The sequence below is a fragment of the Talpa occidentalis genome, unplaced genomic scaffold (genome assembly GCF_014898055.3).
Source record: "Talpa occidentalis isolate TD23 unplaced genomic scaffold, MPIMG_talOcc4v2.1 talOcc4.12, whole genome shotgun sequence".
NCBI lineage: Eukaryota > Metazoa > Chordata > Mammalia > Eulipotyphla > Talpidae > Talpa > Talpa occidentalis.
Genome location: NW_023601212.1, coordinates 6,952,837 through 7,054,921, shown reverse-complemented (window position 1 = coordinate 7,054,921; position 102,085 = coordinate 6,952,837). Strand labels below are relative to the sequence as shown.

General features: G+C 55.3%; 4 protein-coding genes across 13 annotated transcripts; 3 read left to right on the top strand and 1 right to left on the bottom strand.

The window, feature by feature from the left end:
• Positions 1-5,760: 5,760 nt before the first annotated feature.
• Positions 5,761-48,302, top strand: AP3D1 (adaptor related protein complex 3 subunit delta 1). Of its 2 annotated transcripts, XM_037504992.2 has the most exons (32): positions 5,761-6,055; positions 19,756-19,851; positions 20,340-20,420; positions 25,340-25,420; positions 27,748-27,855; positions 29,167-29,296; positions 30,101-30,240; positions 30,424-30,497; positions 31,647-31,696; positions 33,070-33,119; positions 33,801-33,849; positions 35,174-35,319; positions 35,407-35,555; positions 35,627-35,857; positions 36,404-36,635; positions 37,250-37,395; positions 37,843-37,984; positions 38,446-38,517; positions 39,112-39,187; positions 39,507-39,709; positions 40,091-40,164; positions 40,870-41,044; positions 41,529-41,594; positions 42,168-42,278; positions 43,002-43,145; positions 43,350-43,397; positions 43,714-43,903; positions 44,072-44,160; positions 44,291-44,376; positions 44,972-45,093; positions 45,281-45,360; positions 45,582-48,302. In XM_037504992.2, exons 1-32 carry the CDS (start codon positions 5,960-5,962, stop codon positions 45,675-45,677), a joined length of 3,633 nt encoding a protein of 1,210 aa, XP_037360889.1. In that variant the 5' UTR covers positions 5,761-5,959; the 3' UTR covers positions 45,678-48,302. The 2 variants fall into 2 exon arrangements, with proteins under 2 accessions (XP_037360889.1, XP_037360890.1); XM_037504993.2 differs by lacking the exon at positions 41,529-41,594.
• On the bottom strand, positions 48,209-50,715 carry IZUMO4 (IZUMO family member 4). Of its 5 annotated transcripts, XM_037504996.2 has the most exons (10): positions 50,481-50,715; positions 50,320-50,400; positions 50,171-50,242; positions 49,910-49,936; positions 49,732-49,807; positions 49,530-49,577; positions 49,430-49,444; positions 49,050-49,067; positions 48,814-48,828; positions 48,209-48,482 (listed from the first exon to the last, which is right to left on the bottom strand). In XM_037504996.2, exons 1-10 carry the CDS (start codon positions 50,692-50,694, stop codon positions 48,392-48,394), a joined length of 657 nt encoding a protein of 218 aa, XP_037360893.1. In that variant the 5' UTR covers positions 50,695-50,715; the 3' UTR covers positions 48,209-48,391. The 5 variants fall into 5 exon arrangements, with proteins under 5 accessions (XP_037360893.1, XP_037360892.1, XP_054549009.1 ...); XM_037504995.2 differs by lacking the exon at positions 48,814-48,828 and having other exon boundaries at positions 50,481-50,697; XM_054693034.1 differs by lacking the exon at positions 49,430-49,444 and having other exon boundaries at positions 50,481-50,697.
• Positions 50,716-51,319: 604 nt separating this feature from the next.
• On the top strand, positions 51,320-68,074 carry MOB3A (MOB kinase activator 3A). Of its 2 annotated transcripts, none has more exons than XM_037504991.2 (5): positions 51,320-51,347; positions 56,733-56,857; positions 60,584-61,102; positions 63,585-63,787; positions 64,555-68,074. In XM_037504991.2, the coding sequence occupies exons 3-5, from the start codon at positions 60,682-60,684 to the stop codon at positions 64,582-64,584; spliced, it is 654 nt and encodes a 217-aa protein (XP_037360888.1). In that variant the 5' UTR covers positions 51,320-51,347; positions 56,733-56,857; positions 60,584-60,681; the 3' UTR covers positions 64,585-68,074. The 2 variants fall into 2 exon arrangements, with proteins under 2 accessions (XP_037360888.1, XP_037360887.1); XM_037504990.2 differs by lacking the exon at positions 51,320-51,347 and adding an exon at positions 55,225-56,261.
• Positions 68,075-77,258: 9,184 nt separating this feature from the next.
• Positions 77,259-89,222, top strand: MKNK2 (MAPK interacting serine/threonine kinase 2). 4 transcript variants are annotated; one of them, XM_037504987.2, is made up of 13 exons: positions 77,259-77,388; positions 80,521-80,608; positions 80,687-80,788; positions 80,874-80,971; positions 82,811-82,890; positions 83,208-83,281; positions 83,533-83,637; positions 83,779-83,834; positions 83,936-84,031; positions 84,429-84,623; positions 85,419-85,583; positions 86,285-86,328; positions 86,545-89,220. In XM_037504987.2, exons 1-13 carry the CDS (start codon positions 77,338-77,340, stop codon positions 86,789-86,791), a joined length of 1,401 nt encoding a protein of 466 aa, XP_037360884.1. In that variant the 5' UTR covers positions 77,259-77,337; the 3' UTR covers positions 86,792-89,220. The 4 variants fall into 4 exon arrangements, with proteins under 4 accessions (XP_037360884.1, XP_037360886.1, XP_037360883.1 ...); XM_037504989.2 differs by having other exon boundaries at positions 77,281-77,388; positions 86,551-89,221; XM_037504986.2 differs by having other exon boundaries at positions 77,281-77,388; positions 83,533-83,834; positions 86,545-89,222.
• The last annotated feature ends 12,863 nt before the right edge of the window (positions 89,223-102,085 follow it).

The following is a 102,085-nucleotide window of genomic DNA, read 5'->3' as shown; positions in this document are numbered from 1 at the left end:
ATAAATAAATAAATCATAAAAAAAAAAAGGTGTGGTATCCTTATACAGGGAAGTTTCCAGGTTCCTTGCCCCACCCAAGGAAGGTTGGAGCTGAGCAGGGAGAATAAAGATTGGGAAAAGGACTTGGAAAATCCTCGAGGAAGGAGGAGTCACACAAGCAGAGAGACATGAAAAAGAAGCCACATTTGCTTCTCAGCTTTGGACTTGTACCAGGGACTTCAGGGACATGGAAGGAGATACTTGAAACAGATGTGGGTGAGAGACCCGTGGGGAGGCTGACAGTGGCAACCTTTATCTTAATTTTGATTTTGCTCTTTTCCTTCCAGAGTTGCCCTGCCCCTTCTTCCCTTTTCTGACAGGTCCCCACCAGAAGATGCCTCAGACTTGTTGCAGGCCTTTGGGCCTCAGCTGCCCTGCTTTGGGCCAACCCCATTAGGTTGGGCATTTGCCCATGAGAGGATGGTAAGGTTGGGTGTTTCACAGGGAAACTATTTTAACTATATTTTTTCTCTTCTCTGCTCCTTATTGCACACTAATTGCATTAGTGTGCCTTTCCACTAAAGGTCTTACACACTAGAGTATGTTTGTCTTTATGAGGCAGATGGCAGAACCCATTTACAGCAGGCAGGTTTGGGGGCCCTGGGGTGCCCCTCCTCCTGCCTGCTGTCACTGGGGTAGCAGAGTGCTCTGGCAGCTTATGGAAGTGCCTCGCCCCTTCCCACATGCTTTGCCCTAAGCATCTCTTGCACCTGTTCGTCTATACAACTATATCCTTTATCATGCCTTGTTATGATAAGCCACTCTACAGTCAGTAAATGTTTTCCTGAGTTCTGTGAGCCACTCCAGAAAAAATCAAATGTAAGAAGGGGTTTGGAAAACTCTGATCTCCAGGCAGTAGGTCAGAAGCAGGGTTGTAACAGGGTGGTCCCCAGGAAAGGGGGAGGTTCCCTGCCCCACCCAAGGGAGGGTGGAGCTGAGCAGGAAGAGGAGAAGCGGCAGAAGAGACTGAGGAAAGAAGGAAGCAGGATGGAGCCAGAAGGAGACCTGGAGGAGGCGCATGGAGCCTAGAGACACGTGAAGAAACTGTGCTTGTCTTTTGGTCGTGGACTGGGTGACACAGATGTGGGTGAGACCCGTGGGGAGGTGACAATGGCAGCTTTTATCTTGATGTTGATTTTGCTCTTTTCCTTCCGGGCTTGTCCGGTTGTTTGTGACCCTTTTCTGTGGGTCCCCCCTGGAAGATGCTTTAGACTTGTGGCAGGCTTTGGGGCCTTGCTCTGGGCCAATCCCATTTGGATGGACTTTTACCCACGAGGGGACGGGTAACTTTGGGTGCTTCATTTAAAAACTAGACTCTTTGCCTTACCTGTATTGTTTCCTAGTTTTATTAAATTTCCTTCCCATTAAAGTCTCCTATGTTTTGTGTTGATGCGGCGGATGGCAGAACCCATTTAGAATAGGCAGGTTTGCGGGGTTTGGGCTGCCCCTCTCCCTGTCCTATAACAGGGTGACTGCCTGGACTTCATTGGCACCTGCAGTGGGGACAGGCTCATGGGACTGAGTCCCTAAACCACATGATACAATCCATTGCTATCTTGGGCCTCCTTGGTGGCACAGGCAGTTGAGCGCCGCACTGTGAAGCTGTCCGCAGCCTCTGCAACATGGGCTTGATCCTGGCTGGCTGGCAAGAATCCCACAAGGCGAAGCAAACCTCTCCTGTCTCGCCTGCTGCTCCCCTCAGCAGTGTGTTTTCTCAGTCTGCCTGTTCTGCTCCCCACTCTGTCTCCAGTGAATCCTCTCACCCTCCTGCGCATCTGCCCTGTACCCCGGTTCTTGTATAAAAATAAATCTTTAAAAAAAACAAAAAACAATCGAATGCTATCTTCAGGCAGACAGTGACAGAATCGAGTTAAATGGTATGGCACCCAGCAGGTGTCACAGAATTTCTTGGTGTGAGAAAAATAAAAGCCCACAAATCTGCTGTCAAAAGTGTGTGAGTGTGGTAGTGGCCTGAGCATGAAGGACACACAGGCTGGACAAGTGAGTGTTTCCTAGACACACATAATAGGAAAATTAAAAGGTGAGGAGGAGACAATGGCATATGTGGTTCCTTGATCAATCTTCCTCATTCTTTACCTGTCCCTGTGTCGACAGACTTTTCCAGGTGAGTTTGAAGTTCTCTCCAGTATAGAAGCGTCCTCCCTGCCCCACAGGTGATGGGGGAACTGATTCAAGGCTGGAGCTAGGACTCATCACAGGTGTCCCCTTCAGGTGACAGGCCCCTTGTCCTAACTAGCACAGCCCTCTGCTGGCCGCCCTGGAGATTGCAGGCAACCCTGCCGCTCGCGGTATTGTAAAAATTGGTTCTTAACGAAACCATTGTTTAGTCTTCATCAGTGTAAAAATTTCTTAAGAACCTACAGAGAGAGAGAGAGAGAGAGAGAGAGAGAGAGAGAGAGAGAGAGAGAGAGAGATATCTCGGTATCATAGAATTTGTGGATGGATGAAGTGGGAAAACTTCTAACAAAATAAGTAGGTAAAGAATATGATGTGGTAGAAGGTGATATGTTTTAAGAGAAAGGAACAGAGGGGTTTCATTTAAAAAAAAAAGCTTTATTGGGGTGTAAGTGACATACAGTTAATTGTTCATATTTGATGCCCTTTTATTAATTGGGTTGTTTATTTTTTAAAGATTTATTTATTTATGCTAAAAGAGCTGTGGTGTAGGACAGAGGTGTGGGGGGTTTTACCAGAGGTATGAGGGGATTTACCAGAGACAGAGCAGGGAGCAGAACAGGTGGATCTACTGAAATACACTGCTGAGGGGAGCAGGGAGCGAGACAGAAGAGGTCTGCTGAGCCATGTGGGTCAGCTCCGTGACCGGGGATTGAATTCCTGTTGCAGTGACTGTCAATAGCTTCATAGTGGTCCTCCCTGGTGGCACAGGCAGTTGAGCACAGTGCTGTGAAGCTATCCGCAGCCTCTGCAGTGTGGGTTTGATCCCTGCCGGCGTCGGAGAAACCTACATGGTGAGCAGACCCCTCCTGTCTCGCCCGCTGCTCCCCTCAGCAGTGTATTTTGGTCATTCTGCCTGTTCTGTTCCCTGCTCTGTCTCTGGTGAATCCTGTCACCCTCCAGCGCATCTGGTCTGTACCCTGGTTCTTGTATAAATAAAATAAATCTTAAAAAAAAAAAAAAAAAGCTTCATAGTGCTGAGACTTAACCCCTTGTGTTACCAGGGATGCTCTGTCTTGTATCTTCTTTTGAGATATGGAAAGTTTTTAACTTGAGGTAACCCCAATTTTTAGTTTTTGTTTTTGGTTTCCTTGTCTTGGGATCAACTCACCAAAGATATCTTTATCATTTAACATATTGCCAATGTTTTTTTCTGTATTTTATTGTTGCAGGTCCTATATCTAAAACTTTTTTTTAAAGATTTATTTATTTATGCATACAAGCGCTGGGGTAAAGGCCAGAGGTGCAGGGGGGTGAGAGGATTCACCAGAGACAGAGTTGGGAACAGAACAGACAGACTGACTGAAACACACTGCTCAGGGGAACAGCGGGGAGATAGCCGGGGAGCTGTGGGTCAGCTCCCTGGCCGGGGATCAAAGTCGTGCTGCAGTGGGTGGAGATATCTTGATAGAGCTGAGACTTTAACCACAGTGCCACTGGGGAAGCTCACTTTTGAATTTTTTGCTAATATAAATCAGCTATTATGGGCATTCTTGTCTATGTCTCTGCTGGATGTCTTTAAAAGACACCTTTAGACAATTTTCCAGTGTGATTGTGTAGTTCATTCCTACCTGAAGTGTAAGAAAAGAGCTTCAGGTGCTCTACATCTTTGCAACACTTGAAATTGCCAGTCTTTCTAATTTTACCCATTCTCTTTGCATGGCAGAGGTATCTCATTTTTTTTTTTAAGATTTATTTTATTTATTTATACAAGCACTGGGTACAGTCAGAAGCACGGGAGGGTAAGAGAATTCACCAGAGCCAGAGCGGGGAGCAGAGCAGGCAGAAGGACCGAAGTACACTGCTGAGGGGAGCAGCGGGCGGCAGGAGAGGTCTGCGCGCCATGTGGGACCCTCCTCTGGTGGCCGGGGAGCAGCCGGGGAGCAGCCGGGGATCGAACCGGCGCTGCAGAGGTAGCGGGCAGCTTCGCAACCCAGCGTTCAACCGCTGCGCCACCGGGGAGGCCCTCTCATTGTTTTAAGTTTGCATTTCCGTGGGCCTCCTTGATGGCACAAGGGGTTAAGACACAACCTATGAAGCTATTCACAGCCACTGCAGCATGAGTTCGATCCCCGGGCCGGGAGCTACCCACATGGCACAGCAGACCTCTCCTGATTTGCCCACTGCTCCCCTCAGCAGTGTATTTCGGTCAATTCGCCTGTTTTTTTTTTTTTTAAAGATTTATTTATTTATTTATGCATACAAGAGCTGGGGTACAGGCCAGAGATGGGGGGCGGGGGTGAGAGGATTCACCAGAGACAAAGTGAGTAACAGAACAGGCTGCTTGACAGAGTACACTGCTGAGGAGAGCAGTGGGCGAGACAGGAGAGATCTGCTTCGCCATGTGGGTTTCTCGCTGGCTGGGATGGAATTCGTGTGCTGCAGAGGCTGCGGAATGCATCATAGGGCGGTGCTTAACCCCTTGCACCACCATAGAGGCCCCAATCCGCCTGTTCTTTACCCTGCTCTGTCTCTGGTGAATCCTCTCATCACCACCCCCCCACGACACTGGCCTGTGCCCCAATTCTTGAATGCATAAATAAATAAATCTTTTAAAAAATAAAAATAAATTTGCATTTCCCTAATGACTAATAAGACAAAACACTTTTTCTGTATACTCCCTGGCCATTTGGATGTCTTCCTTTGCAAAATACAATACATGTTCATCTTTTTCCATGTTTTAACTAGGTCGTCTTTATGTTTGTCATTTGCAGGGATATTTGTTTCCTACTTAACTATCAATCCTTTGTCAGATGTATATATTGCAAATATCTTAGTTTATATGTTGCTTTTCTACCCTTTTAGGGTGTATCCCGGATGGCAAGCGCATTTCACTCTGCGCATTTCATCAGCGCATTTCACTCTGTCGTGTGTCCAGCGCCCACACCGTGCCTGGCACATAGTAGATCTTCAACATACGGTTGTTGAATGAATGACTGCAGGAGAGTCAGTTTCTTCAGGTGGATATATTAATCCCTGTCCATATTATAGGATTCCGTAAGACGTGGAGGATAAACAGGATGTTTACCGCAAAATCTGCTTTAGAGGTTTTCATGAAGGACCAAGCTTTTAGATATAAAATAGGCGGAGCTGGTTTCTTTCCCCCAGGAACTTGAGCGAGAAGTTCCACGTGGGCGCCCCGCCCACAGAGGCCCCGCCCACATCTGTCATCTCGCCGGAGGCGGGGCTGGGAGGCGGGGATTCTGGGGCGTGGCTAGAACCCGGAACGAGGAAATGGGTGGAGCTCTGGATGCCACGGACCAATGAGCAGGCAGAGCCCCGCGCCGGAGCCGTAGCGGCAGAAAGAGAGCAGAGGGCGTTGTCCGCGTTTCTATTGGGCCATCCGACGTCGTCAGGGAAACGTGGTGTCCCGGAGGTGGTGGGGCGGGGCTTCGCAGGAGGCGGGGCTTCCGGGGACTGGCCTGCCGGACCGCGGCGCCACCGTCAGCTGACCCGCCGCCATCTTGTCCGCCATTTGCGAGCGGAACGGCACGGCGCGGCGCGAGCGGGACCGGGAGCTGGAGCGGGAGCGGAGCGGGGCCTCCGAGCAGGTCGCTGCTGCCGCCGGCGCCCGCAGACCCGCCACCGATCTGGCCTGGGCGCCTCCTCTCCCGCGGCGGCCGAACAGCGCAGCGCTCCCCGGGCTGCAGGCTCGGCTCTTGGGCCCCCGCACGGCGCCGGGCCGCGGGCCTCCCGGGGCTCCAGCCCGGCCGCAGCCGCCGCGATGGCCCTCAAGATGGTCAAGGGCAGCATCGACCGCATGTTCGACAAGAACTTGCAGGACCTGGTGCGCGGCATCCGCAACCACAAGGAGGACGAGGTGAACCCGGCGCGCCGTCCGGGTCCGGCCTGGCCCCGGTCCCCGACCCATGACCCGGCCCGTGAACCCAGCCTCCAGCCCCGGAGGCCCGGCTCCCGCCTTGCGCCCTGCCTGCCCGCGGCCTGGGGCGTCGCACACTCCCCACCTCCCCAAGACTGAGTTTAAGCCCGGTGGCCGACGGCGCCCCGGGATAAAACCCCAAAGGCCCGGAGCTGCGGTTCTCTGCCCCTCCCCCTAGCGTGGATCGGGTTGCCGGGGGGTGGGGGGCGCCCGCTGTTAACAATGCATCCTCCCAGGTGTCCCGCTCGGTGGCCCCCCTCCTGGAGTCTCAGTTTATCCTCTTGGTTTTGGGAGCCGCCTCCCCCACCCTGTGGGTGGTGCCAGAAGAGACTTTGCAGAACCCCTTCTCCAAGAGGCAACACTGAGTGTGTTTCTGGATCATCTATTCCAGATTCGGGGGGTCCCAGACCCCGCTCCAGGCATCTGAGTGGACTCCTGGTTAGGGACCCCATGTCGCCCAGGAGAAATCCCCTAAGGATAAGTGCGCGTCCAGGTTGCTCCCGGGTGCCTGGGCCACAAAGGACCTGCCCTCCTGGGCCAATTCCCTCAGGAAAGAGGGGCTGCCCTGGAGGTGGGTCCTGGAACGTGCAAGCCAGACTTCAACTAGAAACGCTAAAGCTTAAGCTCGGGGAGGGTCTTCTGGAAGTAAAACTAATGGTGGGCACTTCCTTCCCACCCCCAACCTGTGATTAAGAGTTAGAACGGGGAGTTAGTGGGTCCAAGTCCCCGGCTTCATACATACACTTGCGCAGTGGAAGCAGTAGGTACCCAGTCACCTGCAGGAGAGCACCTGCGTCGGCAGCTGGTCCAAACCAGATGCTGCCACCCCCTCAGTGGTGCTGGTCAGTTAGCCCAGAATCCAGAGTTCAGGACTTTGCAGGGAGGAGACCCTCAGCCAGCGTCTCTCTGAGGGAACCTGAGTTCTTGCCACTGGGTCGCACTTTTTCAGAATGGGCCTGACTTTGCTGAAATGTAATTAGGTTATTTTTGTTAATTTCCATCACCCTTCCCTTCTCTGGCTACAGTGCATTTTTCTCCCTAGCGGGCAGGCGTGGTTATAATGTGTAGCTAGCTCAAGTCCAGATCTTCAGCTTTTTGAGCTGAAAGAGTGTCTGGTTGGCCCAGATTTAGATTTTATTGATGGATTTGGATTTTATTTACATGGCTAAGCAAATTTGAAATATGCTTACACCCCCGTAGTTCTTTGTACTGACTGATTTCATTTCCCCCTCCATTTCGTGGGTATCACTGAGCAGCTGACTCTAGGATTTCTGAGGCTGAACTACCCAGAGGAGAAACAGACTCCAGTTTGAGTGCCTGGTTTTTAGGGTGCATCACTGGGCAGTCCCAATGAACTCGGGTTTCTTCATCAAGGGATGCCTTCCCTATGGGCTTGGGGCCCCTTGAATGGGTACACTGGAGGTGGGAGAGGCCTCCAGTGGCTCAGGTTTCCTCCAGACAATGCCCAGTTTGTCAGTGTCCGCATCAGAAGGGTCTTTACTCAAGTATCACCTCTGCCAGGAGGTCTCCTTGTGGGAGTGCAGCTGAGAGCCTCCTGGTCCACACTCTTTTTAAAATAAGACTGATGTGCTGCTGCGCCCCCCACCCCAGCAGAGACGGCTGACAGTGCTTTCCTGCACAGTATGTGCACGCTGCTATGGTGTTGTTGCTCCCTCACGTTTACATTTTATAATAAATTTTAGCTTGAAACTTCGGCGCAGCCACTTGGAAGTGAGACTTAGCAATGACTTTTTCTTTTAAGTTCGTTTATTTTCATACATTGTTGTTTATGTATTTATTTTTTTAACAATATTTGATTCCTCCCCCAGGTGTAGTCCCCATAGTTCTCCCACCACCACAGCACCCGTGATCCATCCCCACAGTCCCTTGTGCTCTTCCCTCCCCTGTTTTGACCCCTTTCCTTCCCCCTCCCTGGCTGGATGCCTTAGATCTATGGTCAGCTTGCCAGTTTTGTCTTTTAACTGACGCTTTGTACAGTGTCCCTCTATTCCCTTATAGGTGAGACCATCCAATATTCTCTTTCTTCGTTTGACTTATTAGCATGATCCCTTCCAGCTCCATTCACATTGTGGCCAATGGCATGAGTTTATCTTTTTTGATCTCTGACTAGTATTCCATTGTGTACGTAGACTGCATCTTCTTGATCCAGTCACCTGTTTGGGGGGCAGTTGGGCTGTTTCCATGTCTTGGCTGCTGTAAGTAGTGCTGCAGTGAACATGGGCATTCAGGTTTCCTTTCGAGTTAGTGCTTTTGTGTTCTCTGGGTACCCTCCCAAGAGTGGATAGAACTGCTGGATCCTAAAGTAGTTCCATTTTTAGTGTTTAGAGGAACCTCCACACAGCTTCCCATGGTGCCTGGACTAGTTTACATTTCCATCACCAGTGGAGGGGCTTCCTGTTTCTCCACATCCTCCCCACCATTTGTTGTTGCCAGTTTTTTTAATGTGGGCCATTCTCAGGGGCGTGAGGTAGACTCTCATTGTGGTTTCCATTTGGCATTTCCTTCATAATAAGTGATGATGAGCATTTTTTCATAATAGCAATAACTTTTTTTTTTTTTAAAGATTTGTTTATACAAGAACCCAGGTACAGACCAGATGCGTGGGAGGGTGAGAGGATTCACCAGAGACAGAGTGGGGAACAGAACAGGCAGACTGACGAAATACACTGCTGAGGTGAGCAGTGGGCATGACAGGAGAGGTCTGCTGCACCATGTGGGTCCCTCGCTGGCCGGCTGGGATCGAAACAGCACTGCAGAGGCTGCAGACAGCCTCACAGCACTGCGCTCAGCCGCCTGCGCCACCAGGGGAGGCCCAATAGCAATAACTTTTAAAGTGGGTAGAAAGGCAGCACTATGTAGTGAAGTCATGTTGTGTGAGGACTGGAGACCTTAGTCCAAGTTTTGGGGCTGTTTAGCTGGATGACCTGGGAAAGCTCCCTGTTGTGAGGTGGGGTGCAGATGCCTTGATCGTCTGCCTCGCCCTTTCAAAACTGCTGCCTGTGACCCCTTAGTGGGTTGTGCATTCAGTTCCGTGGATTATGTTAAAAAGAAACTGGGATTTCCAGTCTGCGTGAAGGTCCTGGAACTGTCATTTCTTGAAACTGTTATCTTGGGGGGTCTGTGGCTAACTGCGTGTGCGTATTGTATTGTATTGTATTGTATTGTTAATGTGGAGAGTATATTTCTTAAAATGAGTCAAAAGTTTGACAGTGGTCTAGCTCATACATGAATGTCTGTTAATCCTAAGATACAGCGAGGATGATATCAGCAGGAAGGTGGCAATACACTTGGTGGTGGCCTTGCTTCAAAACCTCGGATATGACAGAGAAAAAATCCAGTGACTTAACATCTTATTCTCACAGACACGACACTTTGCATATTTTGAAGGATGTGTTTTCTCTTAATCTTTTTAAATTGTGAAACTATACCCATACCTTTGTGACATTACTGTTGCCGTCCGTGCATGCAGGGGACGCAGGTGATTCTGTGCGCCACTGTGTCACCGCGTGTGGCGGTCTCCCCAGCCACTGTCAACGAGACATACCCCCACAGTGTTTTGCAGCCTCCTGAGTGTGGTTGATTTAGCCACTCTCCTCAGATGGGTATATAAGTGGCCTCTGGTGTTTTGCTGTTTTATGCCTCAGTTTACTCTGTTGGGCCCAAGCACTGTGCAAATCTGTTCTCATAAGCAGCTTGAGTCACAGAGACGAACATCGTGTCAGCGGCTGCCTGGTGCTATGTCAGTGACAGGTCTTCTCGCTTTGGTTTTTACTCAATTTTCACCTTGCTCCTGAAAGCTGCCCCTACGGCCACCTCCACCTTGTGCTTCCAGGGCTGCCGGGGTCCTTCCTGTGCCCCTGGGTAGCACCTGATTTAGTGTTTCCAGCCATCAGCCTTGAGGGCATAATTGCCCAGGATTTGCTGCAGGATCCATAATCCATCGCCCTGTCCTCTGGAGGTCATGCTACTCTCCCAGCAGTGAGTTAGCATAGAGACCCCTGGGTGGGGGGCTTTAGCCTGGCTAAACGTGTTATTCCCGGCCATTTCCCTGGCCAGTCTTGCATCACCAGCTCCTCTTTCGGGAGCAGTTCCCAGCAACATCCAGCCTTGTTAAGCCCATTCTGTTGGGCAGGGGTCGGGGCTGGATTGAGCTGCACAGCCCGTGCTTGCTGGCCAGCTCCCTGTTACATACATACCTCTGCCTCCAAAGCCTAGACTGCACCAGGGCCTCCCCTGAGGACATGCCTGCTTCTGCTCCCTGGGGCACGCACTGCCTGCTCTTCAGGGCCCTGGGGTAGGACTGGCATTTTTTTTTTTTAAAGATGTCGAATCTTTTTTTTTTTTTTTTTAAAGATTTATTTATTTATGCATGTAAGAACCAGGGTACAGGCCAGATGCACGGAAGGGTGAGAGGATTCACCAGAGACAGAGCAGGGAACAGAACAGGCAGATCTACTGAAATACACTGCTGAGGGGAGCAGCGGGGAGACAGGCGAGGTCTGCCGCACCATGTGGGCATCTGTAGCTGGCCGGGATCGAACCCGCGCTGTAGAGGCTATGGACAGCTTCATAGCGCTGTGCTCAGCCACCTGCATGGACGGGCATTCTTGACTCATTTGGCCCTCTAGTTAGCTGCCCATCCTCTGAGGATGCCAGTCCTCCTTCCTCGCCTCCCTTGGTCTTTCTGTTGTGAGCTGGAAGGACGTGGCCTCCTGCCTTTCAGTTGTGCTCCCCTGAAGTCCTGGGTGATCTGGCAGCTGAATTATGTCCCCTAGGGATAACCCCATCCTGGTCCTGGAACTTGGGGACATGGTGCCTCACTTGGTAAAGGTGTGCAGAGGGAGAGGTCTGGGGGATCCTGGATTCCCAGGTCCTCATGAGGGGGGAGGAGGAGGTTCAGAATCAGAGCCAGGGAGAGGCTGTGCTTCTGGCTGTGAGGATGGAGGAAGGGCCTGAGTCCAGGATACAGCGCCTCGAGAAGCTGGAACAGGCAGGAAATGGGTTTCCCCTGGAGCCCCAGAGGAGCAGCCTGCCCCACCCGGGGTTGGCTGGTGAGGCTGATCTTGGACTCATGGCCTCCAGATTCAACCGAGCGCCTTGTACTTGTTGCAGCAGCTGCAGAAGACCCACACAGTTCCCAGCTGCTGCCTCTGAGTCTCACCTTCCCGCAACCAGCTCACTCACAACCACCTCTCCCTTGGCCACTGGCGCTGAAGGGGTGCTGCTTCCTGTCCACTGCGGCCCTGGGTTCCTGGGTCCTGCATTGCCCGCACCACAGCTGCCCTGCTGCCAATCTTGCCATCTCCCTCAAATGACACCAGCTCCAGGCCAGGCCTGTCACGCCCCCTGTCCCCGTCTGTGCTGGAGAAATCCATCCTGCAGACAGACTGCTCCTCTGAAACACACTGGGCCAGCCCTCAGCATCCTGGGGGGCCTTCCTAGTGAAGTTTTCCCTGGTCTACACTGGGGCTTCCGCAGCCTCTGCACACCCCTCAAACTAATCCCTCCCCCCCATAGGTATTTTTTTCCTGGTTTCACCGAGAAATCATTCAGGGATCCTCCACCTTGTGCCTGCTCCCCTCTGAACCTGTAGGCTTCCGTGTCCCTCCTCCCAGTTCTCAGCACCAGTGCGTCTTACCTGGTGGGTAAGAACAGGGTGCTGTCTGGGGACATGTGGGGAGGACTGGGGTATTCCTGGCATCAAGTGGGTGGGACCAGGGTGTTACCCCTGCCTTTACTACCCAGGATGGTCCCCCACAGAACCATCTGGTCCTGATGTCACCAGTGCTGAGGGGAACAGAGCTTCTAGGGTAGCGACCCCACCTGGTTTGTCTGGGACTGAAGGGCATTTTGGGGGCCCAGGACTTTGTGTGCTAAACCTGGGATAGTCCCTGGCAAGTGGGATGGTCATTCACCTCAGGTCTCTGCAGAGCCTTTGCCGTGGATTCTGCTCTTGCTCCTGGTTACCTTTCAGCACGTTCTGGCCGCTTTCATCTTTTTTTTTTTTTTTTTTTTAAAGATTTATTTATTTATGCATACAAGAGCTGGGGTACAGGCCAGAGATGGGGGGTTGAGAGGACTCACCAGAGACAGAGCGGGGAACAGAACAGGCAGACTGACTGAAATGCACTGCTGAGGGGAGCAGCGGGTGAGACAGGAGAGGTCTGCTGCGCTATGTGCTCAGCTCCCTGGCCAGGGATCGAACTCATGCTGGAGAGGCTGTAGATTGCTTCATCGTGTGGTGCTTAATGCCCTGCACCACCACGGAGGCCCACAAGCCACACTTTAGATTTAGAACTTTCCATAGCCACATTAGAAAAGGTGGTACCAGGTGAAATTCATTTTAATGACCTGGTTTCTCTACCCAGCATCTCCCAAGCCTGACTGTGTTGCTTGTAGCTATAAAAATGGAGCTGTGCCCCAGCCTTTCCTCATGCTGAGCCTGGATCTGGCCTATGATTTACCCTCAGGCACATCCTAGTTCCAGCGCAGTGCCACACGTGGCTGTCACTGCTGACTTGATGTCGTGGCTCCAGCCCCAGACCATCCTGTGCTCTTGTCCTTTGCCCCTTTCCTGCGCGCTGACACACTGACCTCTCTCGGCCTCCAGTCAGCCTCTGCCTTAAGTCTTTGTTATCTGGCCTTGGCCCCTGCCTCCTGGCTATGGCGCTCCTCCTGTCCTCTCCCTCTCCGCCTCACTTACTGCCAGTTCTGTCCGTCTGTCATCTGGACCTTGCTACCAGGGTGTCTTGCGCCACACGCAGTGAGCCCAGATGGACTCCCCTCTTCCCCACTCTCCCCTCCCCACCCTGGCAGAGGGCAGGCGGATGCCTCCTGTCCCCATTGTTCGTAGTGGGTAATGGCTGAGGGTTCTGGGCAGTGTCGCTCTGCCATGGCACCTTGGCATCTAGCCAGCTCACTCTGGGGGGGCTGTCTTGGGTGTTGCGGGGTACAGAGCGGTATGTCTGGCCCTACCCACTTGGTGCCAGTCGCGTTCCCACTCATCAGCAGTACAGACGTCACCCGTGTCCCCTGGGAGCCGAGTCATTCCCCGGTGAGGGAACCTCTGATCCAAATTGATGAGATCTCCCAGAATTCTGTAACATTTTGCTCTATATGCAGGTACTCGCTATCCCCCACTCTGCACAGTGTTGGACTCCATGATGTTGTGATATAGTAAGGTTTATTTTGGGTTTTACTCCCGGTTCCTGAGCAGAGACCCAAACCCTTGTAGTTTCCCAAGTGACGAAGGTGCTAGAAGCATTTTGTATTGGTGTATTTGTTCTCTGCCCTGGTTCCTGACACAGTGCTCTTGAAGCCTTTGGAGGAGTATCTTCCGTCCTGGTGAGATGACTCCTGCGAGGGGCTGGTCAGTGGAAACACCAAGCCCCGAGGAAACGCCTACAGCCTTCAGCCCCATCCTCTGGGAAGGGGCTGGAGATTGAGTTAATGATCAATTGTGCTCACATGATGAAGCCTTTATAAAAATCCCCTAAACCTGGCCTCCCTGGTGGCGCAGGGCTTCAAGTCTCAGTGCTGTGAAGCTGTCGTCAGCTACTGTGGCATGAGTTCGATGGGATCGCCCCAGCCAGCGGGCTGACCCATATGGCGCAGCAGACCTCTCCTGTCTCCCCGCTGCTCCTCTCAACAGTGTGTCTCAGTGGATCTGCCTGTTCTGTTCCCCACTCTGTCTCTGGTGAATCCTCTCACACACAGCACCCCTGTACCTCTGTCCTACACCCAAGTTCTTGTATGCATAAATAATATAAATCTTTAAGCCATGGTGTTTGGAGAGAGTCTGGGTAGGTGACAGCGTCTGCACACCAGGAAGGAGGTGCACCCCAACTCCAACTCTACAGGGACAGAAGCTCCTCTGCTCAGGGCCCTTTGGACAAAACCCTGTATGCCCCTTCATCTGTCATCTGTCTCTTCCTCTGGGACACCCTTTCTTATGTATAAACTGGTAAAGGTGAGGGGCCATGGGAACCCCCACTTATAGCCTGTTGTTGGAAGCACCAGGACAACCCAAACCTGCAGTGGCGTCTGAAGTGGGGACAGTCTGTGGACTGGGTCCTGAACCTGGGGTCTGCAGCATCTCCAGTCAGAGCAGCCAAACTGAATTGATTGTAGGTACCCTGCTGGGGTCTCAGTTGACGTGGGAAGAACCCACGGATTGCGTGGGAGAGGAAAAGAAAACAGCTTTTCCTAGATGGACCCAAAGGGTACATTTTCTAGGCTGACTTTTCTTCTAGTCCTTATTGCTTGTGAAATATATATAATGTGAGGAATTCATGCATGTGACATTTTGGGAAAGGGAAATGTATGGAGCCAGTGAAAAGGACAGTGGTTGTTGGGGGGTAGGGGTGGAGGAAGGGGTGAACAGGTGGAGCACTGAGGGTTTTTAGGGCAGTTGAAAGTGCTCCGTGGCGGAGATGTCTGTGTCCAGGGCTGAAATGGACTGTTTGGTTGTAGTCTCGAAGAGGTCATAGGTGAAATATGTTTGTCCTCTGTTCCAAATTAAAGCCTAACAATGAAAAAGGTGCTGAGTTTTGTACTTGTTTGCTCTGTGGTGAAGTGTGAATTTGTGTGGCTGAGATATTTCAGAGATTTAATCATGCTGGCACCTCTAGTTTCCTTTTTTAAAAAAGTGTTAATGACATGTAGCCATTAATACTTCATACCTTAAAGTATTTCTCATTTGTGTTCTTAATATAATTTTCTCAATCTACATCATGTCTCTATACCCTGACCAAATTTTCTTTGTAAAAATACGTAACTGCTTTTGTGTTAGTAAAGAATCATTGCCTCACTCCCCACTTCCTTACTTTAACTTTGTATATCACTGGGTTTTTTTTTAATTTATTATTTTTTAAAGATTTATTTATGCATACAAGAACTGGGGTACAGGCCAGAGGTGTGGGAGGTGAGAGGACTCATCAGATACAGAGCCGGGAAAGGGAAATGTATAGGCAGACTGAAGTACACTGCTTGAGGGGAGCAGCGGACAAGCCAGGAGAGGTCCGCTGAGCCATGTGGGCAGCTCCCTGGTGTTCGGGGATCGAACTTGTGCTGCAGAGGCTGCGGACAGCTTAACAGTGCTGCGCTTAACCCTCTGCGCCACCAGGGAGGCCCTTAAAGATTTATTTATGCATACAAGAACTGTGGTACAGGCCCAGGTGTGGGGTGAGAGGATTCACCAGAGACAGAGTGACAGAACAGGCAGACTGTACACTGCTGAGGGAAGTAGCAGGTGAGACAGGAGAGGTCTGCGCTGCCATGTGGGTCACCTCCCTGGCCAATCGGGGATCGAACTTGTGCTGCAGTGGCTGTGGACAGCCTCACAGTGTTATGTTTAACTCCTTGTGTCACCAGGGATGCCCCTGTATATCACTGTTTTAGATAAATATGTAAGCTCTCCCAGGGAGAGCTTTCTCGGTCTGTATTATGCCCAGAATCTCAGGTCAAAGCAGGTCATTCTGTCCAGGCTCAGCACACTTGCGTGGCATCGCCGTCAGGAACAGAGTGAGGCTGACTCTGGCTCTGTTCTTGTCCCCAAAGGACGTTTTCTTGGGATAGGGAATTGTGTTCAGGGTTTTCCATGTTTTGCAAGTCGATGACTGTCAGATCCTCACTCCTTTGCACAGAGCATGTATTTTCCTCTGACTGCTTTTTTCTCTTTAGTTCTTTCATATTTCCTGTCAGGTGCTGGGCATCTTGAACCCGTAACTTTATGTCTTTCAGCAAATTGTGGGAAGTTTCAGCTATTTGTTTTTCAAAGATTTTCTTGATCCTTCCTGGGACTCCAGTTACACATGTTTTTACCTCTTAAATCCTGGGGCCTGGGCCTCTGTTTATCCTTCTTTCAAACTTTTCTCTTAGAAAGTGGATGAGTCCTATACTATCTTCAAATTCACTGACTCTCTTTTCATCTCCAATTTACTGTTCCATCTATACAGTGAATGTTTTAGTTCAGAAATTATTTTTCAGTTCTACACTTTCATTTGGGTATATTACCTTGTTCTTCTGAGGTTCCCCTGTTTGAGAGCATGGTTACAACTGTCAGACTGACATCTGTCTCTTAGTTCCCTCGTCTGGGTAGCTCAGCTTGTCTTCATCCACTGTCTTTTCTTCCCCTGAGTGTAGGTTGTGTTTTCCTGTTTCTTTTTTTTTTTTGAAGGTGATTTTATTTTATTTTTTTATTTTTTCCTGTTTCTTACTTTGAAAGATTTTTTTATCCTCTTCTGGACATTGCAAATGGTACTTTGTAAGCATACTGGATTTGCTACAATCTGAAGAGCTTTGGGTTTTTTTGCCTGGAGGGTTGGTTTAGGGCCATTAGCTTGTCTGGGCTAAAGCTCTAGCTCTTGCCTGCCTGCACCCAGTAGGCAGCTGAAGCACATTTCTGTCCTTTGACTTTAGAGGGCCTGTGTGGACTGTGCTGCACGCACATAGCTCTAGGTCGGCCGCAGATTTGGACCGAGTGTACATGCAGAATGTAGTCACCCCACACTCTGCCCTCTGCTTTGCCCTGTGCTCGAGAAAAGCACAGAAAGCCAGACCCTCACCCTGCAGCAGCTACATGCCTCCAGTGCTCCCACTGCCTCCTTGCACCCAGCAGTTGTCTTTTTTTTTTTTTTAAAGATTTATTTATTTATGCATACAAGAGCTGGGGTACAGGCCAGAGATGCGGGGGGTGAGAGGATTCACCAGAGACAGAGTGAGGAACAGAACAGGCAGATTGACCAAAGACACTGCTGAGGGGAGCAGCAGGCAAGTCAGGAGAGGTCTGCTGCACCACGTGGGTAGCTCCCTGTCTGGGGATTGAACTCGTGCTGCAGTGGCTGCAGATAGCTTTATAGGTTGAGTCCTAACTCTTGCGCCACCAGGGAGGCCCACCCAGCAGTTGTCTTTAAATGACATTCGTGGGAGCCCTGATGGGTAGAAAGTCAGATGTCCTGGGAAGTGGACTTCGCCTGCTCCAGAGCCTTCCTGAAAGCTGAGGGCATCCTGGGCCCCCAGAAGGCAGATGAACAACGCTTGCTTCTGCTCCTGGGCTGTTAGGATTGGGCTGCAGGGTACATTCAGGTTTTTATTTGAACTCTGTCTATATTCAGTGCCTGGGGGTACACCCAGGGGTACACTCTCTCATCATTTGAGGGGCTATCAGACTCCCTTCCTGTTTACATCCCACCCTCTGTGGACAAGGCCCATCTCTCAACACTTGTGACAATCTCCTGTTCTTTCCCTTTTAAATCATTAATAGTCATGAGCCAGGCTGCAGGCAGGGTCATGTGGGCGCAGGGCCAGCTTTGGGGCTTCCTGAGGAGATGTAGTAATTGGAAGCCTGTTGGAAAAATATGGTGATGCTTGTTCCGTTGGACCAGCTCTCGATCATGAAACATTCATAAATCACTGTATGGCTGGGAGCACTCCCGTGTCTCTTGGCCTGTGGGCCTGTGCTGGGGAGGCTGAGGGTCTGGTCAGGGAGACCCTGTGGTTGGCCGGTGCTGTGGGACCAGAGCCAAGCCTGGGGGTGCAAGGTCAGTGGGAGCAGTTGCGGCCAGGGTCTTCTGCCTGGGCTTCTTTGCGTTTGCCACCCTGGTCTGGGGAGGTGGCGGACCATTGAATTCTGCCTCCAGGTGGACAGCTAGGCTGTCTAGCAGTCACTGCTGTTGCTTAGATGGCAGGGGGCTCCTCGAACCTCCCAGCGCTGGGTGGACTTGCTCTGTGGCCCGTGGTGACCGTTCACCTCGTGGGCAGGCTTGGGTTCTCTCTGGGGCTGCTGTGGTGACATCTCTGGGTATCTCTTGCTTACAGTCTGGTCTGCCTAGGTTTTGTGGGCCTCAGTGTTCTTCCCAGGTGACCCCAGCTCCAAAATGACCTGGCCCTACCACTGTCCCCTTGCCACGGCATTTTTACTTTAAGCCCCCATTGGGTTGGCAGTCTGAGACTTTCCATCACCAGAGGCCCCTCCCCGGGGGCCCTCAGGTACTCTGTCTACAGCAGGCAGTGGCTCACACATGGCCCTGCAGGGACTGTAGACACGGCAGCCTTTCGGCTCTCTGTGTGCTCATTCTTAAGATGGGGCACCATGGTGAGAGGCAGATGTGTGTATCAGAGTCTGTGGGGAACACTGTCATGCACTTTCTCTCTTGCAGAGAGGAGTTAACCCCAGGGTTGCCTGCCACCCCCGATGGGCCCCATTTGTCCTGTGGGAGGGCAGGCAGGCCTTGGGCATCTCAGGGTGGCCCTAGGGTGATGGGGGCTGACTGGAGGCCAGTAAGAAACACCCAGGTAGGATGGAAAATGGCACTGACCCTCTGGATGACATAGTTCCTAGGCAGCTGAGCCCTTCCTGATCTAGAAACAGGAGCCAGCAGGACACACGGGTGACCATGCTGGTCTGGGTCCCTGAATTGCAGCAGCACAGGGTAAACCATCACCCCATGTCCCACACAAGGATGTGGCTCAGCGTCAGGGACAGACCACTGGGTGTCAGGAGTGGGATTCTTCCCAGCTTTGAACTTTGCAGTTTGTTAAAAGGTGAAACTAGATGACTAAAAAAATTTCCATGCTCAGATATTCTGTGTTGAAATGATTCTTAAAACTTTGTAGTTCGAGGGCCTCCCCGGTAGCGCAGCTGTTGAGCTCTGGGTTGCAAAGCTGCCTGCAGCCTGTGCAGCGCTGGTTCGATCCCCGGCCGCTGGGTGAGGGTCCCACATGGCGCACAGACCTCTCCTGCCATGCCCACTGCTCCCCTCAGCAGTGTATTTCGTCGGTCTGCCTGTTCTGTTCCCCGCTCTGGGTCTGGTGAATTCTCTCACCCTCCTGTGCTTCTGACTGTACCCAGTGCTTGTAAAAATAAATAAATCTTTAAAAAAAAAATTTTGCAGTTCGAGGGGCCTCTCTGGTGGCGCAGGGGGTTAAAGTCTCAGCGCTATCAAGCTATCACCAGCCACTGTGGCTTGAATTCAATTCCGGGCCAGGGAGCTAACCTCATGAGCATCAGACCCTTCCTGTCTCCCCACTGCTCCCCTCGGCAGTGTATTTCAATGGATCTGCTTGTTCTACTCCCCCTGCTGTCTCTGGTGAATCCTCTCACCCCCTGCACCTCTGGCCTGTACCCCAGTTCTTGTATGCATAAATAAATAAAATAAACCTTTAAAATAAAAAACTTCAGTTATAGAAGATGTCAGGTAAAACATGCGCATAGAGGAAACAGTGAGAAGCCTCTTATATCTACTTCAGCACAATTGACCGTAGCTGCCTATTGCATCCCTGTTCCCAGGCCCGGGAGGGTCCTCAGGAAAAACCTGGCATCCCGGTTAGTGTGTGCTGAGACGGCTCTGTTAGCTATAATGTGTATACTGTAAAACTGACTCATTTAAAGTGCACAATTCAGTGGTTTTCAACAACTATCACACCCAGCAGCCACCCATAGGCTGCCCCCAACCCCTGGCGTCAGGAACCCACTGTCTGTCTCTGTGATATACCTGTTCTAGGTATTTCATGCCAGTGGGATCACGCATGGTGTGACCTTTTGTGTCTGGCTTCTGTCTGAAATGATTATTCCTGTTTCAGACAGACAGTTGAATTTCTGACTTTTTTTTTCCTTTTAGGCAAAATACATCTCTCAGTGCATTGATGAAATCAAGCAAGAACTGAAGCAAGACAACATTGCAGTGAAAGCAAATGCTGTCTGCAAGCTGACCTATGTGAGTACCACGAGCACAGCGCTTAGGGCTGGGAGGCCTCTCTGACTGCACCCAGATGCTGGCACCCAGCTAGCCACTCGGCCATTTCTACCCTTCCTTCCACCCGTCCCTCCTTCCATTTGTCCTTCTCGTCATCCATCCTGCTACTTGTCCATCCATCCATCTGCTCATCCACCATCCATTCATCTGTCTATCCACCCACCAGTCAGACATTGGTACCATCTCCCTGGGTGCTGGCTGGGTGGATACATAGGTTTAGGGGGCTCAGGGCGCTCTCAGCTTTCAGAAGGACTGAAGTCCACTTCCTGTGGTGTCCATGGAACTCCTATCAGACTGAGCCTTCTGCAGATGTTCTTTAAAGACAACTATCCCCGGGGGCACAGAAGCCACTGGGGAGCACTGGAAATATTCAAGAGAGAGGAATGCCATGTGGTACAGGGTGGGTGGACCCCTGCCTGTGAGTGACAATCACCATGCCTTTTCAACAGTTACAAATGTTAGGCTACGACATCAGCTGGGCTGCCTTCAACATCATAGAAGTGATGAGCGCTTCCAAGTTCACGTTTAAGGTAAGATGCAATGGGGCTGGGAGGTGGCTGGGGTCTTCTAGAGGACTGGGGGACCCCTGGGCATCCCTGAAGGTCTGTTCTGTGGCCAGAGCCACAATATGTTGGGGGTGGTGTAACCTGCTTGTTCTCACCATGCTGAGGAGTCCTGCCTGCCAGCATGAGCCTGTTAGCTTTCACAAGTGGACTGACTTCAAGTGATTTTCAGATGGTGGATTTAGGTGCAGGACTAATTGCTTGGTTTTAAATTTTTTCTTTTTTAAAACTTCTTAAAAATTGTTTTGACAAGTGAGGGAAATGTGGGAATTATAAAGAATAGTGAGGTGTTAGCGAGACTCTATAATCCTGTCATTCAGAAATCATTGGTAACTTTGGTTCTGATTCTTTTAATTTTTTTTTTTTTTTTAATGTTACAAATTATAATTTACTGCAAGGCATTTTTTTGTTTGGTCAAATACTTCAAGGTTCATTAAAGGAATTTTGAAATGGGGTCTCCCCGGTGGCACAGCAGGTTAAGCGCAGAGCTGTGAAGCTGTCCGCAGCCTCTGCAGCACAGGTTCCATTCCCAGCCAGCCAGGGAGATACCCACATGGTGTGGCAGACCCCTCCTGTCTTGCCCGCTGCTCCCCTCAGCAGTGCTTTCGGTTGTCTCCCTGTTCTGCTCTCTGCTGTGTCTCTAGGGAATTCTCTCACCCTCCTGCGTCTCTGGCCTGTACCTCAGCTCTTGAATAAATAAATAAATCTTTAAAAAAAAAGGAATTTTGAAATGCAAAAAACACACACGAAAAGAAATAACTGACAAAAAATAGTGGTAACCTAATTTTTCTAGTCAAACTTTAACCATAAATATCACCTCCATGGTTTTTGCCAAATTACTTGTTAACACTATTTACATAGTATTTTTCTTTCAGTTTTATTTTATTTATTTCCTTTCTTTTTCCTGATGTCTTTTTAGAGCCTAATTAATGATTTCAAAGGAAACTGTTAGAAATGGCCTAGGTCTTTAAAAAAAAAAAATCCATTTCTAGCTTGTAAAATTAGGAGATCTATTCAAATGCATACTGACAAATAACCCCCCCCCTTTTTTTTTAATTCACAGAGCTCTATTTTAGATGCCTTTAGGCAACCAATTGAAAAAGTATTAAATACAGTTTACTCAGAGTTTGCCCTCCACCACAGCCCCTTCTAACCCCGCTGTTCTCTCCTCCCTGTCTTCCCTCCCCACCTCAGATAGTTTGAAGTCAGGTACCGTGACGCCTTTATTGCTCTCCTTTTTCCTTACGATTGCTTACTGGTTTTGGTGAACAGTCATTTTGGTTATTTTGATTCTCCGCAGCCCCGAGCATGAGATACCTTTTCATCTCCTTATGTCATGGTCTAAATCCTTTAATAACATCTTGTAGTTTTCATCATATAAGTTCCTAACCTTCTCGGTTAAGTGAATCCCTAGGTATTTAATTCTTTTCATGTTATGAATGAAATTATTTTCTTAATTTCTTTTTCTTCTTGTTTATTGTTTGTATATAAAAATGCAAAAAAATCCATTGGTTTTGTAATATGCCACTTTGCTATCTTCATCTATTGTTTTCAAAAGCTTTCTGCTGGGGTCTTTAAGGTTTTGTATATATAGTATCATCTGCAAGGAATGATAGTTTTACTTCTTTTCCAACCTGGATCCCGTTTGTTTCCAGTTGTCTAATTGCCTGGCTAATAAGTAAGCAAAAATGGATGACAGTGACACCCCTTGTCTTGTTCCTGATCTTAAAGGGAAAGCTTTCAGTTTTTCACCATCAAGTATTTTATTGGTTGTAGGTTTGTGATATGGCCTTGGACTCTGTCTGTTCTGTTACTTCTCTTTAGTTTATCCCAAAGAGCTCTCGCACCATTTTCTTCTTAATTCTTTTTTTCTTTGTTGTTTTATTTGTGTGTTCACCACCACTGAGCTTTCATACTCACTAATTCTCTCCATTATTTGCATTTGTCTACTGTCAAGGCCCTCTACTGTATTTTTTAATTAGGTTATAGTGGGTTTTGTTGTTTGTTTTTTTAGATTCATTAGTTCTAATTGTAGCAGTCATATTTTCTATCTTTGTTATGTTTCTGTTTAACATCATCCTTGTTTTACTGAATTCGTTAAGTATGATTTGTAAGTGTTACCTTAAACTCTTCTTGATAGATTCTGCAGTTTGCTGAATTGACACTCTTGGGGCTTTTTTGCTCAGACATTTGAGATATGTTCTTTTGTCTGTTCAGTTTTAGTTTTTATGAGTTGTAAATAGGGAATATCCTTTTCTTAATAAATTAGTTTCATTCCGCTTCTGTTAAAATCAGGGTGTAATCATCAGTTTTATAGTACTATCTTTAGGTATCTATTTCACAACTGCCTCTGCTTCTATTCAGACAGCGGGGGTGCTGGTGCTGGTGCTGGTAGGACGGAGCTGGGTGGGTAGACATTGAAAGAGCACTTGCAGCAAGCATCACGGTGCAAGCTCCCCACTGTGCTTCAGGTACTGGAGTTGTCTGTTGAGGATCCACAGTGACCCTCTTCCCCAACTCTGGCCAAAATGTCTTACATACTCTCATGCCAGCCTTAGCTTCTAAGCTGTAGTTGGACCCTAGATATAGGTCTAGGTGATGACTATAGTTGATTGTTTGTTTATACATGCACTGGGTACTGTCAGAGGCGCCGGAGGGTGAGAGAATTCACCAGGGTCAGAGCGGGGAGCAGAGCAGGCAGAGGGACCGAGGTACACTGCTGGGGGGAGCAGCGGGCGGCAGGGGAGGTCTGCGCGCCATGTGGGGGCCCTCCTCTGGTGGCCAGGGAGCAGCCGGGGATCGAACCGGCGCTGCAGCCACGGGCAGCTTCGCAACCCAGCACTCAACTGCTGCGCCACCTGGGAGGCCCCCATGATGGCTATAGTTGAGACAGGCCACAAGCCTGGAGTTGTTCTCTGTTTTTGGCTGGGGCAAGGGAAGTACAGCAGGTGTTTCAAATATGATGACCTCAGGCTGCAAGTGATAGTGAGGACACAAAGGTAATCCAGCTTGGCTCTCCCCTCAGGCTCCACCTGTTCAGATTGAAAATCTCAGGTTGAAGCCACACCCTCACTCTAGTTCCCCAGTAGAGCACCCTCTGTTCTGTATGCCAACTCTCTGCACCCCCTTCTCCAGGGCAGTACCAGGTCTCCAACCTTTCCAACCTCTGGTGTAGGCATGTGCCCCCTTGAGCTGACATCCACAGGGAGCTGTCTGCAGCAGCTGCCCTCCCCCCTCACGGCTCTGCAGTCCTGGGACTACTCCAGATACTGCCCTTTTCTGCTCTGTAGTCCTCTGTTGCCATTCAGGGGTTGTTGCCTTTATTTTGTGGTAATTTAATTTAGTTGCAAACATATAGAGGAAGTGGCATCTTCACTCTGCCATAATTTTTGGCATACCAGATCTTTCTTTCAACTGTATCTAATATCAGTGAAATTGTGGTTTACAGACCTGGCTATGTATATTGTTAATCAAGTTAAAATAAATTTGGGGCCTCCCTGGTGGCGCAAGGGGTTAAGACACAAGCTATGAAGTCATCCGCAGCCACTGTAGCATGAGTTCAATCCCCGGCTGGGGATCTACCCACATGGCGGACTCACCCGCTGCTCCCCTCAGCAGTGTATTTATTTCAGTCCATCTGCCTTTTCTGTTCCCCACACTCTCTGGTGAAGCCTCTCACCCCCCACACCTCTGGCCTGTACCCCAGTTCTTGTGTGCATAAATAAGTAAACCTTGGGCCTCCCTGGTGGCACAGTGGTTGAGCGCTGGGCTGCGAAGCTCTCCGCAGCCTCTGCAGCACCGGTTCGATCCCCGGCTGTTGGCGAGGGTCCCACATGGCGCTCAGACCTCTCCTGCCATACCCACTGCTCCCCTCAGCAGTGTGCTTCGGTCCTTCTGCCTGTTCTGCTCCCTGCTCTGGCTCTGGTGAATTCTCTTACCCTCCCACGCTTCTGACTATACTCAGTGCTTGTATAAATAAATAAATAAATCTTTATGTATCTTTTTTTTTGACCAATTGTATTACTTTTTATTTTATTTTTTATTTTTATTTATTTATACAAGCACTGGGTACAGTCAGAAGTGCGGGAGGGTGAGAGAATTCACCAGAGCCAGAGCAGGCAGAAGGACCGAAGTACACTGCTGAGGGGAGCAGCGGGCAGCAGGAGAGGTCTGCGCGCCATGTGGGACCCTCCTCTGGTGGCCGGGGAGCAGCCGGGGATCGAACCGGTGCTGCAGAGGCTGCGGGCAGCTTCACAACCCAGCGCTCAACTGCAGCGCCACCGGGGAGGCCAATAAATAAATCTTTAAAAAAAAAAAAAGGAAAGAAAACCAGAGCTGGGCCTCCCTGGTGGCGCAAGGGGTTAAGCACCACACTATGAAGCAATCCACAGCCTCTGCAGCACAAGTTCGATCCCCGGCCAGCCAGGGAACAACCCACATGGTGTGGCAGACCTCTCCTACTATGCCCGCTGCTCCCCTCAGCAGTATATTCAGACAGTCTGCCTGCTCTGCTCCCCACTCTGTCTCTGGTGAATCCTCTCACCCCCGCCCCGTCCCGCCCGCATCTCTGGCCTGTATCCCAGCTCTTGTATGCATTAATAAATACATCTTTAAAAAAAGAAAAGAAAACCAGAGCTGATGATGACTTACTGTGTCTCCCTGGCTGCCAGCAAAGTCACACGTTAGTAAACGGGCTCAATAGATTTGTCAAATCTTAGAAGATTGTTGTATTTCAGAGACCCACACTGCGAGCCCTGGGGGATTCCCTCCTGCAGTTTTAAAGAAGCTGGTATGGCTCCTGAATGACCTGGGGGTAGGGGCCTCAGGGCCTCTTCATGAGCGGTCCCCATCTCACCACCGACACCTTCCTCTGTTCGGCTCCACAGCGGATCGGCTACCTCGCTGCTTCCCAGTGTTTTCACGAGGGAACTGATGTCATCATGCTGACCACGAACCAGATCCGCAAGGTTGGTGCCCTCCCTCGGCTGAGCACCTCTGTCTGTGCCAGAATGTCTGTCTGTGCCAGTGTCTGTCATTCGCGTGTGGGAGTTAGCAGCGCTGAAGGTGGCAGGAACTCTGTCCCTGAGGCCCTCCACCAGCGAACTGTCTTCTGCCTGTCGCTGCAGGCCTCAGAATCCACCGAGAGGGGAGTCTGGGAAATACCATCCACCTCCCCTTCTCTTCTCCTTCCCGCTTCATAGTTGGAGGACCAGCTTTGCCCGTCCCTCTTCTTAGCCCCTCTCCCAGCTGGCAGAGAACCTGCTGAGGCGATATGCCTTCCTGGCCAGGGACTTGTGAGGCAAACCCTGTGCCTGTTTTCAACCACATGTATTTTTTCATGTTTTAAAGCGGGTTTTGGTGACCACTGGGTTCCTCTTTGGCCCAGAACTTTGAACGTCTTTTTTGCCATGTTTCACATGGAGACCCAGCCACCCCTTCCAGTCTCCTGACACATTAGGGGCTTGGTGGCCCCAGGACTCACAGATGCCCTGTACAGATGCTGAAGCCCCATGAGAGTGGGTGCCCCCAGGGGATAACCTGGTAGTGGGCTGGGCTCCTGGGCCAAACTCCATGGAGCAGGCAGACACTGCAGGCACTGGCCAGTGTGTGGGTCTGAGGCTCCAAGCCCACCACACTCATATTTCTGAGAAGACTGACTCACAGCTGAGGCTTGGGGAGGCTCCTCCTCAGCCAGGTCATGCAGCAGCCCAGGTGTTGTAGATGCCACAAGGCTTTGAAGGGGAACTTAGTTGGGAGCAGCTGGTGGATGGCACCCAGTGGGACTGGACCTTGGAGAGGAAGGAGAGGTGGGAGGCCAGGGGGAGAACTCTGAGTGGCAGGAGGGAGGGTGGAAAGGCCCTGGCTGCTTGGGTAGCTGACATGAGCCAGTCCTCCTTTGCTTCCTGCTCCCATTGAGATCTGTGCAAGCGGCTCATGTAGCTTTGCTCTGTTGGGGATGTGCCCAACCCTGGGATGCCCTCTTTGCTGTCACAGTAAGGTCTAGACAGGTGACTAGAACTGCCTGCCGTTGCTCCCTCCTTGGCCTGTTTCCCTCTTCGGCACAGGGGGCCTGTTTTCGTACAGCCACAGACTGCTGCCACTAGCTCTCTGCTTCATTCATTTTCAACAAGCCTGTGACTCTGAAACACCATGGCCCAGGCCTGGCTAGGGCTCTCACTGCCCAACCATCATCTGAGTGTCCTCCTTGCAGACCTCCGTCCTTAAAAAGCCCCATAGCACACCGAACCGGAAGTCAGCTGTTCAGGGGCATGTTCTGTGCAGTGCGTTCTGATGGACTTTACCTAGCCTGGGCCGCAGTGGAATTTTAAAAGCCAGCATTTCATCATTACCACAATCTGGAAAGTTGACTCTAGTTTATTCTTTACTCCATAACATATAGGGAGTTTGGGGAACTTCTTAGGAAAGTCCCTAGAATACAGTTGACACGCAGTGTTTTCCTAAGTGTTAAAACAGGGCTCTGGGACCTCCCTGGTGGTGCAGGGGTTAAAGTCTCAGCACTTTCAAGCTGTTGGCAGCCACTGCAGCATGAGTTCGATCCCCGGCCAGGATGCTGACCCACATGGTGCAGCAGACCTCTCCTGTCTCACCCGCTGTTCCCCTCAGCAGTGTATTTCAGCAGATCTACCTGTTCTGATCCCTACTGTGTCTCTGGTGAATCCTCTCAAATTCCCCCCTATACTTCTGGCCTACCCCTAGACTCTTGTATGCATAAATAAAATCTTTAAAAAATAATAAAATAAAACAGGACTCTAGGCAGTTACAGTGGGCACTGCCAAAGTTGGGTCACAGGTGGGTGACTTCAGAGATTGGGGTATGTGGATTTCTGCTTGCTCAGGGACACCTTCTGTTTGCCTGAAAGATGAAGTCAAGCTGATGCTTTTTTCCACTTTTGGGACGATCCTGGAGGAGTTGTCCCCAGCTATTGTAGGGGAGACACCCAGTGAAGCAGAGGTTCTCAGATTCCACTTTGGAGGACTGCCCCATGTGTGCCTATTAGATGGGGTTCTCAAGCAGGGAGCTACCGCTGGAGCTGGTGACTGATACTAGCCTAACCCCCCAGCACCGGGAACCGGACTGTGCCGCAGGGTCTCCCCTAGACCTGTCCAACTCCCCTCTGAGTGGCAGCATGGCCCTGGCTACTTGTTACTCGTCATCCAAGTCCAGTTCCAGGCCTCAGTGCAGGGCCAGTGGGGACATGCTAGGGCCAGGCCATGCTGAGTCAGCACAACCCCTGCCCTGCCCCCACCCTGCTAACCCTCTCATCCCTTTCCAGGACCTGAGCAGCCCCAGCCAGTACGACACCGGCGTTGCACTGACTGGCCTGTCCTGTTTTGTTACCCCAGATCTAGCCAGGGACTTGGCCAACGACATCATGACACTGGTGAGTTGGAGAGTGTGCCAGCACCCCTCAGTCTTTGCTCTCTCACATGATTTGGGCCAGACAGGTATTTGGAAAGCGAAGGCTGAAACATCACACCAAGGTCATTTGGCCCTGAGAAGCAGACCAGGGTCCCGGATAAGGTGGAAAACCAAATCCCTGTCTCTCCTTCATCACCTGTGGGGCCTGGCCTCGGGCCACTGTCATTCTGCTTTCAGATCTAACCTTTGAGGCAGTCGTGCAGGGGTTAGCTCTGCATGAGGTGTTTGCGCGGTCGCTGTCTTGCTGAAGTGTAGGTGAGGGGGCATCTCAACCGGCAGCAAGCCGTCAGGGCGACCCTTTCCTTTCTCCATCTCTGGTGCCGTTAATTTTCATGTGGCCACAGCACAACTCCTGGCTAAGTCTATACAAAAGGCAAATCCCCCTGTTCCTGGTGTCAAAGGTGTCCAGAATCTTGTTCCTTAACAAGCCATCCTCTTACAAATTGTGGCCCAGGGCCACTGCAGTGAGCCTCCAGCTAGTGGGGGACTTTGGAATGGTCTGGCCAGCCTGTGTGCTGTGCGTGTGATCAGGCGCCAGCGTGTGTCTCCAAGACTCACGAGACCCAGTCAGCTTCCAGAGCAGGCCCACTGGCTGTCCTTGTAAATGGTCGTATCAACTCACAGCCCGACACTCACTCACGTGGTATCCATGGTGGCTTCTGCGCAGTCAGGACCTGCAAAGCTGATAGTAGAGCCCTGGGGCACTTCCTGAGTGGGTGCCGTGGCCTTGGTGAAAGCATTGAGTTGCTTGTGGGGCACGTTCGCGCTGGGTCACAGGGTAGGGTAGCTTTCTCAGCACAGCTCCCTGGGCCCTGGCAGGTAAGGAGTGTGCCCACCTGGCGAGCGGCATTCCTGGCCAGAGTATAGTCCCTGGGAGGGGCAGGAGCTCAGAGCAGCACCATGTGGAGCTGTGCGGGGACCAAGGCCCTCAGAGTCCTGCTGTGGGGCCGGGCCTCAGGGCCAGGAGCCTGAGCCCAGTGTTGATGTGAGAGCCCCCTTCCCGCGTGGCCCTCTTAGGCCCCCTCCCCTCACTCCTCAGTGGGCCCAGGTGAGCTCAGGAGAAGGGTCTCAGCCTGTGAGGGCAGGCCTAGGGATCCATTTCGTCCAGGCACCATGTGGTCCCTGTGCTTGGCGGGGCTCAAAGTCTAGAAGCCAGATGAATTGGAGAGGGGTTTCCTCCAGGTGGGGGAGGTGAGACACGGAGGTGCAGGAGGTGAGGGGCAGGTGCAGAATGCAGTGGCAGCACAGGGAACTGTCACCTCTACTCCTGCAGATGTCACACACCAAGCCGTACATCCGGAAGAAGGCTGTGCTGATCATGTACAAGGTCTTCCTGAAGTACCCCGAATCACTGCGCCCTGCCTTTCCCCGCCTGAAGGAAAAGCTTGAGGACCCCGATCCTGGTTGGTTTAAGTAGAGTTAAGACGGGGCGTCCCCAGCACGTCTCCAGAGGCCTTGGTGCGGGTGTTGTCAGGAATGAGTAAGGGGACACTGGGTCCTGGGATGGCCCCAGACCTGGCCCTTGGCCCCCTTGGGGAGTCCCTGTGCAGTCTGACACACCCCCTGTTTTTGAGCACCCTTGATTGTGGCCCCCCCAGCTGCGGGTTCCCCTGCCATCCCCGGCCCGGCCTGGGAACTGCCCTCCTCCTGCAGCCCTGTTTATCAGTGTGGGGTTTAGGAACCAAGGCCTGGGCATGGGTTGTGCCTCCTCGAGGCCCGCTGGGCAGATGCCCACACCACACGCTGGGGCACCTGACTCCCTCTGGCTGGCTGTGTCAGAGTCATGTTCCCACGTCTCAGCCTGGTCCGCACCTCAGCTTGTTCGGCCTCCTGCCATCCTCTGTCCCTTTCCAGCAGGGACCCCGGCTAAGACTGTCAAATAACTGTGGGTCCGGGTCAGGTTTGTCCGGGGATCGGCTGTGTGTCAGGAGATGTCAGGTGCAGAAGGTCCTAGTTGGGGAAGCAGGAGCAAAGCGGTAGGTGTGGCAGGTGTGCCCGACCAGAGCACGGGGGTACCAGCTCAGGGGGACCCTCTGCACTTGGGTCTCTCTGTCCCGCCGCAGCCCTCTTCTCCAGGAAGTGCTGCCTGTGGGGGCAGCCCCCAAAGCGGTTGGGGTCTGAGCTGTGCCCACTGGAGATGGGCTGAGGAGGATGCCCCGCCGGTGAAGGGGACATCCCTCGTTGAGGATGCCTCCCTTACTTCACAGGGGTCCAGTCAGCAGCAGTCAACGTCATCTGTGAGCTGGCCAGACGCAACCCTAAAAACTACCTTTCCCTCGCCCCACTGTTTTTCAAGTTGATGACCTCTTCCACAAACAATTGGGTCCTCATTAAAATCATCAAACTGGCGAGTATCCTCCCCACCCTGTGGAGGAGCCCCTGCACGTGTCCTTGAGAGGCCCGGGGTAAGGGTTGGAGTCGCGTGGGCGGGAAGCCTCCACAGTGTGGTGGGGTGCGCTTCTCGAGGTCACAGACAAGGACCCACACGGGCCTGTTCCTGCTGTGAGTGACCCTGGCTTTTCCCTCCTAGTTTGGTGCTCTGACCCCCTTGGAACCAAGGTTGGGCAAGAAGCTAATCGAACCTCTCACCAACCTGATCCACAGGTAGACCCTGGACTCCCTGTCTTCAGGGTGACTGGCATGGGAGGGTTGGGCTGTGAGGAGAGTCTCAGAGAAGTAGACACATGAATTCCCCGTGTGTGATTTTCTCCAAATGATCTGTGCCTTTGGGGCCAGCCCCCCTAGAAAACCCGGTGGCTTTTCTCCCTTTAATTCAGATTTTGAAAGAGCAAATGGTAAAAATAATCCAAAGGAAGAGAGGCACCCTGCTTAACCCTGCCTGCTCATAGCTAAACCTCAGCGGTCTGAAGAGCTTCAGATGACTATGTCCCTTGTCAATTCTAGAATGTTCTAAAGAGTTCCCATGCCACTTAGGATGCCTGTGGTTGAATTGTGGGTTGGCACAGGAGCTCTTGCTCCAGGAAGCCAGGTTGGCAGTCAGGGGGTCAGGAGGAACAAGGCCGGATCAGGTATTGTGCTGCTTGCTCCGCTGTGTGCAGCCTCCCTCCCTCTGGGGTTGTTCCCAGGCTGGTAAATGGATCAGAAGTTAGGGCATCACTGGATAAAACCCATGTCTGGGCTTGGCAAGGTCTGGTTTTAAATAATCAGTTGTCCAGTTTGCGACATACAGAGATTTTCAGACTCTAAGGCCAGGATCGATGGACGAGCAGCTTCCTCACCCTAGAGCTTAGGTGGCTAGGCTCCACGGTGGCACCTGTGAGAATAGCAGTGCAGTGGACACATCGAGTGCCCCCACCCTCCTTGGCCACTGCCCTGGGCAGTGCTCATCACACACCCAAGGTGACACCTGGGCCATGGGCATTATGCTCTGTGTGTTGTGGCCACGTCCAACTGTCCCTTGGGCTCCCCAGTCAGCATAGAGCCAGGTAGGGGTCGAACCCCTTCTGTGCTCCCAGAGCAGTTAGAATGTAGCCTTTGTTCATGGGTGTTTCAGAACTGAAAGTTCAGGAGCGCAGACCCCTATCATGGGAACCTTGCAGGTGGTCTTGGCTGTTGGTGAGCAACAGGGGTACGCCTCTGTTCTTGGGGTCATCTAATGACCCTGGTGAGAGAGACGGTGGGCTGGCCTGAGAGGGCACGGGTGCGGGAGGGCTGGGCTGAACCCCAGGGCCCTCGATGAGTGTGTCCTCATCGGCTCCTCCCCACCTTCACCTCGCGCCGTTCTTCCTCCAGCACATCTGCCATGTCCCTGCTCTACGAATGTGTGAACACCGTGATCGCAGGTGAGTTCCCACGGAGGGGCTGGGGACTGGGTGGGGGTGGGAGGGGCTGCGACTGGCCAGTCCCGGGCCGTGCCTGAGTGGTATCAGGACTCCTGGAGTTGGGGTTCTTGTCTCTGCCTGCACCTGAAACCTCCCGTCTAGAGCCCCTTGGAGGTGTGAAGAGCTCAGTGGTCCTCTGCAGCAGCAGCTACCACCTGTCCCCGGGTTCAGTAGTGACATCTCTTATCCAGCCCTTCCACCATACCTGCCAGTAGGACCTTGTTTCTTCTAAAACAAATCTCAAAATATGAAAATAAAGAAAGCAAATCTCAGGCACCATGTGCAATTTCCCCTGTAGAGACTTAGGGTAGGGATCTGTAACACAGCAATTTTGGGGCAGGATCGCATGCCCTCTTGGCCGCCCTGGGGCTCCTTAGGTCTCCATTTGAATGAGCCAGGCCACCTGGAGTGGCCAGCAGTGTTGATCTGCTGGCTCCCCAGTCATTGCTGCCGTCCCAGCGGCCGTCTCCTAGTTTATGGCCGTGTCATTCTGGGCCTGGTTTCCCAAACAGGCTGCTGGAGCTGGCGGCTCCGGGGCTGCAACTTTTGGTCACCTCTGTCTGCCTGAAGCTGCAGGGAAACCAGCCTTATGGCCCTTCCTTGCCTTGCACCACTTTCAGCTCAGGCGACCCTGACTTCTTTGCCACCATCGTACACCTGTGTCACATCCCCTGTCCCTGAGGTTCCCATCTCCCTGGATGGCCTCTCTCCCTGAACCTCCCTTCCTGGGAGGCAGGCCCTGGCCCAGGCTCTGCATGAGCTGGGCATGTCCCCAGGCCTCAGCGACAGTAGCTGGGAGGATAAGGGCAGGCAGGCAGTAGGTGTTCAGGCAGGGAAGAGGCTGGGAGAATGGGGACTAATGGGGTGAACGAGAGCCCTTTCGCTAGCCATGGGTAGAAGAATTGGGGTTACAGAGAGGGGTGGTCCTGGGTGAACTGTATCTGGGTTGATGGTGTTGAGCACCAGCTGGGTTGTGCTCTTGGGCTTCAGTCTGTTCTCTTGGCCACAGAGACCCAACCGCCGACCAGGCAGTGGTCACATGGTCACCTCCACCCATGTCAGCCCAAGACCCCAGACTGGAGAGCAGCACTCTCAGGAGTCACATGTTCGCATACACACTTCAGGGCCAGGGAGCCCATCTGTGAGGTGGAGGGAACCCCCAAAGTCCAATTCTCAGATGCCACCTCCTAAGCTGGCCTTGCCCAGGAGAGGCGTCAGGCCACTAGGCCGGCCCTTCCCTGCATAGACAGCAGTGGGGCCGCGCAGTTCTCCTCAGGTTATTTTCCGTGGACAAGTCAGCATGGTGAATTACTGACAGAGCTTATCTGTTTCAGTTCTCATCTCTCTGTCCTCCGGCATGCCTAACCACAGTGCCAGCATCCAGGTACGTCCTGGAATCAGTCACAAAGGCGCTCAGGGCTTCTTCTGCCTCCGGTGTCCCCTTCCTGAAAGCCCCACGCTCGGGAGGGAGCAGCCCACCCCTACATGAAGGTCACGTGGGGTGGACGAGTGAGGGACGGAAGGGTGGGCACACCCACTTGCCAGGGCTATGGCTTCTGCTTGTTCTCTGATGACAGCTCGGTTCTGCCTTGCACCAGTTTGAGCTCAGGCGACCCTGACTTCTTTGTCACCATCTTGGCACCTGTGTCACATCCCCTGTCTCTGAGGTTCCCATCTCCCTGAATGGCCTCTCTCCCTGAACCCCCCTAAAATCTTTGCCCACCCATTACCACAGAGCCTCAGGGATCCCTGGAGTGGACTGGAGACCATTGGGAGGACCACTTTTTGTTTTGGGGGTTCAAGTTTATTCTGATGACATAACATGTAGCTCAGTCCCTGGATCCCAGTCTTCCCCAGGGGCCACCTTCAAGCCATCCTGTTGTGTAGTCACTTTTTGGCAACTTGGAAGCCACCAGTGTGTGCACAAGTGTTTCTGGAATGTCCATGTGCATGCCTGCTGTGCCTTCTGCACGTGGGCGCTCCCGTCCCTGCTTCCTGGGCCCTTAGGGCTCAGGCCAGATACACCATTGGGATAGGAGACGTGACCAGCATCTTCTCTTTGCAGCTCTGTGTTCAGAAGTTACGGATATTGATAGAAGACTCCGATCAGAACTGTGAGTGGCCCCACCCCCTGCACCTTAGTTTCTGTGGGAGTAGGGCTTTCCTGAGAGAAGGCAGAACCTGTGACATGACTCTTCCGTGGAGACAGCATCAACAGGCCAGCACCCAGCCTTCAGATGTGTTGAGAGAACCAGCCTTTGTCCATGCAGTTGCTGCCCCTGCACCCACTCCCGTCTACAGGGGTGGTGGGACCTGCATGAGGCCCCTTAGAGGCCTGGCTCCAGGGAGGAGTCACAAGAGGGGCTGAGAGCACAATGGTGTGAGAAGGTAGCCATGCTGCCGCCTGCTCCAGCGTACCTCAAGATGTGTCATCTCTAGAGCCGTTGGTGTTCCCACGGGATTTGTGGGTGTGCTTGTGGTTAACCAGATATGCTAGCTCAGGCTGTCCTGGTCCTCCCCTGGGGAACACAGAGGAGCCTCCCCCACTTTGCCATGTACCTGGCTTGTTCCTTTTTAGATATGTTGTCAAGGAGTCCTACCAGTACCACTCCCTGGTGCCTGGGCTTTTGATGACCCTGGGGAGTTGGGGGATCATTTTGAGCCCAGGTCTGTCTCTTTAGAGGAGGGTCAGCAAGCCTCCTGGAAAGGGCCAGACAGTAACTATTTCCAGTTTTGCGGGCTTCATGGTTCCCGCTGTTGAAGAGAACCCCCACGGGACATGGCCGTGTACCAGTAAATCTTCACTTACAGAAACAGGCTTCACCCTAGATGGGACCTGTGGCTGCGTCTACCACCCCTAGCTGAGACAGGGTGTGGGGTTGGTCAGGGCACATGGGGCATCTGGGATGCATGAAGTCCTTGCCTGGCCTGGGGCTTTGCTACCACTTGCTCTGCCTTCCAAGACACCTTGGGGCCAGCCAAGGGCATAGTCCCAGGCACCTGTTTTGTCCAGACCAACTGGGCAGCCAATGTGCCCCCTAACAGAACACCTCTAAAAAGGGAAGATGGGGCCTCCCCTGGTGGCGCAGGCAGTTGAGCGCCACGCTGTGAAGCTGTCTACAGCCTCTGCAGCACCGGTTCAATCCTGGCCAGCCGGCAAGGGTCCCACATGGCGTGGCAGACCTCTCCTGTCGCACCCGCTGCTCTCCTCAGTGGTGTATTTCATCAGTCTGCCTGTTCTGCTCCCCGCTCTGTCTCTGGTGAATCCTCTCACCCTCCCGTGCCTCTGGACTGTACCCCAGTTCTTGTATAAATAAATAAATATTTTTTAAAAATTATTAAAAGGGAAGATGGCATGTACACGGCAAGATAGGGGAGGCTGCGCTGCACGCCAGCCCCAAAAGCCCATGGCTTAACCATGTTTCCTCATCCCCACAGTGAAGTACCTAGGTCTGTTGGCCATGTCCAAGATCCTGAGGACGCACCCCAAGTCCGTGCAGGCCCACAAGGATCTGGTCCTGCAGTGTCTGGATGACAAGGATGAGTCCATCCGGCTGAGGGCCCTCGACCTCCTGTATGGGATGGTGTGTGCCTCTCCTTGAGTCCTGCCCAGCCCTCCCCCAGCCTCTGCAGGTTGGGTGGTCCCCCTTCCTCACCAGCCCCCTTTCCAGGTGTCCAAGAAGAACCTGATGGAAATTGTCAAGAAGCTGATGACCCACGTGGATAAGGCTGAGGGCACCACATATCGAGACGAGCTGCTCACCAAGATCATCGACATCTGTAGCCAGTCCAACTACCAGCACATCACCAACTTTGAGTGGTGCGTCCCCCGCAGCCAGGGGTGCCCAGCGGTGCTTGGACACAGCTCAACACTCCCGCTGCCCCCCACAGGTATATCAGCATCCTCGTGGAGCTGACCCGGCTGGAGGGCACCCGCCACGGCCACCTCATCGCTGCGCAGATGCTGGACGTGGCCATCCGCGTGAAGGCCATCCGCAGGTTCGCCGTGTCGCAGATGTCCGCGCTGCTCGACAGTGCCCACCTGGTGACCAGCAGCACCCAGCGCAATGGCATCTGTGAAGTGCTGTATGCGGCCGCCTGGATTTGTGGGGAGTTTTCAGAGTGAGTGGGCCCTCTGGGGGTAAAGCGGAGTTCCCCCTTGAGTGGGTACCCCAGGATTCCTAGGGGGTGGATGCTGAACAGGTGCCCTGGAGGAGATCCCCATAGATCCTCCCTCTCAGTCTCGGTCTCCTGGTGATGCCCAGCTCCCTGCCAGCGCCCTGGCTCTAGACTGTAGTATCTCTGACACTTTCTGGTTGGAGGGATGTTTCTTTGACCTTAAAATTTTGTCATAAGGACTAATCAAAAGCCAGTAGTAGCGCACCTCAGGACCCAGTCCTCACAGATGCTGGGCTTTCTCGGGTTCCCAGCAACCCTCCCTCACGGTAATTGCAGGCTCTCCCAGCCAAATACCTGGCACGGTGTCCTTTTTTCTGTTGACCTTTCTTCATTTAGCTGCTCTAATGGTCACGCCGCTGCCATTGTGGGGCCGGGCACGTTCTCACAGAACCCCCATAGCAGAGCGCCCGACCCTGCTCTCCACCCTGCCAGCCGTGAGGCAGGGCTGGGGCGGGTGCAGGCATGCTCACAGGCCTCCGCTGTCCCCAGGCACCTGCAGGAGCCCCACCAGACCCTCGAGGCCATGCTGCGGCCCAAAGTCACCACGCTGCCTGGCCACATCCAGGCTGTGTACGTGCAGAATGTGGTCAAGCTGTACGCGTCGATCCTGCAGCAGAAGGAGCAGGCTGCCGAGGTGGAAGCGGCCCAGGAGGTCACCCAGCTCATGGTGGAGCGGCTGCCCCAGTTCGTGCAGAGTGCAGACCTGGAGGTCCAGGAGCGGGTGAGGGCTGCCTGGGCCTCCCCGCTCAGGTTGGGGCATGGGAAAGCACGGCCTCTGAAGGTGTCCATGTTGGTCTGCCCAGTGGTGGCCAACTTCTGCTCTAACAGGGAACCTGGGAAAATCCCCTTTCATGGCTTCACCCCTGGTGAGGAGGCCCTGGGAATCACCCACAGTTGGAACACAACAAGGGGGGTGCCCCAGAGCAGGTGGACAAATGGGAGGCAGTTTGAGGGCATGTGATCGGCAGGACTTGGGGTCAGTCGGCCTGAGAGAAAAGCCTCACAGGTGCCATGGGCCTCCGGGAGCCTTCTCCTTGCTCCAGAGCTGCCAGTTTGACGTGAGTCCTGGACATCTGCTGCGCAAAAGCTTGGGGAGGCTGGGCCTCTCAGGTGCTGGGGTTCTATTATCCAGACCGACAGTGCTTGGCAGTGCTTAGGGGACCCTGGCACCTGAGGTCCTGAGGACTCTGAGCCTCAGTGGTGCCCGTCGTGGTGACCTAGCCCTGCAGTGGGAGAGGTGGGAGAGGCCGGCCTCTGCTCGTGGAGGCCGCTCTGCCATGTCCTCTCAGGTCCCATTGTCTCTCACTCACCTATAACTCCCCCTCCCCCACATAGGCATCCTGCATCCTGCAGTTGGTCAAACACATCCAGAAGCTTCAGGCAAAGGAGGTGCCAGTGGCAGAGGAAGTCAGTGCCCTGTTTGCTGGGGAGCTAAACCCAGTGGCTCCCAAGGCCCAGAAGAAAGTTCCGATTCCTGAAGGGTGAGCCATGAGCCCGGTCAGAGGGCCTAGGGAGTTGGACAGGGCGTGACAGCCATGGCTGACCAGTATCCTGCCTCTAAAGGAACAGTGGGCGGGAGCAGATGTGCCCGGAACCCGCTGTTCAACAGAAGAGGGGCAGGAGGAATGGCTGGTGCCTGACCCTTGTGGGCTGGACTGACCATCCCTGGGATATCCTTTCGTTCTCTGGGTCTTGTTGCCCCATCCTCTGTGCCACCCTCTGGGAAGTGGTTGGGGGAGGCATTATGCTGTGGCATCCCCAGAATGTGGGTAAAGCTAGTGCCAAATCCAGTGTGCCCCAGGCTCTGCCTCACTGCTGTGAGCTGGGGCAGCTGCCCAGCCTTCCATGTCCTTGTCTCAAGGGCACGGCAGCATCTAGGGCCAGGACCACAGACTGGAGCCACCTTGTGACCCCACTGTGTACTATAGCCTGGACCTGGATGCCTGGATCAACGAGCCCCCCTCGGACAGTGAGTCTGAGGACGAGAAGCCCAAGGCCATCTTCCATGACGAGGAGCAGCGACATGCCAAGCAGCAGCCACCTGAGGTGGACGAGGAGGAGCTGGCCCGGGTGAGCGCCTTGGGGTATAGGGCTTCATTCCAGCATGCAAGGTTGAGATATCCAGGAACAGCAGGCAGCTGTGTCTCCCAGCTTCCTCCCCATTTCTTACCAACTCCACGCGCGCCTGCCCTCCGAATGGGGAAAGGAACAGCGTCTCCCCAGAACCCCTTCCCTGGCTTGACCGACCCTTTGGGCATTGTGGTCTGGAGATGGCACCCGAGCTTGTCTCAGCTCTGCCCCAGGAGCTGAGCAGCCCCAGGGAGCCTCTAGCCTCAAAACAAAGGCCCTCACCCCCACTCCTTGGGGTTAATACTGACTGCCTGTTACACCTTCTCCCGTGCCCCCCTCACCCCTCATCACTCACCATCTCCCTGTGGGTCCAAGGCTGGGAGATCTTGCCTGTTGCTCTGTAACTGCCTCCACCACGCCCACATGCTCGCTGACATGCATGTTGCCTCCTGTCCCTGTAGCGCCGAGAAGCCCGGAAGCAGGAGCAGGCCAACAATCCATTTTACATCAAAAGTTCCCCATCCCCCCAAAAGGTAAGGCGAGTCCCAAGACACTCTCGAGGGGCCTTCCCCCAGGTACTGCAACGAGGACACGGGGTCATTACGCAGGCAGACACGTGTGTGTCACAGTGGGTCCCGTGACACGATGACAAGAGAGTCAGTCCCGCATGGTCCCCGAGTCCGGCTAATTTACTGGCCCGAGGCTGCAGGGGGGCACTGACTTGATACCTGCTCATGTTTTCAAGTTGCTCTCACTATGTCATCAGTGCCATCAGCACACAGGTCGCAGTTTCTCGTCCTTGTGGTAAGATAGCTTTAGGATCCAATCCTGCAGCTCACACGTGAGCAGGCCTCACCAGTTGTAGTGGCCGTGCTGCCCATCACTGGCCTTTGGACTCCACAGCCGTGCTGGTGGGGACAGTGGGGTCTCACCGGGGCTTCAAGCCGCATACTCAAAGAAACAAAACGAGGCTCAGATGGGGAAAATTGACAAAATGCTTGGCCTCACCCTGCAACTGCCCTGAGTTGTTCACACGCATGCGTGCCCGGCGCTAGGGGAGCTGTGCTCCAGGAAGTGCCCTCTCCATGCCTTCTTGCCTCGTGATGCCTTAAAACTTGCTTCTGCAGAGGTACCAGGACATGCCAGGCGTGGAGCACATACCTGTGGTGCGAATTGACCTCTCGGTGCCCCTGAAAGTACCAGGCAAGCTTTTGCATGACCATTCAGACCTGGGGAGCCCCACACTCCAGGTCCCAGATGCCCTCAAGCCAGCCTTCCTCCTCCTCGGGCTGGTGTGAGCCCCTCTCTGCACCCATCTTGGCTCCTTGTCTGAGGCATGCCCTGAGGTGGCAGGCAGCGGAGGCTCCAGCCCTGCTGTGCCTGTTCTCCCTCGTTTTACCCCCAACCTCCTGCCCAGCTGCTCCTTGGCATTCAGAGGGGTGGGGCCTACCATTCCCTCACCCTTCAAGTGCAGTGTCTGTGGGGGATGCAACATGGGCCCTCTGCACGCTGCCGCCTGTAGGCATGCCCATGTCAGACCAGTACGTGAAACTGGAGGAGGAGCGGAGGCACCGGCAGCGTTTGGAAAAGGACAAGAAAAGGAGGAAGAAGAAGGAGAAGGAGAAGCGGGGTAAAACGCGGCGCCACAGCTCACTGCACACAGAGAGCGATGAGGACATCGCCCCGGCGCAGCAGGTGGACATTGTCACAGAGGAGATGCCAGAGGTCAGCGCACATGCCCCCCACAAAGGGCAGGAACAGGCTCTTCCTCGTCGCTCCCGGCTGTGCTTGAACCACCCACCCATGTCCAGCACAGGTGGTCAGAGGCCATCTTCCTCTGGGAGGCTATGAGCCCTGTCCTCTGCCCTGTGCCCCAGGATAAGGGGACAGGAGGACCGGGGATCTAGGCCTATGAGTGGTGGCCCCTCCCGGGCTCCCGTCCTCATTCCATTACCTTGCATCCCACTCGCATGCCTGGCCCTGCATTGGACACCCCCATAGGTGTGGGCCACTGGCCCTTTTGGGCGGTTGGGGAGCCAGGCCTATTAGACTAGGGCCAGGGCCAGGACTGGTTGAACTGGATACCAGATCCCTCTTCTCCCCCAGAACGCTCTGCCCAGCGACGAGGACGACAAAGACCTCAATGATCCCTATAGGGCCCTGGATATTGACTTGGATAAGTAAGTGGGGGCTGGATGGGAGCCTGGGCTTGGAGGTTCCCGTGCTAGGGGTGTGGGTCAGAACGCTGCCAAGGGGGTGCTGGAGTAGACCCTTGGTGTGGCCGAGACCAGCCTGGGGCCTTGCTTGGGGATGGGCAGGCGTGGCTGGTCCAGCCAAATCCCTGCACGGGGTGACTCTGCCCCCTCGGCTGCTCTTGCCACTCCTCTAAGGACAGACTCACCCTAGGCACCTGCAGTCAAAGCATGAGGTGTCCCAGCTTAGTGCACTCCCGCCCCGTCTCCCTCTAGTCACTTGCTGTCCCAGAAACTGTTCAGTCAGGCGCTGCCTGTTTGTAAAGGGACCCTCTCCCCTGCTACTGTAGGGGCATCACGCAGCCCTGAACTCCATGCCTTTGGGCACCTTGGGAGGGCAGGCAGAGCCCTCAGGCTCATCCCCTCGCCCTGACATCATCTGGGCTGCCCCCTTCTCTGCCTGTGGCCCTGCCTGCACTGGATCACTGGGCCTGGGTTTGAAGAAGGCCACATAGGACCTAAGCCCCAACCCCAGTTTTTCTTGGGATCTACACATGCCCTTGTTCTGATAGCAAATCCTGGTGAGACCAGTACCCCAGGCCACTCCTGTCCCCTAGTCCTGCTGCTGCCCGCCCGCTGGCTTCACCCAGCCAGTCTTGTCATGCCCCTCCTGACCTGGCCTCTCCACCCCAGGCCCTTAGCCGACAGTGAGAAGCTGCCCATCCAGAAACACCGAAATGCTGAGACCTCCAAGTCTCCTGAGAAGGATGATGTCCCTGTTGTGGAAAAGAAGAGCAAGAAGCCCAAGAAGAAAGAGAAGAAGCACAAAGAAAAGGAGCGAGAAAAGAAGCGGGAGAGTGAGAAGAAGGTAACAACCTGGGGGTCTTGTTTTCCTCCCCCAAGTGGCGGGAGACTCGCTCGGGGAGAGAGCCCTGTACAAGCTCCAAGTCCAGCCGGGGGAGGCCCTGGGCCCTCACCATCTTGTCACCGAGAGTGAAACAAGCCCCCGCTGACGCCTGCTGCCAGCACGTTCCATGCTGCACGCTCGCTCACACACGGGGAGGCAGGCCCTGGAGGAGGCTTGCACGCCGCTCCCAAGTCTCCCTGCGCTCGTCCACCCCGTGTTGGTCCTTCATGGCAGTGACCAGCCATCGTCCCTGGTGAACATTGCTGTTGGGAACAATGTGTCTTTCCCCGAGGATGTGTTTGAGGGTGTTCTTCTGATGACAACTGTTGGACCAAGCTGTGTGAGCCCCCCTCTGGCATCTCAGCTCCCAGACAGCTTGGATAATGCGGGTCCTGTGCCTGCTGGGGGCTCCTTTGGCCATGGGCTTGTCTTCCTGTGGTTTCAGGGTGAGGACTTGGATTTCTGGCTGTCCACCACGCCCCCACCCGCTGCTGCCCCAGCCCTGACCGTGGTAAGAGCCAGGGGACAGCCCGTGCCAGCCCCACACGGCCTGGGGTCAGGTGCGGGGTCTTTGCAACCTGGGCAGAGCTGCTCCATTCTCAGATGTTGGACCCTGCTCTTGGCACTGCCTCTGCCTAAGGCTGCATAGATGCCAGGGCACTCTTTGGGGGGCCCAGGTCTGGACCTGGTCGGTCTGTCTGAAGGTCTCTCCAGGCAGTGGCTTCAAGACTGGAAATGGCTGGGCAGCCAGCACAAATCCCCATGCCCCCCAGTTGTGCAGCAGCCTTGAGAGGTCCCTTACGTTAGTAGGTGGGGCCTGATGGCTCATGGTAAACCCCACCCACTCAGCTTCCAGCCAGCCCCCGGACCAGGCATCCTCCCGCCTCTGCCAGCTACTTCTGTTGTCTGGTCAGCCCTTACCTGCCAGTGGGACCAAGAGGCCAAGGGACAGGCGGGTCCAGGGCAGCTTGGACTCACCACTGCAGGGGTGTCCCCCGCACAAGAGCACTCGCGGGGGAAGAGGACGGAGGCCACCGTTCCTGAGCCCAGCAGCCCCTCTAGCCCTCACTCCTGGTTCCCGCAGGAGGAGCCCGAGGTGATCAGCACCTTGGCTGCCCCCAAGGAGGAGCACAAGGAGCCCAGCAAAGAGCAGCAGGATGAGGACGAGGAGGAGGAGGAGGCAGACCCTGACAAGGTGAGGGGCTTGCAGCGTGTGCTGTGGAGGCCCCAGGCCCCAAGTAGAGGAGGCCTGCCTGCTGCCCAGACCCCACCACCTGGGCCACCATGGTTTCCCCTGTTGCCAAGGTTACGGATATTGTTTTCATGACGGCTTTATCAAGCTGCACCTCACACACCTTACCACCATCCAGTTCCAGAAAATTCCATCACCCCAAAAGGAAACCATGTCTCCCTCAGCATTCACCCCCATCCCTTCCCCAGCCCCACGAACCCACTCTCTGTGGCTGTGCCTGTCCTGGACGTTTCTCGTCAGTGGACTCATATGGCGTGGCCTCATGTGTCTGGCTTCTCTCCCTGAGCATCACGTGTTCAGGGTCCTGGGTCCCTCCCCGTGGTGGCGAGTGTCAGAGCAGCCCCCCATGCATGGCCAGTGATATTCCCAGGTATGGGGGCGGGGGCACTGTGTGGGTGTCTGCACACCTGCTCTGGATACCTGCATAGTTTGCCCTCCTTGGCCATTGTGACTTGTGCTGCTGCGAACACGCGTGACAGACCGTGTGGACGTGTTTCATCTCAAGTTCATACCTTGTGTTTCCCGGTGTTGGGCCATCATGTTTGAGTCCTTAGTAGTTCACGCCTGCATCCTGGCCTTGGTGCACTTGTCTGATGGTTTCCCTGGGGTGTTTCTGGGGCCTCCTGTGTGGACCCCATCTGCCAACCCTGCCTTGTCCTGTCTCAGAAATCTTCCAAGCATAAGAAGAAGAAGCACAAGAAGAAGGAGGAGAGATCCAAAGACAAGAAGAAATCCAAGAAGAAAAAGCCTCTGAGTGAGGAAGCCTCAGGGCCCGTGGAGAACGGCGCAGTGGAGGAGGAGCCTCTCCCGGTGAGGGACTCCCTTGCCTCGGGCGCATGGGGTCCACGCAGGACCTGACAGTGCTGGGGGTGGGGGGTGAGGGGCTGCTATCCAGGCTGGGTCATGTGCCAGTGTCAGTCACCCTGTGGGGTGCCTTCCTGAGTCCCGAGTCACATGGGACTGATTTGTGCCCTGTGAAGCAGTTGGTGACTCAACTGAACTGTCTGTCCGCAGCCCATGTCCAGCTACTGCCTCCTGGCTGAAAACTCTTACATTAAGATGGTGAGTGCTGTGAGCAAGTTGGGGGCAGATGGGGTGGGGACTCCCCAGTGGAGGCCGCTCTGGGGAAAACAACCCCACACCAAGCATGCTCTCTGCCCTGTGCGATTGTGGGACCAGGGGCTGACGTGGTGGCGGACATGGTTTTCAGAGAAAGGACAGGAATGGTTTGAGAGTACAGACAAAAAACAGGCTGGTTCTCTCGGTGGGAGGTTATGGAGACTTGGGCTCTCTCTGCCCTTCATTTAGTCCCAGGGGGGCGGGGGGAGGGGGGTCTCATGGCTCCGCCGCTCCTCTGACCTGGCCGTGCTCTGTGCAGACATACGACGTGCAGGGCAGCCTGCAGAAGGACAGTCAGGTGACTGTGTCTGTGGTCCTGGAGAACCAGAGCGACAGCTTCCTGAAGAACATGGAGCTCAGCGTGCTGGACTCACTTAACACTAAGCTGACCCGGCCAGAGGGCTCCTCCGTGCACGATGGTGTCCCTGTGCCTTTCCAGCTGCCCCCAGGTGAGGGCCGGCCTGGGCGCTCCCCGGGGTCCCACTCAATCTTGTTCCCTCCACTCGTCCTCAGCCGTGACTGAGCCCTTGCCTAAGATGGGGGACAGGAGAGGGCCCTCTGTTCTGCCCCTGTGCCGCCCGGTGTGACTTAGGCCCTGCTCCTGCCATCCTCGCCAGGCATCTCCAACGAGGCCCAGCTTGTGTTCACCATTCAGAGCATTGTCATGGCCCAGAAACTCAAGGGGACCCTGTCCTTCATCGCCAAGGTACCCAGGCTCGCACGACACCTATGCCCACTCTGCAGGCTGGGATCCCCGGGACCCCAGGTTGTGTCCTGAGGGCCAGGAGGCCCCACAGGGCTCACTCCCCACTTACTCCGTGCCCTGCTCCCTGCAGAACGATGAGGGTTCCACCCACGAGAAGCTCGACTTCACGCTGCTCTTTCGCTGCACCTCGTACATGATCACCACGCCGTGCTACAGGTGTGCGCCCGCCCACCCTCCTGCCCGCCCCGTTCTGTGGGCCGCTTAACTCAGAGTGCCCTTGGACCTGAGGTGTGATAGGCCACAGATGGAGTGTCGTGTCGCCAGCTGTAGTTAGTACATGAAGTCCGAGTCATCTGACATGTCAGCCCGTCTGGTTTATTCACGCACCCCACCGGCCAAAACACACCTTCTCTGCAGTGCCGGAACTGGAGATGGGTGCAGGCAGGGTTGGTCTATCCTGACGCCTCTCCCTGGCACGTGGACAGCCGTCTTTTCCCTTGTCCTCAGGTCACCCATCATCCCCTGTACGTGTCCGAGTCCTTATCTCCTCTTCTTGCCAGGACATTGGTCAGCCTGGCGTAGAGCCCACCCAGCAACTACTTCACCTTAATCGCCTTGTTAAAGGCCCCATTTCCAAAGATTCTTAGGTCCTGAAAGTATTAGGGCTTCAACCTATGGATTTGGGGGCACACTTCAGCCATGACATCTTCTAAGACTCTTGGACACCTCCCAAACTCCAGGCGTAGAAGGAGAATGCCTGCCCGGGAGCTGGGGTCTCTGCCTGGTGTCAGCCTCTGTGTCCTTTCCACAGTGATGCCTTTGCCAAGTTGCTGGAGTCTGGAGACCTGAGTATGAGCTCAATCAAAGTTGATGGCATTACTATGTCCTTCCAGAACCTTCTGGCAAAGATCTGTTTTTACCACCATTTCTCCGGTAAGGGGTTTGATGTGACTGATAGATCACACGGCCTTTCCATACATGTGATTATCCCTCTGCTACCCAAGGGGACCTGCACGGGCCTTGCCCCTGCTCTGCACTGTCCCAGTCCCCAGGGCAGGCTTCACCCCTGCCTGCTCTGCCCTGTCATCATCTGTGGTGCCTTACCCCTGCTCCGTTGCAGTTGTGGAGCGGGTAGACTCCTGCGCCTCCATGTACAGCCGCTCCATCCAGGGCCACCACGTCTGCCTCCTGGTGAAGAAGGTGAGCCCACCCCTGCCCACCCCACCCCAGGGCAGCACGACTGTTGCCAGCATCCTCAGGCCTCTGAGCTGCTGCCCCCACTGCGTGTCCTGAGGTGGAGCCCCTCCCATGGTGCTCGCTGCTGGGAGGAGCAGGCCTGTCTTTTGCATGCTGCATGGCCCCAGGCTGCGGGCGCTCCAGTGCCACAGCACTGAAAATACCTGTCGTGGGTTTCCTGTCAGGGTGAGAAGTCGGTATCAGTTGATGGGAAGTGCAGTGACTCCACGCTGCTGAGCAACCTGCTGGAGGAGATGAAAGCTACACTGGCCCAGTGCTGAGTGCTGTCCGCGAGCCCTGCGCAGCCGACACGCGGGGGAGGTGGCTACCGTGTGTGCAGTTCCTGTCGCATGTACTGTACCAGCCCGTGCGTTACGTCCACTGTCGTCCACCACTTAGACGTTCAGGTTATGTGTTTCATTGATCTCTGTCGTCTTTTTCACTTTGACTTTTTCCACTCTCTGGTGAGAAGCCCTGTTCCAGTCCCCAGAACAGCGGGGCTCCTGGGGTCGAGAGCTAACTGCTCACGGCATGGGGGCTGCCGGTGGGCCCGCGGGGCCACCATCCCGGCCAGCTCCTGGGGGCCTAGGGTAGGTGCTTTCAGTGGGTAGGACAGGCTCCCCACACATTTGCTTCTGTGAAGTTGTCCAAGTCCCACAGTCTCCCCAAATACCCTGCCCCGCAGCATCTCGGGGGTGAACTAGGGACTGGATGTCACCTCGCAGCTGCAGGTCAGGTCTTGGTGTCCCCAGGACGTTTGGTGAGAAACAGCAGGCTGTCATCCATAGCGTTCTCCACATCACCCCCCATGTTCGTCTGCCACGGAAGGAACTCAGTGGATGCCAAGGCGGGGTGTCGCCGAGTGTAGGGAATCCACAGGACCCCTGTTAGAGCTGACCTCGTTGATTTTCGTTGTCCTCATTCATAGAAGCGTGTCTCTGTCAGTGTTGCTTGGGGTGCGTGCCAGAGTGCCGGTCTCCTTTTGTCACTGAACACTCCACAGGGCTGCCCCCACTTTATGCCACAGCAGCCGAAGGGCCCTTCCCGGCCCAGGTCCTCCCGGTGAAGCACGTGTGTCCCGGGGCAGCCTGGCTATTGTGCACCTCATGGGCGGGGGTGGGAGGTGGTCGGGGGACCCCAGGCGGCCCAGCCTCCCCCACCCCTGTGAGACAGAACCTTCCTCAGATGATGGTCCTCAATGACGTTTTAGCTTTTCCTTTTGATGAAAACTGTCACTTTAGCATGTAATCTATTACAGAATCCTGTGCAGTGATTCTAGAATATCAAAATTGTATGATGTGTTATATAAGAATTTGCTATCAACATTCCTGTATAAAGGAGAGAGATATCACGTTGCTGTCATGATTTTGTGTCCAGATGAGCCAATAAACTTGCAAAAACAGATGTCATCACCTATTGGGTCTTGTGCCCATGCCACTGTGCTCCCCTGGCCAGGTGTCTTCACACTGTAGCCACGGGTTCACGCAGTCCCTGATCTGCTCTCGAAGCGCCAGGGCTGTGGGGTGCCCTCAGGAATGTCGCGGCACAATGGGAGAACCTTGTCGATGTGCCTCGTCTCCTGGGGTGGGGGATGGGTGGGGGGGTGATAGGATTCCCTCCCCCCATCCAAGTTCCTGGGCGCAGGTGGTAGTGGACAGAGGGCTATCCCGCCTAACCCATGTGGCTTCTCAGCTTCCACCAGCAGTCCTTCCTCTCCCTGGGAACCCCACTGGTAATGGGATGTGCTGGGTAAGCGGCAGGAGCAGGTGCCAGAAGGAAGGCCCTGCTTGTAATTTGCCTCATTTCTCCCGGCTTTACATGGTGGGACAGAGATGACTTAGAGACTGGCTGGGTCAGTAGGTTGATTTGAGAAAAGTCGGGCTGGGCCAGCAGATGGAGTCTGAATCAACTCCAGCTTGAATCCCAGAACACGGAAGACAAGGTGAACACAGATGTGCCCCCACACTAAACCCCTAAACGCTGGCCCTCCAGGCGCCCGATGGGAGAGACACCGCCTGGCCCTGGTGTTCCTCCCGGAAACCATTCTGTCAGAAAACACCAGCCAGGAGACCCAGGGACCCTGTGTGCGCCCCCTGCCCAGTGGGGTGAGTCAGAGCATCCTGTGACGGGCCAAGCCCCTCGCCTGCGCCCTCAGTGAAGACAAAGAATCCGACCTTTAAGACCTTGAAACAGCAAGTTTGTGCCACACACTGGCAATCCCCAGACTGCTGTCCTGACTACCACCCACCACCCGCCAGGCCCCATCGGGCCCCAGGAGGACATGTGCTGTGTGGGGTGTTCGTGATGCTCCCTGGATCTACAGCGTCTACGCCAAGTGTTAAGCCGCGCAGACCAAGACAGAAATGCTTCTGTGAAGCTGGAAACTAGAAGCTCAGAGGAACACCGAGTCCAGGCTTGGAGAGCAGTCCCAGAGGGGCCCAGAATGGCAGAGCCCAGGCCAGAGGGAATGTTCACAGAGTCACCTCTGGCTGCATTGATTCCCCAGTCTTCTTGTCTGCAGACACCCCTCCAAGCCCTAGGCCAGCCGCTTGAAGCCTGTAGCTTAAGCCACACCGGGAGTACTCAGTGCAGACCGCTCCTGTGTCCCTCTGGCTGAGATTCAGCCCACTAGGACCTGAACCCCAAATTGTACTATGGCTGGCCTTGGTTTTCCCCAAACCACAATCTCACTTTGAGTCATCCAGAAAGCCAGCTAATCCCTGTGCCTGTTTCTGGGGTTGCCTAGATCCTTCATCCTGCCTGAGCCCCAACAAGGTTTCTCCCTGCTCCAAGGACTGCTCCGTGATGAGAAATGTCAGAGACATTTAATCATTCCATTAAATAGCTCTGCCAACTATTCCCCCGTGTCAATATGTACAAACCCTCGTTGCTGCCCTGCCCACCAGCTCTCAGAAAGGTTTGGGGGACCCAATGTGGCAGTGGGTTTGCTTGGCTGGTTCAGTCCTGTGGCGTCCTCGCCCTGCATGTGTGGCCGTCAGTGCTGCATCAGGCACTCGGAGGCATTTTCCAGAGTCAGGTTGGTCAGGTGTGGGGGCTCTAGACACGTGAGGCTTGGTGACATCAGGCTGTGGGAGACATGGGATGCCCTCAGTTCTGCTGTCCCATTCTCTCCCTCCTTCCGTCCTTAGGGGTCTTTGCTGGGCACCTGGGCCTCTTCCCAACTGGGGCATGCAACAGGCTGCAGGCAGATCCTCAGAAGCCAAGCCCAGAGGCCCTGCATGTTCTGTCCCTAAGATGACTCTGGGCAGGTGACAGCACCACCCCCATCACTGGGCTGTCAAAGCATGGGAAGCCTGGGCCAAAACCATTGGGTTTTGGTGCCTAACTTAGATGCCCCCTGCCACCAGAGGGCCCCCCCCCCAGGTCCCTACAGCCTCTGTCCTCTGGGTCACTCACAAGGCCGGGGTGGTTCTGCATCCAGGTGGGAGGAGCTCGTGTTTATTCGTGAGTGATGGGTGTGGTTGCAGAAGTGATGCCCAGATGTCCAGCATGTCCCAGGCACAGGAGAGCCCTGCCCGGCTGTGCCCACCTTATCCAACACCCCCACCCATCCCCACAGACAGGACCACCCCCAACACCCTTCCCCTCACCCTTGGAGGCCAGGTCAGGGCTTTTTAGAGAGGCAGCCTTACCTTGTGTTGGTGTCCTCTCTGAAAGACACCATGGGCCCTAGTTAGCCCCAAGCTTTGAGGTCAGGTATGCCTATAGACCCCGGGCCCCTCCACTGGTGCAAGTGTCCATCCTAGGGGTCCTCCCCTGCCCTGACCACCCACTGGGGCATGGGTAGGACCAAACTAGGGACACTTTAGCCAGGATGATCTGACCCCTTTGTGCAAGCTGAGCTCAGAGACCCTCAAGGAACAAGGAAGGGACTGGGGCTCTGAGCACAGGCCAAGTCCTGCTTCCTGGTGGTGTCCCCTACCACATACTTACCCTCAAGGTCGTGCACATGCACAAGCACACACACGGCATCTGATAAAACTTTGCGTTGGGTTTGGGAAAGGGAACTTACTTGTGCCACTCATTTCTACAATGACAGCGACAACAGGTTTGGAGTTGGGCCAAGTGGCCACATTCAGGGTCCCCTCCCTGAGCCCAGCTGGCTGACTCACATGTAAAGAAGAAGGCCTTGCACAGCCTTTTCCCACTGAGATGAAGACCTGCAGGGACAGGGTATGTGTGTAGGGAAAGTAGCCCCAATTTAGGGGGCCTGTGTAGGGAGATGTCCACCCATCCCCACCAGGTAATGAAAGGCCAGGAAGGGGTTGGAGAAGTGGACTCTCAGCCCAGGTGGACACAGTGCCTGAGCCCTACTCGCAGTTGTAGCCAAAGCAGACGACATGCGAGTCCGTGCAGTTGGTGCAGGAGATAGTCTCATACTGGAAGATGCCTGCAACACACAAGAGCTGGCCACGGGCTCCTCTCAGCCGCAGCCAGCGCCACCTCTGCCGCGGCGCTGCCGAGGCCCCAGCTTGAACAGGGACTGACTCACCACAGTGACGCTGACAGTCGATGCGGCCTGTGCGGGGACAAGAGCATGGGCGGCGGGCGTGGGGCTTCGGCCTACCTCCCCAGGTCCAGCCCATTTGTCCTGGCATGGCGCGAGCCACTGCGAGAGCGCCTCCAGGGGCCAGTCGGAAAGGTGGCAGGAGGCAGATCTAAGACCCGCCGGGCTGCAAGATGCCAGGCGCCCACTCCCACCTGGACCATCCCTCGCCTGCGGGACCCTCCCTCCCACAGCCGGCCCGCTCACTCTCGATGATGGCGTTCTGAATGAGGTGCACCTGCTCCCGGAAGATGGCCCGCAGCTCGTTGGGGAAATACCCTGGCGGGTGACGGCAAGAGGAGGTCAGACGGGGCGGGCGGGCCTCGGTCTCCCGCTCGCGAGGCGGCCGCCCTTACCCGGGAAATACATCTTCCCCTGGTACAGCTGATCCATCCTCTGGTACACGGCGCTGGCCACCTGGTCCAGCTTCTCCCGGGCTGGGGCGGGAGGAGGGGCGGTGAGCGGCCGGCCGGGGGGTCGAGCGCGGCCGGGGCGCGCCGGACGGGCCCGAACTCACTGATCTCCGCGGGGATGGCCAGGTGCAGCTCCCTCATGGTGTCCTGGCTCCACTCGGAGAGCAGCGAGCCGGACACGGGGATGTCGCCCACCCACCAGGACTTGAGATTCACGTGGTGGCGGTAAAAGGAAAATTTCTCCGAGAAATTGCCGTGGCAGTGCAGGCAGCCGCGGGCCAGCGCCGCGCTCAGGCCCAGGCACAGCAGCAGGGCCATGGCCCGCCCCCGCCCGCCGCCGGCCAACCAACGGCGCCCGCGCCACGCCCCCGCCCGCCGCCGGCCAACCAACGGCGCCCGCGCCACGCCCCTCCGCCGCGCACCAACCAACGGCGGCCCGCGCCACGCCCCTCCGCCGCGCACCAACCAACGGCGCCCTCCTGGGTCCCGGGCCGCGCTCACGCTCCGCCCCCCGCCCAGGCCCCGCCCCCTCAACGGAGTACCGGCGGCGCCAGCTCCGCCGCCAACCCCGGATTGGCCCCGCCCCCAGAATGCGGCGCAGACATTTGCTCACAGCCAGCTCACGCTCCTCCTGCCAGGGCGGCCCCGGCTCAAAGCCCCGCCTTGCGCTTCAGGCTGGGGTAAGCTCCGCCCACTGAGGGCGGGAGTCGCTAGCACCAGCCAATAGCGTCACGGCCCGTCCCCAGTTGCCAGGCAACAAGAAGCTCGGCGGTCAGGCCTTTCCCTTGGTTGGTCCCTGCGCTCAGAGGGCTGCTTCCTGGGAGGCCTCCGCGGGCGGCGGAAGTAGATCCGGCAGGGCGGGCGGGCCCGGGCGGGGCCTGTGGTCGTGTCCCTCCGCGGCGGGCGGCGAGGCGGGACGGGGCGCTGGGCGCGGCCGCGCGCACCTCGGCTGGGCAGCACCCGGGCGACAGGTGGGTCCTGAGGGGCGACGCCGGGCGCGGGCAGGCCGGGACGAACTCGGGGGCGGGGGCGGGGGCGGCCCTCGGCGGGAGGAGGCGGGGCGGGGCGGGGAGCGGCGGGAGCCCCGGTGGAGCTCGGGGTGACGCTGTCCCTGGGAGACGTCCTGAACTGTGGAACGCATGGCATAAAGCAGATTCTTTAAAAATTCGCATTAAACCTGTAGGTCCTATGTCATCTACGTGGGCCCCACGTCGCCTTCGGACCCCCCTCCCTGTGAAGTTACCGGGGCTCCCTCGGGGCGGCCGGGGGGGCGCCTGTCTCGAGGCCGGCGGCGGCCCGGGGCTCTCCGGGGGGCACCTGCCTCGGCCAGCGCCGCCTCCTGCGGGGGAGCGTGAGGGCGGCAGCGCCCCAGGCCACGCGCCCCCAGCCCTTGTCCTTGCGGGGCGCCCCCTGCTCGCCCGCCTCAGGGCCCGGCGGGGCGGGGCGGGCGGGGCCTGCGGGGCGGGGGGGGGCGGGGGCGAGCGGCCGCGGGGCTCGCGTCTGTGCTAATGGCCAAGTCTTTTATCGCCGGTCGTGCACGAGGGAAGGGGGAGACTGGACATACAGAAAGTCACCAAGCCCCAGCTGGGGTCGCTGCCACCCCGAGAGCCACTGTTGATTGGGGGCCGGATTCTTCAGGTCTTCATGCCCAAGTACTTTCTCCCCCGTGCCTTTTTGTTGTTAGTTTTATAGAGGTTTAATTGACACACACTGAAAAGCACATACTTTTTAAAAATTTTTTTTAAAGATTTATTTATTTATGCGTCTAAGAGCTGGGGTACAGGCCAGAGATGTGGGGCGTGAGAGGATTCACCAGATAGAATGGGGAGCACAACAGGCGGATCTGAAATACACTGCTGAGGGGAGCAGCAGGGAGACAGGAGAGGTCCGTGGCACCATGTGGGTAGCTCCCTGGCTGGCCGGGGATCAAACTCGTGCTGCAGAGGCTGTGGATTGCTTCATAGTGAGGTGCTTAACCCCTCGCGGCACCAGGGAGGCCTGAAAAGCACATACTTAAAGCGTATAATTGGATAAATTTTGACTTACAATGTATTGCACCTTTGCATATTTCACACCTCACCTTGCATATTTCACAAGTTTACCTGCACTGTCTGGTTTAGATGTGCTTCCGTTACGCATGCCCCAACCCAAGATTTTAAAACTCAGAGGCACTGATTTATTAGCCTATTTTACAGACTCAGCACTGAGGAATGCCAAAGGTACTGCCTCTGCCAAACGTCAGATGTGGGCACTGCAGCCTCTCCTAATCCCCTGTTGTACCTCCAAAATTGTCTTTTTTTTTTTTTTTTTAGATTTTGTTTATTTATTTATTTATACAAGCACTGGGTACAGTCAGAAGCACGGGAGGGTGAGAGAATTCACCAGAGCGGGGAACAGAACAGACAGACTGATGAAGGACACTGCTGAGGGGAGCAGCGGGCACTGCAGCAGAGGTCTGTGCGCCATGTGGGACCCTCGCCCAGAGGCCGGGGATCAAACCGGCGCTGCAGAGGCTGCGGGCAGCTTCGCAGCCCAGCGCTCAACTGCTGCACCATCAGGGGAGGCCCCACAATTGAGTCTTGAAGACATTCAGTCTTGAAGACTGACTGATTTCCCTGATTCTTATGGTCACCTGTTGGGGTCTGTCACTGGAGATAATTGAACAGGAGTGAGAACAGCCAGTTGCCCCTGCCTGGACCCTGCTTCTGCCCACTCCAACCACCCCTCCCACCCCTGCACCCTTGATTTATTCACTCCTTCCCAGGTCCAACTCACACCTCAAACACCAGTCCATCCTCCCACTGAGGTAGAGTGACACTAGCCACACATGGCAAGTCAGCACTTAAAACGTGGCTGATCCAAACTGGGATGTGCCATCAAGCAAAAGAGACCAGGTCTGGAAGATTTAGTATCTTGTTTTTTTAAAGGCAAAATATCTCTTCAGCATTTTCTATGTATATTCATTAGCTGTTAAAATGCTATTTTGGCACTTTTGGGTTAAATAGAATATACTATTAATATCAATGTTGCCTATTTTCTTCTTTTTGCTTTTCAATCTAAATACTAAATATTGGAAATAACACATGCAGCGCATGTTATATTTCTAGCATCTTCTGTGGTATTGATTCTTTCCACAAAATATATCTCCAGTTCCTGCTTTCGTCACATTGCGCTTCCTGTTTGTGGGTTTAGTTATTTCTTAAATAGGCTCTCAAAGAATTTAGCCAGATGCTTAGTGAATGGTAACTGGTGAATTCGTGTTGGCTGTCGTCTCTAATAATCTTTATTTTTCATAGCAAATTTAGGGTCACAGCCTAATTAAGGGGAGGAACAGGGAATTCCCACACCGCCCTATCACACCAGGGCACGGCTTTCCCGTTAGCAGGGTCCCCCACCAGATGGCACATTTGTTAGAAGGATGAACCTCTGTGGGCACATCATAATCGCCCAGAATTTATGACTGGCATTAGGGCTTACTCTTGCTGTTGGATGTTCTGTGAATTTAACAAATGTGTAATGGTATGTATCCGTCGTTACAATATCATGCAGAGTCGCTTCGCTGCCCTAAAAAATACTGTGGTGGGGGGGCCTCCCCAGTGGTGCAGCGGTTGAGCGCTGGGTTGCGATGCTGCCACAGCCTCTGCGGCGCCGGTTCCATCCCCAGCTGCTCCCCGGCCACCGAAGGAGGGTCCCACATGGGGCGCAGACCTCTCCTGCCGCCCGCTGCTCCCCTCAGCAGTGTACTTCGGTCCTTCTGCCTGCTCTGCTCCCCGCTCTGGCTCTGGTGAATCCTCTCACCCTCCCGCGCTTCTGACTGTACCCAGTGCTCGCATAAATAATAAATAAATAAATGAATGAATGAATAAATCTTTAAAAAAAAAAAAACTGTGTGTGCTCCACAGATTCACCAGCTCCTCCCCCGACACCGGCAACTACTACTCTCTTTACTGTCTTCCCTCTGCCCTGCCTTTTCCAGAATGTCCTTTCAATATGTAACCCTCAGATTGCCTTCTCTCATTGAGCAATACACATTTAAGGCTTCTCATGTCTCTTCATGGCTGCATAGTTTACTTTCTATGTGACCCTAAAGGAACGTGTCTATCGTCTGCATCTTTCGCGAAACCCAGCCCACTGTTCTCCCGTAACAGGCCTCCCTAATAACTCACAACCCAGATTTTAAGTTTGTCACTCTTTCTGGCTCAGCAAAAGCAGAGAGGTTATTTTAATCCCCCAGGAGCCTTGGGGAAGTACTGTTTCAGCTTTTGAACTTTTCGGTGACTCCTGTTCTACACATTTAAGGCTGTCATTTTCGTACGTGAAGATGCCTCTCAGACAGCTCAGGTCTGGAAAGTCAGCCATTAATCATCTTTCCGGGACCTCTTCTCCCATCCCAGTCTTCATAAGATGGAGGTTTCACAAAAATTCCCCAGGCAGCCGACTTGGAACTTGGGTTTTCACTGGGAGCAGTTTCAGACATGCCCCAGCTGGTGTTTCTGATTTCCTGGAATTTTGAGGTTCAGATTGCTTAAGCAGAAAAGGGGAATCTGACTTCAGAAACCAATTCTGGAAAAAGATACTCATGCCTGTGCTTCCTGAATCCCAAAAGAGACATTTGGGGCGGGTCTGGGAAGTGGCACCCTGGGTGCTATAGGGTATGGAGCAGATTCCCTGGCTCCCACCCACTCAGTACCAGGACCACCCCCAATATGACAACCACTGATGTCCCCAGATACAGCCCAATGTCCCCTAGGGCAGTCACCCCGATGAGTCCCACAGCTGGAGCTGATATAATGGGTCACTATTCACAGAACCCTGGAGAGAGTGGGGTGCTAGACGGCCTGGCCACAATGGCTGTCCCCCCTCCCTTCCTCACTGGGGTCGGTGACCAGTCAGGTCCACATCCTGAAGATCCTGATAGTAAAAGGAAGCTGGATGGCCAGCAAGGAAAGTCTGTGCGGGTCTGGAGTCCCAACACATTTCTTGTGTCAGCTAAACATGTCACACCGTCTCCTAAAACCTTGGACTGAGTCACCCTTGGCAGGAAGTGGGGTTTTTCTTGAGTGGCCGCAGCAGCCATTAGAGACCTCACACATTCCTCTTTCATCTCTGAGGTAAACTGAGGCAGAGGCAGCCTACTGGGAGTTCCTTTCTAGGATGTAGAATTATCTGCTGGTGGGTGCACAGCAGCCAGGGCCCCATCTTGTCCTGTGGAATGTAGGTGTTGGCCGGGGGGACCGCAGTTCCAGTCCCAGATCCACCTTTTGTCTCTGTAGCTGCGGTACTCTAGGCCCCAGGAGGCCCCTCCTGTGCCTGGAGGCCTCTGAGTTAGCCGCAGCCTTCACATCCCCGGACCTGTGGCTGCATCGCCCCATCTCTGCCTGTCGTCACACAGCTACTTCCCTCTGCTTTAGCCCAAGTCACCCTCCTTATAAGGACAGCAGTCATTGCATCTGGGCCACCAGCCTCCAGTGTGACCCACTGTCGCTGAGCACGTCTGCAAAGACCCCTTTTCCAAACCAGTTCATATTCCCAGACATGTCTTTTGGGGGGGCATGACAACCCACCACAGGGAGGTGGCGAGTGACTGCTGTTGGGCGTGACGTGTCCCTTCGGGGTAATGAGAACGTTCTAGAATTTGAGGTGATGGTGGTATATGCTATTGATTTTCCTAAAAGTCGTTGAATTGTGTGTGTTAGGAGGGTGGAATTTCTGGCCCCTGAATTAAAGCTCGAATTTACTAAAAGGCTCATGAGGAGAACTGGAATGTGAAAGCTCCCTGGCGGCTCCCAGCCTGGCTCGGCTTCTCCTGTCTCCCACTATACAGGTCACAGAGCCTCGCCCAGAAAACAAAGATGTGGGTGCAAAACAACAGCAGACACCCACAGGTGGGAGCCACCTCCACGTGCATCCGGCAGCCTGACTGGCAGCCTCCCTGGGGAGCAGCCCGAATGTCTAGAAATAAGAATCTCCAAGTGGCAGCAGCTCCGGGGCACAGCCCCCTTTAGCAGCAGGACCCTGGGCCAGAGCAGGGTTTTGCACACTGATCTGGAGCCTACAGGGCCCACCCCTGAGGTTGGGGCTTGCCCCCAGCCTCCCCAGCCCCCCAGCTCTGGGCGGCAGGATGTAGAGGCTCCGGAAGGAAGTGGCAGTGGGGCGGGAACTGGGCTGCACCCCAGTAGGGAGGGTCATGCGAGTCAGGGAGTCAGGTGGAAGCTTAGCTTAGAGGAACTATGTTCTATTTTGTTACAGGGGAGGGCGGGGTCTGGGGGAAAGGGTGTGTGTGTGGTGGGGCAGGGAAATTTGTCACCTTTTGTCAGTCTAGAAGTTTCTAAACACCACACACATCTCATCTTCAGGAGCCAGGCGCAGCCTGCCCACCTCCCTCCCACCGGACCTTGGAGAAGCCCAAAGAACAGAACCCATAGACGGTACCAGGACACGGGGCAGTGGGAGGGGCCTCCTGCCACTCTCCCTGGAACAGGTATTGTTCTTGACAGAAAACTTTGCTTCTGATGGAAACTCCCAGAAGTTTTAGGAAAGCATCGCTTCTGTTTAACTCTGTGTGTGTATCCTCCCGCTTTCTAAGAAAGGAGGGCAGACGAAACTTTAGCCCTCTCCCCCATCCTGCCTCATCCCCCATCCTCCCCCATCCTGCTTCTGGAACCATCCTGAGGGAGTCTGGCCCAGGGGGCAGAGGGATGTGAACACAAGAGTGGTCAGCTGCCTGGCAAGGTGGGGCCATCTCCTTGTCCCTGAAGTGCCTATCTGTGCAGGTTGTATCACCTCAGGTGACTTTCTTGGAGGTTCAGAGAGGCCCCAAAGTAAATAGAAGGCCGCCATAGATGTTTTTGCATTTCCCTTTGTGCTGTGGTTCCCCGTGGCTGTGGCTTGTCTGTGAAGTAAGCCACAGGTCTGGATCTAGGAGTGAGGAGGGCAAGGAGAACCACTGGTGGGCTCTGGCAGCAGCCTGACAGCAGCTCCACTCTGCGGATGGGTCCCCTGGTGGGGTGGGCCCGCGGGCACCTATGTGTGGTGTGGGCCTGCACTGCCTGGCCCCAGGGATGGCCAGAGCTAGAGACAGAGGATAGAGGCAGTGACTGCTGAGTGCCATGGGGTGCAGCCCCACTCGGAGGATAACCGGCGCTGGATTTGAAGTAAGAAGGCAGATGCCCCAATAACACGTGGCGAGTTATGGAGGTGCCTGTTGCCAGCTGTGTGGTCTGGGACACTTAACTCCTACTAACCCAGGGAGTCGGCCCCAGGATTGCCCCTGCCCCCAGCGGGACCGGCTGATATCTGGGGACACCTTGGTTGTCATGACTGGGGTGTTCCTGGCATAGAGCGGGTCCAGGGATGCTGCTCAATCCCCCTTCCCCCCCCCCCCCGCAGTGCCCCATCCATATGCTGGCAGTGCTCAGGGGGAGACATGGTCTGGGGCTCAGCCTTCCCACCTGTGCAGGGGACTCTGCATAGTGCCGCCAGATGTTGACTGAGGTGGCAGGAAGTAACAGTAGGGGCCAGGACCCTGTGATCAGCTCTGGGGCAGGAAGTGAAGGTGCTTTGCTCCGGCAACGCCACAGTGCCCTCGCCTCCGAGCACAGGTGCCGGAGCTGCGTCACCAGCAGGCCTCACGCTCAGGCCAACCCTGAGAGAGGTGCTGGGCTAGGTGGCCACGGTGTTTTCCCAGCTGCCACATGTTCCTCAGTGGCCACCCCTGCTCTTCCAGCCCCCACCCCTCCTAGTTTTGTCTGCTGTCCCCACACCTCGGCCACGCCCAGAGCATGTGTTCCACTTCCCTTTGGCCAAAATTTCTCTTGGGTGTTGGCATCAGGGCGGGCATTCTCTGTGGGGATCACACTCGGCCCTGTGGGGGGTTGACAGGGTCCCTGCAGGAGATGTGACAGGGAAGCGGTGGTCAGAGTGGTATGTGGCCCTGAGCCCCTACATGTTGGAAAAGGTAGGAGAGGGATTCCCACTGGAGCCCAGAGCGCCAGCCTGCCCACATCTGAGCCAGCCAGAGACCACGTCGGACTTGGGCCTTCTGGAACTTGGTGATGATACAACTGGACTATTTCGGGTTTTTTTTTTTTTTTTTTTAAGATTTATTTAGTCATGCATACAAGAGCTGGGATGTAGGACAGAGATGAGTGGGGGTGAAAGGATTCACCATGGGCCTCCCCGGTGGCTCAGTGGTAGAGCGCTGGGTTGTGAAGCTGCCCGCGGCCTCTGGGGCGCCGGTTCGATCCCCGGCTGCTCCCCGGCCACCGGAGGAGGGTCCCGCGTGGCGCGCAGACCTCTCCTGCCGCCCGCTGCTCCCCTCAGCAGTGTCCTTCGGTCCTTCTGCCTGCTCTGCTCCCCGCTCTGGCTCTGGTGAATTCTCTCACCCTCCCGCGCTTCTGACTGTACCCAGTGCATGGATAAGCAAAACAAACAAACAAATAAATAAATAAAATTTAAAAAAAAAAAAAACATGCCTCTATAAAAAAAAAAAAAAGAACTAAAAAAAAAGAAAGGATTCACCAGAGACAGAGTGGGGAGCAGAACAGGTGGATCCACTGGAATACACTGCTGAAGGGAGCAGCGGGGAGACAGGAGAGGTCTGTTGCATCATGTGGGTCAACTCCCTGGCCAGGGATCGAACTTGTGCTGCAGTGGCTGCTGATAACTTGATATACCTGAGACTTAACCCCTGCACCACCAGGGAGGCCCCAGTTGGACTAGTTCAGGCACTAGGCTGGTGGTTCAGCAGCGTAGGAGGCTCACATCCTGGACTAGGTCTACAGAGTGGGCACCAGGCAAGACCCTCTAGTCAAAAGTCAAGTGAGGGCCTCCCTGGTGGCGCAAGGGGTTAAACACCACACTATGAAGCAATCCGCAGCCACTGCTGCACGAGTTCGATCTCCAGTACAGGGAGCAACCCACATGGTGCAGCAGACCTCTCCTGTCTCGCCCGCTGCTCCCCTCAGCAGTGTATTTCAGTCAATTTTTCTGTTCTGTTCTCCACTCTGTCTCTGGTGAATCCTCTCACCGCCCCCATACCTCTGGACTGTACCCCAGCTCTCACCCCCCCACACCTCTGGCCTGTATGCATTTATTATGCATAAATAAATAAATCTTTTTTTAAAAAAAGTTGAGTGAGCACCAGCGATTTAAGCAAAAAAAAAAAAAAAAAAAGGAGGGGGGTACTATTAAATCCTAGATGGTTATTTATTAGACGTGGGTACTGACCTCGGGGCCAGGTCCGGGAGGGATTGTGGATGTCCGCTCCCACTTCCCCTCTGAGAGGACTTGCCCTCCCCTTGCTGCTCCTCGGAGAACTGTCCCACATAATGGAGGAAGAGGCTGAGCCCAGGGAGAAGCAGGCCAGGGAGGAGCAGGTGGGAGGTCAGGGTAGCCCATTCTCTGCTAGGCCTGGACAAGACCAGGGCGACCTTGTGCAGACTTCTCTTAAATGGTGTGCTGGAGTGAATGGGGCTCCCACAAAGTGCACGGGCCCCCTTTCAAAGTGGGGTCTTTTATCTTTGTCATCAGGATGGGAAGATGAGGTCACTCTGGATTTGAGGAGGGCCCAAGTCCGGTGCCTGAGGTGTCACACAGACACACAGGAGAGAACACGGACTCACCCCGCCCTGCTCTGACAGCCAGAGTATCAAAGCCAGGGGCCAGCCGGGCAGTTCCTCTGGGGCCTCTGAGGGCGCTCTCTTTGGCCTCTCCTGGACCTGGGAGCACCAGCAACCCTTGGCCCCTTGGCTTGTCTGTGCCTTCTCCTGCAAGGATGTTTTTTCATCGTTGAATTCATTAAGGGCCCACCCAGAAAATACAGGATGAGCGCCCATAAGAGCCTTCACTTGGTCACATCTGCAAAGACCCTTTTTCCAAATGAGACCCGGTTCCTGGGTGCAGGGACGTGGCTCTCTCTTTATGGAGACCAGCACACCACCTTCTGTGTCTCCCTCACCCCGTGCACATCCCCGAGCGCCCTCCACTGTCGCAGGGCTCTCGGGCAGGCGGTCACGCTGCCGGGTGTCAGGGCACCGTCTCGTCAACTTCTGTGCGGAGGCTGCCGGGATGTGCCACTGGGCAAGCTGTCCACTGGGGAGCCAGCTCCTTTGGTGAAACTCCTTACGCCCACCAGCCCTGAGAAACCTCCCACATGGCCTGCTTGTGCTTCCAGAAAGCTTACACTTAACTCGCTCTGTATTCCCAGCGCTCGGGGGACCCAGGGCCGTGACACTCCCGTGGGCCCGACTCTCGCATCCTAGGGACTCCTGCGGCTCCACCAGGGCCGTGCAGGCAGGCAGCACCATGTCCAGCCCCTTCCTGAAGCAAGTCTTCAACAAGGACAAGACCTTCCGCCCCAAGCGCAAGTTCGAGCCGGGCACCCAGCGCTTTGAGCTGCACAAGAAGGCACAGGCCTCGCTGAACGCGGGGCTGGACCTGAAGGTGGCTGTGCAGCTGCCCGCCGGGGAGGAGCTGAACGACTGGGTGGCCGTGCACGTGGTGGACTTCTTCAACCGCGTCAACCTCATCTACGGCACCATCAGCGACGGCTGCACCGAGCAGTCCTGCCCCATCATGTCGGGCGGGCCCAAGTACGAGTACCGCTGGCAGGACGAGCACCACTTCCGGAAGCCCACGGCACTGTCGGCCCCCCGCTACATGGACCTGCTCATGGACTGGATCGAGGTGCAGATCAACAACGAGGACATCTTCCCCACCAGCGTTGGTGAGTCGCGGGGCCGTTGGCAGCGGCGGTGTGGCTAGTGGCCGTGGGGGCCACGGGCCCAGGGGCACCGGCCGGGTCAGCTTGCTCCTTAACTTTGAGTAACTGCTCCTGTGGGGTGTGATCATGTGTTGGAGAGCCCAGCCTCGCACTACTCAGCGACATCGAGCGCGCTCACGTGGCTGTGCAGCCCTCACCTCTGCCTCATTCCAGAACCTCCCCAGAAAGGAGCCGTGTCCACATCATAGTCTCCCCTCCCCCTCCCCCAACCCCCGGCACAACCTCACTTTCTGTCTGTGGCCGGGCCTGCCCTGGACGTTTCTCATCTGTGGACTCATACTGTGTAACCTTCGGTGTCTGGCTTCTCTCTCTGAGCATCGTGTGTGCAGGGTCCCTCCCGTGGGCGCGGGTGTCAGAGCTGCCCCCCTTTCCATAGCTGGGTGATGGTCCTCTGTGGGAAGGGACACACTTGCTTTAAGGATCTTGAGAGGGGAGAGGGTTGTGGCTGAATCCAAATGTCATTGCAAGGGTGCTTACAAAAGGGAGGCAGAGGCGACGGAAAAGAAGCCACTAGTGGTGGGAGAAACAGGAAGGGCTCACAGGCCAGGGACGCAGCAGCTTCCAGAAAAGGCAGGAAAAGAGTCTCCATTGCCACACCCCTGGCGCCTCCAGAAGGACCGGCCTTGCCTACATCTTGACTTTGACCCCAGGAGCCCGCGTCGGAGCTCCGCCTCCAGAGCCATCTGAGAGCGCGCCCTGAGACCCACATGGAGGTCACCGTCACCCCGGGGATGGGCCTCTGCACACACCCTCGGGAGCCGCAGGCCCCTGGTCTCTGATGGGCCTGACACCTACTTGAGTCCCTCATGAGTGGGGCTCACGCCAGCCAGGGCAGAGGCCGTCCTGGAATCGGCGCTTTGCTGTCAGGTTACTGGGGCCCTGTGGGGCCCTGTGGGGCCCTGACTCCTGTGTGTACACATGCTCAGCTTCAGAGCAGTGGCTGCCAATAGCTTGATAGCACTGAGACTTAACCCCTTGTGCCCCAGGGAGATCCAAGGCACGTGCTCTTGACCAGTAGGTTATCCTGTTAGACCAGGGGTCTACTCTCCACGGGGCTAGAGGTAAGTCTTCCCAGCTCTGTGGGCCAGGGGGCCTCTGCCTCTACCACTCAGATCTGCTCCGCAAGCCATAGTGGACACCATGCACAATTTATGTGTCCTCCAGCAATTGGACACCTACTGAGAAATGCGTCCTCAGGTGATTTCCTAGCTGGACAAGTATCATGGCGTGTAGTGACATAACCAGGGTGGTCCGGCTTGCTGGGTGGTGGAGCCCGCTGGGGCCACCATCGTGTGTGTGGTCCATCGGTGACATAAACGTCATCAGGTGACACTGACTAAACAAGTGCACAGCCTATGTTCCAATAAAATTTTATCTATAGGCCTCCCTGGCGCCTAGGGGCTAAGTCTCAGCGCTATCACCACTAGGGGCTGAGTTCAATCCCTGGTCAGAGCGCAGCAGACCTCTTCTGCCCTCCGCTGCTCCCCTCAGCAGTGGATTTCAGTAGATCCACCTGTTCTATGCCCCACTCTGTCTTTGTGAATCCTGTCACCACCACCACCCTCTCCCGCCCCAACCTCTGGCCTGCATCCCAGTTCTTTTTTTTTTTTAAACTAAAGATTGATTGATTGATTGATTGATTGATACAAGCACTGGGTACTGTCGGAAGCGTGGGAGGGCGAGAGAATTCACCAGAGCCAGAGCGGGGAACAGAACAGGAAGACTGATGAAACACACTGCTGAGGGGAGCAGCAGGTGAGACAGGAGAGGTCTGCACGCCATGTGGAACCCTTGCCGGCGGCCGGGGATTGAACCAGCGCTGCAGAGGCTGTTGGCAGCTTCGCGGCCCGGCATTCAACCGTTGCACCACCAGGGGAGGCCCAGCATCCCAGTTCTTGTATGCATTAAAAATAATAATTAAATTCAGTAACAGGAGAAAAAGCCCCATTAAGGTGTACACATTGTGAGACGCACATCCAGGTGAGAGCAGTGTGGTAAGAACACTCAATGGGGAGAGAGGGAAAACTGCCATTAAACGAAAACTACCAAAAGGCAAAAGATCGGTTTTCTGGGCTGTCTCAGTCTCTGAAGACACAGAAACCTAACTGGAAGTATGCTGTGCACTGAGGCTGGAGAGCCGGATATGAGGGGCACTGAGCAGGTGCAGGCAGAGGCCGGTGGGGCAGCTCTGCCTTCGTGGGCAGATGGGCTTTGCCCGGCCCTGGCGTGGAGTGGTGAGGGTAGGAGAGGGCTACTCCCTCCTGGGCCAGGCTCCACGGAGTGCGCAGTGGTACAGAAGCTATGTGGCCTCGGACTCTCTACCAGGCCTGATGAGTGCACCCCACCCTTGGGACTGTGGGGCGGGGGTCGTCTCAGAGCCCCAGGTAGTCTCCCCGCAGCGCTGACTAGCCTGTTGTCTGTCCAGGCACGCCATTCCCCAAGAACTTCCTGCAGGTGGTGAGGAAGATCCTGTCGCGCCTGTTCCGGGTGTTCGTGCACGTCTACATCCACCACTTTGACCGCATCGCCCAGATGGGCTCCGAGGCCCACGTCAACACCTGCTACAAGCACTTCTTCTACTTTGTCAAGGAGTTCGGTCTTATCGACACCAAGGAGCTGGAGCCACTGGTGAGGTGGGGGGCGTTCTCCAGGGCCAAGGCACCCGACTCCTTGGCGTGCCCCCAGCAGCTCTTGGCAGAGTGAAGCTAACCATTGTTGTTTAGATTTGGGCCCAGATTTATCAAGTGATGATGCTGGGGTGGCGCTGGGGTGCCCTCAAGTGGAGTGGCTCCCTGCTTTCCGGGGCTTGGCGTTCAGAACCCACCCACCAGGGTTGGTTTTGGTTCCTTTTGCGCCTCACCCCTGCGGGTACCCCCAGTGTGGATACCCTGAACCCCACCAAAAAACTGAGGCCTCTGCTTCCTGGGCTACCATGCCCATGGGACCAAGGAGGCCACCCCACTACCTGCAGGGCTGGGGCGCTCCTTCTAGCAGGCTGGTTTAACATGAATCTCAATATATTATTTACAGAATACTTAGATTTGTTATGTAATTTTGTTTCTTTGCCATCACTGTGAGTATCTTCCTGTATCAGTTTTTTTGTATTTGTTAACCATCTCTTGGGGACAGATCTCCAAGGCTAGGTCTAAAGGTGATATTGCAGGTACTCATTTCTATTTCCAGAAGGCTTTCCAGAAATATCCTTCTGGCATCTGAGCAACTGTACAAGGTGGGATCAGTCTGTAAATAAAGGTTTATTGGCAAAGGCACAATCTGGGTTTTATCACCTCAGGGTAGACTTGAACCCCCAGGCATGTGAAGATCACACCCCACTTTCCATAGGGTGTTTCGATCACCCTTCTTGTTGATGCTGATGTCCTACTTGCTCTCAACAGAAAGAAATGACCTCACGGATGTGCCACTGAGCCCCTCACCGCGTCACAGCAGCGCCAGCGCCGCCAGCCGGGCCTGCTGTTCTAGCCAAGCATCTGCGAACTCCACATTCCTGCTGCTGAGATGCTCCCCGAGCAGCCCCAGGCCTGCTGTAAGCCCCGCGTGCCCCCAGCCCTGTGCTGTCACAGAGGAGATGAACTTGAACTCTGTAATTCTGTTTATTGTCCACCACAGGGAAAAACCCCTTTGTTTTTAAACCATTTGCATTGCCCACACCTGTCCCTACTGGCCCTCGTCAACTGCCCTGCCCAGCGCAGCAAGCACGTTGCTCCCGGCAGGTATGTTTCTGAGAGGTACGACTGTCCCTCCCTCACCTCTTCCTCAACCCAGTTCCGCTGCCTCAGTTCCTCCAAGGTGTTTTTGCCTGTCTGTGCAGCCATCCTGGACCCAGGTTTTCACATGTCATGAAAGACATGTCGTCAGGTAGTCTCATGTACAACTACCCTGAGATATTAAGGAAAAAAGAATTTTTACTTCTATAAGCTGGCCCACCCACACCCCCATACTGTTGTGAGCGACACAGGCCAGCTCTCCCACAAAGCTCCTCTCCTCCCAGGGCTGGGAAGCTTTGCCGTTACCTAAAGTTTACTGGGCTTGGCCTTTCTTCAGATGCCTCTTACCGCTAAGTGGAAGTCTTATGTGTGTCTCTATCCCAGTGGACAAAGGACCAAAATCCCAGAGTGCTGTGCCTCTATCAGGCCTTGGGTGATGTGACTGGGGCTCTGCAGGCACTGGGCCACGCTAGTGACCCCAGAAAGCCATGTGGTACCCCTTCAGGCTCCCAGTCCCCTGCCCTCCACCGCCCTACTCTGGCCCTACTCTGGCATCATCTGTGACCTCTCAGACAGGTGATAGCCTCTGCCTAGGCCTGCCTAGGCCTGCCTAGGCCTCTGAGTGCCTCAGAGTCCGCGATGCTAGAAGAGGAAAGTGTCTGCCTGACATTTAACAAGTGCAATTAGCGTGACCTTAGCTTGGATCCTTCTAGAGCCCATGGGTCCAGCAACCCCACCCCCCCTCCATGGGGAGATGAACCCCAAGGACTTCAGAGAACCATCCTGTCAAATGTAGCTCTTTTTAAATGCAAAGCCATGACCAAACGCCATGACCACTGTGTCCCCTCTGCCACCCCAGGACCCTGCCATTCCTCAAACCTGGCCTGGTTGGGGAAGGCGTCAGGGACAACTGGGGCAAGTGAGTCCCCTGTCGGATCCCCAAGCCCCTTCTGCACCCATAAGTATCTCCACACAAACATCATATTAAATACCGTATGGCCACAGATGCTTGTCATCATTTCTGGTTTTCTGACCTCAGGGCATGTCCTCGCGGTTGTCACCAAGAGGTGAGAGAATCTTAGCTGCCTCAATGGTCTGTGGCCCACAAAGCACCCTGAATAGATAACCAAATGCACAAAATACAGGTGGGGTTAGAATGCAGCAGGGTGGAGGCTGGGGCCATTAGGGCCAAAATGACAGACCCATGGCAGCAGGGAAGACATGGTGTCCAGAAGGCGCCCTTGTCACTCCCACATCCATCGTGAGGGTTACTTCCCACACTCGTCAACATGATTTAACTCTGCCTTTTTCTGTTAAAAAGTTGTTTCCAGAAAACCTTGACATGAGTGCAGAATAGATTCAGAGGGAATCTACAATCTAGAAATGGGAGTTTTCTATTCCCGCCATCAGTGACTCTATCTTCAAACACACCATTAGCTTAATGGAAAACTCGTTTTTTATTTCATGTGTGGAAAATGTGATGGATTACTTACTCTCAAAGATCCCTTTCAGGTAAAACTTACTGGTTCCAGGACCAACAGAATTTGGTCTTTGGCAAAACAGGTTTGGGCCTGTGCTCCAGGTAGCAAAGCAGAGCCCCCAGATGGGCAGCCCTGGCGCCTCAGCCTCTGTGACTTCCTGCCCCTAGAGGGCGTGCTGGCTCTGTGGAAAGAGAGGGATTCTTTTTTCAAAGTGAGTTCCACCTGACCTGGACACACCCTCTAAAGAAGCCTTTGTTGGCAAATGCACTACAAGGACTTTCAGGACCAGTTTAAGAATTGGGAGCTTATGGGGTTTATGAACCAACCAATTTGGGACCAATTTGTTTGGTCCCAGCTCCAGCCTGGCCCTGGGACCTGCAGACATGCCGCCTTATTTGGTAAAGGGATTTTGTAGATGCAATTGAATTGAGGATCCTGAGATGGGGAGGATTCTGGATTCTCAGGGGCCTAATGTCTCTTGAGGGAGGAGGAGGGACAGAGGTGATAGCTTGATAGTGCCAAGACTTCAACTCCTTGTGCCACAAGGGAGGCCCCTAAAGTTAGAGCAATTTTAATATCTGGTAATATAACATCAGTATTCTGCAGTGTTACTGTGTTTATAGTCTGTGACTATTCTAAGTATATATTCCAGATGAGCCTTAGAATTATTTAATTTTAGGGGCCTCCCTGGTGGTACAGGCGGTTGAGTGCAATGCTGTGAAGCTGTCCACAGCCTCTGCAGGGCCGGTTCAATCCACGCCGGCCTCGGAGCAACCCACATGGCGAGCAGACCTCTCCTGCCTGGCCCGCTGCTCCCCTCAGCAGTGTGTTTCCTCAGTCTGCCTGTTCTGTTCCCCGCTCTGTCTCTGGTGAATCCTCTCACCCTCCTGCGCATCTGGCCTGTACCCCACTCTTGTATAAATAAAATAAATCTTTAAAAAAAATTGTTTAATTAAAAAAGTTGCCTCTATAAGTTGGATGAAATACTAAATCTGGAAAACAGCATGGTCATAGGTCCCAAAGGGCCCCGTGTATCTCAACACTTACTCCAGGCACATCTCTCTGTCATTTCTATCATGCACAGTTTTTTTCCCTCATATAATTTTTTTTTTTTTTTTTTGGGGACCCTTGCTGGCGGCCGGGGAACGAACCAGCACTGCAGAGGCTGCAGGCAGCCTCGCAGCCCAGCACTCAACCGCTGCGCCACCAGGGGAGGCCCTCCCTCATATAATTTAAAAAGTTGAGATATGTCACATGTCATAAAATTTACCATCTTTAAAATTGCACAGTTCAGTGGTTAGTATAGTCACAAAGCTGTGTAGCCATCGCCATCAAATTCCAGAACATTCTATCACCCCCAAAAGAATGCTCCTCTCCATCAGTGGTCACTCCCCCTCCCAGCCCCTGTCAAACACAAATTTCTCTGTTTCTGTGGATTTGTCTGTTGTGCACATTTCATATCTGCACATTTCATTTAATTCTTAGCTATTTTTGGTTGTTGCTATGAATGAGATTTTTTTCCATGATGTCTTTTTTCCGTTGTACTTTCTAAATAGCTATGTCTGCTTTATTTGGGAAATATTTCAATTTTGTTCTTGACTTCTTTACTGAAAATTCAGTTGATTCTCCTGCATCTTCTAGGCAGAGACTCACATTTGCAGATGATGATAACTGAGTATATTCATTATTTATGGCCAGAATCAGTAGATATTGTTTCATAAATAATGATAGTTAGCAAACTTAAGGTCAGTATGTTTACACACACACAGAAAACAGTAAGAAATTAATATTTTAAAGCATAACACAAGATCAAAAGCCATAAAATCAAATGCAGCATTTAGGAATCTGGGTTGGCTACATGAAGCCCACTGCCTGTTTTTGTAAATAAAGTTTTATTGGCACAGAGCTGTGCTTACTTATTTGCATATTGCAATGAGATCCCTTGGAACTATCCACTATCGACCTTTACAGAAAAAAATTACCAGCCCTCCAATGGAGAAACACTAATTCTCATGTATACAAAGGGCCCCACATAGGGATAAAACCAAAATGTCATGTTTTCTTCTTTTCAAACAGACATGGACCAAGCAGTGTTGGAGCAACTCTGGGTGATTGACACAATCCTAATGCTACACATCTTAGGCTTTGTGAGTCATATCCCAGCAAAGCTGCTATTAGAAAGGCAGGGAATGGCCCAAAGTAGATTAGGCAAAGTTACACAGAATTCAAGCAAGCCATGAGCATGCAGCGCTGCCACATTCCAGGGACAAAGGATACTTATTTTGATCAAATTTATGCACTGAAATACATGAAATTAAATAGAAATTTAGGGAAAATATGGTAAATTTTTTCAAATTTCAGGTATTCATTAATCAGTGTCAATCCCAATACCATGATTCTGTGCATTGAGAAGGGAATTATTTCCTGGTTAGGTAGAAAATTGTGCGGATGGCTTCTGGAAGACCTATGTCTACACAGCGTTATAGAGACTTTTTGACTTATGGATAGAAGAACTGGGGTGGAGGCCAGAGGTGCAGGGGTGAGAGGATTCACCAGAGACAGAGTGGGGAGCAGAACAGGCAGATCCACTGAAATACACTGCTGAGGGGAACAGCGGGGAGACGTCTGCTGTGCCAGGTGGGTCAGCTCCCCGGCTAGGGATCAAATTCAGGATAATTTAAAAAGTTGAGATATGTCACCGAGATATGTCACTGACACTTAACCCCTAGGCCACAGGGGTTAAGGTCTTCCGCTGACCTTCCGATGCCACACCTGCTGGCCAGCCAGAGTGGGGAGGAGTCCAGTTCCTAGATAGTACTTGAGCTGTCAGCCCTTCTTTCCAAATTAAAGACAGCTGATGAGAACCAGCCAGCTGCGTCCCCACCTTCCCCTTGGGCCTCACATCCCCGGAGGGGAATTCTCCCTGGAAGACCTCTGGAAAACAGCCAGGAAACAGGTCTGGAGAGAAAGCCCAGAGCTGAGTGGAGCCATCCCAGCCTCTGTCCCATGAGCTCCTCATCCATCAGTCCAGTCACCAAGAGCCACCAAGGAGCCTTCTGCTCTGTGACAGGCCACTGCCACCACCTTTGGGAGCCACTTTTATTGACTTCCTCTGGCTTCCTCTGACTTTCTCTGTTTCATGTTTCTTTTTTCTGTTTAAATACCGGTGGTTTAAAACAGCACCCATTTGTCATCTCACGGTCTTGAAGGTCAGGAGTCCTGCATGGTACCATGAGGTAAACCCGGAGCTCCTCTGAAGCCCCAAGGACCCCCTCCTGCTTGTTCCAGCCTCTAGAGGCTCCGCATCCTAGACTCAGGCCCTTCCTCTGTCCTCACAGCCAGCAGCACAGGCTGCTGGCCCCAGAGGAGGGACAGACCCGTGGGGAGGCTTCCTGCTACTCTGGGGTTCTCGGGGGAGCATGGAGGCCCAGGGTCTCAGCAGGCTGGGTGCCCATGGCCTACCCGTCCAGAGCCAGCCCCCTCTGCCCATGGCCTGCCCCTAAGCAGGAAAGCCTGATTCTAGAAGAACTGAAGACCACGGTACAGGAGAAACATGCCCAGCCTCAAGCCTGGGGGTTCATGCTCAACCCTCCAGTCACTCCTGAAGGATCAGCAATGGGGGGGAGGGAGCTGGACAACAATGTTTAAAATTGGTTTTTTTCATGTTTATTTTGTTCTTTTTTTTCTAAAGATTTATTTATACAAGAATCAGGGTACAGGCCAGATGCGCGGGAGAGTGAGAAGATTCAGAGTGGGGAACAGAATAGGCAGATTGACTGAAAGACACTGCTGAGGGGAGCAGTGGGGAGACCAGAAAGGTCTGCCGCGCCATGTGGGTATCTTGCCGGCCGGCTGGGATCAAACCCACACTGCAGCAGCTGGCTGTTTCTGCACTCAACCGCCTGTGCCACCAGAGAGGCCCTTCATGTTTATTTTGGATCAGTTTCAGACTTAACAAAAAAGTTGCAAAAATTGTACCTAGGGTTTCCTATGAGCCCCATCCAATTTCCCCCAACATTAACATCTTATTTGGCCAGAAGCAAAGATCAAAGAACACTCCACTTAGTGGGGTCCAAGGGTGCTGGGGTGGACAGAGGGACAGACACAAGGTCACCAAGGAGAGGCTGGGTCCATATCCCAATAGCCAACTTACCCCAGAGCTTGCCACAGACCCTGGACCCTTCTTCCATTGTGCCCCTCACTTCCCCAAAACTCTAGGCCTGCCTCCCTCCAGATGCAGCCCTATTGTTGAGGCCAGCCTTGGCAGGGCCCTGGCCTTTGGCAACTGCACTTCCAAAGGGCCACCCCTGGGAGCACTCCAGGCTTGGGGCAGAGGATGCAAGTGAATGGTATGGAGTCACTTCTATTGCTGCCCGCACTCAGGATCTGTCAGTATGTCTTGCCTGATTTATGTTTTACTTCCTGGGCCAGCTGAGAGTAGACATTGTAAAAGGGTAATCCTCAGGGAAAGGGAGGTTCCAGGTTCCTTGCCCCACCCAAGAAGGGTGGAGCTGAGCCAGGAAGAGAAGCTGGAGAGGACAGGGAGAAGGAAGGAGGGAAATCAGGGAGACCTGAGGAGGCCCATGGAGCAGAGACAGATGAAGAAGCCATGTTTGCTTCTCAGCCTTGGACTTGGACTTGTAGCAGGGACTTGGGGGACATGGAAAGAGACACTTTAAAGAGACGTGGGTGAGAGACCCGTGGGGAGGCTGACAATGGCAGCCTTTACCTTGACTTGTGTTTTGATTATGCTCCTTTGGACCCAGACTTGCCTGGCCTCTTCTGCCCTTTTCCACTAGAGGTGCCTTAGACTTGTGGCAGGCTTTTGGGCCTCAGCTGCCCTGCTTTGGGTCAATTCTCTTTGGCTGGGCATTTATGCATGAGGGCATGGGCAACTTTGGGTGCTTCATTTCAAAACTATTTTAACTGTATTCTTTCTCTTATCTTTATTGCACACTAAATATATCAAAGTTATTTTCTATTGAAGATCTTACGCACTAAGCATATGTCTGTCTTTATGCGGTGGGTGGGCAGAACCTATTTAAACCAGGCAGGTTTATGGGCCTCCCCGGTGGCGCAGCGGTTGAGAGCTGGGTTGCGAAGCTGCCCACAGCCTCTGCGGCGCCGGTTCGTTCCCCGGCTGCTCCCCGGCCACCGGAGGAGGGTCCCACATGGCGCGCAGACCTCTCCTGCCGCCCGCTGCTCCCCTCAGCAGTGTACTTCGGTCCTTCTGCCTGCTCTGCTCCCCGCTCTGGCTCTGGTGAATCCTCTCACCCTCCCGCGCTTCTGACTGTACCCAGTGCTTGTATAAATAAATAAAAATAAATCTTTAAAAAAAAAAAAAAATAAATAAAGCAGGCAGGTTTGGGGGTCCTGAGGTGCCCCTCACCCTACCATTAAGAGACAGAAGGGCCATCCAGGGTGGTGGGACATTGAGGCTGAGATTGCGGCCCACCCCGCGCCCCCCACCAAGTCCACAGGGACCAGAATACCACCACTCCTCTCTGCTTTCAGCGGGAGGGGCAGAGGGTCAGTGGGGATAGTGCCCAGGCGTTGAAAAGGAGACCCCCAAGGAGCAGCCAGCCTCCCAGGCCCTCCAAAGAAGGGGCTGTGGTAAGGGACATTTCCCGGCTCTGGGGAAGAGGTGTGGGCCCGGGGATTTGGGCCTGGGATCAAATCCACGGTGGGCTTCTAGGAGGAGCTGGGTGGGGGCGGGGGGCGGGGAGCGCAAGCCCAGGCCTGGGAGTGTGGAAAGTGCTGCACGGTGCGCGGATCGGGGGCACACTCTGCCCGAGCATAAATGCAGGGGTACCTCTGCGGCGAGCCGAGGGCTCTGGATGCGCCAACCACTCGCCCCTGCTACGCGATCCGCGGGAAAGTTCGGGAAAAGCCAAGCTCAGGCCCGCGCCCTCGGGCCAGAACCCCGAGGCCAGCAGAGAGCAGACTGGCCCGCGCGGTCCCCTCGGAGGGGGCGCCCCCACCCCGCCCCGGCGCGGCCCCGACAACAACAGCCGCATTGGCCGAGCGTCGCCGCCGCCGCGCCCCGCGCTCGCCTCTGGCTTCCCGCTGGCCGCGCGCCCGGGGCCGCCTCCCACGCGCCGCGCCCGGGCGCCGCGCCGGCTCCGCTGACGCAACGTGTTGCCAGGACAACCGCTCGGCCGGGCCGGGGCTCCCGCGCCCTCCCCCCGCCGCCCGAGCCCGAGTCAGGGCGCAGGCGCGGCCGCGCGGGCTCCCCGGGCCGGAGCCACCCGCCACCCCAGGGCGGCCGGGGCGGGGGGCGCCCCGCGAGACTGCGGCGCGGGCGTGAGGAGGAGGCGCCCCGCGTCGGCACGTTGGGCTGATGGCGGCGCCGCCGGCGTCCAGCTGCCGAGGGCGGGGGGGGGGCGGGGGGGACTGCGCGGCGCCGTGACGTGCCGCAGCGTCACCAAACCCGCCCCGGGAGCGGCGCCCCTGCCGGCCGGCGCCGCGGGCCCGAGCTCCCCGCCACCGGCCCCAGGGGCCCTGGAGCGGAAGCCCAGGTTCACCTCAGGTGGCTGCAGTAGCCGCACTTGGCTCGTCTACAAAATGGAGACCTCGATATGCGGAGGGGGCAGTGCCTGGGTGACCCTCCTGGGGCTGCTGTACCCGCCGATCAGACAGGGCCTTAAAATGAGGGGCGTTTATTATCTCAGTCCTGGAGGCAGGAGTCCAGCCTGGTCTAGGGCTACACCCTCGTGGAGCAGGCCCCGGGGTCCTGCCTTTCCAGTTTCTAGAGGTGCCACATCTGCACTCAGGCCCTTCCTCCATCCTCACGGCCTGTAGTGCAGCCTCCCCGCTTCTCTTTTTCTCTGACCCTGGTTCCTCTTATAAAGGACCAGGGGAGGGCACTAGGGCCCCCAAGGAATCCAGGGTCCTCCCTGATCTCAGAGTCCATGATCTCATCTGCAAAGTCCCTTTTGCCAAGTGAGTACACATACCCGAAGACAGGTCGTGGGGATGCAGACTAGGGTGTTCTTAAGGTGCTTACCCTGCCAGCCCCAGGACCTGACAGGCTTCTGTAGCTTGGAGGCAGCACTGACCTCTGCCGCAGAGGAGCGGGACATTTAGAACTCAGTGACATTCCAGGCCTGAAGCCTGGGCTGGGAGGCAGCCTCTGAGCCAGGCCTGGAGCAGGCAATAGAGAGAGGCCCTGGCCTGCTGTTTGAGGGTGGTGGGGATTTCCCCCTATGGGCCTCTCTTTCCCTGCTCCTGACACACATCCAGCCAAGCCCAGCCCTTCCTCTGTGTCCCCCCATGGCTGTGCCCCCTCCCAGCACCTGCACACAAGCCCTGAAAGCCTCCCGACCTCCTAAAAGCTTGGAGCCCCTGTACATGCTGCCCCAGGTCACTGTTGGGGGGCAGGTCATCTGGGAGTGAGACACCTGGCTCTCCCAAGAGTCACCTGGGTGTCCAGGTGGAGAGGAAGCAAGATGCCAGCCAAGTGCCCCAACCTCAGTTACTGTGACAGGGTGGTGCCTTCAGTCTCTGCTGGGCCAGCTTGCCTCCTGCCCTCCCTTGGGGACTTTCAGCGACTGGCCCCTGTGAGTCAGCACTACCCTTGCCACAGCAGGCAGTTCTCACAGTTGCTGAGATGCCCACAGCTGGGCAGCTGAGGAGCCTGAAAACACCCATCCAACTTTCCCTTTGCCCTATTCCCCCTACCCCCACCAAGGACAGCTGCCCTGGCTCCCTCCCCAGCACTGCCAAGGCCCTGGAGTGGAGCAAGCCATGAGTCAGCCAGCAGGAAGGGGCACTTACGGCCACTTGCATCAGATGTTTCTGAGGCCCCAGGCCTAAGGGGCCCCAACAGGAACACTGTGACCCTCACTTATCTGGGGAACTCCTGGGCTTGTGGTTCTGTCCCTGGGGGGACAGGAAGGCAGAGGGTGCTGCCCAGGCTAGGTGCCAACTCAGAACTCTGACTCCACTTGCCCCTTATACCCAAAACACAGGTAAACATCCTGATCTTAACCCAGAAGCTGCACTTCGCACTCCAGCTTCATGCTATAGCGGCAGCCCCGCACCCCTCTTAAAACTCGGGTGCCCACCTCTGCACAGGGTTGGAGATGCCCACGAAAGCACAGGCTTGGGAGGATGTCCCAGCACCAGCACCATGGCCCACGGAAAGGCTGTGGTTGTCACACAGCATGGAAGTGGGTCAAGTGGGACTGGAATCCTGCTCAGCACCTTGCAGTGCCCAGGACTGCCCCTCCACCCCATGACCACAATGCTGAGGGGGGGCCTGGGTGGAAAGACCCCGGAGGCAGTGTCTATCTTCTACTGCAGAATCTTCTTTTTCCCCAGCTGCAGCATGGATCCTATGAGGGGGCCCACCTGATCAGGCTGTACAGATAGCACTCCTCTGAGCAGTGCCTGGTGTTGTGCTTGGCTTCTAACACTGGGAACAAATCTGCTCCCACACCCTGGGCTCTCTCCAATCAGGATGCCCAGTATGTGGGCCTGGCCCTGTCTGGAAGGCTAGCACAGGGTGAGATCTCAGGTTAGTTTGTCCCGAGGTCAGAGCCACTGGCGAACCCAGAGGAGCCCACACAAGGGTAGACTGCAGTCAACCTCTGTACCTGGAGACAGATGCACAAGGGCTACGGGGCAGAAAAGACGTCCAGACGCTTGTGAGTTGGGTTTTCCAGAAAGATAGGTCTGTGTCCCAACCCCCAGAAACTGTAAATGTGCCATTAGTTGGAAATAGGGTCTTTGCAGATGGGTTAAGATGAGATGTTATTGGAGTGGGGTGAACTCAGAGGACAGGAGAGACACAGAGATAAAGGGAATACCGAAGGCTACGTGAAGACTGAGGCAGAGACTGGGTGATGCATCTACAAGTCCAAGGATGCCAAGGATTGCTGGCTACACTAGAAGCTGGAAGAGACAGTAAGAATCCTCCTGTGGAGCTTTTGGAGAGGGTATAGCCCTGGACACCTTAATCTCAGACCAGGGGCCTCCAGAACCTTGAGAGAATAACTTCTTGTTTTAATCCAGTGTGTGGCACCTTGTTACAGCGGCTCCAGGAAGCTTATGCACTTCTACAGCCCCTACATGCAGATACACAGGCATGTGCATGCAAGCATGCTCAAACACACCCTTTCTTTTCTGCAGTTATCAGGTGAACATTCCTGTATGTGGTCCTGTGCTGGGCACTTGATGGGCAGTGGTCAGATCGATGCTCTTGAGAAACTGATGTTCTGGGGAGGACTGTGGTCCATGTGTGCTTGCCCATGCTACCAGAAGTGCCCAAAGAAGAGACTGCATACACAGGAGAGGCAGGAGTGGGAAGGGACAGCTCCCTGAGGACAGGGGTAGGAAGCACGAGGAAAGACCAGGAGACTTCCCCTGGGCAGGCCTGGCAGCCAATGTCCTCTTCCCCTTCCACGGTCTCCAGGCACCTGGGCCCAACCTGTGTGTCGAGGTGTGTACCTGCATGCTACACACAGAGCAGGGGGAGAGCTGGGGGCTGATTGGGAGCTCCAAAAGCTCAGGGGCAGGGTTTTGTTAGGGGGAAAAGGATGTCCCAAAGCAAATTTCATATAGGCTTTGTGAACTCCACCCCCACCCCAGGTCAAAGCCAAAGACACTGGGAACTCCAAATCCCATCACCACCAAAGGGAAGGTGGCTGGGACCTGAGGGTGGGGTTAAGCAGCCAGGTGGATACAAAAGGCAGACACGTGGGCTGTGGGGATCCCCCATTTTGGCTCTCCACCAGCTCGCAGCGTCTGGCCAGCTCGGAGAGTGACTTTGGGTTTCCAGGTCGTCGGATCGGGTAGGACGCATTAAAGACTTTATTTTCCTATTTTCTCCCTGAGTTGTACATTTTCCTTATTTCCTTTTTTCTTGTAAATAAACCTTTTATTAACCCTTTTGTGTGTGTCTGTAGTGGAGTATTCATAAGTCCCTTTAAAGCGCGCGGGTGAGGACCCACAGCCAGGAACCCGTTCAATATCGGGGTTGCTCTATAACAGTTTGGCTGGGGTTAGGACTTGCAACGCCTTTGGAGAATGGGGGAGGGGAGTCCTTCACAGTCCCAACCCCTAAACTGGTCACCTTTCCTTGCTAATGAAGGGGGTAACCCCTGGGGAGCTCCTTGGTTGAGGCGGCCAGTTCCTCCCATCTTGGGATGTGAGTTGGACAGCTGCGCAAGGGTGGCAGTTGCAAGAAGGAACCACAGCAGGTTCTAAAAATAAAGCAAGAGCATCGCCTTAAGGAGGCAATGTAACCTTGGCCCTAGCCTATAGACGGGGGGACTTGCCAGAAGGTAGGGCCTGGCTCCGGATCCGAATCCCTCAGACCTCCCAGAGCCCGGAGCGCCCGAGCAGATGGAGCCCCACCCACCAGCGGAGATCCCGCCCACGGCCCGGGGCCAGAACCTGGCGCCCCGGTCTGCGCAGGCGCGCAGTTGTACCCGCGACCCCAATGCGCAGCCGCATTCGGCGCCCGGAGCGTCCTTCTAGCTCCGCCCCCGCCGTGCGCGTCTGGGCGGGGACAGGGGCGGGGCCTGCGTCGGGGCGGGGCCTGGGGGCCGGGCCCATAAAGGCGGTGGCTGCTCTGCGCGCCCCGCTCCTTTCGGCGGCGGTGCCCAGGCCGAGGTGTCCGCGGCGGCGGCGGCGCTGCTGTTCCCAGCGCGGTACGCGCTGCGGGATCCGGGCTTCGCGTGTCGGCCGGCGGCGGCGGCACTGCGGCCCCGTGGCCCCTGCCGGAGCCGGAGCCGACCCCGGTGAGTGCGACTTGGCGTCCTCGGCCCGGTCCTGACCCAGGCGCGCGGATCCGGTCCAGCGGAGCCATCGCCTCCCCGGCCCGGCCTCCCGGCGGCCGGGCCACGATCACTCACGCCCTCCTTTGTCTGCTCCCGCCCGCAGGGTCCCCTCCCCGGCCGCCCCCCGCCCCCGGGCCGCCCCCCTCGGCCCCGCGTCCCCTCCCCCGCTGGCGGGGCCCGGACAGAAGATGGTGCAGAAGAAAACAACCGAACTTCAGGGCTTTCACCGTTCGTTCAAGGTGAGGGCCGGGGTCGGTTTTGGGGGAGCCTGGGCTAGACCACCGGGTTGGGGGCCGAGGAGGTGGCAGAGCCGACCCCAGGATTCCCTCAGGGTTCGTGCCTGTCCCCCTCCGTCCCCCCACCCGCCCCGTGTCGCGGGCTGCCCAAGCTGGATGGGTGCCTGTGAGGGTGAGCTTTGGGCACCGTCCTAACCAGCGCCGTGGGGCCTGTGGGGTCCTTCCTCTGGGAATCCCAGGCGGGGTTGGGAGCCCCTCTGTCCATGGGGGGTCGGGGGCTGGCGGCGTGGCCCCTGCAAGCCTCAGGCAGGTGTGCACCTTTGGGGAGCAGTCCTGTTCCCAGTGCTATGGGGCCGGTGGGGTCCTTCCTACAGAAATTTCAGGCAGATCTGGAAGGCCCTGCATGCCCGCCTAGGCGGTTTGCAGGCTGGGGGAGTGGATTGCATGCCCTGCAACCCTGCACCTCCCAGATACCCCAGGCCCTAGTGCTATTTCCTGTTGCAGTTGGAAGTTTCTGCAGTGGCCCACAATGTCTGTGGTACTGAGTTCTGGTCTCATGAGCAAGTCTGGTGGGGATGGGGGGGTATGGGCAGGGGCCCCAAGGGGCCTGGCCCAGGGGACACAGTGATGTCAGCGGCCGCCCCACCCCACCGACCTGATTATGTAATGGTTTCCCTGGGCCTCCTTGGGCAAGGACCTGTTGCCCTGTAGAGAAGTCAGGACTTGGGTGTGTGTGTGTGCGTGTGTGTGTGTGTGTGTGTGCGTGTGTGTGCGTGTGTGTGTGTGTTGTGTGTGTGTGTCTACTGGCAGGCTGTGCACCAGGATGGGAGGAGCTAGCTGAGACTGTTTGGGTTAGAATTCCCAGGCCAGTCCAGCCAGCTTCCCGAGTCAGCTGCCCCACCCCTACCCACACGCCTGTCATCCTCACCCCCCCTCCCCCGCCCCACTCAGGGCAGCCGCAGCCTTGGCATGAAGTATGGGGGGCTGGGTGGGAGGGGGTGGGCCTGAGATGTCACCAGTGATGGTCTTTCCCCTCCTGGGGCTGGGTGGGAGCTGAGACAGGGTCAGCGTGAGGGGTTAGCCTGGCTGCCAAAGCAAACTCGAACTTTCTGGATGGTTCCAGCTGCTTCCTGCCAAGGCCTGCTGACTGGAGGCCCACAGCCAGCCCCAGCCTGCCCGCCCACTCTGTTCAGGACTGCAGGTTGGCCACTGCAGGCTGTTGGACAATCCTGTGCCAAAGTGGGACACTAGGAGTCCAAGGGAGTGTGAGGGGCCCTAGTCGGGAGTCCTGGCTCTGGTGGCCAGGCAAGGCCAACTGCTCCAGGAGTCTCTTCTCACTACATTGGAGTTGCTCCCTCTGCCCGGGCTGCCCCTCCTGAAATACCCCTCCCTCTTCCTGGCAGCTGTGGTGGGGAGACTCATCTGCAGGTGTCTTTGATGTGATGTGTCTTCTCCATTTAAAGACAGGACGTTGGAGGCTCAGAAAGAGCCGGTAGCTGTCCGCTAGTGGTAACTAGAACACGGGGTAGCCATGCCTAGTGTTCTTTCACCTATGTGGCTCCGACCACCCCGTCTGTCTCCAGGGTTTAGTGCTTGAGTGCCCGGGTCCTCCCTCACTCATTCCCAGTGGTTGGACACATGTAAGGTGGCCCTGTTGTGGGCCTCATCTAGAGAGAAAACCAGCTCAGAAGGATTCTGAATTGTCAGAGCCATCACTGGCCCCTGACCCCAGTGCATCTACCTTCCCTCCTAGTCACCTCCTTATGTGGGATCTCTCCCAGATGGAAGTCACCCTGCCCTCTGGATGGGGCCTGTCAGAGTGTTGATTGCCACCAAGGGCGTGTGCCTGACTCCACTGAGGCAGAAGCTGGCTGGAGTGCCCCTTCCTCCCCCTTCCATGCTGTCCTGCTCTCCTAGCAGCTATCAATGGGGGCGGGGGGGGGGGAGTAGAGACCAGGAGGGCCAGGGCCTGTTTTGCAGCATTGCCCTCTGACCTCCACCTGCCCCTCTGCAGCTGGCTGGGCTTCTGTGCCTCCATCTGCAGGAATCTGTTCTGGGCCCCTTCGGGTCTCCCTAAGGCTTTCTCTGACTTCCTTCTGTGCTGGATGAGACTCCTGTCCCAGCTGTCCCGTGGCTTAGAGAGGAGCAGGCTTGGTCACTAGTGTGTACAGGCCCACCATGCCCTGCCCACCGGCTTCCCTGTGGGGAGGCCAACTTCTAAAGGAACTTCGTCTGGCCTCAGTTTACCAGCTTTAGGGACCTCACATTGGGTCATCTGCTCTGCAAAAAAGCATTCTAGCTCCCTCCTGCTCACAGCGCAGGAAACATGTCTCCAGTCCCTGGCTTCCTTTGTTCTCTGGTCAGGATCTCATGTCTTCTCCCTAGGCTTGGGGGCCAAAGTGATCAGGCGCTCCCACAAAAGCCTCTGAGGGGCTCCCTCCTGGGAGTGTTGGGGCTGAAATGGGACAGTGCCGACTGGCCTGGGCAGAGGGCAGCCTGCGTTCATGTATTTCACTACTACCTGTGGGTGACCCTGGGTGTGGGGGGAGGAAGGAGGTCTGATCCCGTCACCAGTAGGGTCCTGGAAGCAGATGGGTCAGGACTGGACCTGGAGAAGATGGGGTAGTTGCTTCAGAGCATTGGTTGCACAGAGCATTGGGAGGCGAGGGAGTGACAGGGAGCTAGGCATGGTGTGGCAGTGGGACCAAGAGGATGGCCCAGGAGCAGTGGGGGCCATGGGGCCAGGACAATTAAGGAGGGTGGAACCCTCTGTCTTGGAGGGGAAATTGAGGCCAGAAAGACAAGGACTTTCCCAGGTAGGGCTGAGCCCAGGAGGCCATGGGAAAGCCGGCAGGGCTGCTTGGCTGGGAACCCCACTTGGGGAAGCCAGTGAGTCACCCCCTCCCACTGTCTGTCCTGTGCCTTTCATCTCCATGCTAGACGGAGGTCAGCTGGGCTGGAGGCTCTCCCCATTCTACAGGTGAGGAAGCTGAGGCGCAGGGTGTGGCTGGGTCCCATGGTGACTCAGCCCTGGCATCAGACAGCCCCCATCCCCACTCTGCTGTCCCTTCCTGCAGGCCCCATAGGGCTGCCCTTTGGAGACAGGGCCTGATTGCTCTCCTTTCTCCCCTACAGGGGCAGAATCCTTTCGAGCTGGCCTTCTCTCTAGACCAGGCCCACCACGGGGACACCGACTTCAGCCTGGAGTGCACAGCTCGCCCTGGTGAGGGACTGGGAGGGTGGGCACACATCCCGGTGGGGGGGAGCAGTGGGGGAGACTCACCCCAAATCTCCTTCACAGATATGCCTGTGAGCCAGCCCATCGACATCCCAGATGCCAGGAAGAGGAGCAAGAAGAAGAAGCGCTGCCGGGCCACCGACAGCTTCTCGGGCAGGTTTGAAGGTGAGTGGGCAGCAGTAGAGAAATGGAGGCTGGCAGGGAGATGGGGCTCGCCCAGGGTGCTCTCATCGCCTGTCTTACTCTCCAGATGTCTACCAGCTGCAGGAAGATGTGCTGGGGGAGGGTGCCCATGCCCGGGTGCAGACCTGTGTCAACCTCATCACCAACCAGGAGTACGCAGTCAAGGTGAGCAGCTCGGGGTCGGGCTTTGGCGGGTGGCGGGAGGGGAAGCTGCCATTCGAGCTCCCTGATGGCAGCTGGGGAAAACCAGTGTCTAAAAATGGCCCCAGGGCTGGTGACTCAGGCCACCCCTGGGAATCCAGGTCAGCTGGGCTGAGCCCGAGTTCGGGCAGGAAGTGGCATCCCCCTGTAAAGGTGACTGAGCAGCCACACGAGCACAGGCTTTGGTCAGAACTGATGCTGGCAGTCTGGGTGACTTGAGCGGGCCCCAGGCCTCTGAGGATCATACTCTGGGTGGCAAGAGCTTCCCTGTCTTGGTTTCAGGGACTTAAAGGTGACCTTATACTGGATGTTCAGGAGGGTCTGCATTTGTGGAGACCACAGCAGGCGGTCCACAGAACCTCCTGCATGTTCCCCATGTGCCATATGACCCAGCCTGGGAGCCACGAGCCATAGACCCTACCTCCGAGAAACCTCCCAGGCTTCCCTAATGACCTGCGTCTATGCTGGGCGTGGTCACACGATGCTCCCTGCCCAGGAAGAAAAGCCAGGTACTCCCAGGCAAGCAGGCTGCCTGGAAGCCTTGGTCACTGGTGAAAGTCCAGGCCACTCCCCCTCCTTCAGACTGCCTACTTATGAGGTGATGGGGAGGAGGCACAGGAGAGCTGGCCACCCTATTTCAGCAGGATAGCTGACTTTGGGAAGTTAAGGGAGATGATCAGCTGCGGCAGTGACAAAGGTAGCTCTGGTCCCTGCCTCCTGGGAGCTTGAAGGTGGGATGGGGTGATGGTACAAAATTTGGATACTTCGCATCTAGCACTTTCTGTACCCTGGGCCCCCTCTGAGTGTCTCCTCCCAAGGACCCTGCTGGGCAGCCTAGCTTCCCATCAGTGACAGATGAGGGAACTGAAATTCAGCCTACATCACACTGTTGCCTACCCTTATGAGCTGCAGTCTCCTCTATGAAGTTGGAGCTCCAGCTAGATTCCCAGGGGACAGGATGAAGTTTAGTTTAATGCAGAAGGGCTGGGCTGCTCATGTTGTCTCAGGAGGCCCTGGAACCCGTTGTCTTTCTGCTCCTCTAAGGGACAGTGCACAAGGGGTGGCCCAGCACTGGCCGGAGGGACACACCACATCCCCTCTAGGCTGCTGCAGTGGGCAAGGTGATGACCCAGCCTACCCATGTCCAGTGGCTTGAGGGTCCAAGTGGGAAGAGGTTCCTGTGTGGAAGAGAGCTGGCAGTCACCTTCCCTCCCCATCTCTCTGAGCCAAGGTGGCTGAGGAAGCATCTGTAGGATGAACCCAGAACCCTCCCGTTTTGAGTGCCCAAGGGGGTTGGGGGCAGAGGTGTAAGCTGACTTCCTGAGGTTCTGGGCTGTGCCCACTTGTGGGCAGGGGCACCAACCTGAGGCCCCTCCAGCCCCCAGGGTGGTGTGGGGGCCACCACAGTGACCACCAATCCCCTGGTCAGGAAGGGGAGGCTCCCCGTCTGAGGGAACCTTGTGCTCTGGAGTGTTTTGCATTCATGGGTCTCCCCAGGTCCCAAATATGGCTCCAAGATCTGTCTGGGTAAGGGGACGAAGGTCCTGACTTCCTTCTGTCACCCTTCCTGTTCCACTCACCTTCCCCTGGTGCCCCTGATACATCGCCCACTGCTTGTGTGGTGTCACAGCTCTGACTTTTAGCAAGTCCTGGGACCCCACAGGAGAAGTCTGCTCTCCAGCTGGAAGCGCTACGGTCTAGCAGTCGCAGGCGTGGTGCAGGGAGTTTCTGGTGGGGGCTCCCCACACTGGGGAGTGTCTGACTGACCTAGATAATGTGTTCCCCACCCCCACCCCATTTCAGATCATTGAGAAGCAGCCAGGCCACATTCGGAGTAGGGTGTTTCGGGAGGTGGAGATGCTGTATCAATGCCAGGGACACAGGTAATGTGACCTGCCCTTGCCTCGGTACCAGCTAGAGCCATCCTCCCATGAACTAGTGGGCCTCATCCTCCAACAAGCATTTAGTGAGCACCCACTGCGTGCCAGGCTGGGTGCTGCCCATTAAGGGTGGGCCTGGAGGCAGGCAGTTCCAGGCAGGCTAGGAGGAGGCAGGCCTGTGGTCCCAAGGCCTGGCCTTCCTGTGGGCAGGTGGGGACGGCGAGGATAGAATAGAGCCCTCCTCACCTAGGTTGTGGGTGTTCAGCGACCTCAAAAAGCCTTATTCTTCTTCTACTTCACCCCCCGCCACCCAACCTCAGAAATGTTCTGGAATTGATCGAGTTCTTTGAGGAAGAGGACCGCTTCTACCTGGTGTTTGAGAAGATGCGGGGCGGTATGTGGCGTCTGGGAGACAACTCCAGCTGAATCCTAATAGAGTGGGGCTCAGGGCCACCCAGGAGAAGACCTTGCAGAGGGTTGGAAGGGGGTTTGTGGTGTCGGAGCACCCTGTCCACACTGAAGCTCTGGCTCCCAGGAGACCAGAGTGCGGCTTGTCTGCCTGCGTGGGGCTAGGCGCCAGGTGCTGGACGGTGGCCTGGGGACGTGGAGGTTGCCCCTAACGTTCTCCTCCACCACGTCCACCAGGCTCCATTCTGAGCCACATCCACAAGCGGCGGCACTTTAACGAGCTGGAGGCCAGCGTGGTCGTGCAGGACGTGGCCAGCGCCTTGGACTTCCTCCATAACAAAGGTGGGTGGTGGGGCTGGCCTGCAGGGCTGCCTGCCTCTGGTCCTTCTTGCCCACGGGTGTTCTCTCTGACCTGTCAGCCTGCCCAGGACTCCTGGGAGGTGCACCCAACCCCACGCTTCCTCACTCCTGATTTCTCCACAGGCATCGCCCACAGGGACCTAAAGCCCGAAAACATCCTATGTGAACATCCCAACCAGGTGAGGGGCCCTGCTGGGGTGCGGTCTCCCCAGGGTGCAAGGCGGGTGGGGCCGGTACAGGCTGGACCAGGACCCACCTCACTGCCCACCCCACTCTACAGGTCTCCCCTGTGAAAATCTGCGACTTTGACCTGGGCAGCGGCATCAAGCTCAACGGAGACTGCTCCCCCATCTCAACCCCGGAGCTGCTCACCCCGGTGAGGGCTCCGCGGGCCAGAGGCACCCCGGCGGCGTGCAGGGGGGAGCTGGGAGGGAACTGAGGGGACGGACTCCTGGCTCCGTTCCAGCCGCCTATCCTCAAGGTGCGGGGGAGGGGCAAGGGGCCGGGCCGGAGGCTGGGCTTCCGCCTAGCAACAGTCGCTGATTGGCCGGGCGGGCTCACGGCACCTGCCGCTGATTGGGCCGGGGGCGGGGCGGGGCCGCGGTCAGGCGGGGGCGGGGCTGGCTCCTTCGGCAGCCTGTGATTGGCGGGGCCGGGACGTCAGGCGCTGCGGGCTCTGACCGCGAGTGAGGGCGCGGGCGCGTCACGTGCAGCCGCCGCGCCGGGCCTGATGCCGCCCCGCCCCGCCCCGCCCCGCCCCGCCCCGCCCGCAGTGCGGCTCCGCCGAGTACATGGCCCCCGAGGTGGTGGAGGCCTTCAGCGAGGAGGCCAGCATCTATGACAAGCGCTGCGACCTCTGGAGCCTGGGCGTCATCCTCTACATCCTGCTCAGCGGTTATCCCCCCTTCGTGGGCCACTGCGGCAGCGACTGCGGCTGGGACCGCGGCGAGGCCTGCCCCGCCTGCCAGGTGCCGGCCCCACCCATTTCCCCTCTCCTCGCCCCCCCCCAGCACGCCCCTTCCGGGGCGTGCTCTGCCCCATGTTCCCTGCCCCGCTCTGTGTGCCCCCACCCCCAGGCTCGCCCAGGGCACCTTTCCCCATGTGCACCCCTCCTTCGGGGCATGACTCCCCCCCCTCCGTGAGGCCCCACGTGCACCCACTCCACACACCCCCTGAGGCGGCCTCCTGCGTGCATGCACACAACACACCCTTCCTGTCCCTCGGCTTCTGGCCCACATATCTCCCTGTATACTTTCATACCTGCCAGGTGCACCCCAAGACAGAGCTGTGCCACCTCTAGGGCCTGGCCCCTGATCTCTGACCATATTAAGGGCAATGCAAGTCTGACCTATATGGGTTCCTAGAGGTTCTTTGAGTTACCTGGTCCACAGAAGACAAGCATTCAGAGGTCAGGAAACTGAAGTGGGGCAAAATCCATGGTTTGGGGTGACCAGGTTCCAGACTTCTGCCCAAGGCAGCTGTCCCTTTGTAAATTGGTTCGGGCAGAGCCTACTGAGCGCCTAGGTATTCTGGGCCTGAGATGCATGTTTCTCTCTAGACTGCCGTCCACCCTGTGTCGGAGGCCAGCCCAAAACTCTCGTGTTTGAACCCCTGGTCATAAATCAGAGCCTTGGAGTTCAGTCTGGGGCCACTGATGGAGTTTGTCTCAACGCTCCCATATCTAGGCCTAGGTTTGCCCATTAGGTATCAGGAACCTGACCTAGACCCTTGCAGTTGGTGACCACCTTCCCCCATGCCCACAGAACATGTTGTTTGAGAGCATCCAGGAGGGCAAGTATGAGTTTCCCGAGAAGGACTGGGCCCACATCTCCTTTGCTGCCAAAGATCTCATCTCAAAGCTCCTCGTCCGTGACGCCAAGCAGAGGCTGAGTGCTGCACAGGTCCTGCAGCACCCCTGGGTGCAGGGGGTGAGTGCCAGCCCCTTGGGACCAGGAGGCCATAGGCCAACCTCCATCCAGTCTCCAGTGGGCTTGGAAGGTTATTCTGAGCAAACGTATGAGAACCCTTGGGGTGCCCAAGACGCATTGTGGGTCTGGAGGTCAGTCCTGGACACGCCTAGACCCTGAAGGGCCAAGGCATTAAGTCCCCACTGCCTACCATGAGCCTGCTGGCCAGGCAGGGGTGGGGACTGTGGGGGATTGGCCACAGACTCGCAGGAGATTGGCCATCTTAGATGCAGCAGTGCACTGAGGTCAGCCAGGTGGCAGCCGGGAAGGAGCTTCAGGCAGGGCAGTGTCCCCCAGCAGGGTAGATTTGCAGCCCGCCAGCCCATCCAGGCCCAACTCCAAGAGACTGGCATTTGTCTGCCAATGGCGTCTGAGCTGAGCTGCTCCCGGAAGGGGATTCACAAAAAATAGAAAGTGGCACAGGGGGCCTGGAGAAAAGGTTCCCGCGCTTTCCACCCTGCCCGGAAGAGTCAGGGGCCTGGGGATGGGATTGGAGAGGAGCACAGCTGGGCTCTGCAGCGCTCCCACCCTCAGCCTGCGTCATGGCAGCACCTGTGCCCCCTTAACTTTGGTGTCCCAGAGCCTGCTGGGATCAGGAGGTTAATTCGGGTCGGCAGCCCCCAGGATCTGCTCTCTAGCCCACATCTCTCGTCTCCTTGCAGTGTGCCCCTGAGAACACCCTGCCCACACCCATGGTCCTGCAGAGGTGAGAAATGTGTGGGGACCCCGGAGTCCGGGATGGGGGTTGAGGTTTTAAAAAGACAATCAGGTCTCTCTAAGTGGAGGAGACATCCGTCCCAGCACTTAGGTGCCTCGTGCCGGGTGATGATTTGTTCCCAGGGGCTGGGGTGTCCCTAGGGAAGCGGGGGATGTACCCGGCAGCTGCCCTCCCCTCCTGGTGATCGCCCCTGCCTGTTGCCAGGAACAGCTGTGCCAAAGACCTCACATCTTTTGCGGCCGAGGCCATCGCCATGAACCGGCAGCTGGCCCAGCGAGAGGAGGACGCGGCCGAGGAGGCCGGGCAGGGCCAGCCCGTGGTCATCCGAGCTACCTCACGCTGCCTGCAGCTGTCCCCGCCCTCCCAGTCCAAGTTAGCCCAGCGCCGGCTGCAGCAGCAGCGTGCCAGCCTGTCTGCTGCCCCCATGGTCCTGGTGGGGGACCACGTGTGACCCCCTCCCTCTCCTCTGTACATAGGTCCCCCTACCCCACCGTCAAATCTAAAGATTTTTTTAAGCTATTGCCAGCCGGTGAAGAGCGGCTGCCCTCCCTGAACACCCCTCCCCTGCTGGGTTTCTAGGTATGAAGCTCAGCTGGGGTTGGTTTTATATAAGGTTTTTGCTGTTGGGTTTTTTTCCCTGTTTTTCTGTCCCCCTGCCCCTTTTTTCCCCCTTTTTTACTCTGTTAGAAACAAAGCAGGCGCCCTGGAGGAGAGCGGAGGGTGTGTGTGGCTGGGTTTGCCCCCTCCCTGCTGCCCCAGCCCCAGATGCTCATCTGTTACTGTGAAAGCCCCCCCACCCCACCCCAGCTGGGACTCAGGAGGGGAGGGCTTTGCTGTCTTCCAGAGCTGGGGTGTCCTTCCCAGTGCTCCCGTGTTTTCAGGGATGGCTGTCCATGCTTCCTTTCATCCCTCACCCCAAAGATGCCCTGGTGGCTTGGTGGAGGGCTGGGACCCCTTGGGTCCCTCTTGTCACAAGAGAGGGAGAGGCATGGGCACCGGCAGGCGGGATAGACAGATGCCCACCAGGTACCCCACCCCCCACCCCTGCTGTCTCTGTCCTAATGAGACTGACAATCGGGGCTTCCTTGAACCTTGACCTTAAACTGCAGCTGTTGCTGGGGGGCACACCCCTGCCTCTACCCTCCCCGCCAGGGACTCTGTCCATCCAGGAGGGTGGCACCAGAGGATGTGGGAGGAGCTGGACCGGCACCCGTCAGCCAACTTGGGGGTCCCACAGACCCCCCCCACCTGGGCACCCAAGTGCCCCTTCTCAGGGCTCAGTCTGACCTTGGCCACGTCCTGCCTCCCCTTCATTCCCTCTTAGATCTGTAATGGGAGCTCTGTCAGCCCCCCCCCCTTTGGAGATGGCCTGACCCTGGGGGTCTCTTGTATCCCCCACCCCAAGGGCAGCCTTTCTTTGCCCAACTTCAGGAAATGGGTCGAGCTACTGCAGCCTCCCAGGAATCATGTCCCCGCGCCCGCCCAGCGCCAGGTCAGATGTCTTGTGACCACCAGGCTCCGGGAGACCTCAGTGGCCCTTGGCCCTTGGGCATGAAACACTATGCAATACAGGCTTCCTTCCTCCCTTTTTCTACGTGCACACGAGCTTCCACCTCAGCAGGGCCCCCAGCAGCTCTCTGGCTTCTAGTCTATCCTGTCTTGTTGGTTTTTGAAAAACATCGGTTGACTTTGCTTCCCTGTTCTTGAAGAATACTTGAATGTCGGGGGGCCTCATGGGTCCAAGGCTTGGACGCTATCTCTATCTCTGGCCCCCCAAGTCTCCTCCAGTGTGGTCTGGGGTGGTTGGTGGGGATGGCCAGGCCCCCTGGATCTGTGGACCCTCCTTTCCAAAGAGATCCTGAGTGTGGGAGGGCACCTGCCCCCCATCATTTCTCGCCCATCCGTGATTCCACATTTTGCAGCTGGGGTTTCTTTGCCTTTATGTAAAAAGGAAACAAACAGACCCCACCCGCAGCAGGCACCAAGGCCATTTTAATCTAGAAAGCTGAGCTGTGAGCAGCTTTATTTTTTTCCCAAGGTGGGACAGCCGCTCCCTCTTGGCCTGTGGCTTCGGCAGACAGTGCAGCCGGAGGCTGGTCAGAGCGTAACTGTGAATGAGTGAGGACCCTGGGGCGCTGGGAACAGGGGCACATCATGGCAGTGTTTCAATGTTACCATGGTGAAGAAAAAAAAGAGACAAAATTTATACAAGTGGGGGAAAAACATCCAAGCACTTTAACTCCACTGTACCAGGTAAACTGATACAGCTCAAGTTTTCCTTTACACCAACTGTCAATGCCGGAATTTTGTATTCTGTTTTGTAAGGATTTAATAAAAGTCATAAAACCACTCTGTGCCAGCCTCCGGTTCCTGGTGCCACTTGGTAATAAGCTGCCCCAAACTGGTGGCGCAAAACTATCCCATCCTTTCCAGCGAGGCCGAGCTAGGAATTTGGATGGAGCACTATGAAGCAAGGCGCCTCCTGCCCCAGCTTGTCTGGATCTGTGGCCAGACACTGGTCACCCACAGGCTAGGGCTGGACTGGACTGGACTGGGAGCGAGGTGCGTGGGTCTTGGAGACAGCGGCTGCCCTGCAGGCCTGGCCTCAGGAGCCTGCCTTGTCACCTGCCACATCCCCGTGGTGGTCACAGGTTCAAGAGGAGGGCTTGGGGGGTCGTGTCTCTTTTTGATGGAAGGGGAGCAAGGGAGAAGCCCTTCTTGGAGAAGGGCTCAGGGGAGGACGCCGTGTGATGGCTGCCTTGGAACAGTGCAGCGAACCAAACCCAGTATTCAAGCCTCCGCTGCATGCAGCTGGCCCCCTCTTGGTTCCACCCCTCAGCCGTAAGTGCTTGCTGTATACAGACTCTATGCTGGCTCCCTTGGCAGAGCTAACTTGGGGCTAACTTCAAATCTGGGGGCAGGGACTAGATCAGGGGGAACTTCCTGAAGGTAGGGGCTGAGGGGTGGGGGCAGGAGGGGAGCAGCATTGAAGGCTGTCTGGCCAGAATCCGGACTCCTGCCACACTATTTTGTGTCTGTTTCCTCATCTGTCAAGTGGAAATCTGAGGAGTCAGGAGAGGTGACTGACCAGTAAAGCAGGGCAGTGTGTGGGGCTCCACATGGCCTTCAGATGGGGCCAGGGCTGGGGGAAGGGCCTGGGGGCTGAGGAGTTGGTGTGGGGGCACTCGTGCCCACTTGTACATCAAGGGCAGTGGGGTACAAGTGGGAGCTGCTTATTTTCTTAGATGACTTCCTTAAGATAGTTTGCATAAATTTACTCTTCAGCCAACTTTAAATGCCCAGTTCAGTGGTTTTTAGTGCATTCACAAGGTTGTGGAACTATCACCTCTAATTCTAGAACATTCCATCACTCTGAAAAGAAACCCCATCCCTATCAGTTACCCCAAGCCCTCTCCCAGCCCCTGGCACCATGAACCCACTCTCTGGCTGTGCCTGTGCTGGATGTTTCTCGTCAGTGGGCCCGCACCGTGTGGCCTCGTGTGTTTGGCTTCTCTCCCTGAGCATCGTGTGGTCGCGAGAATCAGAGCTGCCCCCCTTTTCATGGCTGAGTGATTCCCCCATGTGGGGGCACATGTTGCGTGCACCTGTTTGTTGCTGATGGACACTTGGGCTGTTCCCACGTTGGGGCTGTTGTGAGTTGTGCTGCTCTAACCAGGCACATGTGGGTTCTGTGTGGATGTACTCATTTTTCCTGGGTGGACAACTCAGAAGAGATCTGAGCTGGGGCAGACCCAATTACATGTCAGTTTTGGAAGGCCTGTTCTTGCCACATAGGGAACAAACGGGGCTAAAAGGACCTGGTGAGTTGTTACCACCCTCACAGTCCCCCAACTGTGCCAGTTGAGGCCTGGAGGCCTTAGGGAAGGAAAGACAGAGCACAGGAGATGCCTGCCAGCATATCGTCACAGTCTGGGGGTCAGGGAGGGTATGAGGGGCTCTTGGGGCGTAGTGAAGGCCTGTCTGGCAAGGTTACCCTAGGACAGCTGGGGGCACTGGTTCATCCTCCTGCCTGGGAACCCAGACTTAGCAGTGGCACAGCCACCTCCCATCCTTTCCTTCGGGAGGAAAGCTGGGCACCCTTAAGCCTGACTCCCGCCCCAAAATTTGTTTTGCCACCTCCTGGATGCCTCCTCTGCAAACCCACCTAGCCCTGGGCCAAGTCATCGCAGCCCCCTGCCTGGCTAGGCGTATGTGGGGAAGAGGTGTGGGCGCCACAACCAAGCATGCCTCCCCTAGGTGGCACGAAGCCCCACCCAGCCTGCCAGGCCAGTCACTGACCGTCCCTGCCCCCGGCCGCCTGCCAAGTCCAGGCAGGGCACAGGCTGTTCTGGGAACCTGCTGTGGATTTTCTGTTTGTGGTTTCCGCTACTGACCCACCCCATCCACGTGGCTTTCCTGGAGCAGCAGCAGGAAAATCCTGGAGCTGCAGGAGCCGAAGCATTTGCCAGGCAGTGACCATGGCCATCGGTCACCCAGGTCCACCTCCATCTTGGTGAGAGACTCTGGCCCAGGGTCACCAGGCCAGTGGGCACCTAGCCTCACTTCCCAGCTGGTGTAGGGTGTCTGCGTAGTGCAAGTTACCCTGAGATTACACCTGTGGTTGGGGAGCTGCCCCTCAACCCCTGAGGAAAGGGATAGAGCCGTGTTCTACTTTGTTTCTCTGTAAGCCTAAAACCGTTCCTTTAAAATTAAATTTTATTAAAAAAAAAAAAAAAAAGACAGGGGCCTCCCCCGTGGCGCAGCGGGTTGAGTGCAGCACTGTGAAGCTGTCCACAGCCTCTGCGGCGCGGGCTTAATCCCCACTGGCTGGAGAGCTACCCACATGGCGTAGCAGACCTCTCCTTTCTGGCCTGCTGCTCCCCTCAGCAGTGTATTTCAGTCAGTTTGCCTGTTCTGTTCCCCACTCTGTCTCTGTGAATCCTCTCACCCCTCACACACATCTGGCCTGTACCCGGATTCTTATATGCATGAATAAGTAAATCTTAAAAAAAAAAAAAAATAGAAGGCCAACATTTGTGTGTTTCCATTGACATGAAGTGGCCAGGACAGGCACATCCACAGAGTGTGGGTTTGTAGTGCCAGGGGCTGGGCAGGGGCATGGAGAGTGAGTGCTGGTGAGGATGGGTTTCTATAGGGGTGATGGAATAGTCTCCATTAGATAGAGATGGTAGTTGCCTAGCACTGTGAATGTACTAAACGGTATTAAATTAATTGTACATTTTAATGGTCGATTTTATCTCAGTTTAGGAAAGGAAAGAGAATGCTAATGGGTATAGGGTTTCTTTGGGGGATGATGGAATATTCTAGAATTACATGAAGTGGTGGCCCAATCCTGGGGATGTGCTAAATGACACTGAACTCTTTGCTTTGAAAGAATGAGTTTCATCTCAATAAAAATGAAACGTGTCATAGACTCCATGTAGGGTCTGGTATACAGGAAATGCTCAATAAATGCATCCAGTGTGATTTATCACCTAAAAGGATGGGAAGGCGGCCAGCGTATTTATCTCCCCACCAGGGTTGGGGACTTGTGCAAGTTTTCACTCCTGCCACGTCACTAATCACCATGCCAAGCCCCCCAGGTGCCATCCCATCTCATTATCCTCTTTCATTGTCCTCCAGAAGAACCCCTGAGGCCACTGCTGGTCTTAGACTCACCCAGAAGGAAAACTGGTTTAAAGTGAAGTATGATGGAATCAAAGCAGACTTGAGAAAGCACCTACCTCAGATGGGGAGGGAGCGAGAGGGCCAGACTCTGGGTGCAAACAGCAGGTGAGGAAAGCGGCCCAGCAGCCCTCGTCTTAACCTCTGGGTTTGGAGGGGCTGCTGGAGCCTGGAGGCTGCAGGTTCAAGTCCACACATGCCCTTGGTTCCTCTGTTCCTGCTCATTTCACTCCTCTACATGGACTTGGGTTTGGGGGTTTGTGGAGATGCTGTGGGGTTTCCAACGCACCATCATCTTCCCTGGAGACTCAGTTTCCCGTGAGGAACACAGGGTCCCGGCTCCGTTTCTCCCTGCCCGATTCCCTTTTGTGAGCTGTGAGCAGCAGAAGGCTCTGCTACGGACAAGGAGGGGCGCTGGCACTGCTCAGCACCATACCCTGGCTCAGGGGCCAGGAGGGCCTCCAGAGTCTAGGGCCTTATGCCCAAAGTCCTTAGGGACAGTGCCCAGCTGAGGGCAACAAATCCCCAGAAGTCAGATTCACAGACAGACAAGTCGCAAGGGATACATGGTTCATTGCCAGCATCTTATCTGCTGGTTAAAAGTGGCACCACCCCCCACCCCCCCACCACCACACACACGGCCCCATGCAGAGTCAGAGAAAGGTTGTCACTCCCAGCCTGAGGGCACTAGTCCAGGGACTCCACCCTGTCCAGCCTCTGCTCCTTCGTGGCCCTCACAGTGCTCACCTCCCCGGCTAGGCAGGGCCCACCCCTGCCCTGAGTGGCAGGCACACAATGGCAGAAAATGGGCACACAACCTCTCCAAATTGGAGCTAGGAACAAGGAGAGGGGCACCAACATTTTATGCTTGGAATTTTGCTACAACTTTAGATTCACAAGCAGTTGCAAGAAATAACATTTTGCCCAGTTTTAGTGGTAACAGTTAGCAAAACCCCTCTACAATGTCCTAAGCAGAATCTTTTTTTTTAAAGATTTATTTGTGCATACAAGAGCTGGGGTACAGGCCAGAAGTGTGGGAGGGTCAGAGGATTCACCAGGGACAGAGTGGGGCACAGAACAGGCAGATGGACAGAAAACACTGCTGAGGGGAGGAGACAGGAGAGGTCTGCCGCGCCATGTGGGTATCTCTCTGGCCGGCCGGGATAATACCTGCGCTGCAGGGGCTGCGGACAGCTTCACAGCGCTGCGCTCAACCTGCTGTGCCACCGGGGAGGCCCCCTAAGTAGAGTGGCTACAACGCTTCTGAATCCAAAGTCCCATTTCCCTTGTTCCCAGCTGTGTGGTTCTGCCTTCGGTCCTCACTTGGACATAAAGTCTGGTGCCTTCCAATAGAACTTTCTGGAATGATGGCCATGTTCTCCATCTGCACAGTCCAGTATGGCAGCCATCAGCCACATGTGGCTGCTGTGCATGTGAAATGTGGCCAGTAGGCGTGAGGAATGCCTGCTTGGTTTCATTTTAATTCACTTAAATTGAAAACTATATATATATATGCCTGGGACTCTGCATGGTTGTGCATTTTGACTAGTCCTTGTGGATTCCCAGCTGTCACACCCTCAATCTGTTCATCCTGAGCCCTGGGCACACAGTTGGTGCTCAATAAACATGCGTGGTGAGTGAGTGAAGCCCCTGGAGGGATGGTGCCTTCTGACCTTCTAGCCCTGGCTCAGCCCCACTGTCTGACACTGGACGTGTCTGCCCAGGTCAATAAGCTCATCTCGAAATGGGGGAGATGTGTCAGCACTGGGAGAGGGCTCCCCTGTCATCTGCACCTTCACCCCTCATAGGTGAGGTTCCTGGGCTCCCAAGCCCATGATGGCCACCTATGGCAATGCTCTCTGCAGCTGTGGGTGGCACCTGATGGAGGTGTCTCTGGGACCCCACCCAAAATGAGGGGTGGAGGCAGGGGACAAAGGGACTCAGTGGGAATGGAGAGCCCTAATCCCCTGCCTTTGGGACCTGGGCGGGGAATATTCTGAGAACTCCAAGCAGGGAGGAGGAGGCAGTTTTCAGGTAGGGAAACAGGCACACTACAGCGTCACTTGCCATGTGCGAGGATCAAGGCGTCTGCAGGTGAAGCAGGCTCGTCTAGCTAACGCAGAATTTCTCGTTTATGATGTGCATGCAGGGGGTGGTGTTCGTGGTTTTCCTGAAGAGGTGGGCTCCCCGCTCAGGGTCCATGCCCACAGTCTCCCCACTGCACTCAGGGTGCAGGCCCTGTCCCTGGGAGGGCTGCCTCTGATTGGCTTCTCTGGTCTTGTTGGTTTCACCTCCTCTGCCGGTGGGTCCTGTCACCTGGGTCCCCTTCACTGGCCAGGTGGCCAGTAGAACCTGGGAGGGCTGCATTTCCTCAGGGGAATGGCAAGAATTTGGAAATTCAGAGCCCTCTGGGAGGGTGAAGGAAGTGAGGGACTTGGAGGCAGGGAAGTTGCATTTTCCCAGAAGAGATGTGAGACGAGGATCCTGGGAAGGAAAACGCAGGAGGGCAGAGATCCTCAAGGGGGGTGTAAGGGATGATCTGCCCCCAGGTGACCCTGAGCAGTGCCTGAGGGTAATGGTGGTTGTCACACAGGGGGTGCTCCTGGCATCAAGTGGGGGGACAGGGATGCTCCTCAACAGTCCACAGTGCTCAGAATGGGCTCCAGTGTCACGTGGTGGGGAGAGGATGGAGGGGGAACAAGGCAAAGAGGGAACATCAGACAAGGTCCCCGGAGGAAATCTGGGCAGGAGGAGGGTCACACCCCTGTTGTCCCGCTTGGGGCAAGGGAGCTGGGGTATCTGTACCCCACAACTGTCATATACACGAACGACCTGCATCCAGGTGAAGTTGGTTGCAGCTGACTGTGGGCGTCTCACAGGCAGAGAAGGGGCTGACTGCATGGGCCGGAGGCCTCAGGCAGAGGGAGTGCCGGCAGGAAGCGTGAGGTGTGAGAGCACAGGTAACACACACATCTCGGGGGCGGGGCTCGGGATGTCAAGGGCGAAAAGGGGCCTTCGGAGAATGGACGGGAGAGGGGGCTGTGCGTGTCTGCAAGTGCTCGTGCTTCTGCTCTCCAAGAAAAGAAAATCAGAGTTCATCCCGGAAAGGAATCTATGACAATTGGATGTTGTTGGGAAGGAGCTGTTTTTAGGCAGAGACGGGATCTCAGGAACATGAGTGCCTCAGCTCAAAATAATTCTCATGCCAAACTGGCCCCACTTGCTTCTTCCACACTTTTTGCTAGCCCTCCCCTCTTTCCCCTTCCGTCTTGGGCATGTTGGATATGAATGAGACCCTGTGTGACAGCCGGGGGTCTCAGAGTAGGGGCGGTGGGGTGGGAAATGTCTCATCTGCCGCAGGGATGCTTTTATAGGAATTACAGTCGCCCCAGGAATGAATTAAAATCCCTAGGCTTGGCTGTGTCGACAGCGCCCTCTAGAGACCAGCACAGGCTTAGTCAGGGCTGTTTCAAGGACTCCCAACACCCTTGGGGGAATTCTCACGGGATTTAAGAGTCAAGGGGTCAAACAGGTGGAGTCAAAAGTTGGGGTGGAGGTAGGCTGGACTTCCTGCTTTCATAGCTAATCTGTCATCAAAAAGATGTGGGGTACGAATACCCCACAACTGCCTTCAAAAAGATGTCCCTGGTGGCATAAGTGGTTAAGACCCAGCCTATGAAGCTATCCGCAGCCACCACAGCATGAGTTCGATCCCCACATGCTGCAGCAGAGCTCTCCTGTCTCTCGCCTGCTGCTCCCCTCAGCGGTGTATTTCAGTAGATCCACCTGCTCCCCACTCTGTCTCTGGTGAGTCCTCTCACACACACACCTACACCCCATTTTTTCTATGCATAAATAAAACATTAAAAAAATACACTGCTCCCTAAGAGCAGGCATGATAGTGCCCCAAGGACCCCACTCCTTTTTTTTTTTTTTGAAAGATTTATTTATTTATTTATACAAGAACCGGGGTACAGGCCAGATTCGTGGGAGAGTGAGAGGGTTCACCAGAGACAGAGCGGGGAACAGAACAGGCAGACTGATGAAAAACACTGCTGAGGGGAGCAGCGGGCGAGACAGGAGAGGTCTGCCGTGCCATGTGGGACACTCGCTGGCCGGCCAGGATCGAATTGGTGCTGCAGAGGCTGCGGACAGCTTCACAGCTCCGTGCTCAACCGTCTACGCCACCAGGGGAGGCCCAGACCCCACTCCTTTGAATGATCCAAAGCTGGTAAAGCCCTGGGAGAGAAAGAAGCAGAGTGGGGGAGGCAATTCCTCTAAATTGGCCAGTTTCTGGATGACAGGGGAATCTCCCTGATCAGGCCAAGCAATTTCCTGAAAAACACTAAAGGCTCTCCCCGCCATGGAAAGAGCAGACCTGAATGAGACTAGGAAGGTCATAGAAGCCAGAAGGCCCCACCAATCAGGGCAAAAACGCACTCAGGTTTTTCCCACCAGGATCTCTCCCTGGGTGTACGTCAGTCTAAACTTTGCTTTTGCTTCTGCTCAAGTCATGGCTGTGAATTCTTTCATCACCACATCAAGGAAGAGAAATCCCAAATGCGAAAACACATTCACGTTCTTAACGGGGAGGCAGATTTATCTTCTGGATAAAGACAGGAGATTTATCGCCTCTCTCCTTGCCACTCAATTCACCATAGAGCTTCTTTCTTTTCTCAAAATCCTGGTGTCATAATAGTTCCACTTCTATGCAGGTACCAAGCCAATTGCTGGGTAACAATATCATTGACATAAAGTCTGGTATTTGTTTACATTTTTTATATCTATTTAAAGAGCAGGTTTATTAGGGAAAGGGACAGAAGAATGAAGGACACTTATAAAGACACAAGCGGGCAGGAAGAGCTGCCCTGAAAGGAACAGGTTTGCTGAGAGAGGCCTGCATGGTTGCAGGTGGGCGGCCTTGAGGAGAGCTGCCTCTGCTGAGGGAGGTCAGTGAGGAGAAGCCCCGGCATAGTGAAGGTCACGGGCAGGCAGGGAGGCTGCTGCCCTGTGGAGGGAGAGAGTTGGTGAAAAGAAGCACCTGCATAGTCACAGGTGGGCAGACGGAGTGCTGCCTGTTTACATTTTTTTTTTTAAAAAGGTTTGTTTTTTTTTTTAATTTATTTATTTATTTATTTATACAAGCACTGGGTACAGTCAGAAGCGCGGGAGGGAGGGTGAGAGGATTCACCAGAGCCAGAGCGGGGAGCAGAGCAGGCAGAAGGACCGAAGGACACTGCTGAGGGGAGCAGCGGGCGGCAGGAGAGGTCTGCGCGCCATGAGGGACCCTCCTCTGGTGGCCGGGGAGCAGCCGGGGATCGAACCGGCGCTTCTTGGTTGGATTCACCAACCTCGTGTCAAAAACACGTTAACATACTCACGCGGCGGGTCTTACCTGCACGTCTTCTGGCGCGGGCGGGCGTTCGGGTTCCTGGAGCAAAGGAAAGGCAGCTCTGGTTATCCGTGCGCGTGTGAAAGCCCCCCTGTCCTAGCCGAGGCCGGCTGGGAGCCGCGGCGGGGAGACCTTACCAAGTCTCGGGGGACTCCTGCAGCTGGCCCACGACGTCCAGGAGCTGCAGCAGCCTGACCAGCAGGAGGCCGGGCCCGTGGGCGCTCGGCTTGGGCGCGCCGTCCGCAGGAGGATGAGCAGCAGGCAGACCGCGGCCCGCCCCGTGTCCCCGCGCCCGTCCCCGGTCCCCGGTCGGCTGACAGTGACGGGCCCTCCGCGGCGCCCCTATTTATCCGCGGGGGGGAAGGAAGCCTGGAAGCCTTGTGCGGTGGACGGGTGTGAGTAACCCTTTTCTTTTCCACTGGCGTGTGTGCGGGGAGGGGGGCGGGGGCCAGGGACGCACCCGCGGCAAATGCGCCCCGTGGGCATCTTGGACAGGAAGGAGCGAGAGGGTGAATTCCAGCGCGGCCCAGGCAGGACCGTGCGCAGCGTAAACAGTAGGTGCCACAGGCTTCAAAAGTGTAAACAAAGCGCTTTGATCTCCCCTGCCCCCCATCTCCCCTGCCCCCCCAGTCATAAGGGCACTTGGAGAATGAGTAAGGGGGCGCGGCCCCTCGCAGAGGACTTTTTCTTCTGGGAACAACTCTGCTTCTGACTGGAAGCGCCCAGTATTCCATCCCAGAGGTGGAGGAGAGCCCACCTTTTAGGAAATTTTAAATCGTGTGGGATTTTCCAAATTAGCAAGAATATTTTAGGTTCTTAATCAGGCTAAAGGATTTAGGATAGAACGTGCTTCCGCCTCTTCCCGAGGGCGGCCCGAGGGCCTCTGCAGAACGCCAGGCCTCCTGGCGGTGGCCAAGAGCCCCGCGTCCCTCTGCTCTCTGGGAGGCCCCAGCTAGGCGCATGGCAGCCCCACGACTCGCTCCTGTGAAACCAAAGAATGCCCTCAAACAGCCAAACCACAGAGAGCCGTTGCTGGCTGTGTGGCGGTTCCTGGCCAGGGCTGGCACAGCAGGCACCCGGCCAGCCCGGCATGGGGTGCAGCTCCCCGAGGGCCTTGCAGCAGCTGCTCGGCGCCTGGGCCAGACTGGCCATGATCCTGGCCGAGCAGATCAAACCGGCGCCGTAGAGGCTGCGGGCAGCTTCGCAACCCAGCGCTCAACACCACTGCACCACCGGGGAGGCCCCCTGTTTACATTTTTTAAGTAAAATTTATAGACAATGATTTGCATAAATCTCAAGTATATGTGATATGTGGGCACATCTGTGAAACAGAAACCTCTGTTAGGGGTGCACACTTCTTTCATCCCGTGGTCAGTTCAGTAATGGCTTCCAAAGATGTCGACTTCCTGTGACTGTTACTTGGCAAGAAAGAATTTGCAGATGGATTAAATTGAACACCTTGATATAAAGGAAAATCTGGGGACTTCCTGGTGGCGCAGGGGTTGTCTCAGCACTAGGAAGCTATCTGCAGCCACTGCAGCACGAATTAGATCCTGGCCAGGGAGCTACCCACATGGCGCAGCGGACCTCTCCTGTCTCCCCGCTGCTCCCCTCAGCAGTGTGTTTCAGTAGCTCAGCCTGTTCAGCTCCCCACTCTGTCTCTGGTGAATCCTCTCCCCCCCGCACCTCTGTCTTACACCCCAGTTCTTGTATGCATAAATAATAAAAAAAAAACAAACAAAAAACAAGAGGCAGCGCTGCTGGCTGTGAGGACAGAGGAAGAGCCTGAGCCCAGATGTGGAGCTTCTAGAAGCTGGAACAGGCAGCAGTCAGATCCCCTGGGGCCTCAGAGGAAGCAGCCCTGTCCACACCAGGGTTAGCCCTGTGAGACTGTGCCCAACTCCTGAACTCCAGGACCATGAGATGACACATGGATGTTGTTTTAAGCCACTACATCTGTGATCATCTGTTACAGTAACCCCAGGAAGTTCATACGCGCTCCCAGTCAATGCCTGCCTGCTGTCCCAGCTGAAGCCTCTAAATCCTTAGGTGGTTTACTATGCGCTAATAAAGAACTGAAACCGCTCATTAGGCAACTGTTTATGTAAATAACCAGTGTCAGGGATAAGGGACCAGAACAAAGCCACCTCCCTGCCTGTCACTAGTGGGAGGTACGCAGAGATGCCACCAGCACGGCTCATCAGTTACCGCCTTTGGCTTGAGTAACAGAAAACCTGACTCAACTTGCCTCACTCAGTAAAGGCATTTATTAGCTCTCAGAACACATGGCCCCAAGTGAGGGCGCCTCCAGGCACAGAATGATCAGGGCAGTTCAGCAATGTTATCTTGACCTAGATTTCCTCCATTTCTCTGCCATCCTGGAGGTCATCCACGCCAACTTTTTCTGAAAATACCCCTACCTGTACCCCATGCAGACTTTTCCTCTTATCTCAGGTGGCAGGCCTGGTTGTATGCCCAGTCTCTGAAGCACTTGTCTGGTGAGTCACTCACGTACACCATGAAATCAGATCTTAATATTCCACTAGCTGTTATTTTAGATACTGTTGATATTACTAATATGGCCTGTTCTTATATTTTATGTTGATAGATAAAACAACAAAAAAAATTACACAGCTATGAGACCTGCAGAAACTTACTGTCATGGGTCACTTAAGGATGGGGACAAGGTCTGAAAATTGCGTCGGAAGTGATTGCATTTCATGAAACCATCATGAAATGATCACACAAACCCCACTGTATAGCCTGTCACGCTCCCAGGATGCATAGCGGCCACCATGGTATAAGCAGTTTGTCACAGACCAAACCGTCCTTATGTGGCACATGACTGATTATGGGTCACCAAACGATAGAAGAAAAGGGTAAAATTATACTTTGGGTGAGGGACTAAATTTTTTAATGGACTAAATGCCATTTAGAGAGCAAAATAAATATTTTCTGCCAAGGGTCAGAGACTAAATGTTTGTGGTTTTGCAGGTCTTATGGTCTCTGTGACAACTACTTAAATTGGCTCTGGGAACCAAGAAACAGATGACATGGGGAGGAATGGGCACCGCTGAACATCAGCACATTATGATTTACGACAGGTGGTGGCCAGGCTTGGCCCCAGGCAGGCTGTGGTCATCATGCACACCGATAGCCATACTCAGTAGAGGATAGAGTTAAATTGGAAATGGCTGTGTGGACCTGCAGGTTAGAAAGCTGATTACTTTTACTTATCACTGAAGCAGTCTTTTGCATTTTTTTCCACTGGAATTTTGTGTGCTATGATTGGAAAGCTTTCTCAATACCCGAAGTGTAGCCACCAATACTTTGCTCACCCTGAGGAATGAGGGCTCTTTGAAGACAGCTGGATCAGGGCACAGAAGCCCCTTGCACACATAGGGGCAGGCAGAGGACCCCCACAACCACCTGTGCTGACCAGCACTGATTTACCCCTGAGCGCTGCCTTCTGTCCACCCTGCTTATCTCCCCGCTCTAGGCACCAGTCAGCACCCCCTTCCCAGGGAAGCCCTCTCCCAGGCTATACATCCGGGGTGCTCAAGGAACCCTGCTCTATACTTTCCTTGACCCATCTTCAAGGCATTCAGGCTCTTTGATAGTCTGGGTGTGGTTAGCAGTTCAGGGGTTCCACCTCTGTCTACACCACCCAGCCATACCTGGCTCAGGGGAGGGTCCTGATATCTGTCGAGCACCCTTCTTCCCAGGTCACCCAGCAGTAGCTCCCTGGCTTCATTTTGTTTCCTCTGAACAGTGGGGTCCACTGCACTTGACTGGCAGACTACCTAGGGCTGGGGGGAGGGGGTGTTTGGACTCTGGAGTAGAGGGTCAAAAGTCTGGGTCTGGATTCCAGAATTGAGAAGGGAGTTGGGGACTACAGACTGTGATTAGAGTCAGATGTTTGGGGTCTGAGTTCTGGGGTCCCAGGTGTGCAGTTTGAGGTCTAGAGATTGGGATATGGTGCCTGGGACCCAAGATCTTAGGTCTGAGATGTAGGATCTGAGATTGGGGAACTGGGATCCAGATTCTGGGGTTTGGGGTCCAAGGTCTGGCACTACTGGGCGCTGAGGTTCTAGGACCTGGGGTTCATGATCTGGGAGATAATGCCTGTGTCTGGGACCCCTGGTCTGAAATTGGGTTCCTCAGGTCTAAGATGAAATTTGGGATTTTGGAGCCCAGGGTTCATTCCTGGTTTGAGGTATGGGTCTGGAATTTGAAGTCCAAAGTCTGAGTTTTGAGATCTAGGTCTGCAGTATGGGGTCCAGGATCTAGGGGTTGGAGTCTGGGGGGGCAGGTTTGGGGAGCTGGGGGGTGGTCCAGGAGGCTGGGGATCACAGAGCTGGCGGGGCGCTGGAACTCGATGTTCTTTCTGAGTTCGGGGCTCCTGGGTTCATGAGGCAGGAGTTTCTGGGGGGTTCCGGGGGTCACAGTAGGAGAAGGCGGGCACGGGATGGTGAGACCCAGGGTGAAGGAGGTAGAGAGGGACTGCAGGCCCAAGAGTGGGGGGATTCTTCAGGCTGGCCAGGCTGGGGGGAGTCCTGGCCTGTGTGTGGCAGAGCTGGAGGGGGGGTGTCGCTGGGGTGGCGGGCTGGCGATGTCTGGGGCACTACCGATGTAGGGAGGTGGGCAAGGGTTATGGGGTCTGGGATT

Excerpts from the sequence above, each read along its gene's own strand:
- AP3D1 (XM_037504992.2), top strand. The coding sequence starts at position 5,960 with ATGGCCCTCAAGATGGTCAAGGGCAGCATCGACCGCATGTTCGACAAG. Across the intron at positions 35,320-35,406 it reads TCGACCTCCTGTATGGGATG|GTGTCCAAGAAGAACCTGAT; the intron begins GTGTGTGCCTCT and ends CCCCCTTTCCAG. Across the intron at positions 37,396-37,842 it reads AAAGTTCCGATTCCTGAAGG|CCTGGACCTGGATGCCTGGA; the intron begins GTGAGCCATGAG and ends TGTGTACTATAG.
- IZUMO4 (XM_037504996.2), bottom strand. The coding sequence starts at position 50,694 with ATGGCCCTGCTGCTGTGCCTGGGCCTGAGCGCGGCGCTGGCCCGCGGC. Across the intron at positions 50,243-50,319 it reads GGGGAAGATGTATTTCCCGG|GGTATTTCCCCAACGAGCTG; the intron begins GTAAGGGCGGCC and ends GTCACCCGCCAG. Across the intron at positions 49,808-49,909 it reads CGACTGTCAGCGTCACTGTG|GCATCTTCCAGTATGAGACT; the intron begins GTGAGTCAGTCC and ends TGTGTGTTGCAG.
- MOB3A (XM_037504991.2), top strand. The coding sequence starts at position 60,682 with ATGTCCAGCCCCTTCCTGAAGCAAGTCTTCAACAAGGACAAGACCTTC. Across the intron at positions 61,103-63,584 it reads CATCTTCCCCACCAGCGTTG|GCACGCCATTCCCCAAGAAC; the intron begins GTGAGTCGCGGG and ends TTGTCTGTCCAG. Across the intron at positions 63,788-64,554 it reads CCAAGGAGCTGGAGCCACTG|AAAGAAATGACCTCACGGAT; the intron begins GTGAGGTGGGGG and ends TGCTCTCAACAG.
- MKNK2 (XM_037504986.2), top strand. The coding sequence starts at position 77,338 with ATGGTGCAGAAGAAAACAACCGAACTTCAGGGCTTTCACCGTTCGTTC. Across the intron at positions 84,032-84,428 it reads CCCCGGAGCTGCTCACCCCG|TGCGGCTCCGCCGAGTACAT; the intron begins GTGAGGGCTCCG and ends CCCCGCCCGCAG. Across the intron at positions 86,329-86,544 it reads ACACCCATGGTCCTGCAGAG|GAACAGCTGTGCCAAAGACC; the intron begins GTGAGAAATGTG and ends GCCTGTTGCCAG.